Below are 144,179 nucleotides of genomic sequence, written 5' to 3'. Positions count from 1 at the left end.
TTCTGACAGTCAGTTCCCACTCTAGGAGTTGTAGATTTCAAGGAAGCACCTCTAAAGTGCCATCTGACGTACGTGTTAATAAATCCATTACTGGATTACTGGATCCAGTGAGGGTTTATTAATACAAGATGTTTGAAATCAAAATTCCCTATTGTCAGTGAAGCCTTTAAGTAGCTGGGGCACTCGTAATGGCCAGTGTCCAGCACGTATACCTTTAAATGGGTGCACTGTTCACTTACTGCTTCTGAGAATCAGCAAAGACATAGCAGGGACATATCTGCTTGTGCAGGCATGCCCTCACATGTAATATAATGCACCCAGCCTTTAGGGCTAGAAGGCCTACCAGAGGGGTGACTTTCATATATTTCATGCAGTGTGGGGGGGACAGGCCACACAGGCTGTGTGCCATGTCGTGTTTTCATTTTAGGTATCCACCAAGACACACAGCCTGCGAAGGACACACTATGTACACTTAGGTGAGAGGTTCTCTGAAAGTGGCACAATCTGTGCTGCAGCCCTCAGGGGCCGTCCTTTAGTACCTCATACCCTAAGTACCAGGGGTACCATTTACTAGGGACATACAGTGGCAACTAAAGATTTGTCAATTGTGAAAATGACTATGCAGTATTAGGAAAGAGATCTGGCACTGAGGACATGTTTAGCAGGGACCAAGTGCCCTTTCAGTCAAAATTGCACCAGAAGTGAGGCAAAATGTGGGGGAGGGGAGACCATGTCAAAAAAGGCACTTATCTACAACCACTCACCACCCACACACAGACCCAGGTTACAGGGACATTGTAGTTAGGAAATAACATTAACAAACAACAGAAAATCACTGAAAAAACAAAGGTTATAAGGGCATTATGGTTAGGAAATAAAATGAAAAAAAAAACCTTAAAAATTCACAAAAAAAACAAAGGTTACGGGAACATTTTAGTTAGGTTCAGATTTACACCCAGAAAACCGTACAAATTCAACAGTGATAGTTACCTCAAATAACTATAAATTGTGCCCTAAGGTATCAATAACTATCACCCTCACCATAAACACTGCTAATTACCCCATATATTACATCATTCATGACATCTTCAATGAAATCATTGATAATATCACTCCAACATTTGCAGTGAAATTCTTGATGAGAAAACTCTGCATGCCGGGTGCCGAGATATAGTTACCATAGGGCACGAGTTGTATTTACTTGAGATAAATATAACTGCTGGATTTCTATGGTTTTGTGTGTGTGTAAAATCTGAACATAACTACAAAGTCCCTGTAAACTTTGTTTTTTTTCACTGACTATATATATCTATATATCTATAGATATATAGATAGATATGTATAAATATGTATATCGATATAGATATAGTTATAGATATATTGCTGCAACACCTGCTCCATAATGAAAGGACAGGTCCAACACATCAGAATCACATTTCACAACTTTATTCAAGAGTGGTTTACCAAATAATAATGAATACATTTTGGCAGAGAAACCAGCCATTTTCATACATAAAACGAGCTCCATACTTCGTTTACCATTTATGCTATGGCACAATGCACTTGATTTAAAGACATAGAAAAACACTGGCCAAATAACTTCCCTGTATACAAATACAGGCAAAATCTAAACAATCCAACATTGTTATTTATTAACCAAACATCATACAAGTGGAATTGATCCAGTGACTCATGCATGCTGTAGTTATAAATAATGAAGACCTCCAGTTAAATACCTTAGACAAGTGTTGGATCCTCATAGTTAAAACTCAACAAATACAAAGTGACTAGGCAATACGCATGCATAAGGCAAGATCGCAAAAAACATAAGTCACATGGCACATTTGTGAAATTCTTATTGTCTGTAATGCACTGTGACAAAGGATGCACACCTATTAAACCACATTGTTCTAAAGAAAATCCTAATCAGAGTACAAATACCATCATATAATAGAACATGTGTTATTCAAACCCAAAATTGAGTATTCACCCACAAGCACCCCTCACTTAAACCTTTTCTGCTCCAGTCTATAATACAAATCGACAGTTGAAACATTAGGGCAAATAAATGAAACTTCTGGGAGTCATTCTTAATTAGTACCCAGGATACCACTGCGCATAAACATTCTTCACACAATCACTTGATTTATTTGTTCTGAATGCAAAACAATCTCAGTGTCAAAATCACTTTCCTGTGCACATCCCATTACATTGATGTAATTCTCCTCACGGGTTCTTTATTCAATGCTTTCAAGCAAAGCTCCATTATATTGATGCCCAGCAGAGTCCCCACTCACTCTGCTCACAGACCCACATAGCCACTCACACACCAACTTACACACTCACACACACACAATCCCTTGCATAGGCACTCACACACCCTTTTGCAGACCAACAAAACTACTAACACACTCACACAGCCACTCCCACACCCACTCACAGATCCACAATGCCAGTCACACACACACCACGAACTCACACACGCACTTACACAACCACTCAAACACCCACTCACAAGCCCAGGTCACAGGGACATTGTAATTAGTAAACATTAAAAAACATAGAAATTCACTGAAAAAACTAAGACTGTAAGGGCATTATAGTAAGGAAATAAAATTAAAAAACCTTAGAAATTCACTGAAAAAAACAAAGGTTACAGGGACATTATAGTTGGGTTCAGATTTTACAAAGATATAACCTTAGAAATTCAGCAATTATAGTTATAGTTATCTCAAGTAACTATATATTGTGCCCTAAGGTATCAACAACCCTCGCTCTTGCCATACACTTCTAATTTCCCCATTTTTTACATTACTCCTGACATCTTCAATGACATCATTGATAATATCACTCCAACATTTGCTGCGAAATTCTTGATAGAAAACTGCATTGTGGGACCGCAAGATATAGTTAAGTTAGGGCACAAGTTATATTTAGATCTGATAAATATAAGTGCTGAATTTCTATGATATTGTGTATCAAAATCTAAAGCCCCTGTATGTATATATATATATATATATATACACACACATATATATATATATGTAATATATATACGTGTGTGTATGTGTATGTATATATATATATATATATATATATATATATATATATATATATATGCTTCAAGATTAAAAACTACAAGAAAACAATAGCCAATCAGGGTTAAAACCTGGATCTGAAAGGATTTTTTGCTAAGGTAATAACTTTGGTGCTGTTTGAAAAAAAATCTGAAAGGATTTTTTGTTATGATAACAACTGTGGCACTGTTTGATAAAAAAATTGGGGATGTCGCGATCCTGCAGGACTCTTGTGGAAGCCAATGTGACCCTCCTCTTCTCTTTGATAATCCCACAGGATTGCAAAATAATTTTAAAAAACAAGTGGATTGGGTGTTCCTTGAAGAAGGTGAGGCCCTGTGGCCGACCCTATGTCATGCATAGGGTTAGAAGCCTACGGGGGTTGCGCGCAGGACTTGGCCACACATGTGGTAGAAGGATGGTCATCTGTGGTGAATGAGATGCTGGTCCAGGGCCTGCGGCCAGCTTCACGCCATGCACAACAGTCACGTATGGCAGGTGTTTGGCCACTGATGGGGGTAAGAATCACACCAAATTTGGTCAAAAACTGGATTTTTACTCAGAAAATTTGCTGTTTGTGATATGGTGTAGATCCATTCAGTAGTTTTGGAAAAATTATATTTCAGAAAATTGAGATATATTGACAGTTTGTCCCATGGGAGTGTGTTGCGAGTCTCTCTGGACCAGGAATTCAAAAAAAATAAAACAAATAGACAGAAATTGGCTCCAACTAATAATAATCTGACATCATACACGGGAAGATACCCCACCAATAACTTTAAACGCTGTAGCGTGCAGACAATGTTCTACGAACAAACAGGTTATTCAGTATTCGAAAGGTGAGGAGGTAGCAGAGATCGTTTGGTTGACATCTTAATGTCACCTGGAAGCTACAGCAATTGTAAGCAATCTGCTATCACATACATTATTGGAGGACCTCGACTAGGCGTGTATCATGTTTAAAAATCAGAGTGATGAGGCTAGTGGATATTAGTTGAAGTCAGTTTCTGTCTGCCGTCCACACCATTCTTATTATTTTTCTTCTTTGACTTACCCTGATGACAAGACGGTTCTGTTACTACTTATCGCCCTGAAGAAGCATCTGAAATACGAAACAGGTGTTGGCTGCTGCTGTTCTGTGTTATTTTCTGCTTTGCTCTGAAAAGGAAAATCACCTCTGTTTGGAAAGAGAATAAAAGTCTTTGGAAATGTTCCACATGTGTAAAAGTGTTGCTCTCAGATTACATCAAACTGTCAAATACATATATTTAATTCACCAAAAATATGTAACATAAAAAAAAAAAATTGAGTCATTTTTTTGTTAAATAACCTTTTTTTACTTTTCCCTGTAGTTTGCCAAAACTAGGGAAAGTGTTGGACTTTGGAAGGGTTAGAAGAGTTAGCAATACTATTCCCATTCAAATCTAAGGAACAATAGTGCAAGGTCTTTGGACTTTGGAGGGGGCCATATTTCTTAGTTCATATTCATATTCATATTCTACCCCAACATTAGCAAAAGTAAGGAAAGTATTGGCTTTGCAATGGTTAGATTTATTATTGCCACTGAAATCTAAGCAACATTAGGGAAAGTGTTGGACTGTGGATGGGGTCAGATATTACCACTCCAATCTGATCAACACCAGGTGATGTGTTGGACAATTCAGGGGTCAAATTTACTATTTCCATTCCAACATAGGCAAAAATGGACAAAGTGTTGAACTTTGTAGGGGTCTGATTGACTTTTCTCACTCCAACAGCAGCAAAATTAGGGAAAGGATTGGACTTTAGTGGGGTTAGACCTACAATTTACACTTCAATCCAAGCATCAGGGTGGTTAAATTTATTATTCCCGCTGCAGGCAAAACAACAGTAGGGAAAGTGCTGGGCTTTGGAGGGTTTGCATTTACTTTTCCCGAGCACTGGAGGAGTCAGATATGCTCTTTCCACTCCAACACGAGCAAATGTAAGAAACGTGTTGGACTTTGGAGGGGTTACATTAACTATTTACACTCCAATATAAGCAACAGAAGAGTGAGTGCTGGACTTTGGAGTGGTAATGTAGGAAAGTCCTCCTTTTTGCCCTGGTCACCCCCAAACATTTTGGATGGATACTGGTGGTTACTGACTCTTGGCTGTGCCCTGGGCATTGCTTACAAGCCCCAGGGCCAGTGCTCTGTGTAAAGTGAATATGCAAATTAGGCTAATTAAAATTGGCAGAATCAACCAACCTATAAGTCCCTATTATATGGTAGGACATGTAGGTTTGGGGACCCCAGCATAGGTAGTGCACCTATTAATGCACTTCTGAGCTGCCCAGTGCCGTTTTTAAGGCAGGCCTGCCTTGCTGGCTGCTTTTAAACTAAAGTTACATGCAAATTTGACTGTGGAATTAAAAGTACTTCCAAAGCCTTAAACTACCTTATTTTTACATATAAGTCACCCCTAAGGTGTGCCCTATGTGCCCTTAGGGTTGGTTGCCATAAGCAAAGATCTTATAAAAAAATGTTATAGCCCTGGTTAGGTAAAATAGCCAAATTTGTTTTTCCCTCACTGTAGTGAATGGCTTCCATAGGCTAATATGTGCAGACTATTTTAATTAACAAAGTCCTCTTGAGTGTCAGATACTTTGAGTTTGGTATGGGAAATGTCCGGAACCACAACGCCAGAACCACAACAACGTTGTTAACGCAAGCTGTTAACAACAACTCCCTTTTTCTCTGCCTTAACCACGCATGTGCTGAACAACGCACATGTGTGGTTAAAGCAGAGGAAAAGGGAGTCAGCATCGGGGGAGGATACAGTCAGGTAAGTGGGGCTGGTGGGTAGCTTTGATTTTAGGCCAAGGGTAATTATGTATTTGGGGCGGGGTGAGAGATGGAGTAATTTTGTATTTAGGGCGGTTGGGGGGTTGGGTTTTAAGGGGTGGGGTACATTTGTATTAAGGGTGGGTGGGGGTGTCGGGTTTTTAGGGGTGGCGTGGGGGTCAGGGTAGTTTTTGTTTTTAGGGGCAGGGCTCATGGTAGGACGCGGTCAGGTAAGTGGAGCTGGGAGAGGGTTGGGGCAGTTTTTAGGGGTTGGGTGGTTGGGCTATTTTTCTTAAGTGGCGGTGTGGGGACTCTGGGTAGTTTTGTTTTTATGGTAGGGCATGGGGGTCGGGGTACTATGGTTTTTAGGGTGGGCTTGGGGGATCGGGTAATTTTGTTTTTGGGGTGGGGTAATTTTGTATTTAGAGCAGGTGGGTGGTGGGTTTTTAGGGACGGGGTGGGGAGGTCGAGGTACTTATGTATTTAGGGTGGGTGGGAGGTTGGGTTTTTAGGGGCAGGGTGGGGGTCAGGTAATTTTGTTTTTAGGGGTGGATAGTTTTATTTTTAGAGGTGGGGTCAGTTGTTTTTGGGTTAAGTAGGGGTTGGGGTAGGTTTTACTGTTCAGGGTGGATGGGGGTATCCAGTAGTTTTATTTTTGAGGTGGGTGGGGGGGTCGGGTAGTTTTATTTTGTGGGTGGGGGTGGGGGTAGCTTTATTTTTAGGGTGGGGTGGGGCGTAATTTTGTTTTTAGGGTCATGATAGTTTTATTTTTGGGGTGGGGTCAGTGGTTTTTAGGGCAGGTGGGGTGGTTCTAGGTTTTAGGGCTCAGGTGGGGGGTGGTATCGGGTAGTTTTTAGGGGCTGGTGGGGGGGTCACTGTAGTTTTATTTTTAGGGTGGTGGGGGGTCGGGAAGTTGTATTTTTAGGGTGGGTGGGGGGTGTAATGATAGAACCATGCATGCTGTCCTACACATGCCTTTACTAGGCATGCCTTTACAACAAAAAATCGTTGTAAAGGCATGCATGGTAAAGACGTTTGCGAAAACAACACGGTCATTGTTCCAATCGCGTTGTCCAGGCATGCATGGTTGGCGCATGTGTTGTTCCATCATACATCTGTTTGGTATCAAAATAATTGTTAAAATAAATCCAGCAACTTAAAATTGTTGGATTTAATATAACTAGTTCAGGTAAAGAGTTTTAAACTCTGCCTGAAAAGTGGCCAACTTCAGCTCTGTAGTGCCCTTCTCTGATTGGGCAGCCTGGCTAGGCTGCCTCGATGAAGTGTAAAGTGGCCTGGGCTGAACACAAAGGATGTGCCTGGGGAAGAAGTCTTGCCTCAGCAGATGGGAAGCAGGAAAGTGGGAGGGCTGCCAAACTGGTCTTCCAAGGCAGGGAAGGACATTTGGAACAACTCAGGACCTCCCTCACATCCTACAACCCCAGACAATTAGGTGCCCTCTTGATTAGATTAGGAGAGGGCAGTAGAGGGGTGTATTTAGGATTTTTAGCCAGGCCAGTAGGTGGGCTCAGCCAGATCTAACCTCCAAAAATAATTTTCAGCCATGATGGATTTTTGAAGAATGTTGCTCCCTGGGATTGATTTTTGCCACACTTCCCAGGAAGTGGTCATCACAGGGAAAAGGAGCATGCATCTGATTGGAGAACCAGGACCCCCCTGTTTTTGACCCAGGAGCAAGGATAAATATGGCAGAGCTACACCCACACCCAGGATCCCTACAATGGAGAACATCAGGAGAAGAAGGACTGTCCTGCTGGACCCCTGACCCGCACCTGGACACTGCACTCTGAAGGACTGCACTAGCTGCACACTTGGGCTCCACCACAAGAAGGACTTTGCCTGGCTTCAACTGGTTCAAGGTGGGTCTCCCTGTTTGCTACAGGTGAAAAATTGCTAACCAGAGTCCTCTGTCTAAGATCCTTTAGAAACTGACCAGCTGACCACTCTCTAGTGGACAAATTGGAGTTTGAGCCAGGTGCATTCTGGGAGTTGTAGTCTGCACCCTCAAGGAGCAACTCAGAGCTTCTGGAACTTTGGGGTGAGCTGTGGACTCCTAAAAGACCTTAAAAGAACTTCTGGAAGAAGATCCAGAAGTTTAGAGAAGATTAGAGAACTTTTTGGAAAATATCCATAGTGGGAACTAACCACCGCAGCAACTCTAACCGGCTTGCCTCAACCGTTACCTGGCCTCACTTGTAGGTTCGTCCTGCTGAAGAAAATCTCCAAAAAAGTGACTAAAGCTGAATGCCGAAAGTTGGCCAGGGCCTCCCAAGCAGTGTATCCAAAGAGGGCTCCAGGGACAATAGATCAGGATTCAGGCTCGGCCCGGTTGAGCCCAAATGTAGACATCTACACCGAGGGCTCCCACGATGCGTATCCGAGGAAGGGCTCCAAGAGGTCGGATCGGACTGGCAACTTCGTCATCACTGAAGAAAGTCTTCAAGAAAACGACTAAGTTCAAAGGTAAACCTTTGACTAAGGCCTCCCACTTGCTGTAGGGGAGCAGAGCTCCATTGCGGTCGGCCTTAAACTTTGGGTTTGCCCCGGTTGAGGTACGACCAGATGACCAGATTGACGCTATTCATTTCTATGCGCTAAAAACCACTAATTCTTTAAAAATTCATATCTCCGGCTCCCTTTATCCGATTTTATTAGTTTTGGTGTAATTTTGAAGCTAAAAATATTTCCTGTTCTCATAAATTGATTTTGGACTTTTAAACTGTTTCCTGTGTTTTATTTAATTACTGTTTTGTGATACTTGAATGCTTTACACTTTGGGGGTGATTCTGACCTCGGCGGTAAAATGCCCTTACCGCCGGTCAGAAGACCGCCATAACACCGCCGCGGCCGCGGTCAACCGCCACGGTCATTCTGACCCATAACGGCCAAACCTCCAAAAATCCGTCCTCCACTGCAGCCCGCCACATCGGCGGGCAGCGATAAACTGGAGATGACCAAACCTCCACCGTCACGCCAACAGAAATACGCCCATGCCATTACGACCCACAAATCCACACGGCGGTCATTCAAACGCGGTATTCCATTGGCGCTACACACCGCCGCGGTCAGAATGCACACACATCACCAAAACACAGCCACATTGGACAATTTGAAAAACACACACCTGATACACATACACACACCACTCCCACACAATCAACCAACTATAAAACACACACACACATCACCCACAAACCCCTGCGACCCCAAATACTGAGAGAAGGAGAGAGAGACACAGCAGACAATCCAAAGCAAGACACACTGAGGCACACTACACCATCACACACACCACATAGTAGCACAAAGCACCACTCACCAACACACTCCTCATCACATACACCACCCCACACCTCACCCACACCACCCCATGGCACCCCAAAGGCATCCACGATTTTCGGACCAAGAACTCCGGGTCATGGTGGAGGAAATCCTAAGAGTGGAACCCCAGCTCTTCGGCTCGCAGGTGCAGCACACCAGTATAGCCAGGAAGGCGGAGCTATGGCAGCGGATCGTGGACAGGGTCAACGCGGTGGGACAGCATCCCAGGAATAGGGAGGACATCCGCAAAAGATGGAACGACCTACGGGGGAAGGTCCGGTCGATGGTCTCGAGGCACAACATCGCGGTTCAGAAGACTGGCGGCGGACCCCCACCCACCCCTCCCGAATTTACATCGTGGGAACAAGACGTCTTGACCATCCTGCATCCTCAGGGCCTCGCAGGAGTAGCCGGAGGAATGGACTCTGGTTAGTCCCATCTCAACTACTATATCCCCCACACCCCACCAGCATGCCAACCCACACCCCCACCCTCACCCCCAACCCCCCAGCACACATCCTTCCTGACAATGTCTCACCAGCACAACCCACCCATCCCAACACCAACTCCTGCATGCCAACACAAACCATGGGCACCCATCACCTAAGCATGACCACTGCACTAACCCCTCCCCCCCACTAAATACCCTCACAACACCTCCCTCCAGGGAATGCCTGCACTGGGGGACAAGGGCACCCACAACACGCATGCTATTGCACACACAGAAACAATAACCAAACTCTCTTACCCCATGCAGGACCCGAACGACAACACACCAGCCAGGAGGGTCCAGAAGTGTCCATCCCACCACCGGAACAGGCCCACACTGAGGATAGCAGCTCTGTCGACAGTGAACCTGATGACCAGCCCGGACCATCGGGGACCTCTGGGCAGTCGGTTCCCCTCACCCAGACACAGGCCACACCAGACCCGACCCCCTCTGCCGACACCAGCACAGCTCCCACCCAGCGGGCCCATGCCTCTGTCTCTAGGACAGCTCAATCAGCGGTGTGTCTGCCACTACAGGGCACCCAGGCTAACCCGACACCCCAACAACAACAGGGACCTGGGGGCAGTGGGAGCGGGCACACCGGCCAGGGGACAGAGGCCGGGGGAAACCGGGCAGCTCGGAGGGCTGCTGTGCGACAGGGGGGGGAGGAGAGGCCCAGGGAACCCACTCTCCAAGAGGCCCTCACCACCCTCATGGGGGCCTACCACCACTCCCAAGAAACGATGGCGACGGTACTGGCCAGGTTCACTGAGATCCAGGCACAGCAGGAGGAACGCTACATGGGCTTCAGGGAGGAGCTGAGAATCATCGGGACCGCAATGGGGACCATCGTCCTGGCCCTCCACAGGATAGAGGACGCGTTGCGGGACCATGGTGCACCACACAGGGCCCCTGTCACTAGGCCGGACCAGGAACAGCCTACCACCTCCGCCGGCGCTAGTGGACAGGAGGTCCCAACACCTCGACAGCCCCCCAGAACCCCACCTCCTGCTGAAGAACAACCACCCCGTAAGAGGAGCCTGAGACCAAAGAAAAAGACAGAGTAGGATGTCAAGACCCCCGCCAGCAGGACATACCCCCTCAAGTCTTCCCACTGTCCCACATTGCCACCCTGTCCAACCATGAACTGCCTATGCTCCATCCTTCCACAGGCAAAAGAACAATGCACCTGTGAGACTGAGAACTGGACTCTGCCATGGATATTCCTCCACCCCCACCCATCACCCTTAGAATCACATGTACCGGTATCTAGCACTGTAAATAAATCACTTTTTTCACACAAACCTGTTTTGAGTCATGCTGTATTATTAACAAAGGGATAACATATTACTGTTCAATTTCTGTCCTGTCAATTAGTCATGACAACATACCAATGTCAATACGCTGTATTTCATGGGCGAACCAAGCAGAAGTCAGGTACTGAGTCAGACAGCACTGAGAAGGGAAGGGAAAGGCATAAATTAATAAAAAACATCTGTGGGGAACTACAGAAAGTATAGATGCAGGAGGCTAGAAGCAATTGTGAAATGGCGTGGGTGATTCTTACCTGGGTGTTACTGGAAATACTGTTGTATCACTCTGTCCCTATTGTCTGTGTCGTCCTCAGAGTCTTCCTCCTCTTCACTCTCCACAGGCTCCACGGCTTCTACAACACCACCATCTGGACCATCCTCCTGCAGGAAAGGCACCTGGCGTCGCAAAGCCAGGTTGTGAAGCATACAGCACGCCACGATGATATGGCACACCTTCTTTGGTGAGTACATTAGGGATCCACCAGTCATATGCAGGCACCTAAACCTGGCCTTCAGGAGGCCAAAGGTTCGCTCAATCACCCTCCTTGTACGCCCATGGGCCTCATTGTAGCGTTCCTCTGCCCTTGTCCGGGGATTCCTTACTGGGGTCAGTAGCCACGGCAGGTTGGGGTAACCAGAGTCACCTATTAGCCACACACGTTGTCTCTGTAGCTGCTCCATCACATAGGGGATGCTGCTATTTCGCATCACATACGCGTCATGCACTGACCCTGGGAACTTGGCATTTACATGGGAGATGTACTGGTCAGCCAAACAGACCACCTGGACATTCATCGAATGATAATTCTTTCTGTTTCGGTACACCTGCTCATCGTCTTTTGGGGGTACCAAAGCCACATGGGTCCCATCAATGGCACCAATGATGTTGGGGATATGTCCAAGGGCATAGAAATCACCCTTCACTGTGGGCAAGTCACCCTTCTCGGGGAAAATGATGTAGCTCCGCATGAGTTTCATCAGGGCAGACAACACTCTGCTCAAAATCTTGGAAAACATAGGCTGAGACATTCCAGATGACATGGCCACTGTGGTCTGGAATGACCCACTGGCCAAAAAATGGAGGACTGACAAAACCTGCACCAGAGGGGGAATCCCTATGGGTTGGCGGATGGGGGACATCAGGGCTGGCTCCAGCTGGGCACACAGTTCATGGATAGTGGCACGGTCAAGTCGGTATCGAAGGATTATATGGCGTTCTTCCATTGTCGACAGGTCCACCAGCGGTCGGTACACGCGAGGATTCCTCCTTCTCATCCCAAGTCCCAGCGGACGGTGCCTAGGAAGGACAACATGGAGCACAGAGTCAGCCAAACCACAGGTACGTACAGACAGCTTGCACAGTTAAAGAATGGCAATGGGTTGAAAGGCGTGTATGTGTGGCAATGCAAGGCCTAGGCCTGTGTGTCGCAGTCAAAATTAAGCCATGTGGGCCCTTGAAATGGCGGCTGCCTGACCTGTGAAGTGGGACAATGGGATGTGAGGTCACTGCGCTGGCAGGGCACACCGTGGCGGTAGGCGGTCGAAGACCGCGGCGCAAAGCCGCATTGGTTAACATTGAAGCCTATGGGTTTCAGGAGCCAATAACGAAGTGCGCCGGCGGTCGCGGTACGCACCGCCGCGGTACGCACCGCCGCGGACGTGACCGCCATTTTCTATCTGCTTAATCACTCGAGACCTGATCATCCACAGGAGAGGACCTATACTGCAAGTGCTGCTGTGACCTCGGTCTGGAAGATACAATGGCTGCTGTGACTGGGGAAAGGGCCCCTGCCTTCACGTCTGAAGAATTGGACAAGCTCGTGGATGGGGTCCTCCCCCAGTATGCGCTACTCTACGGTCCTCCAGACCAACAAGTGAGTACCCCGGGTGCTAATGGAATGGGCTATGCCTGTGTGGATTGGGGTGGATGTAAGTTGGTGGGGTGGGGTGGGGGGCGAATGAGGAGTGCAACGCCCGACAGATGAGAGCATGTGCCATATGGCAAAGTGGGGGGGGGGGGGGGCCAATTACATCTAACATGCAGGCCATTGATGATTTCCTCCTTTCCACTCTGTACATGTCTAATAGGTCAGCGCCCATCAGAAGATCGAGATTTGGCGTGCCATCGCCAAGGAAGTCCGGACCTTGGGGGTCCACAACAGACGGGGCACCCACTGCCGCAAGAGGTGGGAGGACATCCGCCGCGGAACAAGGAAGACCGCAGAAACACTGCTGGGGATGGCCTCCCAACCTAGGAGGGGTGCCAGTCGCACCATGACCCCCCTGATGTCCCGGATCCTGGCGGTGGCCTACCCTGAATTGGATGGGCGCTTTAAGACATCACAGCAGACACAAGGGGGTGAGTATCAGCACATTCTCCTATCTTTCTGCGCAGTGGAGGCGTCTGGGTGGGGGAGGAGGGCTGTGGGTGACATTAGGCCAGGGCGCTTTCTGTAGTGTAGTCCTCTCCCTTAGGCATGGCCCTGTGCCCCCGGCCCCCACCTCTGTAGGGTGACAAGTACAGCCATTGAAGGTCCAGCATCTCCCATGTGCGCGTTTGACGTCTCTTGGCCTGTTGTCTTAGTCAGTAGTACTGAGTAGTGTACCCCGAATGCGCGGCTTAGTGCATTAGGCACCTGTGTCTGTCCTCTCCGCCAACGGTGTTGACATTGCATGAACTCAACCTGGTCTTCTTTTTTCTCCCCCCACCCTTTCTCTTCATCTTCTTGTGCATGTGTGCATTAGCATCATCAGGCGGAGGAGATATGGCATCGGAGCACGAGGGAGCTGCAGGACACAAGGCCCCGGTGGGCCCAGGAACAGACACCGAGGGCACCAGTGATCCGGAGGGCGAGGGGAGCACCACGACGGGGACCGCTAGTGAGAGCAGCGAAAGCGACACGTCCTCGGATGGGAGCTCCCTAGGGGTGGCGGCAACATCCGTGCCCCCCGCCTCTACAGGTACAGCCGCCACCCAGCGCACCAGCCCCGCCCTCCCAGCAGCCCCTCAGTCTTCGCTCCGTGCCGCTTCGCCCAGGAAGGCGCGCGTCTCCTTCGCCCCAGGCACCTCAGCCCCTGCCCCTGTTGCCCCTGCTGCCCTCAGTGCGGAGCTCATTGACCTGGTAAGGACGCTCATTGTTGGGCAGACGACCCTTCTGAATGCCATCCAGGGTGTGCAAAGGGAGGTGCAACAGAGCAATGCGTACCTGGAGGGCATTCATTCAGGTCAGGCTGCCCATCAACGAGCGTTCACTGCTCTGGCCTCAGCACTGACGGCAGCCATTGTCCCTGTTTCCAGCCTCCCTCTTCTGACTGCCTCCAGCCTGTCTCTGTCTCCTGTTCCTCAGCCTATCCCATCCACACCATCAGACCAGCCTGCACACACCTCAACACCCAAGAGCAGCTCATCCAAACACAAGCACCACAGATCCCGCAAACACTCACCCGAGCAACACCCAGATGCAGACATGCCAACAGCCACTGCCACCCCTGTGTCCCCCTCCTCCTCGTCTCCCTCCTCCCTCCCTGTGACGTCTACACTCACACCTGCATGCACCCCAACATCAGCCAGTGCTTCCATCACCACCTCACCCTCCAGTACAGTCCACACTCGTGCAGTCACCACCCCCACTGCCATGTACACGTCCCCTGTGTCCTCTCCCACTGTGTCTGTCACCCCCTCTTCCAAGACACACAAACGCAGGCAGCCACCCACCCAACAGCCATCCACCTCACGACAGCCTACAGCACCAGCACCTTCACCCAATGACAGCACACCTGACTCTCCTACAACCACCTCCTCTACCTCCACTTCCATCTCCACTACTCCTACCCTTTACCTTGGCCCTAAAAAACTTTTCCTGGCTAACCTTAACCTCTTTCCCCCCGATGACCCCCCCCATCCATCTTCAAAGAGTCCCAAGAGCACCGCAGCCACCACCAGCCCAGCTTCGGGTGTCACTGTTGTGCCTGGGTTCTGGAGCCCACCCTTTGCCAGCAGTGACACATCGAGCTGCAGCAAGGACACGTCCAGCCCCTCCCCCCGGCAAGAGGACCCGCAAAACCAAGGACCGCTGTGCGAGGACTGACAGGGCTGCCCCCAAGGAGCAATGTGCGGCCACTTCACCACCCACACCATCTGGGGGAGGCAAGGGCCCGAGAGCCCGATCAAAGGAGCGGAAGGGCAGCAGGAGCGCGGAGAAGGTGGACCCCACATGCCACATCCCAGCTGGGAAGGAGGACACTAAGGAGGCCAGGAGTCCGTCCCCGAAGGGTCCAGATACGTCACGGTCCGAGGGCGACTGAACAGGGATTCCAGGCCAGGTCTGGCTCCCTTGACCTGCTGGATGGGCACCGCTGAACAGGGCCCGCGGTGCAGACGAGCACCGCTGAACAGGGCCCCGCCGTGGAGATAGGCACCGCTGAACAGGGCCCGCGGTGCAGAAGAGCACCGCTGAACAGGGCCCCGCCGTGGAGATAGGCACCGCTGAACAGGGCCCGCGGTGCAGAAGAGCACCGCTGAACAGGGCCCCGCCGTGGAGATAGGCACCGCTGAACAGGGCCCGCGGTGCAGAAGAGCACCGCTGAACAGGGCCCGCGGTGCAGAAGAGCACCGCTGAACAGGGCCCCACCGTGGAGATAGGCACCGCTGAACAGGGCCCGCGGTGCAGAAGAGCACCGCTCAACAGGGCCCCGCCGTCTCAAGCACCGCTCCGCTGGTCCCTTCCTCTCAAGCAGCGCTCCGCTGGGCCCCGCCGTCTCAAGCACCGCTCCGCTGGGCCCCGCCGTCTCAAGCACCGCTCCGCTGGGCCCTTCCTCTCAAGCACCGCTCCCTGGGCCCTTCCTCTCAAGCACCGCTCCACTGGGCCCCGCCGTCTCAAGCACCGCTCCGCTGGGCCCTTCCTCTCAAGCACCGCTCCGCTGGGCCCCGCCGTCTCAAGCACCGCTCCGCTGGGCCCCGCCGTCTCAAGCACCGCTCCGCTGGGCCCTTCCTCTCAAGCACCGCTCCGCTGGGCCCTTCCTCTCAAGCACCGCTCCGCTGGGCCCCTTCCTCTCAAGCACCGCTCCGCTGGGCCCCGCCGTCTCAAGCACCGCTCCGCTGGGCCCTTCCTCTCAAGCACCGCTCCGCTGGGCCCCGCCGTCTCAAGCACCGCTCCGCTGGGCCCCGCCGTCTCAAGCACTGCTCCGCTGGGCCCCGCCGTCTCAAGCACCGTTGATGGTTCATTGTGCCCACCATGCCTCCTCCTTGACCAGTGGAGACTGTCATCCACATGATGGACTGTGGCTTTGCACTCCCCAGGATGGTCCAGTGGGCAATCCACCCACTTGTGAGACTTGAGAGACTGTGGCTTTGCACTCCCCAGGATGGCACAGTGGGCAGCCCACCAACTGTAGAGACATTGAGAGACTGTGGCTTTGCACTCCCCAGGATGGCACAGTGGGCAGCCCACCCACTGTAGAGACATTGAGAGACTGTGGCTTTGCACTCCCCAGGTTGGTCCAGTGGGCAGGCCACACACTGTAGAGACATTGAGAGACTGTGGCTTTGCACTCCCCAGGATGGTCCAGTGGGCAATCCACCCACTGCAGAGACTTGAGAGACTGTGGCTTTGCACTCCCCAGGATGGCACAGTGGGCAGCCCACCAACTGTAGAGACATTGAGAGACTGTGGCTTTGCACTCCCCAGGATTGAAAGGTGGGCATGGTGGCTCCTCGTGGATCTGGCGTCGTGGACTCATGTGGCTGTGGTGCCCCCCCCTTCCCTTCCCCCTGAGGTGCCTGTAGTTTTTACATCTGATGCCCCTGCAGTGTTCTCTCCAAAGGACTCAGGTCTCCTGTGTGGGCTTTGCCCTTGTTTCTCAAGACTTTGGCCCACGGACATGCTGAATTGGTAGGATGTGCAGGACTTGGTACTTCAGTCATACACTGATGTGTATGTCATTAGTTTTGTTGTGGATATCTTTCATGGTTGTACGCTAATTTTCTGGAGCTTTTTGGTACATAAATATTTATTCCAAATATGATTATGTCCTAGCATTTTTCAGGGGTGTTTGGGTGGTGTCACTGTGACTTGGTGCTCTGCATTGGTGAGTACATGATTGGGGGGGGTCGCATATGTGTGTGCCCGTAACCTTTCGTCCTCCCCCTCCCGTGTGTCGTAGGTGCAGTACTCACCGTTGTCGTCTGCGCCGGACTTCGTACTCGTGGTAGATGAGAAGGTAGACGAGAGCAGGTATGATGTTCAATTCGGGTTCCATGCTGTCCTCCGTCCTCGTGGAGTGCGTAGAGGTGAGCGTTTTCACGTTCGTAGTCTGTTTCCGCCGTGTTTTTATCGGCGGTGCTCCCGCCCCGGAAAAGGTGGCGGATTGGTGAGTTATGATAGTGTGGGCGGTACATTGTCTGCCGCCTGCCTGTTGGCGGTGACCGCCGCGCTGTTTGTCTGTACCGCCGCGGCGGTCGGAGTGTTAAGTTGGCGGGCTGTTTTGGCGGTTCCCGCCAGGGTCAGAATTCCATTTTTTGGACCGCCAGCCTGTTGGCGGGTTGGCCGCCGCTTTAACACCGACCGCCAGGGTTAGAATCACCCCCTTTGTCTCATAAGTTAAGCCTTGTCGCTCGTTGTCAAGCTACCAAGGGTTGAGCTGGTGTTAATTTATTGAGACCTAACTGAACCTAATGGGGGTTAGTGGCCTATTGCTAATTGTAGATATTTACCTGCCCATACCAAAAATCCACTTTCCAACAGGTAACATATGTATTTCTAATCCAAGCTAAGCGACAGAGAAAGTGTTGGGCTTTATAGTTCAAAATTACTATTCATACTGAAATCTGATCAACAGTATAGAAATTGCTGGACTTTGGAAGGCTCACCTTTATATTCCCAACTCAATCTGAGCAACAGTAGAGAAAGTGTTGGGCTGTGTAGTGGTCAGATTTACAATTCCTGCTCCAAAATAAGCAAAAGTAGGGAATGTGTTTCGTTTTGGAGTTTCGGAGGGGTAGCACTCTTGTGCGCAGCCCATAAATGATTTCCCACATTCTAGACTTACTCTAAAAAAAAACATGTGAAAGCTGCTATAGGTTTCCATTGAAAACTAATATAATCACAATCTGAAGCCAGAACATTTTTAGTGGAATTTAGAATCACATTGAAACATAGGTGCTTATTTGGCTCTCTTCTTAAACATCTTGTCCTGAGAATGGTCTGGGGGATGGAAACATTTTGAGACTGAAACGCTGACGCATCACCCACCTTTCTATCAAACATCTTGCAAGTTCCTTCTGGGTTGCTCTGTATTATGTATGAGAACAGACATTGATAGACAGACCTAAAAGTGGGTATTTAGTGTATTGACAAATGTCAAGTTGAACGGACTATACCGGCAGAGGCATTGTTAATGTACTTCTAAGCATTTGTAACGTAACCCCAAATTAATTTGACTGTTGACTTTTTGTACTACATTTATTGCCTTTTTATGTGACTTTTTGTTCCACATACAGATGCTTTAGTCAAGAAACCCACAGTCATGATTTGTTTTTCTGCAACGATTTATAACAATATGGTTTGTATTAAATTCAGATGCCAATGATATTCATCACCAAATAACCACATCAAGTACATAATATTATTATGAAAAAAATATCTTGTTGGCACTCTTACCTGTCTGAATTTGAGTACCCAAGCCCACAAGTGTATACTGGATTGTCTCTTTTGTACGATTCACAAAAGAATATGAAGGTAAAAATGTTGGGATCACAGCTTGATAAGTAATCAAAGCACAGTTGAGTCCACTCTTGGAACATGAGAATTATGCAGGCCATATGAGGGTCGCTATATTAAACCATTGATGTTAGTGTTTGATCGATGAAACTGAGTCACATATAACCACTAATATTACTGAGTGCCTGATAGTACTGAGTTTATGATGATATTCAGCTCCTGATGGCACTTAGCCACTGATGGCTACTGAGGACCATTGTACTGAACCATTGTTAATGATGGGGCAATGATGATACTGATACATGTTGATCAAGTACTGTAATGATATGCTTCTTTTGCTAATATTAATACAACAATGCTACCAAATGACTGCACATGTACCTGTGGACACCGCTTGTGAGGGTCACGAAGCACCATCCTGTCCTGCACCGCTGACTTGGGCCTAACAACAACAGCGCTTCAGCAGTGACGATGCCGCTACCTGCACCGTGACCTGTGGACACCGCGCGTCACACTGCCCTGCTTCACACCGCAGCCCTGGTCTCACCGATGCCGCTGGAGTCTGTCACCGAGCCGATGCCTGCACAGTGACCTCTATGCACTGCGCGTCGCATCATCCTGCTTCGCACCACACCTCAATGCCATCCATGCCAGCGCACCTGACTTCATCAGCCTGGAGTTCGATCCACAACGCGTTTGACCTCAAGGGCCCGACGACTCCGGAACCGACTTTGGAACCGACACCGCGACATCAGCGATGCCGCTCTCCAGAGCTCACCGCGTGGATCACGACGCCCTGCAATTTACCACTGCTAGCCAGTGATAAAGTGCTTGTGCTTGCCTCTCTGACATGTTAAAATTGGTTAACACCTGAATGACACATTTATTTACTTCTATGTCCCTGGTATATTGTAAATTAGTTAATGTAATTACTGCTAGTGGGCTGCAGCACTCATTGTGCCACCCATTGAAGTAGCACTATAAGATGTGTCCCCACAAGTGCCCCGCCAATGCAGGTGTGCAGTTTAATTGCCATTTCAACCTGACCAAATAAACCTTTTGTCAGGCCTACACTTTCCTTCTAATACTTATAAGCACATCTAAAGTTGGCCCTAAATGCCCATAGGGCAGGATGCCATATGTTCAAAATATTGGATATGTATATTTAGGGGCATATTTATCAAGGGTTGCTGGGCAATGAAAAACCTATAAAGAGGTTTACCAAGCCATGCTAGGCCACCTTGCATGGCTCTGCGTCACTTGGTAAATATGGAGTAGCGCAAGGCAGCACAAGTCACTGTCTTGTGTTACTCTGCCCCAAGAAGGCATTCCATGGGTGGGGCATGGGTGTTCCCTTGCATCTACCCATGGATTTGGAAGCATTCCCAGAATTTCTGCAGCGTATGTAGAAAGAGGAAAAAGCCTCAGAGAATTGATTTTGTGCAGAAATGAGCCCCTTCCTGTACAAAAACAATCCTGTCTGTAACACAGGCACCCTTGCACTGTTGTGCAAAGGTGCCTGCATTGACACTAGGCTGCGGTTTGTGTATCAGCACAGGAAAAGAGCAGGAATGCTCAGTGGTGTCGCTTCAGATGGGGTGTTTGTGGTGTCACCCCCACCTAATAAATCTATCTTCTGATATTGGATACAGGTGTATTCAAACTGGCATTTTAGCATGAATTTTTATGAACACACAGACACAAACACAATCGCTCTCTGCTTTGAAAGACCTCAAAAATGTTGGTTATATTACAAAATATTGTGCTTTCTCTCTTAGTGCTCCTACTAATCCGCATGCGTATCACTTTTTATTGCCCCTCTCATGCACCCTGCTTGTTCTATAACATATTTAAACATAATATGCCAGTCTGATTGTCAGAAATTCTGAAGCCCCCCCCCTAATCTTACTGACCAAGATAAGCCCCTGGTAATGTGCCATATATTGATAGATATGGCATATTCCTACCATCTCCATTTCATGCAGCATGGTGCTGCACAGTGTCTCGCTGAGTTGTGTTGCATGAAATAATGATAAAATGGTCTTTAATGTTTTACATGTCCTGGCAGTGCAGCCACCCTTCTTGCACAATGGGCTCAGGCTCGCTTGGTGCCTGTTTGATCCTGTAAAATTCTTAGGGGACCTTCTCAAGGATAACTTGGACGTTATTCTGAATTGCTTGTTAGTGATTCCCCACAGGGGAATGTATGTACTGATTCCAGGGACTTGTGCAGTTTAATAAAAGACCAGTTGCTCATGCCATTTTTTAAGCCACTGTGTTCCCCTGCATACTGGTTTGACAAAACATGCTCTCAAACAAATATAGAGTTGTAACTTTCCTTGAAAACTAAACCCAGAAACTCTGTATTTATTGCCCAGGCCATGTTCAGATATAAATAGGTACTAAAAGTGAGAAAGTGGGAAATACAACAGGCTAATTGGGACCATTTAACCTGTTCTGCATCCCTCAAAAAAACCTGTTGACAGTGTCTACTCTGACCTATTTATGCAAGAAAAAGTGTGTAATGGTGCAAGATTTGTTTTTTTCAATTGAGGAGATGATGGATGCTCTCAATTGCAGCTCCTCCTCTAAAGCCTCTGGGCCAGATGGAGTACCAACAGATATTTGTAAGTGCAGAGTTGATCTGTGGGCCGCATTGTTGGTTAATGTTTTTAACAATTTATATCTGAACGCCCTCCCATCTTCATGGTCTTGTTCCATCAAAGTGCCTGTTTTTAAAAAAGGAAACTGGGCTGATCCAAAGTGCTACAGACCAATATTTTTGATTGACTCTATAGTCAAAGTAACGGGCAGATAGGTTGCAAAAGTGGTGTGTTGATAATGGTATTCTGTCACCTTGCCAATATGGATTCAGGCTAAATTTTGGCACCATGAAACAATGTCTAAACCTTAATTTGCTATTGGGAAAGTACACTTTAGCCAAGAAAACACCATTATATCTTGCCTTTATGGACTTATCTTCCACCTTCTACAAAGTAAACCATAGGAAATTATGAATGGGCTTGTTTGAGGCAGGTGTAGATGCTGCAATCATGCATTGTTTGGCTTGTTTACATCACAATATGAATGCCAAGGTTAGATTTGTTCCCAACGGTGACTCATCTGATCCTATTGGTTTGAAATGCTGCGTCAGGCAAGGGTGTGTAGTAGCTCCGCTCCCAAATATATCATATATTAATAAGCTTAACACTGATTTATGGACTGTTTCTCCTGATTTTTCATGTCTTAACTCTGTGTCCATACCATTGCTGCTATATGCTGATAATGCACTTATAACACAGATGCCTAAAGCCTTGAGGAGTTCGGTACATGTCTTCACTGATTTTATGTCTGAGCTTGATCTTCTTTCTAACTACACTAAATTACAGATCATGGCCTGCTGCCCTAAATATTATATGATGCATACACTACAGGTAAATGAGAATTGCATGGAGAGTGTTTTTATATTCCCCTACCTTGGTCTTGTCTTTGACTCTAATGGTTCATGGTTGGAGAATGTCCAATTTAGAAACTCTAAATTTAAGCAAGCTATTTGCTCAGTCCTTAATATTTGTAAATCTGTAGGATGCAAGACAATTCTGTCTCTCCTCAATGTTTACTCTAAGCAATGTGTGCCTGTTGCTAGCTATGGGTGTGATATATGAGGCTATAGTGACTGTAGCTTGATTCAAGAGGAGGAGAATCACTTTTGTATGTGACTTCTCTCTCGACCTCATTTAATGTCTCACTTTATCTCTCATGAAGGGTTGGCCCTTCGTATCTTGAGGATCTTATTAAACTGGGTCTCTTTTTATCATAGCTCTTAATTTGGAACAATCACAATGCCTCTTTCATTCATAACATTATTCTGGATAGTATTTGCTGCGTACGGGGCCTGGAAATTCTGTGTCTCACTTACTTGAGATGCACTTTTGCTAGCTTGGACAAAGTATGTCTGTTCGACAATCCTGCATCTACAAGTAGGGCACATAAAATAATTGTAAGGCAGCTATTTCCTGATAAACAGAGTTTGGAAAGAGATCATTCAGTTCTGAGTAAACCACTTGTGCGGAATTATTCTTTTCTGAAGACTACTGACGGTTTGGAATCGTATTTAACTAATGTGACCAATAACTGGGAAAGAGTTCCTTTGTTAAACTGTAGGGTGGGGTGGGCACTATATGTCACATGTTGTGTTTCCCACGTGGTTATTATGGCAATCCTAAAGACAAAAAATGTGTTTGTGCGAAGATCTCTACCCAGTGCTTCCCGCACCCTATGCTTTTTCTGCAACAACTTATAGTGCTTAGTTTCAGTTTCAGCTAGAAAGATGATTCAGAAACTCATTTTTTATTATGCAGAAATGGAGAAACAGTGGCATTGTAAGCCAACTTAAACCAAAAACCCACTGTGCTTGGATCATGTGACCAAAAACAAATTAATCCCAGAGGAGGCTGGTGTCTGTTGAAAATGGTGAGGCATACATAGGATAATTGTTTCCACAGTATTTACATAGCATGATATGCATCTCTCACATTATGGGAGTGCTTACCTGAGCACGTGTTACATTTACACGTGATCATGTTAAGCTCTCCCGTACTGTAAGGGATGGAGTTCTCGCTATGTAAAAATGGGGGGTAAAAAAACAATAGGCGTGTATCGGTCACATGATGCTTTTAATGGCCTTGTGACATCAAACATATCACTTTTTGATGTCACAAAGTCATCAGAAGCATGCAGGTGCTACACATTTCTATTGTTTTTCCCCGGTTTTTATGTAGTGCCTCTCACAGTATGAGAGCGCTTAACAGGAGTACTACTTAAATTCACATCTGTAAATGTAAATAGCGCTCCTGTTATGCACTCCCATTCTGCAAGAGATCGAGTTCGTGCTATGTAATAATGTTTTTCCCTCTGTATTACATAGCACAAACTCGATCTCTCACAGTATGGGAGCAATTAACATGAGCAGCAGTTACATTAACAATACGCAGACCTCAATTAATAAAAAAATAAACTTAACTTCTTTCCAGGCCGTCTTTTTAATGCACCGTTCTGTCTGTCTGCTGCTGTCCTGATGTTGTGCATGGGGAAATTGGCACCACACGCACCTCGGCCAATGGAAGCAGTGCTCACATGCTGTTCATATTAGTTAACAGCATAGGAGTATTGCAAGGATTGGCTAGGACGGAGGAACACAGCACTCCATCAGAGACCAATGGGGCTGTGTGTCTGGTTTCCCATCTCCTAAATGCCAATGACTGGGAAAACCTGAACTACGGATGTCGGGCTGGCCGCAAGCAAAATACTGGCCAATCTGACATGTGCAGTTCAGATCAACAGCCCCAGCTGGCCATGACATGTTAGCCATGCCTCCTGCATTACACCTCCGTCTGTCGGCATAATGTGTGCAGTATTATTGCTGGCAGGCAGGGGGTCAACGCACCCTTGCCCTTATAGAGAAACCGCCCAATTAATCCCACAGAAACAAATATATTGCAAACTGCATTGTGGGTCACATTGCCAAGAGTATGAATGACCAAAAATAGGTGAAATTAATATTGCACACTAACCCTGAAAGTTCTCCCGAGCCCCAGCATCATGTCACTCAAAGCATAAGTGATTTCTCAAAGATCAGGAAGTAACATTACCCTGCACCCTTTATTATATCAGCTAACCCTCCATCATATCATCAGATCCATAAGTGACTCAATAAAAAGTTGAATATTAATATTGGAAAGCCCGTGTCCTTCCACTGCTCCCTCCTCCCCCCTCAGGTCAATAACTAAAGAAAAAGACTAAAGCTAAAAATGTTTGTACTAACTAGACCCCTACCACCAAAAAAAACAAAAAGATTCATGTGAAGTCATGACAATGACAATCGATTCAAACAGAGACATATAAGGTTCAGCTGAAACAGACACATTTTCAGTTGCTTGTAGAATACAGTTATATTGGTCCGGATCTGAATTGAGATAGGACGGTCAGTCCATGTCTTGAAAGATCATCCACCAAAGTGAGTGAAATTGATTTTCTGAATAAACAATAATGCCTGGGAAGCAAACGGAAGGGAAGCAAGGAGAAAAGTGTCAAAAAATGTAGGTTGCCCTGTAAAAAGAGCTTTGTGGCAAATACAAAAAGCCTTGTAGCTTACACATTAATGGACTGATAGTTGTTACAGCATCTTATGATGAGCAGAGGCACTCCTCATAGACTTTTCTATCCAGCTCGATTATTAGTGGCATATTTATACCTGTTTTGCGCCAAATTTGCGTCATTTTTTTTTAATGCAAATTCAGTGCAAAACTAACTCCATATTTATACTTTGGCACTAGATCCATTTAGCACCAAAGTTTGAGAGTTAAAGTCATTTTTTGGAAGTGGAAACCTACCTTGCGTCAATGAGTAGGCGTTCCCGTGCAAAAAATGACTCTATGGCCTTAGTACCATATTTATCCTCCTGTGCTAAAATGGTGCACGGTGGGAGGAGGGGTCAAATAATGGTGCAAAGCCTACTTTGCACCATTATTTAACGCCTGGGTCAGGGCAGGTGTTAGGGGACCTGTGGGCATGTTTCGATGGTCAGGGACCATGGAACGAGCCCACAGGAGCCCTTCCCTGGCAACCAGAGACACCTCACCCACACCAGAGGACACCACAGGATGGGGGACCCATCCCAGGTAAGTCCCGGTAAGTATTTACATTTTTTGCATTCCCTCTTGGGGGCCTTAACTTGGGCCCCCGCATGACACTGTGCACAATGGCCATGCCCAGGGGACTTCCCTGGTCATGGTCATTAGGCTGGGGCGCATGACTCCTTTCTTTACTTAAACAGGAGTCATGTCCATGGGGGTTGTGTGTCTAAGAATGGTGCCAGTCACGTTAGAGTCATTATTTTGACTCAAACTTGAATAGCGCCATTCTTTCACACACAACCTCCAATTTTCCTATGCCTCCCCCACCCGGTTAGCATCATGTATTTTGACGCTAACTGGGCCTTAGCGCCGGCGAGTGGCATTCCTTAAATATGGCGCTGGGCTGGCGTTCTGGAATTGCACTAGCCGGCGCTGTACTTTTGACGCACACCTGCGCTAATGCAGGTTTGCGTCAAAAAGTATAAATCTGTGCCTACGTGCTTTGCTGCACTGAACCATACCAAAATGAGAAATACTTGGAATTATAGATAGGTAGCTGCCAACAACCGAGTTGTTTCCTTAGGAGGGGGTATAAAGCAATCTAATTGCCAATGGGAGAGAAGTCATTGCGGCACTTGTCATGGAGAACTCCATGTTACAAAGTAAATATCTATGTTGTATATTTCCCTTAATCATCTTACCCTGTTTAGTGGTGCAGATGTAAAGAAGTAATAGTTGAAACATTACCCTGAGCAACTGTCAGGAAGAACTTGTATGCTGGTTGATATCCTTGCTGCTAAATGCATGAATAGTAATTCGTTTGAAACTAGGAAGGCTAGTAAAAGTTATTATAACCACTAAATACATGGTTAGGACACCAAAATCCTCAAATGGACATGAGTATCAATTTATTTTATGTTTCATCTTTTTGTCTACTAAGATGTGTGGCGTTTGATAAAATACAGGAAAGTAAAAAGCGGTAAATATTTACGGGTATCTTTATACTTTTTGGTGCAAAACTGCACTAACACAGTTGTGCACCAAAAAGTTTAGCACCGGCTTGCACCATTCTTGAGCGCCAGCCGGACACCATATTTATGGAGTGGTTCAAGCCGGCAAAAAGTGTAGAGTGGTGTAAAAAAAAATTACGTTAGGCGGGTGGGGATGGGGGTGGCGGTATGGGAGAAAGGGGTTCTGCACCTAAACATGACGTTAGGCAGGTTAGAGTAGAAAAAAAATGATTCTAACCAGTCTAGCATCGTTTTCAGATGCAAAAACATCCATACCACATGACTCCTGTCTTAGAAAAGACAGGAGTCATGCCCCCCACCCAAATGGCCAGCACAGGGGACCAGGGACCCCTGGGCATGGCCATTGCACCCAGTGCCATGTAGAGGGGCCCATTTCAGGGCCCCCAATGGCACTTAAAAAGAAATGCTTACCTGTAATTACCTATACCTACCTGGGGTGGGGGTCCCCCATCCTCCGCTGTCCCTTTAGTGTGGTTGGGGGTGTCCCAGGGGCCTGGAGAGGGCACCGGTGGGATTATTTCATGGTGTTCCACCATGGAAATAGGCCCACAGGTCCCCTAACGCATGTCTGACCCAGGCGTTAAGTAATGGTGCAAAGCAAGCTTTGCACCATTATTTGACCCCTCCCCCCCCGTCCGTGATTTTAGCACAAGGGGGATAAATATGGCGCTAAGGCCATAGAGTCATATTTTGCACGGGAACGCCTACCTTTCATCTCATTGACGCAAGGTAGGTTTCCACGTCCTAAAAATGACTTTAACTCCAAGAATTTGGCCCTAGATGGGTCCAGCGCCAAAGTATAAATATGGAGTTAGTTTTGCACCGAATTTGTGTAAACAAATTACGCAAATTCAGCGCAAAACAAGTATAAATATCTCCCTTAGCCTGCTAGCTCAATCTCACTGTAAATTGTGCGCCATGTTTTTTGTCTTGGGCATTCAACTAAAAAATCAGTGATTCTGGAATCTGAAGTTCACTTTTGCCATAATTAGTCAGGAAACATCACTAACAACGTGGTCAATGCAACACTATATATTGACCACGCTGCCATTACCACACATATTTGTTTACAACGCATGCGTTTAGCATGCATGCCTTTACCACGTATATGCATGGTAATGGCAGAGAGAGCAGTCCGCGTGGAACAGTAAGGAGCAGGGATTAGAGTAGAGAAAGGTAAGGGGGGTCGGGTTGTGGGAGGAATAGTTTTATGGACAGGGCAGGGGTTCAGGGTAGTTTTTAGGATAGGGTGGGGTGGGGTGGGTTTTAGGGTTCAGGGTGGGGGGTCAGGTTGTTTTTAGGAAAGGGTAGGTTTTAGACTTTAAGGCAGGGGTCGGGTCGTTTTTAGGACAGGCCATGGTAGTTTTTAGGACAATGCAGGGTCGGTTTTAGGACAGGGCAGGGTAGGTTTTAGGATTTAGGTCGGGGTAGTTTTTAGGATATGGCTGGGTAGGTTTTAGGGTTTAGGGCAGGGGGGGGTGGAATAGTTTTTAGGACAGAGTAGGTTTTAAGGTTGAGGGTTTAGGGTGGGGGTTAGAGTAGTTTTTAGGAATTAGCGCAGGGTCGTTTTTAGTATAGGGCAGGGTAGTTTTTAGGGTTCAGGGCGTGGGGTCGGGTAGTTTTTATGAAAGGGCAGGGTTTTAGGACAGGGTAGGTTTATTTGTGGGTGTTGGGGTAGTTTTTAAGACAGGGCGGGGTACGTTTTAGGACATTGCAGCGTAGCTTTTAGGGTTTATGGCAAATGCAAGGGATTGGGGTAGTTTTTAGGACAGAGTGGGGTAGGTTTTAGTGTTCAGGGTGGGGGCAAGGGGGTGAGGTAGTTTTTAGGATAAGGTGGGGTCGTTTTTAGGACAGGGTAGATTTTAGGGCTTAGGACAGGGGGTCGGGGTAGCTTTTAGGACAAGGCGGGTTAGGTTTTAGGACAGGACAGGGTAGCTTTTAGGGTAGGGTAGGGTAGGGTAGATTTTAGGGCAGGGTAGGTTTTAGGGTAGGGGGTTTGAGTAGTTTTTATGACAGGGTGGGGTAGTTTTTAGGACAGGATAGTTTTTTTTTAGTTTAGGGTAGGGGTAGTTATTTTTTAGGACAGGGCGGTATAGGTTATAGGATAGGGCAGCTTTTAGGGTTGAGGGTGAAGGCAGGGAGTCAGGGTTGTTTTTAGGGTAGGGGGTAGGTTTTAGTGTTCAGGTTGGGGGATTTTTTAGGACAGGGTGGGGGATTTTTTAGGACACAGTAGGTTTTAGGGTTTAGGGCGGGTCATCAGGTGGTTTTTTTGGACAGGGCGGGGTAGATTTTAGGACAGGGCAAGGTATCTTTTAAGGTTTAGGGTGGGGCCGGGGTTAGGTAATTTTTAGGACAGGGCAGGGTATGTTTTAGGGTTTAGGGTGGGGGGGTGGCGTAGTTTTTAGGACAGGGTGGGGTAGTTTTTAGGACAGGGTAGGTCTTAGGAATTAAGGCGGGTGGGGGGTGGGGTCATTTTTAGAACAGGGTGGGGTAGGGTTTAGGACAGGATGGGGTAGGTTTTAGGACATGGCAGGGTAGCTTTTAGGGTTAGGGTGGGGGAGGGGCAGTTTTTAGGGCAGCGTAGGTTTTAGGGCAGGGGGTCGGGGTAGGTCTTAAGACAGGGTAGATTTTCATGTTTAGGTTGGGGGTCAGGGTCGTTTTTAGGACAGAGTGGGATTGGTTTTAGTGTTCAAGGTGGGGGTGGGGGTCGGGGTAGTTTTTAGGACAAGGTTGGGTAGTTTTTAGAACAGGGTAGATTTTAGGGTTTAAGGCGGAGGTCAGGGAAGTTTTTAGGACAGGGTGGGGTAGGTTTTAGGACAGGGCAGGTAGGTTTTAGGGTTTAAGGTGGGGGCGGGGTCAGGGTAGTTTTTAGGATAGGGCAGGGTAGGTTTGAGAGTTAAGGGTGAGGTGGGTGGTGGGGTAGTTTTTAGGACAGGGTCAGTGGAACAGGGTAGTTTTTTAGGACAGGGAGGGGTGGGTTTTAGTGTTCAGGGTAGTTTTTAGGACAGGCTAGATTTTACGATTTAGGGCGGGGTAGTTTTTAGGACAGGGCAAAGCAGCTTTTAGGATTTAGGGTGGGGTCGTTTTTAGGATAGGGCAGGGTAAATTTTAGGATTTGGGGTGGGAGAATTGGGTAGTTTTTAGAACAGGGTAGCGTTTTAGGGCAGGGTAGGGTTTAGGGTTTAGGGTGGGGGGTCACAGTACTGTTTAGGACAGGGTGGGGTAAGTTTTAGTACAGGGCAGGGTAGCTTTTAGGGTTTAGGGTGAATGCGGGCGGTCGGGGTAGTTTTTAGGACAAGGTGGGATAGGTTTTAGTGTTTAGGGTGGGGGCGGGGTTAGGTAATTTTTAAGACAGGGCAGGGTATGATTTAGGGTTTAGGGTGGGGGGTCGAGTAGTTTTTAGGACAGGTTGGGGTAGTTTTTAGGACAGGGTAGGTTTTATGAATTGGGGTGGGTGGGGGGGCGGGGTCATTTTTAGAGCTGGGCGGGGTAGGTTTTAGGACATGGTGGGGTAGGTTTTAGAACATGGCAGGGTAGCTTTTAGGGTTAGAGTGGGGAGGGGCAGTTTTTAGGGCAGGGTAGGTTTTAGGGCAGGGGGTCCGGGTAGGTCTTAAGACAGGGTAGATTTTCATGTTTAGGTTGGAGGTCGGGGTCGTTTTTAGGACAGAGTGGGGTAGGTTTTAGTGTTCAAGGTGGGAGAGGGGGTCGGGGTAGTTTTTAGGACACGGTTGGGTAGTTTTTAGAACAGGGTAGGTTTTGGGGTTTACGGCGGAGGTCGGGGTAGTTTTTAAATCAGGGTGGGGTAGGTTTTAGGACAGGGCAGGTAGGTTTTGGGGTTTAAAGTGGGGGCGGGGTCAGGGTAGTTTTTAGGATAGGGCAGGGTAGGTTGGAGGGTTAAGGGTGAATGCGGGCGGTCGGGGTAGTTTTTAGGACAAGGTGGGATAGGTTTTAGTGTTTAGGGTGGGGGCGGGGTTAGGTAATTTTTAAGACAGGGCAGGGTATGGTTTAGGGTGGGGGGTCAGGTAGTTTTTAGGACAGGGTGGGGTAGTTTTTAGGACAGGGTAGGTTTTAGGAATTGGGGCGGGTGGGGTCATTTTTAGAGCAGGGCGGGGTAGGTTGTAGGACGTGGTGGGGTAGGTTTTAGGACATGACAGGGTAGCTTTTAGGGTTAGAGTGGGGAGGGGCAGTTTTTAGGGCAGGGTAGGTTTTAGGGCAGGGGGTCGGAGTAGGTCTTAAGACAGGGTAGATTTTCATGATTAGGTTGGAGGTCGGGGTCGTTTTTAGGACAGAGTGGGGTAGGTTTTAGGACAGGACAGGTAGGTTTTAGGGTTTAAGGTGGGGGCGGGTCAGGGTAGTTTTTAGGATAGGGCAGGGTAGGTTTGAGGGTTAAGGGTGAGGTGGGTGGCTGGGTTAGTTTTTAGGACAGGGTCAGGGGGACAGGGTAGTTTTTTAGGACAGGGAGGGGTGGGTTTTAGTGTTCAGGGTAGTTTTTAGGACAGGCTAGATTTTAGGATTTAGGTCGGGGTAGTTTTTAGGACAGGGCAAAGTAGCTTTTAGGATTTAGGGTGGGGTAGTTTTTAGGTTAGTGCAGGGTAAGTTTTAGGATTTGGGGTGGGAGATTTGGGTAGTTTTAGGACAGGGTAGAGTTTAGGGTTTAGGGTGGGGGGTCAGAGTAGTGTTTAGGACAGGGTGGGCTACGTTTTAGTACAGGGCAGGGTAGCTGTTAGGGTTTAGGGTGAATGCGGGCGGTTGGGGTAGTTTTTAGGACAAGGTGTGATAGGTTTTAGTGTTTAGGGTGGGGGCGGGGATTCGGGGTAGTTTTTAGGACAGGGTGGGGTCGTTTTTAGGACAGTTTAAGGTTTAGGGCAGGGGTTAGCTTAGTTTTTAGGACAGGGTGGGATAGGTTTTAGGACAGGGTAGGGTTTAGGGCGGGTGGGGGGCACGGGTAGTTTTTCGACAGGGTGTGGTAGGTTTTAGGACAGGGTAGCTTTTAGGGTTTAAGGTGGGGGTGGGGTAGTTTTTAGGACACAGAAGGGTATTTTAGGGATTAGGATGGGGGTTCGGGGTAGTTTTTAGGACAGGGTAGGTTTATGGGTTTAGGGCGGTGTCGGGTCAGGACCTTTTTAGAACAGGGTGGGGTAGATTTTAGAACAGGGCAACTTTTAGGATTTAGGGCTATGGGGGTCAGGGTAGTTTTTAGGACAGGGCGGGTACTTTTTAGTGTTCAGGATGGGGTTGGGTTAGTTTTTAGGACAGAGCTGGGTAGTTTTAAGGACAAGGTAGGTTTTTGGCTTTAGGGCAGGGGTCGGGGTTGGGTCAATTTTAGGACAGGGCGGGCTTTTAGAGTTTAAGGTGGGGGAGGGGTAGTTTTTAGAAAAGGGTAGGCTTTAGGGTGGGGTCGGGTAGATTTTAGGACAGGGTGGGGTAGGTTTTAGGACAAGGTATGTTTTAGTGTTGGGGTCAGGGTTGTGTTTAGGACAGGGCATGGTAGGTTTTAGGAAAGGGCAAGTAGTGTTTAGGGCGGGGTGGATTATTTTTTAGGACAGGGCAGAGCAGCTTTTAGGGTTTAGGGCAGGGGCAGCAGATTGGGGTCGTTTTTAGGACAGAGTGGGGTAGTTTTTTAGGGCAGGGTAGGTTTTAGGGTTTGGGGCAGGGTGGGAGTTGGGGTAATTTTTAGGACAATGTAGGGTAGGTTTTAGGACAGGGTAGGTTTTAGGGTCTAAGGTGGGGGTTGGGTTAGTTTTCAGGACAGAGTGGGGTAGGTTTTAGGACAGGGCAGGTAGGTTTTAGAGTTTAAGGTGGGGCGGGGTCAGGGTCGTTTTTAGGATAGGGCAGGGTAGGTTTGAGGGTTAAGGGTGAGGTGGGTGGCTGGGTTCGTTTTTAGGACAGGGTCAGGGGGACAGGGTAGTTTTTTAGGACAGGGAGGGGTGGGTTTTAGTGTTCAGGGTAGTTTTTAAGACAGGCTAGCTTTTAGGATTTAGAGCGGGGTAGTTTTTAGGACAGGGCAGAGTAGCTTTTAGGATTTAGGGTGGGGTAGTTTTTAGGTTAGTGCAGGGTAAGTTTTAGGATTTGGGGTGGGAGATTTGGGTAGTTTTTAGGACAGGGTAGAGTTTAGGGTTTAAGGTGGGGGGTCAGAGTAGTGTTTAGGACAGGGTGGGGTACGTTTTAGTACAGGGCAGGGTAGCTGTTAGGGTTTAGGGTGAATGCGGGCGGTTGGGGTAGTTTTTAGGACAAGGTGGGATAGGTTTTAGTGTTTAGGGTTGGGGCGGGGATTCGGGGTAGTTTTTAGGACAGGGTTGGGTCGTTTTTAGGACAGTTTAAGGTTTAGGGCAGGGGTTGGCTTAGTTTTTAGGACAGGGCGGGATAGGTTTTAGGACAGGGTAGGGTTTAGGGCGGGTGGGGGGCATGGGTAGTTTTTCGACAGGGTGTGGTAGGTTTTAGGACAGGGTAGCTTTTAGGGTTTAAGGTGGGGGTGGGGTAGTTTTTAGGACACAGCAGGGTATTTTAGGGATTAGGATGGGGGTTCGGGGTAGTTTTTAGGACAGGGTGGGGTAGTTTTTAGGACAGGGTAGGTTTATGGGTTTAGGGTGGGGTCGGGTCAGGTACTTTTTAGGACAGGGTGGGGTAGATATTAGAACAGGGCAACTTTTAGGATTTAGGGCTATGGGGGTGAGGGTAGTTTTTAGGACAGGGTGGGTACTTTTTAGTGTTCAGGATGGGGTTGGGTTCATTTTTAGGACAGAGCTGGGTAGTTTTTAGGACAAGGTAGGTTTTTGGCTTTAGGGCAGGGGTCAGGGTAGGTTTTAGGACAGGATGGGGGGATTTTAGGACAGGGCAGGGTAGCTTTTACGGTTTAGGGTGGAGGTGGGGCACCAGGGTAATTTTTAGGACAGGGCAGGGTATGTTTTTCAGAGTTTAGAGCAGGGGGTCTTGGTAGTTTTTAGGACAGGGTAGATTATAGGGATTAAGGCAGGGTGGGGGTTGGGTCAATTTTAGGACAGGGCGGGCTTGGTTTTAGGACTGGGCAGGGTAGCTTTTAGAGTTTAAGGTGGGGGAGGGGTAGTTTTTAGGACAGGGTAGGCTTTAGGGTGGGGTAGGGTAGATTTTAGGACAGGGTGGGGTAGGTTTTAGGACAAGGTATGTTTTAGGGTTGGGGGTCAGGGTTATGTTTAGGACAGGGCATGGTAGGTTTTAGGAAAGGGCAAGTAGTGTTTAGGGCGGGTGGATTATTTTTTAGGACAGGGCAGAACAGCTTTTAGGGTTTAGGGAAGGGGCAGCAGATTGGGGTTTTTAGGACAGAGTGGGGTAGTTTTTTAGGGCAGGGTAGGTTTTAGGGTTTGGGGCAGGGTGGGAGTTGGGGTAATTTTTAGGACAATGTAGGGTAGGTTTTAGGACAGGGTAGGTTTTAGGGTCTAAGGTGGGGGTTGGGTTAGTTTTCAGGAAAGGGTGGGGTAGGTTTTAGGACAGGGCAGCTTTTAGGGTTTAGGGTGGGGGTCAGGGTAGGTTTTAGGACAGGGTGGGTTAGGTTTTAGTTTTCAGGGTAGGGTCGGGGTAGTTTGTAGGACAGGGAGGGGTAGTTTTTAGGACAGGGTAGGTTTTACAGTTTAGGGCAGGGGGTAGGGGTAGTTTTTAGGACAGGGCAGGTGGCTTTTAGGGTTTAGGGTAGGGGCAGGGTAGTTTCTAGGATAGGGCAGGGTAGGTTTTAGGGTTTAGGACAGGGGGTTGGGGTAGTTTTTTGGACAGGGTGGGGTAGGTTTTAGGACAGGGTAGGGTTTAGGGTGCGGTGGGAGGTCAGGATGTTTCTAGGACAGGGCAGAGAATGGGGTGGAAGTGACAGTTTTAAGGGTTTGAGCGGGTGGAGTATGGTGTCAGGTGTAGTGGGCAGGGGAGAATTTACCATGAATGTTATTTTACCAAGAATGGTTTTACAATGAAATTTGTTGTAAAGGCATGTGAGGTAAAGGCATGCATGGTAAAGATGCGGTCATTGTAGAGACCGTGTTGTAAAGGCATGTGTGATATATGCATGCGATGTTCCATCATACATCCAATTAGTCATTTGTTGACAATCATATGCAAAGGGAAAGTCTCCGAGTGGATAAACAGTTTTTAGGGAGAAACAATCGCTCTAGGAGTCTGATATGCCGATCTTAAAGAAAGGAGCATGCTAATTTGTAAGGTTGTATGAAGAATTCACACATGCCTGAATCACACATGCCTTAAGAACACGGTCACAACAACTACAGCGTCATTACTGTGCCTTTGCCACACATGCCTTTACCATGCATACCCTTACAACAAATTTTGTTGAAAAAGCATGATTGGTAGAGGAAAATGCAGGGTAAATTGTCCCCCAACCTGCCTCCTGCCCCCTTAAACCTGATACCATATTATGTAATCCACCCCACCCAGCCTTTAACTGCCACTTCCACCCCCTGCCCTGAGCCATACACCCCCCTACTCTGAGCCCTAAAAGTAACCCCACCCTACTCTAAGGCTACCATGACCCCCTGCACTGAACCCTAAAACCTACCCTGCCCTGTCCTAAAAACAACCCGACCCCTCACCCTGAACCCTAAAACTTACCCCACCCTGTCCAAAAAACTACCCCGACCTCTCCGCCCTGAATCCTAAAACCTACCCCGCCCTGTCCTAAAAACTACCTGATCCCACCCTGAACCCTAAAAACTACCCCACCATGTCCTAAAAACTACCCTGACCCCAGCCCTTAAACCCTAAAACCTACCCGCCCTGTCCTAAAAACTACCCAGTCCCCGCCCTGAACTCTAAAACCTACCCCGCCCTGTCCTAAAAATTACCACATTCCCTCCCGCCCCAACCCTAAAACTTACACCACCCTGTCCTAAAAACTACCCAGAACCCCCGTCCTCAACCCTAACACCTACACAGCCATGTCCTAAAAACTACCCTGCCCCACTGCCCTCAACACCAAAACCTACACGCCCAGTCCTAACCCCCCACCACCCACTCAAGCCCTCCAACTGCCCACTTACTTGGCCGCCACATCCTCTCCACGCTTTTTCCCGCTGTGTGCCTGAACCACTCATATGCATGGTGCCTTAACCATTCATTTGCGTGGTTCCGGCAAGCGTGGTTACAGCCGTGTAGTAAAAGCCATTTCTCAATTCGTAATGATGATTAAATGAAACGGATGGGGGTTAATGGGCATGCAGAAATAACCACATTGTTAACCACAGTTGATCGTTTGAGAGAGGGCAGTGATTGGCTAGGCTTGGAAGCTAACATATTTTTTTCACTTGGTAGCAATGACTTCTGTGCAGCAATGCAATTGATAGTTTCAGCACAGAGGAAAAATATTTCTTGAACCTCAAATTCAGTTATGCCATTCCTTCCTTCACGCCCCTTAATTTGGGCCTGTGAGTGTGCTGTCTAACTGTTTCCGAGTTCTTGGTAACTGTATGTGTGCCTGTATGTTGTCAGTATCAGCCGCTGTATGTTCGTATGTGGTCCTAAGTACCTGGGTCTCCGTGGTCTAGTCTGGCATCTCTCTAGCACTCTACTATCCCCAGGTCTCCACCAAGCTATAATTCTTTACACTGTTTGCACCCTCTGACTACTAGCTCTCTGCTCTGTGGACGTTTATTTCATAAAACAAGCTTCTTTTTATTCCCTCGCCAATGCTTTCTCCTTTCCACTAGCCTGTGGTTTCCAGCGCTTTGCAGCTCTAAGGTGATATAGAAGCAACAAACACAATAAACACATCACTGTCAGTGTTTATTATTAACTAGATATAAGATGTTCTATGTTTATCTGTGCTGAATATTCCCATTTCCTGGGTGTCTGTGTTTCTGCGGCTCTCGATGCCTGGGAGGCTGAAGATGCACTGTGCTATCTATGTGCGCATTAATATGTGGAGGTGTGTTTGAGCTTACAATATTCAAAAGTCAAATCGTTTGGCGTTGTCAATGCTCTTTCAAGGAGATGAATTTCCTCCAGAAGTTCATGTGCTGAGTTCCCAGAGGGAATAGTTCGCCATGCGCACACATTTCTGCAGAGAGTCACACCCTGGCTGGAAGAGTTCCACTGATACACTTTAGGCTCCAGCTGGCCAGGGTCACAGGATATTTGAGTCTGAAGTGAACCCAGATGCCTTGATTTACTAGGAAGCGGGTCCACAGTCTCAACACAGGCCTATACAGGCATCTGCTGTTGAACCTGAGGAAAACATGACGCTAGTGGGGAGATGGGAGGACTTACTGCAAATAAGCAGTTTGGCATCTTGTTTCTCGTTTTATTGTTTCCTTGCACGAAACTTCGAATTGTCTTGATTCAATGTAGAGTTTAAAAAAAAAACTACTTGCTCAAGGAAGGAACACGTTGAGTGTCTTTTACCTCTGTGTTGTCTCAATCACTCAAATTGTCAAAATTAACCCTAAGGTATTGTTGAAAAGTACCCCTCACCCACCAACATAGTTGGTGGCATGCTTTATCACTGGGGTCCCACCAGGGACACCTAGCATGTCAGGGGTGAGCTTTGATGCCTGATTACAGCAGAGTGGGATTTTTTTCGTGAGTTGAATTCCTAACTGAAAGAAGTGCAATAACATTGTTTTGTGGTCACCAACCAATATTGTATGTTTTTAATCATGGTAACATTGGACAAAGGTTACAAACAATGATTTTCATAATTTGAGTCTTTGGGAAATCACAGAAGTAAGAGATATGGGGGGTGATTCTGACCCCGGCGGTCTTAGACCGCCGGGGCCAGGGTCGGCGGGAGCACCGCCGACAGGCCGGCGGTGCCCCGCAGGGCATTCTGACCGCGGCGGTAAAGCTGCGGTCAGACCGGCAACACTGGCGGTCTCCCGCCAGTGTACCGCTGCCCTATTGAATCCTCCAAGGCGGTGCAGCTAGCTGCGCCGCCGAGGGGATTCCGACCCCCCCTACCGCCATCCAGTTCCCGGCGGTCCGCCCGCCGGGAACCGGATGGCGGTAGGGGGGGTCGCGGGGCCCCTGGGTGCCCCTGCAGTGCCCATGCCACTGGCATGGGCACTGCAGGGGCCCCCGTAAGAGGGCCCCTACAAGTATTTCACTGTCTGCTTGGCAGACAGTGAAATACGCGACGGGTGCAAATGCACCCGTCGCACCTTCCCACTCCGCCGGCTCGATTACGAGCCGGCATCCTCGTGGGAAGGTCGTTTTCCCCTGGGCTGGTGGGCGGCCTTTTGGCGGCCGCCCGCCAGCCCAGGGGAAAACTTGAAATACCCGCCGCGGTCTTTTGACCGCGGCGCGGTATTTTGGAGGGCGGAATTCTGGCGGGCGGCCTCCGCCGCCCGCCAGAATCAGAATCAGGCCCATGGTAGCGTACTTGCTTCTTGTAATTGTTCAAAGTAATTTGGGAAGGTGAGCGAGCTTTCTCTTCTCATTCTCTTTATTGGTACATACACATACTGGTTGTATTTGGCAAGAGGGTCAGTAATGGTTCAATATATGACATTTTATTTACAAGAGATTTCACAAAAATGAAATGCACTGTTAATATTTGAAAGGTTAAAAAACTGAACCAATGACTCACAGCTTGTGAGCTGTAAAGCCGCGTCAAGGCACCAACTGCTTTACAGTCCATTCACACACCTTTCATACTTGATACACACAAGACCATTCATGCCGCCAGCTGCAAGCCCAGAACATTACAACACTCACATCAACAGAGAGTGCCATTCAAGGGCCCATCACTTTCATATGCACACATGCCTGACACAGCAATCACAGTGCATGGTGGAGTGTGTGGACCGGCATTTGGCTAGCAGCATGTTTAGTGACCAGCAACAAATCATTACTCACACACCACCAGACAAATGCCAGCTCACACACATTGCCAGCCAAATGCCAAAGCAAAGTGCCAGTCCATGCACATCGCCAGCCAAGCAACAGTCCATGCACACCCCTAGCCAAGCACTAGTCTACGCACATGGCCAGCCATGTGCACAGACATCACATTTTGTTTTTACGCAAAGAAAACACAAATTGTAAGTAAATTCAAAACTACAAACACAAGAGCTCCAAATAACTACCTCACACCAATGCCAACCATGAAACTGAACAAAAATATAAAACAATTCAGACCATGCAATTCCATTTTATGCTCAATGTGGTACAATCTAAAACGTGCAGGAACACACAGCACAGGCTTGAAAGGACACTCATGGCAGCACATGCGACTTTCCTTCTGCATGTCTCTTCACATACAGACTCTACATCTCTTATAGGATTGTTGTTTTTGGGTGTGAGAGGAATGTAATCAGCAAAGTGGTGATCTTTCAACCTAGTCACATCCTAAACCTCTCCAACTCTAGGAACTCATGCCTGTTCCACTACAACAAGGCTGCCTATCACAGACTCCTGAAACTGAACAAATGTTATCTTTGACTCTAGAGAACAATTCCTTAAGACAATAAAAGAATTGGAGGTTGCTAAATGGAATAAATGGATAGCCAACTTCTTATATGAAATGTAAGCCTTACTGACAGCAGTGTAAGGTCCCGGTCTGTGATCTATTCTATCTATACCACCCATGTGCTTATTGTAGTCTATAATGAATACAGGTTTGCACACTTCAGCGGCATGACCCCAAACAGTCACAGGTGAAGTACATTCATCATGGATGGTAGTCAGCATGTAGACATCCCTCCTGACAACAAATTTCACAGCTAGCACTTCATCACTATGCAAGGCACTGCACTGTCCCCTGTCAAGCTTTTCACAAACAAGCTCCTTTGGATAACCTTTATGGTTAGAGCAGACTCTGCTACAAGCAAATGTGTCCACTTTGAATAATTGAACACCAGTGTGGAAGTTATCTACATATAACTGCCCTCTACCAAGTTCCCACACTATTTTTTCACTAACTCCGAAAGTGGACGGACATCCAAGGGGGTCAATAGTGTTATCTGTACCAGTGTACAGCTGGGAATTATAGCCATATCCTATACTACTCTGACAGCAAATACATCTTATTTCCCAAAAATACCCTCTTGCTGGGAATGTACTGCCTAACAAACAATCTGCCCATGAACAGGACCAGCAACTCATCCACAGCTGTTTCTTTCCCTGTAACCCAAATCTCTGAAAATTGATCTACAAAATGATCAAGGACAGGCTGAATCTTAAAAAGAAGGTCGCAATCAGGGTGATCATGTGGCAACACTGAAGCATTATCAAAAAAATGCAGGATCCGAAGCAGAAGCAAATACCGATTGGGACTCATAGTTTCAAGAAACATGGCCATTGCCATCAAGGGGCTAGTAGACCAATATAAAGACAGTGACAACTTCCTTAGCAGGCCTACCAAAAAAGGCCAAGAACTTGTTCAACTCATTCAGATTTGTGGGAGCCCCCCGGGTAGCTCTAGAGCGGGGCTTACGTCTATCACTGTTGTTCCTCAAATACTGTTCAGCATACAAATTAGCCTGCTCAACAATCTCACCCAAAAATACATTGTCGATAAACAACTAAAAGAAATTTATAGGCAAAAAGTTTACAGTATTCGCTTTATACCCTGTGACACCAGTAAAGGCAGGCAATGCTGGCTGCACCATGTTTGGGGCAACCCAGAGTTCAGCTCTTCCAGTAGGCAGCCATGCAGGCCCAGGCTGTGATCCAGATGCGTCTTGCTGCATTGACACACCAGGGTCTTCCTCTAAAAGAGGCTCTTTCTCTGCACTAAGAGTGGCTTCATCATCAGATAATTCCTCACAGACAGATAAATTCACTGCCAGAATCTTGCACTTCCTTCTCTGCCGCAGATGCAGAGTCAGTCTCATAATCATGGTCAGAAGAAGATTCAAAAAGCATACCAACAAACTGTTGAGTGATAATCCTGCGGCTAGCCATAATCCTTACTACTAAAAGTAACAAATAAATCAACAACAACCAACACTGTGTAAAATAAGTAATAAAAGAAGTGTGGCTTTATCACAAAGACCTATATACTCAAAAAGGATACCACTCACTTGCCAGAGACAGCTAAACTCACCAGCACCTATTCTGCACAGACACAGCAAGCTCCACTTAAATGGAAAAACAAAATAAAATTACATATTAGACAACACAATACACATCAAAGACAAATTCAAGGAGAATTTCACACACAATAAAACATAAGCTAAATATGCTGCTATTATCACACCATTTACAAGAAACTCATTCATGCATGTCAATGATACTCATTTGGAGTAAACAGTACAAAAACATATTTCCTACCAAACACATGCAACTACACAAACTGCACATCTACCACTGCTGAAACCTCAAGCAGGAGTCACAGCAAAGGAATCAAAAGCTTTGCCCTAGAATTAAAAGGAGAAATAAAACATAATGACCGCAAATGCAAATGATGCTCCAGAACAAATACAATCCGCCAGGCAAGCGCCACTCTACACATACCACCAGGCAAGCACCAGTCTACACACACCCCCATCAACACCAGTCAACACATACTGCTAGCTAAGCACAGCCCATACACACCACCAGCCAAACATTCGGACACTTTCCCTGGCGTCTAGTGGTTTTCTGCTCCCACTAGGGGCAGGTGGGCCTAATAAAATTGCTGATGTGCCCCCAAGAAGGACAGAAACAGCCAAAATAATTCCCCCCCTAAAAGGGAGTAACCCTTGCCCAAGGGCCCACTCTCCAACATGGTGAAAATGGGAGTACCTGGTGCCCTAGTGTTTTTCTGCCCCCCCTCCCCAGGGTGGGCAGATGAGCTTAAAAAATGGCTCATATCCCCAAAAAGGGGGGCAAAAATGGCAACATTAATTGCCCCCTGAAGGGGAGCAACATTTTTCTAAGGGGTCGTTCCTCACAATAGCCAAAATTAGAATCCTTGGTGGCATAGTGGTTTTTTGCCCACCATTGGCAGATGGACCTAACAAAATGGCCAATCTGCCCCCAAGTGTGGCAGAAGCAGCCAAAATAATTTCCCCCTAAAGAGGACTGGCCCTTGCCCAAGAGGACACACCTCAAAACCACCAAAGTGAAAATGCCTGGAGGCCTAGTGGTTTCTTGGCTTACAATAATGGCCGATCTGCTCCCGGGGTTGGGGGCCAGAAACAGCTAAAATATATGACCCTTAAAGGGTGTGACCATTCGCCAAGGAGCCACTCCCCAAATCTCTAAAAGACATGCACACACGCACACACAAACAAAAATCCCTGGTGGCCTAGTGAGTATTCCTGCTGCACAATCACATCACCCTATGTGCGATTGTGCAACAGGAATACATTTGAAAGAGACACTGGTGGAAAGGAAAAACTCTTTCTTTTTCTGCCGGTGCCTCATTGAAACCCCCCACCCTCCCAGGAAGAACACTCACCTCCTTCTCCATACTGCGCTGGAAGCAAATGGCTTCCAGTGCCTCCTGCCTGCTCTGATGATGCCGGAGCGCAGTGTGCAAGCTGAGGTCATTGGATCACCAAAGAAGGGGGAAGGGATGGCAGCGGAATTGCTTCCACTGGCATCCTTGGTGGGAGGGTGTGGAGTGGCAGCCCACAAGGGAGGCACCAGCGCTTCCCCATGGGTGGGTGCTAGGATGGCTTGGAGCCATTCGACACACGTCCATCACAGGGTCGGACGGCTCTTGGCCGTCCGAAACATGCAAGGGGTTACTCTCATTCAGTGCCTGCCAGCAACATGTCCTTCAGCTGCTGTCTCTACTCCTGCTCCGAATTGTGGGGCTTGCTCCTCAGACAGCACAATGATTCATCCACGAATCCTCCTGGTGGTGGGGGCCATCTTTCTCACAGTGCAACCAGGCCATCGAGGGGCATTAGTACGCTCTGCATCCATCCTGCAGAGTGGTTCTCATCTCCTACCTCGCTGAGGAGTGTGCAAGGAATGGTGCCTGTGTCCCTGCCCAGCTTGGCATACTGTGGGAGTGATGTGTGACTGTAGTGGCCCTGTTAGCACCTGTCACCCTGCCCAGGGGATCCACTGCAATGTCTGCAGGGGTGAGGAAACTCCGACCACCCCATTGTACCTGCCATCTCCTGATCCAGCCCCACACCTGCACTGCCATGTGGATCTCCTCAGACCAAAAGCCTGCCCTGAGCTGCTTGGAACCAAATACTTTTTTCCATGCTCCAGGAGTCACCCCATAGTGCATCTGGACTGCTCGACGGTGCTAATACACCAGGTACTACAGCCAATCTTTTTCCCAGTAGGTTCCAAATAGGGGAAGGCGGGGAACTCTGCTCCACTGGTGGAGCTAACAGAGTTTTTGGAACTCTGCGCTCCACTTGGAATGTGGAGTTCGTCTAAAAACTCCACTAGCCTCACCATCGGAGCAGAGCTAACCCAGTGAGCACTACAGCCCAGTTATGGGCTACACAGCGCAAGTGTAGACAGTCTGCACTTGCGCTGAGTAGACCATAACCTTGCTGCAGTATTCACAGGTGAGGGATCCAGGACCAGGCATCCCTCTGCCAGCAGCCCAGAAGCAGGGGGCAGAGGGAGGCAGAGAGCCAGGCCGCTGCAGAGAACAAGGAGGAGAGAGTACCCCCAGGAGGACCCAGGTAAGTCCATGTCTCTTTTTTTTCCCTTGTTTGTGCTCACTGGTGCACAAACAAGGACTGAAAAGGCAGATTCCACTGCCTACGGCCCTGGCCTGAATTTAGGACTCTGTGGATCATGGAACTCCACCTCTGTGGGATTCCACAGAGGCTTTAATCAACTCAGCGAAATTCCACAGAGTGGTACTCCATGAACTCCGCACAGGCCTAGTGCCAAACTGTCAATACTAACCTGCCTCAACAGCCACAAATTTCCATGGCAGGCTTTTCTGTGATATAACCTTTCTTCATCAGTGCCCCCCCCTTCCGTCCAGAGCTTTAGGTTGAAATTGTGGGTGGAACATCTGAAACTTTACTTCACACCCACTGGTGTGGCTACAGTAAAGAAAAGGTGACTTTTTGAACTTGCGGGGTCTATTTATACAAAATGTTGCACATGGTCAATGAAACAAGGCCTCCTCAGATGTGTGCCACAATGGTTCCAACCTTCAGTGCTTACTTCAAGCCCATGACTAATTCCGAATTTGAGTGCTTCATCTTCTGGCAGGCCAGGCCCAAACTTGAAGAGTTGCTGAACACTTTTCATGCACACCTGAAACACTTTGCAGCGACCAATCAACGAAGCTGCGGAGTTCCTTCCACATATCATCCAGGGGTATGCATTCTCCAAACTTTTTTGAGCACATTCTCCAAGTCCCCAGAATGCCTATTAATGATATTCTCAGAATGGGCCACTTGAAAGAACTCTTGAAAGTGAGGGCATCTCACATGGGAGGGGGTTGCAACAAACCAATAAAAGCAGAGCCAGTCAACCTGGTGATGTCTACAAAGCCAGCCACCCGGCCCCATCAAAAACCACTGCCTTTAGGGCCTTGTGGGCACTATGGAGGACCTGCACACTGCCCTGCTGAATGTCCAGCAAGGGGAAAGACTAGTGAGTCAGGTAAGAAAACGAACCACTTTGCAAAAATATGTTGTTCGAGCTGGAGGACTGATACCATTCAGAGGAAAACTGTCAACACCATCACAGACCAAGAGCCAGGAGCTGACATGGAATAGTTGGATGGTGACAAACTGGTGGCGGTGGTGCACTCTGTCTTAGCTAGTATCAAAGTCAGTTGCAAAATGAAAGCCCCGCCTATATGTACAATCCCGGTAGATAAATGGATCTCACTGCTGTGATGGCACAGGTTCCTCAGTCAATGTTATGGCCATAGACTCCTATAAGAATTTGTCACCTACACTGCCACAATATTTCAACAGGGCAAAGGTATACACCTATGGCTAGTCTGAGCCTCTATCACTAAAGGGGAAATTCACCACAGTTATCATGCATGACAAACAATCAGTCTTAACTCTGACATATGTTATCCAAGAAGGCTATGGGGCACTCCTGAGCTCCCTCAGTACAGAGGAACATCATTTTGCCAACTTTGCCCTCCAAGTTCACACCAACCAATTAAGTGGCATCCTCATGGACTTTCCAAAGCTATTTGATGACATTGGATGTCTCAAGAATAGAGCTGTGTCCATACATTGACAGCACAGTCCAACCAGTTGCATGGCACCTTTGCAGAGTAGAGTTGAAGGCCCCACACTGTGGGTGTCACTCATAGTAGTAGCAAGAGAACCGAAACAGCTGAGTGAGGACTGCATATGTGGGAAAAATGCAGATACCCAGTTTAGCCTAAAGAGTGAGCTGCACCTCATACCGACTGTTGATGACACCATAGGAGAAGTGAGTGGAGCAGCAGTTTTTCAAAAGTTGATCTCTGGTCTGGCTACCAGTAGCTACTAATTAATCCTGCCTTGATTTATTACCACATTTTTGACCCACATCAAGCTCAGGCAATATAAAAGACTTAACTGCAGAATTTCAAATGCTCCAACGTCTTCCAAAACACGATCAGAGAGGTGCTGGTAGGACTTCAAGGGGTCATTAATGTAAGTGACAATATGCTTGTGTATGCCACCGCTAAGTATAACCACATTGTAAGGCTACTAAAAGTAACAAATAAATCAACAACAACCAACACTGTGTAAAATAAGTAATAAAAGAAGTGTGGCTTTATCACAAAGACCTATATACTCAAAAAGGATACCACTCACTTGCCAGAGACAGCTAAACTCACCAGCACCTATTCTGCACAGACACAGCAAGCTCCACTTAAATGGAAAAACAAAATAAAATTACATATTAGACAACACAATACACATCAAAGACAAATTCAAGGAGAATTTCACACACAATAAAACATAAGCTAAATATGCTGCTATTATCACACCATTTACAAGAAACTCATTCATGCATGTCAATGATACTCATTTGGAGTAAACAGTACAAAAACATATTTCCTACCAAACACATGCAACTACACAAACTGCACATCTACCACTGCTGAAACCTCAAGCAGGAGTCACAGCAAAGGAATCAAAAGCTTTGCCCTAGAATTAAAAGGAGAAATAAAACATAATGACCGCAAATGCAAATGATGCTCCAGAACAAATACAATCCGCCAGGCAAGCGCCACTCTACACATACCACCAGGCAAGCACCAGTCTACACACACCCCCATCAACACCAGTCAACACATACTGCTAGCTAAGCACAGCCCATACACACCACCAGCCAAACATTCGGACACTTTCCCTGGCGTCTAGTGGTTTTCTGCTCCCACTAGGGGCAGGTGGGCCTAATAAAATTGCTGATGTGCCCCCAAGAAGGACAGAAACAGCCAAAATAATTCCCCCCCTAAAAGGGAGTAACCCTTGCCCAAGGGCCCACTCTCCAACATGGTGAAAATGGGAGTACCTGGTGCCCTAGTGTTTTTCTGCCCCCCCCTCCCCAGGGTGGGCAGATGAGCTTAAAAAATGGCTCATATCCCCAAAAAGGGGGGCAGAAATGGCAACATTAATTGCACCCTGAAGGGGAGCAACATTTTTCTAAGGGGTCGTTCCTCACAATAGCCAAAATTAGAATCCTTGGTGGCATAGTGGTTTTTTGCCCACCATTGGCAGATGGACCTAACAAAATGGCCAATCTGCCCCCAAGTGTGGCAGAAGCAGCCAAAATAATTTCCCCCTAAAGAGGAGTGGCCCTTGCCCAAGAGGACACACCTCAAAACCACCAAAGTGAAAATGCCTGGAGGCCTAGTGGTTTCTTGGCTTACAATAATGGCCGATCTGCTCCCGGGGTTGGGGGCCAGAAACAGCTAAAATATATGACCCTTAAAGGGTGTGACCATTCGCCAAGGAGCCACTCCCCAAATCTCTAAAAGACATGCACACACGCACACACAAACAAAAATCCCTGGTGGCCTAGTGAGTATTCCTGCTGCACAATCACATCACCCTATGTGCGATTGTGCAACAGGAATACATTTGAAAGAGACACTGGTGGAAAGGAAAAACTCTTTCTTTTTCTGCCGGTGCCTCATTGAAACCCCCCACCCTCCCAGGAAGAACACTCACCTCCTTCTCCATACTGCGCTGGAAGCAAATGGCTTCCAGTGCCTCCTGCCTGCTCTGATGATGCCGGAGCGCAGTGTGCAAGCTGAGGTCATTGGATCACCAAAGAAGGGGGAAGGGATGGCAGCGGAATTGCTTCCACTGGCATCCTTGGTGGGAGGGTGTGGAGTGGCAGCCCACAAGGGAGGCACCAGCGCTTCCCCATGGGTGGGTGCTAGGATGGCTTGGAGCCATTCGACACACGTCCATCACAGGGTCGGACGGCTCTTGGCCGTCCGAAACATGCAAGGGGTTACTCTCATTCAGTGCCTGCCAGCAACATGTCCTTCAGCTGCTGTCTCTACTCCTGCTCCGAATTGTGGTGCTTGCTCCTCAGACAGCACAATGATTCATCCACGAATCCTCCTGGTGGTGGGGGCCATCTTTCTCACAGTGCAACCAGGCCATCGAGGGGCATTAGTACGCTCTGCATCCATCCTGCAGAGTGGTTCTCATCTCCTACCTCGCTGAGGAGTGTGCAAGGAATGGTGCCTGTGTCCCTGCCCAACTTGGCATACTGTGGGAGTGATGTGTGACTGTAGTGGCCCTGTTAGCACCTGTCACCCTGCCCAGGGGATCCACTGCAATGTCTGCAGGGGTGAGGAAACTCCGACCACCCCATTGTACCTGCCATCTCCTGATCCAGCCCCACACCTGCACTGCCATGTGGATCTCCTCAGACCAAAAGCCTGCCCTGAGCTGCTTGGAACCAAATACTTTTTTCCATGCTCCAGGAGTCACCCCATAGTGCATCTGGACTGCTCGACGGTGCTAATACACCAGGTACTACAGCCAATCTTTTTCCCAGTAGGTTCCAAATAGGGGAAGGCGGGGAACTCTGCTCCACTGGTGGAGCTAACAGAGTTTTTGGAACTCTGCGCTCCACTTGGAATGTGGAGTTCGTCTAAAAACTCCCCTAGCCTCACCATCGGAGCAGAGCTAACCCGGTGAGCACTACAGCCCAGTTATGGGCTACACAGCGCAAGTGTAGACAGTCTGCACTTGCGCTGAGTAGACCATAACCTTGCTGCAGTATTCACAGGTGAGGGATCCAGGACCAGGCATCCCTCTGCCAGCAGCCCAGAAGCAGGGGGCAGAGGGAGGCAGAGAGCCAGGCCGCTGCAGAGAACAAGGAGGAGAGAGTACCCCCAGGAGGACCCAGGTAAGTCCATGTCTCTTTTTTTTCCCTTGTTTGTGCTCACTGGTGCACAAACAAGGACTGAAAAGGCAGATTCCACTGCCTACGGCCCTGGCCTGAATTTAGGACTCTGTGGATCATGGAACTCCACCTCCGTGGGATTCCACAGAGGCTTTAATCAACTCAGCGAAATTCCACAGAGTGGTACTCCATGAACTCCGCACAGGCCTAGTGCCAAACGGTCAATACTAACCTGCCTCAACAGCCACAAATTTCCATGGCAGGCTTTTCTGTGATATAACCTTTCTTAATCAGTGCCCCCCCCTTCCGTCCAGAGCTTTAGGTTGAAATTGTGGGTGGAACATCTGAAACTTTACTTCACACCCACTGGTGTGGCTACAGTAAAGAAAAGGTGACTTTTTGAACTTGCGGGGTCTATTTATACAAAATGTTGCACATGGTCAATGAAACAAGGCCTCCTCAGATGTGTGCCACAATGGTTCCAACCTTCAGTGCTTACTTCAAGCCCATGACTAATTCCGAATTTGAGTGCTTCATCTTCTGGCAGGCCAGGCCCAAACTTGAAGAGTTGCTGAACACTTTTCATGCACACCTGAAACACTTTGCAGCGACCAATCAACGAAGCTGCGGAGTTCCTTCCACATATCATCCAGGGGTATGCATTCTCCAAACTTTTTTGAGCACATTCTCCAAGTCCCCAGAATGCCTATTAATGATATCCTCAGAATGGGCCACTTGAAAGAACTCTTGAAAGTGAGGGCATCTCACATGGGAGGGGGTTGCAACAAACCAATAAAAGCAGAGCCAGTCAACCTGGTGATGTCTACAAAGCCAGCCACCCGGCCCCATCAAAAACCACTGCCTTTAGGGCCTTGTGGGCACTATGGAGGACCTGCACACTGCCCTGCTGAATGTCCAGCAAGGGGAAAGACTAGTGAGTCAGGTAAGAAAACGAACCACTTTGCAAAAATATGTTGTTCGAGCTGGAGGACTGATACCATTCAGAGGAAAACTGTCAACACCATCACAGACCAAGAGCCAGGAGCTGACATGGAATAGTTGGATGGTGACAAACTGGTGGCGGTGGTGCACTCTGTCCTAGCTAGTATCAAAGTCAGTTGCAAAATGAAAGCCCCGCCTATATGTACAATCCCGGTAGATAAATGGATCTCACTGCTGTGATGGCACAGGTTCCTCAGTCAATGTTATGGCCATAGACTCCTATAAGAATTTGTCACCTACACTGCCACAATATTTCAACAGGGCAAAAGTATACACCTATGGCTAGTCTGAGCCTCTATCACTAAAGGGGAAATTCACCACAGTTATCATGTATGACAAACAATCAGTCTTAACTCTGACATATGTTATCCAAGAAGGCTATGGGGCACTCCTGAGCTCCCTCAGTACAGAGGAACATCATTTTGCCAACTTTGCCCTCCAAGTTCACACCAACCAATTAAGTGGCATCCTCATGGACTTTCCAAAGCTATTTGATGACATTGGATGTCTCAAGAATAGAGCTGTGTCCATACATTGACAGCACAGTCCAACCAGTTGCATGGCACCTTTGCAGAGTAGAGTTGAAGGCCCCACACTGTGGGTGTCACTCATAGTAGTAGCAAGAGAACCGAAACAGCTGAGTGAGGACTGCATATGTGGGAAAAATGCAGATACCCAGTTTAGCCTAAAGAGTGAGCTGCACCTCATACCGACTGTTGATGACACCATAGGAGAAGTGAGTGGAGCAGCAGTTTTTCAAAAGTTGATCTCTGGTCTGGCTACCAGTAGCTACTAATTAATCCTGCCTTGATTTATTACCACATTTTTGACCCACATCAAGCTCAGGCAATATAAAAGACTTAACTGCAGAATTTCAAATGCTCCAACGTCTTCCAAAACACGATCAGAGAGGTGCTGGTAGGACTTCAAGGGGTCATTAATGTAAGTGACAATATGCTTGTGTATGCCACCGCTAAGTATAACCACATTGTAAGGCTCAGGAATGTTCTGCAGAGGCTATGAAAGAATGGGCTGCACATGGAAAAGTGTGAATTCTTAAAAAAGAACATCTGTGTTTTTGGGGATCGAATTTTCAGCATAGGGGATGTGGCTCCTGATCCAGACAAGTTGGGAAATGTCAAGTCAGCACCACTCAGACTTTGTGTCCAAAGTTTGAAATTTTCTTGGCATAGTGAACAACTGCGGGCGGTTCATCAAGGACTTCACAATGCTCACCCAACCTCTGAGAAAGCTCACAAAGGCAAACACTATCTGGACTTGGGGGCCACCTCACAAAGAGGCATCCCAAAAGACAAAAGGTGCTGTCCCAGCTGGCACAAAGTTGGCCTATTTTGACCCACAATGAGCTAACCAACTGTCAGTGGAAGCAAGCCGAGTGAGACTAGGGGCAGTCCTAGCCCAGAAAAAAACAGTGGCATATGCAAGCCAAGCGCTGACCCCAAAGTAGCAATGGTAGTCACATACTGAATGAGAGGCTATCATAATCTACATGGGCTGGCACCATTTCCATATTTTGCCTACACTAATCCCTTTGTTGTCCACATGGATCATAAATCTTTAGTACCACTATTTCAAGGGTCATTGTCAAAACTTCTGCCCGGAATCGAGAAATGGGTAATCTAACTCCAAGGGGCTTTCATAACCCTGCTGATCACTTGTTCCAGTACCCCAGAGCCATGAGGCGGCAGAAAGAATACACAGCACAAGAAACAGGGGAACATGTCAAGTATTTTGTGGCACGGTCCCACGAAGGCGGATGACACTGAAAGAGATCACAGCTGCCACCTTACAAGATGAGTGCCTTCTAGCATCTATTGGCACGCTAACAACAGGGAAATGACAACAACTCAAGTCTCACTAGCAACAAAGAACGCCAGAGGCACATAAGACCCTTGCAGTACTCTACATAGTCTGACATGAGCTGCCAGAGGATGAGAATGGGTGTCTGTTACGCGGCCACAGGATTGTGATTCCTCATAGTATGATTACCCAAGCCATGAACTTAGCACATGTGGGTCACCAGAGTATGGTGAAGACCAAATAGCACCTCTGACAGAAATTCTGGTTCCTACTTCTGCAGAAGCTATTCACAAAGGCAGCCTATATTTATGAGTAATTTACAAGCATAATTTACTCTTTTGAGTAACATGAATATCCAAAAGTAGCAGTGGACCTTATCTCAAAAGGTAGAAACTAGAGGTTAGCACTCTCAATCCATTTCAACAGAGCTTACAGTGTGTGAGACTCAGGTAGCAAGGGTTATCCCCGAACTTTTTGCCTTTACTTTCCACTTTTTAGCTGAACTCGTGTTTGTTGGTCTCAGGAGTCTGTGCAATTTACTACTGCTAAATAATGCTAAAATGCTTGTGCTCACTTTTTAAACATGTTTGACGGGTATATAAGAAAATTGAGAGCACATAGGAAGCAAGTCATAGGATATGGGCGCTCACAGTGAGTCAATATAATAGCATTAACATTCCAATTTTAACATGGTGCTCCTGGCAAGAGGATCTTCCCAACTCCTCCAATGTTTCCAGGGAAACTCACAATGACAAAATTACAGCTGTCAGGGCACCCATGAATATGTAATTCCAAGTGAGTAATGTATCAATATGTAATGTATAATGGCATTAATACCATGGAGAGTTTCAAGCTCAATTTATTCTTCAACAGAAAAGTTCATCATAGTAACCACAGAATTGTCCTTTGACATCCATGTTCATGTAGTAAACACAGTCTTGAAGTCAGTATCCATGTAGCACATACAGCCACAGCCAACACGTGTTTCGTCCTATGAGAACAGTACTCTCACGGACTTCATCAGGGCTTAACTCAAATTAAATCTACGTGTATAACCAGTATCATTGAGAACCGTCCAGAGTCTGAGTAACATGTATATAATATCCAACATTAGGATGTAAATGCAGTATTCAAGAACCGTTTCCTATCGTGTACGTAAGTATCCATCATCAAGAAAGGCAACGACCGCGGTCGAAATCCCCCCGCGGCGTCCTCTGTATCGGTAATAAATCTCGAACCGACGGGTATATACCTAACTGCCATTTTTTATTTACTTATTCGTCCCTTGTAGAGTGGCACACCGTACACCCAGGGCCTGTAAATTAAATGCTACCATTGGGTCTGCAGCACTCATTTTGCCACCAACTTAAATAGTACTTTAATGAATATCCCAGGACTTTGTGTCACACTGTCATGTCGACTTGGCATTTAAGTCCTCCTGCCAAACCTTAAACTCACCTTTTATTACATATGTCACTCCTACAGTAGGCCCTAGTTAGCCCATAGGACAGGGTGCTGTGTAATAAAAAAGGTTGGATACATACTTTTAAGGTTTACATGTCCTGGTGGTGAAAAACTCCCAAATTCATTTGGTCCTTGTTGAATTGTCTTCAGCTACAGCCTTCTGCCTCATCCCGCTGGAGTTTTTCAACTTTGATTTTGGTGACTAAGTCTGAATATAGATATAATAGAAATCTTCACCGGGCCTTGACCCAAGGCGATCCACAATGACGATCCCTCATTGGACACCTCCTGCAGTCTTGCCTGCTGATCTTTACTTTCTCAAACATTTTTCTTCTGAAATTTTCTCAAGTCTGAAGGCAAGCACTGACTGGGCCCAATTCACTTCTTGTATCCGAACCGTACTTCATCGCAGTCGGCCTTAACTTCTGACTTTGACCCAGTCACGCACAACTAGATGTCTACTGTAGGTGCTTAGATCTTTTAGGCTCTGATCCCTAAACTTTAAAAATGTATACTGATTGAATTTTTCTTGTTTGGTGTAAATTTATTAAATTACTGAATTGTTCTAATTTGGTTTGGGATTTTTCTTGTGTTGTGTTTTCACGTTATTACTGTTTGTGTGCTGCTTAAAAACTTTACACATTGCCACTAAGTTAAGCTTGACTGCCTTCTTTGGCAAACTGCCCAGGTTTAAGCACAGGTTAATTTAGTGACTTTTTGTGGTTCACCCAGCAAGAAATTGTGACTGTGGCTTTACCAGGGCTCACACCCCAGTTAACCAACTACACAATTCTCACACTCGCTCACAATATAACCTGGGTAGTCAAAAAGCAAAACATCCAGGGAAATTAAATGTGTGGAACCCATTTCTCTTCGTTAATTTATTGAACCGTAACTCAAAAATTGCAATTGTGTTTAGATTATGTTTTATACCCATAACTAGCCTTTGTGTTTTTTTCAGTGAATTTCAGAGGTTTCTTAAACATATATTATGGTGTTATGTGCAAACCTAACCAGAATTTCACTTTAACCTTTGTTTTAGCTAGTGAATTTCTGTGTTTTTAATTATATTCAATGTGGAAGTATTTTCTAAATCTTAAGCTAAAATAAATTCTAACCATTGCTGTTCACACATTGTGGCTGTGATTAGTAGTGAATCTATGTGACTAGTGATGAGTCTCTTTAGAAAACAATAATTAGTGAACAAGGATTAGAGATCATGGCTTGTAGACATATGACGTAGGGGTCCTGTGTAACTTAATTATAATTGGGACGGTGTATTCTGAAGATGTCCTCAAACCTAAGCCGACAACTAATGTATACTTCCTTTAACAACACACGTCAGGGATACACCTCAGGGCCTTACAGGCTGTGCACATGGGAGGGTGGGATGCAGGGTTTGACCACTGGCCAGCCTCTGCAACTCATTCTTTAGTAGTGTCTAACATCCTCAGTGGTCAGCCATTGATTGTCTGCGGTGGTGGCGGGACCAATGGTCTCAAAGTCATGCGTTGCAGGGGCTTAGTGGAAGGTGGACTTTAGCCAGACACTGCATCCTACCCTTGCGTGTCAGTTTGAGCCCCATTGCAGATAGCCTTCAGTCATGGATAGCAGGGGTGAGTTGCAAAGCCTTCCATCTTGCCAGACCTTGTGCCCCACCTGTGCAAGCATCTGACCACAGTTATTCATGGCCTTAGACTGTACACAGTGTGGCGAGCTGCACGTACTTGCACAGCCAGTCCCCGTTGAGTCTGTGAAGCTTGTAACTGTGTTGGTGCGCTGGGTTGGTGGTAGCTTTGCTGTATTCCCCCATACCACACTTTCGGGCTGTGACAGATCCAGTGGTGGTGTATTGACCAAGATGTAGTAGCTTCTCCACAGCCATGCCCCTTGAGTCTGTGAAACTAGCATCCTAAGGTGATATATCCTGCAGGCAATACTAGACCCTCTGCAATTGGTCCCTGTGAGTCAGTGAAGCTTGCTTCCAGTGGTGGTGCATTGACTGCACAGTACTAGGTACTCTGCATTTGGGTCCCCTGCAAGTCCCTGACTCAGTGGTATTGGACAACAGTTAGGCCCCTTGAGTTTCAGAAGCTTGCATTCAGTGATGGCATACTGGGTGGAAAATAATAGCCACTCTACAGCTGGGCCCATTAAGTCTGTGAAGCTAACAACTGGTGACTGCGTACCAGGCAGGCAGTACTGTCCGTCTGCAGTGGGGCCCCTTGATTCCATGAAGCTTGGAGCAGGTGGCGGTGTCTGGGGATGCTAGTACTGGCGCTCCTCAGCTGGGCCCCTCGAGTGCTTGAAACTTGCTACCGGTGGTTGAGCATCAGGTGGGCAGCACTAGCACCCCTATGAAGCAGGCCCCTTGAGTCTGTGAAGCTTGCACTAGGTGGTGGTGTACTGGTGGGCTTTACTAGTACCACTTCTTTGATCCCATTATGCTTACACCCAGTGGTGATGTACCAGGCAAGTGGTTCTAGCTCCTCCACACTTGAGTCCATGAAGCCTGCATCCAGTGGTGTACCGGTCTGGAATTACTGTATCCTCCACAACCAGGCCCCTTGAGTCTGGGGACATTTCTGCTGCCATTGTGAGGGACTGCAAGTCCCAGGAACCACCAAGGAGCCCAGGGGGTGGGGCCAGATATCCGTACCTGCGCTACAAAGGGCCGCCGGCCCCCGCACCGGAGGACATTTCTGCTGCCATTGTGAGGGACTGCAAGTCCCAGGAAACACTGAGGAGCCCAGGGGGCGAGGCAGACATCCGCACCAGTGCTACAAAGGGCTGCAGGCCCCCCGCACCGAGGGACTTTTCTGGTGCTATTGTGAGGGACTGCAAGTCCCAGGAACCACCAAGGAGCCCAGGGGGCAGGGCCAGACATCCGCACCAGCGCTACAAAACACCACCAGCCCCCGCACCATGGGACATTTCTGCTGCCATTCTGAGGGACTACAAGTCCCAGGAACCAGCAAGGAGCCCAGAGGGTGGGGCCAGACATCCGCACCAATGCTACAAAGCACCGTCGGCCCCCGCACTGCGGGCCATTTTTGCTGCCATTGTGAGGGACTGCAAGTCCCAGGAACCACCAAGGAGCCCTGGGGGTGGGGCTACAAAGCGCTGCTGGCCCTCGCACCATGGGACACGCGTGGGCCGCGCCCGGGCAGACCCGTCAGCGACAGGAAGAGGCAGAGTAGGGCCCCCCCTCTTGGCTTCTTGGCTTTTTCAACAGGAATCCTCCTGGTGAGTTGTTAATACTAACTTCCTGTGCTCTTTCCTTTAGCCTCTCAGAGCCTATTTGAAGTTTTGATTATCCCCACAAGCAGGATGGGGAAAAGGAAAGCCAGTGGCAACTATACAGGACAGGGAGGGACTAGGAAATTACCTAGACATTCGGCTCAGAATTGTACCATGGAACAAATAGACAAACTTATAGAGGAAGTGGAGTGTCTATTAGCCCCAAAATCCAAAATACCTTAGAAGAGGGGGGCTGATGTTCCAACGAAGGACATAAAGTCCTTCTTCGCTCCCACAAGTAGAGAATCTCAGCCAAACTCCCCAAGGAGGAACCACTCGGAGCCCATTATCCCCACAATCTCTGCATCTCCCACAGATCACTTGCAAGTGAGGGTGCCAATTTTGCACGGGCCCATAGTTTCCTCCATAGAGTGCTCTAATCGTTTTGCACCACCAGCTGATGCAGTGTAACCATGATGCCCCCAAGCTAGCAGGAGCATCAGTTCCGATCCTCATGTTTGCAGATGACACTCTACTGATGTCAAGAACTCCACTGGGTCTCCAAAACGAATTTCATGCTTTTGCTACATTTTGTGAGAAGAAGGGGCTTGAAATTAACACAAACAAGACTAAGTTCATGGTTTTAAATCCACATAAGACCTTCAGGGGGAAAATTACCATTGGTGGCCAACCTATCGAACAGGTTAGCCAATTCGACTACCTGGGGATTAGACTAACAGATGCCCTCCAATGGTTGGCACAAATCGAGAAGCGTGTCACAGCCCTCCAACAGTGGTCAGTGGCGATCACAAGGAAAATCAAAAACTCCATGGGAGGGAAAATTACACCAGCTATCACCATATATAAGGCTGCGGCAGCGACGGCTGTAATCTATGGTGCTGAGCTCTGGGGCCATTGTAATTCTAATAATTTGACCATAGTTGAAAACAGGTTCATACGTTTTTTGCTGCACATACCGACGAGAACACCCCTCATACCGCTTAGATTGACCTAGCATTTAATTAGATCCACAATGAAATTGCTTTGAGACCGCTCATATATTGGGTGCGCCTTTGGTCTTCTGATCATTTGGCTCCCAACCAAGCAGCCGTAGCAGAGCTATTAGCTCTTGATGGCGTGGTGTCAATTCCTTGGTTCAAACACATTAGAGATATGTGCCATCACATCAGAATGGAGGTGTGGAAAGCTCCTCCAGATCTAACAAAGGAGGTGACACCACGCATAAAGCGATGCTACTGGGAGATGGTCCTGACGCAGATATGGTCTAGCCAGAGACAAGGTAGCAGGACAGTCCAATTTTAAAATCATAAATGTTCACCAAAGTTTGAAACCTACATGGATAATGTACAACCAGCTTACATTAAAAGTCTTTTATTAAATTCAAACTGGGGATCCTGCCACTGAAGTTCTTCACCTCGGGGTGGAATAAGGCTGATTCCACTCTGGGTTTTTGCCACTTTTGTCCAATGCAACCTGAGACCTTGGCCCACTTTGTTTTCATTTGCCCTAGATATTTGATTTCTAGGAGGAAGTGAATTATTCCCTTATGTAAACTGCTTGGAATAAGGAATTAAAGAGAATCTCTTAGCATATTGATAAGCGATACAAGTGATTAGGTAGTGTTTGCAGTAGCAAGGTATCTTCAATGTGCTTGGGCGGTAAGATCCAGAGAGTCCACATCAGACTGACTTGTAATCCCATAAAAAGGTTTGGCTGATTTGTTAAGATGCCATAGACTGCCAGGACATCAACTGTGTGACAGTACAGACTGATCTTAATTAGTTTTATTCTTTTAAGATTTAATGTATATATGTATTTATTATCTTGTAAATGTTTTAGGGCTTGTTTACCAATTGCGTGATATTTTAGATTACTTTTTAAGCTAAGTCTTATTTTAAGACAACGTTCACATGTATTTATTTTCTTCGACTGCTTTTATGGCTTTTAGCCAAAATAAAGAAATATTAGATTTTTTTTTTGAGTCTGTAAACCTTACACCCAGTGGTGATGTTCCAGTTGGGAGATACTATCTCATCCACTGATGGGCCCTTTGAGTTGGTAAAGGCTGCCCAGGTAGTAGTGTACTGGTTGGCTCTACTGGTACAACTGCAGATGCCCCTCTTGAGCCCATTATTCATGCATTCAGTGGCAGTGGTACTAGCCCCTCCAAAGGTGGGCCATTTGAGTCCATGAATCCTGCACCCAGTGGTGTACCAGTCAGGCCTTAGTATTCCCTCTACAACTGGGCCCCTTGTGTTTGTGAAACTCGCACACACCAATGATGTACCAGGTGGGTGGTACTAGCACCTCCAAAGGTGGGCCCCTTGAGTCCATAAAGCTTGTACCAGGTGGTGGGTGTACTTGCATTTCCTCAGCCCAGTCTGTGGAGTCCATTGAGCTTGCACACAATAGTGGTGTGGTGGGCTGGTGGTACTAACTCCTCTGCTGGCAACACCACTACACATGGCCAGTACAATGGTGATGGTTTCATGGTTTGGTCTATGATCATACATTTGTATCTTTAAAAAACAATTGGGATATGCAGATTCCACCATTAGCATTGAAAACAAACAAAAGGGCCTTACTGAGATCTAGGAATCCCATGAGAAAAAGTAAATTATATTAAAATATTTTAAATGCAGGTCCTCCATATAGAGGCCCGGGGCTGAGTGTGTGCTCACCCTACCCCATTATGTGCTATTTGATTTTTTTTCTTGGGCAATGTAGCTAGTCCCTGTATCCTACTGTGGCTGCCAGAATTTTTTCTTTCAATGTTGTGGTAGCCAATCAGATCCTTTTCGATCCACAGACCCTCTTTGGATCCACAGATCCAAATGTCCATGGGAGAAAAAGCTCCCTTGGCCAATAACTTTGGATTATTTTCATAATGTTGGAATTCAAGGAGATCTGTGGATCCTCAAGTGCCAATATCTTTACCTTTTGTCTGAGAATTCTTAGCCTCTTTATGCCCAAACTGAGTTGCTTTTTCAATGATGCATCCTCTAAAACTACGGAACTGATTTACACCAAACCACCAAATGCTGTTTGTAAGGCTCTGAGTAAAGTTCTAAAATTGTGCCAAGTTTGGTGTAAATCAGTTCAGATGTTTATTCTGTATTAAAGAGCAAAACCTCCTGTTGGAAGCAAAAATGGAAAATTGAACTGTCGTCCTTTTTCTTTGCCCTGCTTGGCGGATAAACACGAAACTTACCATGAAAGAGCCAAAGGGAATTATCTTTTTTTTGTTGAAAATTTGTTGCCACATTCTTTAAACTGCTTCAAAGTGACTAAGAAACTCTCTCTAACTCTGCCCCAAGTCCTAACCATAGCTACACTGAACCATCACAATCAGTTTTAAAAAAAAGGATACATAATCTTCTCATAACTATAATGTCACCTAAAACGTCGTTTTTTAATTGAATATATATATGTGTGTGTTTATATATATATATATATATATATATATATATATATATATATATATATATATATATATACACACACATATATATACACACATATATATATATTAATATATATATATATATATATATATATATATACACATCTGTGTATGTATACTTGTCTATATGGGATGAAGTAGCCTCAGCTGTACATCATAAGGATATTCAAAGTCATTGGGTAGTTCCACAACCATACAAACCATACAGAGGAAAGAAGGATACATGAACATTATCGCCAGGAGGGTGAGTACTGCTTTATAAAAGCCACTCTGGAATATTAGAAAGATCCCCTACGGGAGAGGGCTACTTTCAAAGGGAGCTAGGTGTAGTGGGCTGATGGTACTAGCTCCTCTGCTGGCAACCCCACTGCACATGGCCGTTGCAATGGTGGATGGCTGCATGGTTTGGTCTATGATCAATCATTTGTATCTTTTTAAAAACATTTCTGGGGATATGCAGATTCCACCATGAGCCTTGAAAACAAACTCAAATTTGGTGTACTTTCATTCAGATTTTTACTCTGTATGGAATTAAAATGGAAAATCAAACTGATGTCCTTTTTCTTTGCCCCTGCTTTGTGGATAAACACAAAACGTACCATGAAAGAGCCAAAGCGAATTATGTTTTTTTTTTGCCACATTCATTAAACAGCTGCAAACTGATTATGAATCTTTCTCTACTTCTTCCCTAAGCCCTACCCATAGCTACAATGAACGATCACAATCAGTGTAAAATATATATATATAATTTTCTCATAACTATAACGTCACCTGAAAACTTTGTTTTTTTCAGTGAATATATATATATATATATATGTGTGTGTGTGTGTGTGTGTGTGTGTATGTATGTATATATTTATAAGTGTGTATGTGTGTGTGTGTATACATATATATTTGTCTATATGGGTAAAGTACTCCCAGCTGTACACCAAAAGGATATTCAAAGTCATCGAGTAGTTCCACAACCATACAGAGGAACGAAGGATACTTGAACATAATCTTCAGGAGGGTGAGTACAGTTTTACAGAAGCCACTCCCAAATATTAGAGAGATCCCCTAAGGGAGAGGGTTACTTTCAAAGAGACCTATGTGTAGTTGGCATATTTATCTTTACTGATGCAACACTACGTTGCACAGTGTTGTGTCATAAAATTCTGCTGTATGTTGCAGCATTTTCCCACAGAATGGATATGTCGTATTTATGGACCATTGCATCATGGTGCAAGGTTCTGAGATGTGTCACGAAATTTGTCACAACTGTTTTGAGAGTGGCCTAAAGTGCCACAATGCAAGTACTAGGTACGTGATGCAAAGCTGTAGATTTGCATGTCATAAATCACCTTCACGTGCTGCAAATCAGCGTTGCTTCACGCAGGAGTGCTTTGCATCACAGGAATGTTTGAAAAAGAAACGCAAGATACACAACCAATACTCCTCAAGACAGAGAAGCATGGGAGGAGCTTCAGGAAGCCAGGATGCAAACAACCCCGACCCTGAAGACCTGCCATCATCACAGAGGAAAGGAAAAAAGGAAGAATAAGTCCAACTGCAAAGAAGGGAAGAACCAGATATTAATCATTGAGGTGACAACAAATAAACACATCTTGTTTGTCACCTCAGAAATTCCCATTAGCAAGGAAGGATACCATTTTAGAATCCATAGGGGACAAGATAAACTGTGTCACACAAACAAAAGGACTGCCCTGGAGTGTAAGAAGAAGTGACACAATTACAAATGCAGGACCAAAGAAAAACTGACCAGGAACCTTAACGCAGCCATAAGGACTGGAGGAGGACCTGATGTCCAGGAAGAGTTGGAGCCATTGTAGGAGCAGGTGGCATCCCTAATTTCAACAGAGATGGTAGTTGGAGTGGAAGGTCAGGACAGTGCTGAAGTAGAGGGCCAGCAAGAACTACAGGGTGAGTGATGTAGTGCAACACAGCAAGACACTTTGCTGCGCTGAGCTGCATGAAAGGGAAAATACAGGAATGCTCCACATGTTAACTAATCCTTCGCATAACTGTACTTTCCTTGGGAAGCACCAAGTTGTCCACCTGAGTCCAGCCCTGCCAAGTTTACCAGAGCCATGAGTGATGTGCTGCCCAAGTCCAGGTTTTTCCTTCAAATACTGGAACTTATTGTAATTTATTCCATTATACAACAAGACTACAAGTCCCAGAATACAAAGTAAAAAACCTTGCTGGAGCAGCACATCATAAATTGGACCTTGGGATCTTGGCAGATATGCCAGTGTCAAAGCAGGCCCCCTTGCACCATGATACAAATGTTCTTGTGTTAGGGCTATGCAGCCAAAAGTGTATTGTAATGTAAATTCAGATAACGTGGCTTTGTAGAGGGTCAACTTAGTTCCCAAGAGGGTATCCAGGTGCTGAGTAGGTGTACGTTCTGCAAGTAGGATCACTTGACGATCCAGGTGTACAGTTTCTAACACAAATCCATGTTTGACACAGCTTTCCTGATGTACTGGGTTAGGGTGTTACAGGTGTAGCCTGCTATGTAAGAGAATACACTACTATGTGTGAAGTATAACAATATATGGTGCTACCCAGGGCCAGCTTTAGCGCTGATGACGCCCGGAGACACAATGGGCCGTATTTACAAGAAAGTGGTGCATCACAGATGATGCACCACTTTTCTTGCACCCCCTCCACTGGCACCTAACAACACCATGTTTGTGCTGTATATATAATAAGGCGTACCATAGCAGTTGTTAGCACAATAGCGTCAACATTTTTTACGCTATTGTGGTGCTTTGCTACACTAACGTCAAAAGTTTTGGCTCTAGTGCAGCAAAGCACAGAGAGGCCCACTGAATGTAATGGATGCATCAATTTAATGCCTGCTCTGAGTATGGAAAAGATGGTGCAGTGAAATGTAAATTTCAGTGCTCCATTTTTTCGGGCCTCTCTCTGCTGGAATGTTCCCCCTTGCATCTATTATGCCTGACACAGGCATGATGTGGTGCAAAGGGTTGCAAAGTGGCGCAATGCAAGCATTGCACCACTTTGTAAATATGGTGTAGCAGAAAAGCCACCTTAGCTCCACCTTAGTGTAAAAGAAATTACAATATGGTGGCGCTAGGGGCTTGTAAATATGTCCCAATATTTGTTGATGCCTTCCAATGACCTCCTATTTCAGATTCCCTCACTAACACACTTTAATGGTGGCCCTCAAGTTTCCATAACCACTCTCTCAGAATGTATTTCTATTATTTTATAGTGCCATTCATACCAGCGTAGGGTGTCAGAGCACTTTAAATCTTTAAATCACACCCAGATTACACAGACAATGAATCACATGTTTGTGTGCGTAGAAATTGTTTCATATGACAAAGCGCTTCAAGGTGTAGGAGTCACATGTCATCCATACTGGCAGGCAGTTTAGTTTAGTGCCTGGTCTGGAGAAGCAAACACTCAGAATCCAAAAAGTAATACCACGGTTGGGAGTTTTCTTTACTAATAAGAACTGATTTTGTCCCAAATGAACCCTTTTTGCAACACTAGTATAATGAAAGAATCAGGGAAAAAATCATAACACTCTAACCTATACCTTGCAGATTGCTTGCAGCTCTTTAATGACAGTTAATAGCTCTCTGTTGTATGTTAAGATTTTAATTTGTCATCTGCAAGTAACAAAATGATCTCCCCTTTGTGATATGCTTGGTACAAATACTTTGCTGCAGGTATATTAACCCTTCAGGCTGCTTCAGGAGGAGTCAAAACTACTCCTAGACAACATTTTGCTCTCTCTTCAGCAAGTCCATTAATCACCAGAGCTATCTTGACATTTTTATGGTTGCTTGAAATTTGCTGGAGGAAAGGAACCCAGATTCAGATTCTTTAAAAACTATTATATACTTTAAAACAACGCACCCACCCTCGAATTCAGGGTCAGACTACCCTAGAGCCGCCCTGGTGATTTACATCTCTTGGCTAGTGATTGGATGCAAACTGATGGCTGGAGCAAATGCAGGCACCCCTGCTACATGGTACAATGGTGCCTGCAGTGATGCTAGGCAGCAAATGTTGCATCAGTGCAGGCAGAGAGCAGGTATGCACCATAACATACTAAAATGTGGCCCATTCCTGCACTCACTCTTTCAAGAAGGGCAGGGCAGCAATCTGCCTACCTCCACTGTATTTTGTTAAATTTACAAAAATATGTTAAAAGCAATAATAGTACAACTGGGCATATTCACTTGTAGAAACATGTTACACATATCCCTGTGTACTTGAAAGTGAAGAAAAATACTGTCAGAATGTAACAGAATTCACTTATGTCATATTCAATTGTGGAAACTTTGTAACATATTTCTATTTCTTCCCAGAGGGACAAATAACATTTTCTGAAGATCAGCCTGTCTGTGATGTCTTGACTGTTGATGACACTATCCTGCCCACCATGGATGAAGACACCTACCAATACTTCCTGGGAACTTTTGAGGCTTCCCCTCCAGTATTGGCAAGGGAAGACAATGTTTTAGGATCTCCAGGTGAACCAGCAATGACTAGACATGGACCATCAACAATGCACATAACAGCTGAGGACTCTGGGGACACCCAAGTTACATTTCAGTGGCGAGTGGTAAGGGTCCAGCAGCGAATGGCTGATGAAGTCTGGTTGGGGATGGAGACCTTAGCTGGCACTCTTGAAGGAGTCCACAGGTGTCTTAGCCCTAATAAGGGGTTGGCAAAGGAAATCACAGACACCTACTTCTGGCTTCATGGGGTTCATGACTTCCCAGCTGACATTGCAGGTGTTGTGATGCAGAAGGAAAAACAACACCTGCCTTCTACATCTGACACCAGTGATGTTGTCAGGCAGCTGGGAGCCATGAAGACATCCATCCAGTCACTGGAGGCCAAGATTGATTCCTTCATAGCAACAATGAGTGGCCTTGATAGCAACGTTGTTGTTTTGTTGGCCAGCCAGCAAACCCTTGCCAGAGACAACCATGATGCCTTACTTGCATTCACAAAAGTTATTAGGAACACGGAATTTACATCTTCTGCCTCTGATGTTTGTGTCTGAGCGTAGCAACATCACTCAGCTGCTTCCCATTCCAACACCACAACTTCCAGGGAAGGCAGAACACTCATCAAAAGAGGAAGATGTACAGTTCCCCAGTGTCCAAAGAACAACTTCCAGATAAACATTTGTGAATGCCCACTGCCCAGTTTTTCTATGTCCTTTAGAGAACATCATGTCATCTTCTTTGTAAACCAGCAATGGCAATTAGTTCATCCACACTTATCTCAAAAACATATGTAAATGTGAAGTCACATTTCTGTCCAAATGTATTTGGAAGCACAAAATATTTCCATTTGGCACTATGGCCTCATTATGACTTTGGCAATCTACAACGTAGACCGCCAAAGTCCCACCAGCCACAAGACCACCAGGTCTTCAGACTGCCATATTATGACTGCTGGCGGCTCTCTTCCAGAATTTGGGCAGAGAGCTGCCAGCAGCCATACTGGCGGCCGGCGGTGCAGTGGAGGCTGCTTCGCCTGCACCACCAAGTCATCACAACACCACCATGCCCATTACGAGTTGGTAATAGGCGTGACGGTGTTCTGCTGACAGAGTGCTGGCTACAGAGCAGGCCCAAAGGATCCCGTCCCCTCCAAGACGAACATTGAGAAAAGGTAAGTGCCCGTCCGATAGGGGAGGGGGTTGATGAGTGGTGTTTGCTTGCATGGGGGTGGGCGTTTGTGTCATTAGAGGATGGTGGTGTTAATGTGTGTGTATGTGTGTGATTGTGAGTGTCTGTTTTAGTGCATGAATGGATGCGGGGTGAGGGTGTGTGCGAGTGTATGTGTGTGTCTGTATGACTGCCTGAATGCGTGATTGCATGTGTGTGTGTTTGTGTGTGTGTGGTGTGTGCATGCTTGGATGGGGTGGGGGTGGGTGTGGGGATCTCTACGGGGGACCCTATGGGCCTAGGGGGAATCGTGTCTGTGTGGGGGGGCTGGTGGAGTTGCATACTGGTGACAGGAATGTCAATTCCTGTCACCAGTATCCTTTCCGCCTGGGTTTGCCGGGTTTGCCGCCAGGAAATCCCTGGTGAAAGGAAACTCCAAATACCGTCGGCGGTCTATGGTGCACCGCTGGGGCGAAGGTGGCCCATCTTCCCCCTGCTGCTCTGACCGCCCTAGAGGTACAGGCGGTGAACTGGCTGCTTTTCAGCCAGTTCACCGCCGTGGTCATAATCTGGCGGTCCAGCACTGCCACGCCGTCGTCGGTGTTACCGCCAGCATGGCTGAGCTGGACCACCAATGTCATAATGAGGGCCTATGTGTTGACTGTAAACACATATACTACTCCCTTTTCATAAGGTGAGGATCTGAACCTGTGTCCTAATAAAACATTTTTAAAATATCATTAGGAGATGTGTATGGTTGATTCTCAAAAGTCTTCATACATAATGTAAATCAAAAACATAAAAACACTTTGTTGAAGCTGAAGTAGAGTGACCTAAAGTTAATTGCACATGTTGTATTTGTTTGTGCACCTACCCTACACCAATTACATCCATCGCAATGGTATAATTAGCAATGTGTAGTTTTCCTATGCAACGTTAAAGGGAATCAACAAGCCACATTTTCTTGATGGACACAGTGTGATTTTTGCAAAGTATGTAAATTCTTGCGATTAGATATGGGGTCTCTAGTTGGCAGTGGTTTGCATTCTGTCCAAGTAGGGAGCCACACTCTAGTCAGGGTAAAGGAGTCACATATGTAAGATAACCCCTGCTCACCCCTCCTGGCAGAAGCAGTCAGGCTTATCTCAGAGGTAAGGTGTAAAGTATTTGTACACACACAGTAACACAGAGAAAACACTTCAAAAGGACTCAACACTAGATTAGAGGAATAGGCAATATTTATCTGAATAACACAAGACCAAAATTTATGAAAATCCAACATACACAAGTGAAGATATCACTTTTTTTTAAAGTTGAAAAGAGTCTTAATCCATATGAGTCAATGATTGTGTCTTTGTAGCACAAAGTAGTTGAGATGTGTCAAAAACAAAAACGATGTGGGCCACAGGGGAGGTGAGGTACCAAAAAGCAAAGTGATGTGTCGATTCCTTACTGTGCAGGGGATGTGATGTGTCAATTCTTTCCTCACAGGAAAGGTGAATTCATTGATTTCCGGACACGCAACCTCAGTTCCTTACTGTGGTGTGGGGTTGATCAAACATTGACACCCGTGGAAAATCCAGATGCACTGTGTGGATGGAGCCATGATGAAACAAGCTCTGGGTTGATTCTGCAGCTGACAGAAAGGGCTTCATTGATTCTCCACTCGTGGGACAGGTGCTGCATTGATTTTTCCACTGTGGCGCATTAGTGCGTGGATTTTGTCCTTCAGGCCCAGAGAATGGAGTTAGCACCACTTGGCATGTCAGGAACTCAGCAAAAGAGCCCAGGCACTGGCAGATAAAGTAATTGATGTCCCTGAGACTTCTTAACAGGAGACAAGCTTAATTCAAGCCCTTGGAGAACCTTAGAAAGAAGGATGTAGAAAGCAAAGTCCAGTCCTTTCACTTTTCAAATACATTTTTTAACATATAACAGAGAGCTATTAACTGTCATTAAAGAGCTGCATGCAAACTGCAAGGTATAGGTTAGAGCGTTATCCCTGATTCTTTCATTATACTAGTGTTGCAAAAGGGTTCATTTGGGAGGAAATCAATTCTTATTATTAAAGAAAACTCCCAACCATGGTATTTCTTTTTGGATTCTGTGAGTTTTTGCTTCTCCAGGACAGAAGCATCAAGCAGCAAGCCAGCACAACAACAAGCAGAGTCGCTGTCCCTTCTACAGCCTCAATCCAGAAATGTGGGGTCAGAGGTGCAGTACTCATACCCATTTCTGTCTTTGAAGTAGGTAAACTTGAAATAGAAGTCTTTGTAGGACACAAAGCCCTACCTATCCCTTCCCTAGCCCCAAACACACACCAAGGGGTTGGAGACTGCTTTGTGTGAGGACAGGCACAGCCCTATTCAGGTGCAAGTGTCAGCTCCTCCCACCACTCTAGCTCAGGACGATCCATTAGCCTGGTGATGGGCCAGCAAGATATGCAGGGTACACCCCAGCTACCTTTGTGTGATTGTCTTGAGTGAATTCACAAACAGCCCAATTGTCATCCTGACAGCAAGCAAGAAAATACCCATTTTCTAATAGTGGCATTTTCAAACCTACAATTTAAAAACCAACTTCACCAAAAGATGTATTTTTAAATTATGAGCTCAGAGATCGCAAATTCCATATCTCTATCTACTCCCAATGCGAAATTACACTTAAAAGGTATTACAAGGCAGTCCCCATGTTACTGTATGGGACAGAAGGCAAAATGTTTGGGGATAACCCTGCAGAAAGGGTCAGGTCCAACAGTTACCACCTATAAATGTAATGTGTGAGGTATGTGAACCAAAAACACTTGTCTAGTGATCCACATACATATTGCGAAGTAAATATGACAACATCATTATCTAATGTGAATAACTCCCTGCTCACATAAACGTTTACTGGATGATCGTACCAATACTAGCCAGATACTCATGCCCATATTCCTCATTAATTGGGATTCTGCTTGTGCCTCATAAGGAAGCACAAGGGCAACCCACTACCTTGAATAATAGTAACCAGGATATGCAAGGGCACCTTGCCTGGCCCCGTGTATTCTGATAAATGTGGAATAATGCAACACCAGCCAAAATAGCTGACAAGTTCCCATGCCACAGAGAGGAATCAAGTGTTGAATGTGAGTACATCCACACATCAACAAATTAAACCATTTGCACATACACTTTTGCACAAGTAGTAGAGCAAGGAACCTATAACAGTATGACACCTACCAGGCGTGGACAAAATAGGATATTTATGGATAAAACATCTTGTACTGCACTCTTTCTAAGTGAGCTGCATGATGTCGCACTCTTAGCAAGAAGTAAATGCTAATGATGATTGATCTTGTCCAGGCATGAGTGACTTCCTCCACAAAAATAAAACAGCCAACAATGCAGACCCCTTGTACTATGGTGCACCCATGCTTGCGTTAGTGCTAGCGAGCAGTTTGTGCCCCAGCACAGGTAGGGAACAGCAATCTATAGTAGCATGCCAAATCCAACATTTACCTGCTGCCTCCTTTTCACACAGGGTGCTATAGTAAGGAGACTAAGGCCCTCATTACAACCCTGGCGGTCGGTGTTAAAGCGGCGGTAATACCGCCAACAGGCCCGCAGGGAAAAAATGGAATCGTGACCATGGTGGAAACCGCCAACATAGAGAGACACTTTAACACTCCGACCACCATGGCGGTAGAAACAAACACGGCGGCGGTAACCGCCAACAGGCAGGCGGAAGACAAAGTACCACCCACCGTATCACAACAGGCCTATCCGCCACCTTTTCCAGGGCGGAACCAACGCTCTCAAAAGCATGGCGGAAACAGTACACGGAAGGGAAAACATTCACCTCTCGACACCCCATGAGGAACCAGGACGCCATGGAGCCCGAACTACAGGTGTTAACAATGCTGGTCTTCCTCCTGCTCTATCAGGAGCAGGACAGACGCCGTCAATGACCACGGTGAGTACTGCACCTACAACACAGAGGAGGGGGGGGAATCAGAGCGACACACACACGCAACATGCAGTACCCCCACCGCCTCCCCCACCCTCAACAACATACACACAAATACATGCAGCAACATTACATATACACACCCCCACCCCATGGAAGAACGCAAGGACAAAAGGAAATGATTGTAACGATTGTAATCATGAAAAATCTGATAGTGAAAGTTCAAAATTCAGCATTTAAAAATGTGAACACCAACTACACAAGTCCAGATAGTGTACCAATCATTGTCCGTGGACCAGTGGTCCCAAAATGCATGGGCAAAGCCCACATAAGATACCTAACTCGAAACGGAGAGAACACTGCTGGGGCATCTTATCGAAAATAAACAGGCAACTCAGGGGGAAGGGAAGGGGGGCACCTCAACCGGATGAACGCACAACGCCACTGCTACACGAGGGGGCTCCATGCCCACTGCTGTATCCTGGGTAATGCAAACCCACAGTCTCTCAAGTCTCTCAAGTGGGTGGTTTGCCCACTGCTTTATCCTGGGGAGTGCAAAGCCACAGTCTTTCAAGTCTTTTCAGTGGGCGGTTTACCCACTGCTTTATCCTGAGGAGTGCAAAGCCACAGTCTCTCAAGTCTCTCAAGTGGGTGGTTTGCCCAATGCTTTATCATGGGGAGTGCAAAGCCACAGTCTCTCAAGTCTTTCTAGTGGGTGGTTTGTCCACTGCTTTATCCCGGGGAGTGCAAGCCACCGTCTCTCAAGTGGATAACAGTCTCCACTGGTTCTGGAGGGGGCCTGGTGCCCAGAGTGCTTCATCCTGCCAAGGACTGAGGTAGTGGATGTCAACCTCCACTGGTTCTGGAGGGGGCATGGTACCCAGAGTGCTTCATCCTGCCAAGGACTGAGGTAGTGGATGTCAATCTCCACTGGTTCTGGAGGGGGCATGGTGCCTAGAGGGCTTCATCCTGCCAAGGACTGAGGTAGTGGATGTCAATCTCCACTGGCTCTGGAGGGGGCCTGGTTCCTAGATTGCTTCATCCTGCCAAGGACTGAGGTAGTGGATGTGATTCTCCACTGGTTCTGGAGGGGGCCTGGTGCCCAGAGTGCTCCACATGCATTGTGGCTGGTCCCATTCCCTCACCTGGGTGTGTGGGGCACGAGATTGCCTAGGAACAGGTAGCATGATACATCCTGGAGGCAGAGACATACCCCACACTGCTGCGGCTTCGCCTTCCCCCTTCAAACAGTGATGGAAGTCATGCCTCATGGACCTGGGCACGGTCCACGAACTCTCCTCCAGCCTCGGACGACTGACCACTGGGGATGGTAGCCATGTCAGCGGTGGTGCACTGTCCGAGCATGTCGCGGGGCTGGCGGCGGAGTCTGTGGCATTGGTGCTGGCGGTGGTGCATAGGTAAGCACCTGTTGAGGGACACAGCAGGACGTCTCCTGCAGCCTCGGATGGCTGCCCACTGGGAAAGATGCTGGCGACTGTTGCTGAGACTGCAGACATGCTGGTGGCTGTGCAGGTGCGTTGCAGGTGGCGGGGCAGGTGGCGTTGCAGGTGGCGGTGCCATTGGCGGTGCTGGTGGCGGGGCAGGTTGCAGTGTACACCGCCGTACAGGTTGGTGGAGTCGTGGACAGAAGGGGTGACAAAAGTCACTCAGTCGGTGCCACCGTGACCTGTCCTGGCCTGCTCTTCTGCTTTTGTCCCTTCCCCACCTTTGATGGTGCCGCAGGTGTCTTGCCACTGTCCCCTTTTGTTTTGGCAGAGCCCTTGGTGGCTGGTAGGTGCGGCTTCTCCCTACGGGATGTGGGCACCTTCTTCACCTTGGCAGGTGGCGAAATGTCCTTGCCCTCGCTACGTGGCACACTGGCAGCCCTGATGGGCACACTCGATGACCCTGTAGTTGCTGGCACCACTGTGCCTGGGGATTTGGTGGCTGAGGTACTGGGCCGGGGCCTGGAAAGCCTGGGCCTAGGGGAAGGACGTGGGGGAGGTGAAGGGAAGAGGTCAAGATTGACCAGGAAAAGTTTTTTAGACACACTGGGACGGGAAGATGAGAGGGTTTGGGAGTGGAGGAAGAGGTAGTGGTTGTAGGAGGTGTACGTTTGCTGAATTTAGGTGAAGGTGCATTGGCCAGAGGCTGTTTTGTTGGGTGGGTGTGTGCCTGCGTTTGTGTACTTTGGGAGGAGGGCTCACAGAGACACTGGGAGAGGACACTGGGGATGTGCGCATGGTAGTGGGGATGGTGATTGCACGTGAGTGGTGTGTGGTGATGGGCGTGCTGGTGATGGAGGTAGTGGCTGAGGATGTAGTGCATGAAGGTGTGAGTGGAGATGAGACAGGGAGGGAGGAGGTGGACGTGGAGGAGGGGGACACAGTGGAGGCAGTGGATGTTGCTGTGTCTGCATGGGGATGGTGCTTGTGTGAGTGCTTGTGGGATGTGTGGTGCTTATGTTTGCCATGTCCACTCTTGTGTATTGATGAGTGTGCATGCTCATCTGATGGTGTGCATGGGATAGGCTGAGTTACAGGGGATTTAGTCAGGGTGGAGGAAGTTGGAGGGGGGAGGCTGGACACAGGGACAATGGCTGCCATCAGTGCTGATGCCAGAGCCTGAAATGCTCTCTTTTGGGCCGCCTGCCCAGAATGAATGTCGTCCAGGTATGCATTTGTTTGTTGCAAATGCCTCTCATCACCCTGGATGTCATTCAAAATGGTAGCTTGCCCCACAGTGAGGGATCTCAGGAGGTCAATAGCCTCCTCACTGAGGGCAGCAGGGCTGTCTGGGGCAGGGCCTTTGGTGCCTGGGGCGAAGGAGATGCCCACCCTCGTGGGTGAGCAGGCACGGGGCACATGCTGAGGGGATGCTGGGAGGGCGGTGCTGGTAGGTGGAGTGGGGGCTGTACCTGTTGATGCGGTGGGCAGAGGTGCCCGCCACCGCAAGGAAGCTCCGAGGAGGAGTCGCTGTCACTGGTGTATGCTCCAGTCCCCGTCGTGGAGCTCCCCTCCCCCTCCGTCCCACTGGTGGCTTCAGACTTCATTGCTTCACCCTCCAGGGCCAAGTGGATTGCAGCTCCCTCCTGCTCCAGTGAAAAACATGTTCAGTGCATGCAACACCACTACTGTTTGCGGACACAACACTCAGGGAGCAGCCCTCTCTACTACGCGATGCACTAACAGTTCCTGGCAAATTCACATGCCCATGGGTTACGAGGCCTAAGCCCAATTGCTGCACACCTGGAAGTCACAGGAGCCTAACTAGATGTAGATGGCTATTACCACTAGTGGGGTTGGGGTGCCACAGAGCCTGCATAACAAGGGACCTTGCCTACCAAGTGCGCACTGGCCTAGGGGAACCCACAGCCCACCTCCCCCACCCAGACACCTCGTAATGTGAGCAGAGTCAGCTGAATGACAGTGTACTCACCCCCTTGTGGCTGCTGTGATGCCCTCAAGCGCCCACCCAACTCCGGATAGGCCACCGCTAGGATCCGGGACATCAGGGGGGTCATGGTGCGACGTGCACCCCTTCCACATTGGGAGGCCATCCCCAGCTGGGCCTCTGCCATCTTCTGCTCCAGCAGCGCAGGTCCTCCCATCTTTTACAGCAGTGGGTGCTCCGTCTGTGGTAGACTCCCAGGGTAAGGACGTCGTTGCCGATGGCACGCCAAATGCCCTTCTTCTGGTGGGCGCTGACCTAGAGGAAAGGTGCAGGAGGAAAGGATATTACTTACCCGTCCGCAGTGTCATACTCATTGCCCACCAGTTCCCACCCATGCCCTGACGCACATCCACTCACCATCCGCACATGGAGGCCTCAGCCCCACACATGTATTTCCCATCCACACCACTCTAAACAGGCATTGCCCATACAGCATGCTCACAGTGTACTCACCTGTTTCTCTGGAGGACTATACAGCTGTGTGTACTGGGGGAGGACCCCATCCACCAGTTTCTTCAACTCCTCTGAAGTGAAGGCAGGGGTCCTTTCCCCAGAGACTGTAGCCATTGTTGCTTCCAGACACAGGTCACAGCAGCACTCACAGTGTAGGTCCTCTCCTTTGATGGTTAGGTATCAAGTGAGGGAACAGATAGAAAATGGCGGTGACGTCCACAGCGGTGCGTACCGTCACCGCTGGCGTACATCGTCATTGGCTCCTGGGGCCTATAGGGCCCAATGTTAACCAATGCTGAATAGCGCTGCGGTCTTCGACCGCCCACCGCAACGGTGTACAATGCCAGCACAGTTACCTCATTTCCCCTTGTCCCACCTTACAGGTCAGGCAGCGCCCATTTCAGGGGGGCACGTGGGATGGAAGAAAACTGCGTCACACCTATCTAGGCCGGGAATACAGACATATATCAGCACATTGTGAATTACCAACGTTTCAGCAAATTACACATTGTGATACCTCAGTGTTGGATGACCTTCTGCTCGCTGTTCTCCTCCATAGGGCACGTCTGCTGGGGCAGGTGATGAGATGGTGTCATCCTCCGGTGTACAGACCCCTGGTGGATCTGTTGACAATGGAAGAGAGACACATCATAATCACATACAGACTTGATCTTGCAACAATCCTGGAACTGTGTGCCCAGTTGGAGCCAGACCTGATTTCAGCTATCCGTCATCCCACAGGAATCCCCCCTCTAGTGCAGGTCCTGTCAGTACTCCATTTCCTGGCCAGTGGGCCTTTTCAAACAACAGTGGCCATGGCATCAGGGATGTCCCAGCCAATGTTCTCTAACGTGTTGTCCAGAGTGTTATCTGCCCTGCTGAAACACATACGCAGCTACATCATTTTCCCTCCGGTGGAGGATTTGCCCACAGTGAAAGGTGACTTTTATGCCCTGGGACATATCAACAACATCATAGGTGCCATTGATGGGACACATGTGGCCTTGGTACCCCGCGCAGGAGTGAACAGGTGTACAGAAACCGGAAGAGCTACCATTCTATGAATGTGCAGATGGTGTGTTTGGCAGACCAGTACATCTCCCATGTGAATGCCAAGTATCCAGGCTCAGTGGATGACGCTTACATTTTGAGGAATAGCAGAATCCCTTATGTGATGGGCCAACTCCAGAGGCACCGTGCATTGTCCAACGGGGCATAGGAAGTGGAGCAATGGCAGAGTGTCAAAGTGGGAGAGAAGGATGACATTCAGGGGGTCTTATTTCCTGGCGGGGTCTTGGCAATGTTTTGTGTCTTGTTTCTGGATCTCAGGGACCGTTTGCGGGGTGGTTCTCCTTCTGCAGGGGGTGGGGTGCTGGTGTCCTGTTGTTCCTGTGGCGGTGCCTCCTGTCCACTAGCGCCGGCAGAGGTGGAGGGCTGTTCATCGTCCAGGCTAGTGTCAGGGGCCCGTTGATGTGCCACGGTGTCACTCCTAGTGTTGAGAAGGTCTGCCAGCACCCCTGCAATGGTAACCAGGGTGGTGTTGATGGACTTCAAGTCCTCCCTGATCCCCAGGTAGTGTTCCTCCTGCAGCCGCTAGGTCTCCTGAAACTTGGCCAGAACCGTGCCCATGGTCTCCTGGGAATGGTGGCAAGCTCCCATGATGTTGGAGAGTGTCTCGTGGGGTGTCGGTTCCCTGGGCCTGTCCACCCCTGTCGCACAGCAGTCCACTGAGCTTCCCTGTTATCCTGTACCTCTGTCCACTGAACCGTGTGCCCACTGCCACTGCCCCCAGGTCCCTGTTCGTCCTGTGTTAGTGGGGTTGCCTGGGTTCCCTGTAGTGGTGGACACACTGTTGATTGATGTGTCCTGGGGACAGAGGGGTGGGCCTGCTGGGTGGGTGCTGTGGTGGTGTTTCCTAAGGGGGGAGGTTCAATGGTGGTTTGTGACTGTGTCAAGGGAACCGACTGGCCCGAGGTCCCAGATGGGCCTGGCTGGTCATCTTGATCCAGGCGTGCAGAGCTGCTGTCGTCACTGTGGGCCTCTTCTGTGGGGGGACTGGATATGCCTGGCACCTTCTGTCCAGTGGCATTGGGTAGGGGTCCTGTTAGGGTGTAAATGCATAGTTATTGTATGTGTGTGTGCCATTTTGTGCAATGGGTGAGTTGCCCTCTACTCTTGTGCTTGCATTATTGGCTTGGTCCTTGTGTAATTGGTGATTTTGGGGTATGAGTGAGTCTCTCTACTGGACATGCTTTGGTGATAGGTGTCCATGCATTGGTGTTACATGCAGGGCTTGGTTTTGGGATGTGTGGGTTGTGTTGGTGGGGTATCTGTGGGTTGTTGGGGTGATGGGTGTGAGGGTGAGGGTGGGAATATGTGATGGCATGCAGGTGGGGTGGGTAAAGTAGTAAAGATTTGCCTTACCAGAGTCCAGTCCTCCTGATACTCCTGCGAGGCCCTCCGGATTCATAATTGCCAAGACCTGTTCCTCCAATGTTGTTAGTTGTGGGGGAGAAGGGGGCAACTGCCAGTTTTCTATACAGCAATCTGGTGTCTGGATACCACGGAACCTACCTTCCCCCGTAGGTCGTTCAACCTCTTCCTGATGTTATTCCGTGTTCTTGGAAGCTGTCCCACTGCGTTTACCCTGTCGACAACTCTGCACCATAGCTCCATCTTCCTGGCAATGGATGTCTGCTGCACCTGTGATCCGAATAGCTGTGGCTTTACCCGGACGATTTCCTCCACCATGACCCTGAGCTCCTCCTCTGAAAACCTGGGGTGTATTTGAGGTGCCATGATGTGGTGTGGGTGAAGTGTTAGGTGGTGTCTGTTGTGATGTGTTAGGGGATGTGTTGGTGTGTGTTGTTTGAGGTGCATGGATGTTGCATGAGTGATGGTGTTGTGTGTCTGTGGATGCTGGTGTTGTGTTAGGTAGTCTCTCTCTCTCTGGCCTTCTTTCAACTATCTGGTTGTAAGGGTTTGTGGGTGATGTGGGTGTGTGCTTTATATTGGATTGGGTGTATGGGTGTGGTGTGTGTATGTGTATCAGGTGTGTATTTTGAATTGTCCAACGTGGTTGTGTTTTGGTGTGGGTGATGTGTTAGGTGGTGTCTGTTGTGATGTGTTAGGGGATGTGTTGGTGTGTGTTGTTTGAGGTGCATGGATGTTGCATGAGTGATGGTGTTGTGTGTCTGTGGATGCTGGTGTTGTGTTAGGTAGTCTCTCTCTCTGGCCTTCTTTCAAATATCTGGTTGTAAGGGTTTGTGGGTGATGTGGGTGTGTGCTTTATATTGGATTGGGTGTGTGGGTGTGGTGTGTCTATGTGTATCAGGTGTGTGTATTTTGAATTGTCCAATGTGGTTGTGTTTTGTAAGTGTGTGTGTATTTTGAGCGCGGCGGTGTGTACCGCCAATGGTTTACCGCAGTTGAAAGACCGCCACGTTGATTCGTGGGTCGTGATACTGTGGGCGTATTCCTGTTGGTGTGACGGTGTGGGTTTTGGTATCGCCAGTTTATCACTGACCTTTGGTGTGGCGTACTTGTGTGGGTGTCTGTATTGTGGCGGATTCCGAGCTGTAGGTCGTGATACCTGTGGCGGAATTCCGCTGCCGCGACGGTATGTTGGCGGTTTCTGCACGGCAGAAGGCAGGATTTACCACCAATGTTGTAGTGAGGGCCTAAATGTGTTGTGCTTTGTGTAAAATCAAATATTGAGCCCTATATACAGTGTCTAAAGTACAGAAATGGGTCCATATATTACTCTGATTTGAAGAAGACTTACAGTTGTTCAGAGGAGTCAGAAAATACAACATTTTACTACAATGTACTCAGGACTAATTGAACATCACCTACTCACTTAACACAATAGTGCCAACTCATGACAAAAAAAACAATAATCAAATAGAGAACAATGATTCATTTATTGAAGTGTAACACCTAATATCCAAAAACACTACCTAACCCTAACTAATCTACACTGTCATTAACACTATCCTGTGCCACCTTATCTAACACTTAAACTCTCTTACCCACTATTAACACAACAAGATGATCAACCTTCCACCCCCCCTTAATACACAGTCAGTACAATACAAACATCAACTATATCCTAAACACATACTACCTACACATAGAAGCCTAAACAAATATATATTCTTGTAATTTGTTTTACAAAATGTTACATTTCTTTCTTTTTTTTACAACACAAAACATCAACACCCACCCACTTAAAAGCCTACTATTTTATAAACTTTCTAAAAATATCATATATTAAAATATCTACCTATAACTAACCTAAACTATTCCTAAACCTACACCAAACACTAACTGTAACTATGAATGCTTTTAATTTCAAAATAAAATGTTTAAAAAATAGGAAAGGGAATGTCCAGAGGGAGAATCCAGGAATCAAATTTTGGGGGCAACGACCTGGTTGTGCATCCTGACACATTAACAAACTCTCTCCCTGGTGCTTCTACTCCTTTTGAATTTGAGCAATCTTCCAGTCCATACGATGTAACCTCCTTAAGAGCAAAACATAGAAATTGTCCTGTGCTGTATGCACATTGTTTTTCTGTCCTATGGCTTGCAGCTGCTTTCCACTTGGTGGTGTGTGATATGCGTGGCTGCTGAGTGGCAGCCTGAGGTGCTGTGGTAGCATGTGAGCCTTTAGGTTCTTTCCAAATGCCAGCCGACTTTGCCTTATAATATGTGCTGTTCATTCTCCAGGACACATGTGCTATCTTTCAGATGTGGCCATAACATGCCTGTTTCAAAGCAAATGTTTTTGCCATGTCTGGTGTCATGTGACCTCATATTAGGGCAGGTATTATATGTGCATTACATATTACAAAATATACCTGACATTTTTATGCAATCATAAGTACCAGGCTATACCCACACCTATTCTTGGCATAGAGAAATGTAAAATATACCTTAATTGCAATGACTTCTCCAATTACAATATGTCAAATGAGCACAAGTATAGTCAGTGCAGGTGTACAAAAATCTATTTAGGCACAATATAGAATCATGCATTTCGCTCATACCAGTGCTCCACACTCATTCTGATGTGCCAATGGCAAATAAACCCCATGGGACAATGGGTACACTTTTGCTGTTGGCCTTGCATCCTTGTTGGCCTTTTATCATGCAACAGGGGTGGGGACAAGGTCAAGGTAAAAAAAAGTGAGATGTGAAGAGGTAAGCAATGGCAGCGTATGTGACCATTCTATAAAAGGAGGGTGGGCGTTTCACTACATCAACATCTTTATTCTGATGGCTTCACAGATTAAGCAGCAGTGCTACACCTGGAAAGTGTCATAGTTCATCAAGTACACAGGTGAACTTAAACCAAGAGAAAGAATCTAGTTTCACATTTCTGTTATCTCATTCTCCCTCTGCTGCCTTCTGCAGCACACAAAGAAAGAGCAAAAAGTCTCTCAGTAGGGTGTTTATGCAGGCAGGCGTCCATACCTGCCCAAGAACTATTTTGCCTACAATGCAGGCTTTCTTGCACCACAAAGGAACGGTGCCTGCGTAGGTGTTATGCAGGCAAAACTACACTGCCAATAAGAAAGGACAGGAATGTGCTGTTTCATGGAATCACTGCATTCCCACCCTTTCCCTTTCACACAGTGCAGCAAGGTGGCTTGTTATATTGCACTACATGAAAGCTTGACATAAATGCCATATAGGTTAGATACTGCCCATGTGGCTGGCATTGTTATGCCATTATATGGGTAATTTAGTTAATTTGTCCTGCAAGCCAAACATAGGCCAATACATTTGTTTCCTTGCAGTGAGGCTTACTAAGGCTGTATAGGTTTCACAACAACGATATTGCCGCTCTGTGCTCTGCACATACATATGTAACTGAGGTATACAGGCTGCCATTCACGGTACAACTGCTAGGCCCCAGAACAAGTTGCCTACCATGTGGACATCTACACTCATAATGTACATTAGTTACATATGTAACTGAGGTATGCAGGCTTCCATTCACTGTACAACTGCTAGGCCCCAGCACAAGTTGCCTACCATGTGGACATCTACACTCATAATGTGCAATAGACAGGCTGAAAGCTGTTGTTTTTAAGGACAATTGGAATCAATACATTAGCTATCCACACATTAGTGCAATGGGGCCACTATCACTCCATTCTACATAGGTCTGGCATAGGAATCTCTGATGGAGGGTCAATCACCTCTGAGACAGGATTACAACATCTATAATTCAGGTGATTGATAATACTGAGGGAATGTTTTGATGTCATACAAATGACTCACACCCCTGTGGCAAAACATGTTGAGATGACAGTTGTATATTTTAATAGGTTGTTTTCAAGATACACCTAAAGTTGTGGTGTAAATGGCACATTTCCAGAATCTATCTGTTGTGCAATGATTGCAATGTGAATGCTAACCTGGTGACACTAAAATGAATTTATTTGCAAAGTGCTGTTTGGTATGACACACAGGTACTGTAACAAGTATAACATTCGCATATTTCAGGTGGGGTACTGCAGAGATACTTACCCACACCTATATTGATAGTGCATTCACATTAACACACCTCCTTGTTTATTTTACAAATCTATTGAAACATGATGCTGTGTTTGCTCAGGAAATCTGAGTGATTTGTTGGCATGTTGGCATGTAATTAAACATAAACATCACACTGTTACAACTATCATTGATTACACATACAGTTATCACAGAGCTTTAACCATGTAGTTATGGCACTTACTTTCTGCATCATGGTCCCTGAAGCTGTCAATTTTCTGTTGTGTAAATGGGCAACATCCACCTGAAAAACAAAAATGGGTAAATGTCATAAAAAATTAGACCAACTACACAGACTTCTACATTTTAACTAAGCACTGTGATTAACCAGTGTAATGGCACCTTTAGACACATATGTATACATTTCAGACCATGGAACACAGCTAGTCACCTTGCAGAGCTGATCTGCCTGGAAGTGAAAGATTAGAAATGTCTTACATAATTTGGCAAACTCAGGCCTCGTGCATGTGATATAGTAAGAACTGCTGTGCAGCTTCATCGCAGGCTCCCTTGCATCATGATGCAAATGTCCAAGCATTGGCACTAGGTAACCCAAAGTGCGCCAGCGCTAGGAAAGGAGAGGAATGCATCATAGTATGTTATATTCAACACATTCCTGCCCTTTCCATTCACGCAGCGCAGGAAGATGCATGCTGTGTGAAATGCTTTGGCATTACTTACCATCAAAAGTTCTATCTCCCTGGAACACAACACAACATGTATGCCAGGTGTGCTGCTTTGTGTGACAGTTTGATACATCTGCCAGCTGGTGTCATACTGTCTTGCCTTGTGTGTCATAAGGCATCCACACATTGCAACTAAGGGCCAGATTTACAAGGCCCTAGCACCTCTTAGTGACACACCACCATCATGTTTTCTGATGCTAAAGTGGTGTTAAGGAGGCCATTCTCCTCCATATTTACAAAGTGGCACAATGCATGTATTGTGCGATTTTGTAACCCCTTGTACCACATTCTCTCTGTGCCAGACATAATGTATGCAAGGGGAGGTTCCCACGCAGGAAGGCCGGTAAAAATGGTGCAGTGAAGTTTACAACATTTCACTGCACCATTTTTAGCATCATTTTTAATGCTTGCCTTAGGCAGGCATTAAAATTACACACCTATTACTTTCAATGGACCTCCCTTTACTTTGCATGGTTAGCACCACAATTTATGGAGCTAATCTTGCAAAGTGCCACAATAGTGTATGGCGCTATTGTCCTAATGTTCGCCATGGTACACCGTTTTGCAAAAACAGCACACACATGGTGTATGTATGGGGGCACTGGGGGTGTGCAAGAAAAGTGGCGCATCAAAGCTGATGCACTACTTTCTTGTAAATCGGGTCCTAAATTTAGACACTGATATGTACCTTAACTAAGTTATCTACATTACTACATAGTGATGGTACATCAATACATACCTACCATGCCTCCAACCTTCAAGCTTAGGTCCAGCATAAGCCGCCTGAGAAATTACATCTGACCAACTATGCTTTAGCTGCGACAGAGAGCGCTCCTCATGGGCAACCTTGGCCATGTGCCACAGCACCCACGACCAACAATCCTTATGACCCTTGGGTCTGCAACCGTTGCTGACCCTTCTTCCTGCAGCCAGCATCTGTGGAAAAAAGTGGAGGACCAGCCAGATGAAATCATCAACATCTCCCTCTGTGAAATGTTTACTTCTCCCCTTCCTAGACATGGCCTCAAATGGCACAACTCTTATCTATCCTTAACCCCAAAAAATAAGAATAAGCCCTTAAGCCCCTAATGAATCCCGAGTGACTACTACCCCAAATTAATCAAACACCCAAAAGAACAGACACAAGTGCAAATACAAAACCAACATTTAGACACAAAACCTAGATAAAATATACTTAACAGGGACAGAACAGACAAAGACTCCTCCAGAAATAGCCAAAAAATCTAACAGATCCTCACACCACCTGCACCAGCCAACAGGTACTAACAGAAAATGAAAGTAACATTTACACTTCCTGGTATGCAGCCACACCCATTGCATCATTTCCTGGGTGTCACAGGAAGCTTGTCGTAATTTGTGTCGATTTTTCTGATGCATTGCTACACCGATTTATATTACTCGATGGAGTGGCCTATAAATTGCCCCAAAAATAGCCATGCAATGCATATATTACCTACATAGTGGATGAAATAGCGCAAGGAATATAGCCACACAGTAGCACTTATACAGCAATGACAAGGGACAATCAATGGCCTATATACTCTGCCACAAATAGCCATGCAGCGCATATGTTACCTGTGCAGTGGACTATATGACGTAAGGCACATAGTCACGAAGCAGCACTTATTATGCAGCAACGCCAAGGGAGACTCAATGACCTATAGATTTCAACACAAATAGCCACACAACACATATGTTATCTATGCAGTGGCCCATATTGTTACTAAGCACACATCCATGCAGTAACACTTGTGCATTATTGCAAATGCCAATGCAGTAACCTAACCACAGCAATGGTAAGGGCCATGCAGTGGCCCAAGCACAGAAATGCTATTGGCCATGCAGTGGCCCAACTACAACAATGCCAAGGCTCACACAACTCATATATTGATGATGTCTGATTAACTTTCGCATGGAAGGATCAACTAATATGTGTACATTTTTCGGCAATAAAGCTTAGCAGTAATTTACAAATATGCAACATATATGGGTATGGATACATACTGTAGATGGGCATGTGTGTCTGCCCAGTAATGCACACAAAGGCCAATATGTTTGGTACCTACAGGCAACACAACACAGCAAAGCACCTTGCTAGCCTGCAACGTTTAAAAGGGAAAGGGACAGAATATTTCATATTCCTCCTCACATGTAGCATTCCAGTCATTCTCTAGGGCTGGAACCATTTTGGCTACCTTGCACAAACACAACCACCCTTCCATAATGCTGCAGGCAGGTTATTTTTGGTGCAGGAAAATATATCTTCCAGCAAATACAGAAATCTCTGAGGTATGCAACACACTTAGACAGTGCAAACAAGGTTGAGAAAATGCAGTATATTACACGCATGTTACCCACATACACCTTTGGTGTCGAGTTGTACAACTAGAATACATTCCACAGTCTAGCAATATTTGCTCATCTGGTGTTGGTTCTAAATCCATACCTGTACCTGTATGGTAGTATACGTAAGTTCAACAAATGTGACTTGTTGCCAGACCAAAGACTGTGATGTTTTTAGTTTGATTCTCCGTGCTCATCTTTTTTAGTTCAGTACCATTATACAATAGACACTGATTGTGAGTCAGTTGGTATACACAACATGTTGTATATATACCTTTATACACATACATGTTTGTCTTCTTTTGACTTCAATGATTGTAACTGTCTTTGCATGATACAGCTGTTGTGGAACTTTGTGCTTTTTAAGTTAATGCACTAAGATTTTGCAATATACATTGTCCTTATAACTTGGTGTGGTATCCATTAAATGATCGCCTTCATCGTGGATATGTACAGATAAATGCACACACTTCTACATTACTCATTGGGTGATAGTCCTTCTCATCTAGCCTCTTTGTGACAATCACTACAGTAAACTGCTGATTGTTGCATATCTTAATCTGAGTGGGGCATGATTTCCTATGGGTCATGCCTGATGAGTGTTGGAAAGTGGATTACTGGTAAGGGCAGGTAGGTAGCCCATAAACCCCCACTGGGTCCAGTCAAGGTCTCAGTAAGTTAGTCCCTCATCAACCCTTGGTCGCTTGTCCCGCCAACAGTAAAGCTTAACTTAGGAGACAGGTGTGTAAATCATTTAACTTTTGTATGTTGGATTTTTGTTGTTTTGGGCTTGTTTTGCTCAGATAAATATTGCCTATTGTTCTAAGCTGGTGATGAGTCATTTGGTAGTGTTTTTACTGTATTACTGTGTGTGTTGGTACAACTACTTTAAACATTGTCTCTGGGTTAAGCCTTTCTGCTTGTGCCAATCTACCAACAGGGTCAGCGGGGGTTAACCGGGTGCGTTTCTCCTTTGCCCTGACTAGAGTGAGGGTCCTTGCTTGGACAGAGGGTAATCTGACTGCCAACCAAAGACCCCATTTCTAACACAAACCATAACCTTGGTCACCTGTAAAGTGGAACAATCCCAACATCTAATGATTTGGTACATTGCTACTTAGACATACTTAACGATGTGCGCTTTGTATGTAGGCAAAATCATACACATTTCTTTAACTTTTAACAGATATGTCTTAGGAACTGTTTCCAATTGCTTTACACATGTATGTACAACATATATGTGTCATTGCACATATTGTACATGGTATAAGACATATAACACATCAAAATGCTAACTTTCACATTTAGCTAGAAGATTTTTATGATAAGCAATTTAGAATGTTTTTATGAACTATATGAGTCCTACCTGACCTAGAGAGCCAATAAGGGAAATTGTGACAACATGGAACCTCAAACAAACCAAATTGACATAGATAGAATGAAAAATAAAGAAAGTGACATACAAAATTGCAGCAAAATTAACATAAGAAAAAACTAATACTCCAGAGAAACAGAGAGAAAACTTATTGTTTTTATATTTTTATTTTTGTATCAACAAAAAAGGTGAAACCATTTATTTTATTTTATATGTCTAAAATGTACCAATTAAAAAAGTGAGAATATATGAAAAAGTACTTAAAATATACTTTTTAATTTGAACATGAAAAATAAAATCATATAAAATATTTGTTTGTTAAAAAAAAAAAATCTTTGGAAAGTATTGTACAAAATAAGTTACAGTATGTGAAAAATAATAACATAACAAAATTGATGAAATTCAAAAATAAAAACGAGTTTGAAATATGTAAAATAATTTGTGAAAAATGATTGTTTGTAATAATGAATGATTTTGAAAAAATTTGCTAAAATTTGTTTAAAACACATACAAAATATGTGATACAGTATTTGAATAAGTGCTACTAACGTAAAAAATAAAACATATGATAACAAACAAACTCTCAGAATTTGAAAAACAATTCAATTGCACAATTACTATTCCTACTCCGATCTAAACTGCATTGGGGAAATTGTTCGATTTTGAAGTGGATAGACTTACTACCCTCATTCCAATCTAAGCCACATGGGGGACGTTTTGGATTTAGGAGTAGTGGGAATCTACTGCTGCGACTCCAATCTAAACAATATTGGGAAAGAGTTCAACTTTGAGGGGGTGTATTTACTATCCCCACTCCAATCTAAGCCACACTGAGGAAAGTATTGGAATTGTTGTAGATTTACTCTTCCCACTCCTATCTAAGTAATATTGGGGAAAGTGTGGGACTTTGAGTGGTAGATTTACAATTCCCACTCCAATCTAAGCCATACTGAGGAATGTGTGGAACTTTAAGGGGGTAGATTTAATATATCCACTCAATCCAAGCAACTTTGGGGAAAGTATTGGACAATGAGGGGATAGATTTAGTATTCCCACTTCCATGTTAAAAAATAATGTTGTTATCATTCTAGAAGTTCAAAAATTAAAAATGTAAATATAACATATTTACTTTGAAAAAACATGAAAATACCAAAGTACACAAATAAAAATAAAAATATTAATATTTTTCATAATGTAATTTTCAAAATTATTTAAAACAATTTTACAATATGAATTATAAACCAATGTGAACTGTAATTCTGTAGAAAACCTACATACCGCATTAAAAACATAAACATAACTCTACGTAAAACAATAGTGCATTTGCATCTAAAAAATGAAAAAAATAACATAATATAAATTAATACAAGTCAAAAAAATCTATTAACAATTTAAAAAATACAAATTACAAAAATAATACTTTCAGAAAAATTACCCACTCCTTGCGTCTTTTAAAGCAACATCCAGCTCCTAAAATATTTAACTATATTAAAGAAAAAAATATATAATAAAAATGAAATCAAAATATAAAAAATATTAAAAATAATATTTCATACATTAGTATATACAATGATATACAATAAAACACTAAAATATAGTATTCTTAGCTATTATCTCAAACACTAGGATATTTTCAAATCACATTACAAATACAACACTATTATTAGAGATTTTTTATATGTACTTAAAACATCAAATAATCATACAGTGTGAAATACCAATGAGGCTGTAGCACTTGCGTAGGTAAAAATGACTTGTCATCACTCATTCACCATTGAGCGCTTTTTCATTTATAAGTTTCACTGAGACATTGACTGCTTGTATTTTTAAAAACCAAAGATTCATAGGTACACTTGTTTGCACTTCATTGTGTATTGATTTAAAGAGATATTCAAACTCTCTTGAAGAATTTCTCTGAGTTCAATTGTTATGCACGCAAATGGTGAGTAGTAGAGTCTCATAGGTAGAGAATCCAGTAAAAAGGACCCCATATTATGTTCATTGTTAACATAGCACTTGCATTGCACATTGACTGATCTAAGTGTTCATGAGATCATGAGAGGGCAGTCTAGGACAGGAAAAAGTGAAAGAGGGATAGAAAAGAAGAGACCGTGATGGTATAATATGGCTGCCCTGGCATTTCTCCAAGCCTGCATCTAAGTGTTAAAGGGTACGGAAAGGAAGGGAAGAAAAATTGAAGCCCAATGGTTGATTTAAGTGAAATATCAAAGAAATTAACAATATGCTCTGTTATGTTGGACATGTGTAAGACGTCAGGAAGTCGTTTATGAAAAACTCATGCATTTGCTTTTACACTAATGCAGTCTAAAGCTTCATCAGTCAACTCATATCAGACAACTCATCCGTGTCCCTTAGAAAATTGCTGTACATGGAATACTCATTCTTGGCACATTGTGGGTATCCATGCCATAATGGTGCTCATTAATTTTAAAGTGCTGGCTCTGAATCAATGGTGGTCATTCATGCCATACTGTGGGCATAATGGCACCATGATGATGCAAGCCTTAGCTAAAATACCAGCAGTGGTTAAATTGTTGGCATATTGTGAAATTCCTTTCAATAATGATGCCCACTGTTGTTATAATGGTGACCCTGGCATAATGGAGACCATTTTGATGGATTGTAGGCATCAAAACATGATGATGCCAACTACTTGTATTTTGCTGTAGCTGGCATTATGCTGGCAATTCTTGGTTAAATGTAGACTAGGCTCCAATGCACAATGTTGCCAACTCCTCATATAATGGTGACCTTTCTGAAATGGTGTGAATTCTGCTATTATCCTGGACATACATGGTATGGTGGTGTACCCTGTGGTATAATGATGCCCCTACCAGAATAGTGGAAATTGATGGAATATTGTGGGCATTTGTAGAATGCAAGGTAGAATCTACCCATATCTGGCAGTAGTTTGTTTGAGATCCTAATGACACTAGCAAATTGTTTGCATACTAAACATGTATTAACAAACAATAAAAAGCTGATATTTATGATACTTTATGGTATTGTTTCTTGCAAATGATACTCACTTGATTTAAAAAATAAGGATATTTTTGAAAAAGAAAAGAGTTTATTTGATAGAATAATGTGTGTAATTTCCTGACTGCCAAGATGATCTTTGGGACAAAAGTATTAGATTTCCAAATATATATTGCAAAGTGATATCTGACTGATAATTACTTCTGACATTTGAGTCCCTAGTTAGTACAGTGAGGTTAATCCGTCTGCTGTTCCAATCTATAGGTTCTCCGTATCCCTAACAATATTTGTCCAACTCTGCGATATACTTTGTGAGACCTCATTCCAAAGAGATTGTCAGTCACATATAATTATCAAACTATTGAAAGGTGGAGGATGGAAAATGAAAGGAACAGAAATGTGAATTTGTAATTAGAATGTGTGATAAGGCCCAAACTGCCTCAAACTGATTCCCATGGCAGCACCATGGCCTGGGCTACTAGTGAAAGTGTTAAGAGGATTATTAAGAAAAATAGAATGAATTATGCCATTTTGTCCTTGGTTCGAAAGACCTACCATCAGCTTTTAAACATGCCTAAGCTCATTGCATATATAGGTGCTAAAGAACAACAGAAATTGAGGAGTCTTTGCAGGGTTTGAAGTCAAACCCTTATTCAAGAAGAGTAGCCTTACAAACCCCGGAAAGCTGTATATATTGGAAGCTGGCTCTTCATATGATATATCAAAATGAGATATTGTGCAAGGAGTCCAGGGGTTCCCTTACTAGCGGACAGGGGCACGCTCTTGCAGTCCCAAGGTGCTCTTTTAAGGGGTAGTGTGGTCATACAATTACACACATGGTAAGGAAAAGAGACACATGACTGAAGGAGATCCACAACAATTCAAAAAAATACCAAGTATCTTTATATATGTTTTGGAACCAGAATCAATACAATCAGGTACGTACATTTTGCACTAAAACTTTACAGTTTTGAAAAGCTGCAATATTATCCTATGAGATTTAGATATAGTACAGCGACATACTGGACCAATCTCCTGTACTTAAGGTAAGTATTGGGCAAGAGTCAGGACCACACCCACAGGTCACACCAGGCGGCACTGGGGCAGCCGGGTGCAGAGATGTAGTACGGAGTCGGGTGCCCAATGTTACTCTATGGGGATCGGTTTGTTCAAAAAGATGCTGCAGGTGAGGACTAGGAATCCAGTCAGGAGGAACCAACATATGGGCTCCAATCTTTAGATGTCTCTTCTCCACAGACCAGGGATGATGGGTGCAGAAGAATCCTGAGGTGTTGGGGTGTTCTCCACAGGAGCACTTGTGATTGATGGGGCCTGCATTCAGAGGCTACAGGTGAGGGTTGGAGGATCCAAGGTGGGCAAGCCCATGGTGAACTTCATCTCTGGAGGCCTGGTGAACCACACTGGCACCATTGGACTACTTCAACTCGGGAGTGCGGCAGTGGTGCAGTGGTGCTTTCACTGTCCATTCTACTTTCGTTGGCATCTTTTTGAAAGTCAGTTCCATGAGGAATGCCACATACCCTTTCACAAACCTCCTGTAGCACCCAGTCAAGCCAAGGAATGCCATGAATTAGGTCTAGGTAGTTGGAGCTTCCCAGTCCAGACTTGTTTGGATCTTGGGCTGTAGTGGTTGAACTTGGCCTCACCAGATGGCCCAAGTACACAACCTCGCCCTGCCCTATCTGGCACTTGCTTGCCTTGATAGTGAGGCCTGCACTTTGCAGAGTTTCAAGAACCTTGTCAGGGTGGACCAGGTGATCCTGCCAAGTGGAGCTAAAGACTGATGTTAAATTAAAAGTACTGAGAAACCTTGCTGCCACTAACCTGTCAATTACTTTGTCTGCCCTTGCAATAGGATGTGCATCTGTCTTAGTGAAAGCATTGAGACCTCTATAGTCCACACAAAACCTGAGCTCTGGTTTACCGCTATTGGAATGAGGCTTGGGGACTAAGAACACTGGGCTGGCCCAGGGACTGTCAGAGAGCTCAATCACCCTAACTACAACATCTTGCTTACTTCAGCTGTAGTGCTATCCTTCCATGGTCAGACTGTCTGTATATTTTGCTTTTGACAAGCATGTGGTCACCAGTGTCCACATCATGGACACACCAGTGAGTCAAACCAGGGGTGAGGGAAAAGAGCCCAGCATACTGCTGTGGGACTTGCTTGCAGTCAGCTGCTGTTGGGCAGTGAGGGTGTCTGAAAAGACCACACCATCCACTGATCCAGCTTTGGGGCTGCGGGAGAGATGGTCAGGGAGAGGTTCTCTCTCTTCTTCCTGAACCTCATCAGTGAATATCAGCATGACCACATCAGCCCTGTCAGGGCAGAGCTTTAGGCGGTTCACATGGATGATCCTATGAGGGTTCCTGGGAGTGCCTAGGTCAACCACATAGGAAACGTCACTCTTCTTTTCAAGGATAGGATAATGGCCACTCCATTTGTCCTGGAGTGCCCTGGGAGCCACAGACTCAAGTACCCATACTGTCCTTCTGCTCTGGTTGGAACTCCACCTTGACAGCCTTTTGGTCATATCAGAGCTTCTGGAGCTCTTGGCTGGCCTCAAGGTTTTGGATGTTTTTTCCCGGTGCTGAACCACCCTTGAACATAGGCCAGTACATAGTCTACAATGTCTTGTTTGGGCCTTTTGTGAGGACTCTCCCAGCCTTCCCTCGTTAGAAACAGTGGTCCCCTTACAAGATGACCAAACAGAAGTTCAAAAGGGGAAAACCTACTCCCTTCTGTGGTACTTCTCTGTAGCCAAAAAAGCATGGTAACAGGATATCTCATCTCCTTTTGAATTTTTTTCAGGGAGACCAGCAATCATGCCTTTCATGGTTTTGTTGAATCTGTCAACGAAGCCATTTTCTTGTGGGTGATATGTGAAGTGAACTTATAAGTCACTCCACATTCAATACACATTGCCTTGAGGCATGCAGACATGAAGTTGCTACCTCTGTCTAATACCACGTCCGTGTAGAAGCCAATTCTAGTAAAGATTCTGAGTAGGGTCATAGCAACTTCAGGAGCAGTGGTAGTCCTACGGGGTATAGCTTCAGGATACTTGGTGGCATGATCCACTATCACCAGAATAAACCTGTTCTCTGATGCTGTTGGAGGGTCTAAGGGGCTACAATGTCAACCCCTATCTTTTCAAAGGTAACCCCAACCACTGGAAGTGGAATTAAGGGGGCCTTTGGGTGGCCACCTATCTTGCCACTGGCTTGACAGGTGACACAGGAGTCACAAAACTCCTTCACTTACTGATACATTCCTGGCCAGTAGAAGGAATGTACCAACCTACTTCAAGTTTTGGTCTGGTGAAGATGCCCAGCTAAGAGGATGTCATAAGCCAAAGTGAGTAGAAACTCTCTATACATCCGTGGCTCTACCACTCTCCCAGTGGCACCAGGTTGGGGGGGGACTCTGGTCTCAGTATATAGGAGTCCCCCCTCCCAATAGGTTGTGTGGGAACCATTGACATCTCCCTTTTCCTGGTCAGAAACTTGCTGTCCTAGGCTCTCAAGAGTGGGATAGGTCCTCGGTCCCTGTCACACCTCTTACCTAGAGGGTCCTCTGGGCCCAGGAGCTCTGCAGTGTAAGGCGGAGGTTCCTGTGGCTCTGTTCCCTCAAGGCCTGACAGGTCGTCTATCTGGGCAGAGGGGACAGGAGCCTGCGGCTGCTCAGAAGCTGGCTTACTAGACTTCCTGCCTTTTCTCTTGGAGGGCTGGGCCATTATTCCAGGCTCCAGCTTTTTCACCCTGGGATTTGCATTGCGCTCAGGTTTGCATACACACCCATTTGGGTATACCCATGGGTTTTTCTTTTGACTCTAGATCATTTTCTAGCAGACAGGCTACAGAAATTGCAGAGGATGCCACCACCTTCTTTTAGTCAGTAACCCCTCCCCTCTCTAAGGACACCATTGCCATGCGATGGACCTTAGTTTGGTTGTCAGCATTGATGACTGTGAAAATTTCACCAGTCAGATACTGTTCTGTGGATATCAGTTTTTCAGTCACCATTGTGACACTTGCACATGTATCCCACAGTGCTTCAACTCTTATCCCATTTATATGAGGCTGTTGTCTGTACTTCTCCAGATTACTGGGTTAGACAGCCAGGGCAGCTAAATCCACCCCTCCCTCTGAAACCAAAGTTGTTTTGGTGAGCTCTCTGACATGATTAGGGCCCTCCTGAGATCCCATGTGGAAACTTACCACTGCAGCAGGAGCTGCAGGTGCACTAGGGGTATTCTTTTTGGGACAGGTAGGGTCTCCAGTTCAGTGCCCATTGGCCTTGCAATTGAAGCACCAAGACTTCTTAGGGTCAAGGTTCTTACCCACGTACTCACCCTTGGTTTGTAGTTTCTATTGGGGCCTACCCTCCTGATCAGGTTTTTTGGGGGCCGTTAGAAGACTCTTTCTTTTTATTTTTAAACTTGTCACCATCTTTCCCATGGGGGTGGTTAGCAACCCCTTTCTTTTGGTCACCCCCACCATGAGTTGTCTTGGATACTCTAATTGTGATCCAATGGTCTGCCTTTTTTTCAATTCTTGGGGAAAAATTGGACCCATGGTCTACCAGGTACACATGGAATTTTTCAGAAACACAGTTACTCAACAGATGCCCTTTCATAATAAGACTATAAAGCCCGTCTTGCACCTGGTTTCTTTTTAACCAGCCACCCAGGTTTTTGACTGAGAAGGCATCAAAGTCTACCCAGGACTGACACAAGGTTTTTCTAGTTTCCCTGAACATGATCCTGCACTCCTCAGTTGTGAGTCCAAAGCTCTCTATCATGGTACCCTTAATGCTTTCACAGGACTCAGCATCTGCTTCACTCAGCATCAGGAGTCTATCCCTACACTTTCCTGATGACAGTTCCCAGAGTAGAAAGCCCCAATAATTCTGGCTGAGTTTTCTCACAATACATCCCTCTCAAAGGCAGTGAACCATTTGGTGAAATCATCACCCTCTGACAAGTTGGGTACAGTCCCTTTGTGGATCTTGGGGTCAAAGGCTTGTTCTTTCTCCCTAATTAAAATGTTGGTGTCACCAGAGATGGGTCTTAGGCCCATCTCAGCTCTCTCCTTCTCTATAGTTAAGAGTGTAGACACTAACTCCAAGCTCCTAGCTAGCTTCTGGCGTGCAGCATCTTCACTGTCTCCATCTCCTGGAGTACTTTCGGAAGCGCCTCCAGTGGTGTAACTGTCAGTAAGGTTGTGGTCAGATAACTCATCCTCATCTACCTTCCCGTCCTCCTCACTCTCATGAGGGGCTTCCTTAGATGAGCTTTTGTGGGCTTAGGGCCATTGGTAAGTTTCTATGCCTGGCAGACGGCCTTAATTTGAATACCCTCAAGGTTTTTGTAGGGGCCTACGTTACACTCCTGGGATGGATCTGCTGCCTCAGCCATGGTTTTAAAGTAGTTGGGACCTACTATTACTAGTAGTTGGACTACTAAAAAAGCCTAACTTAACTAAAGTATTTTAAATTCTAAAATGTTTGGACTGGGGGATTTAACACAAGGCCCTACAGCCATTTTTAAACAATTTGGAAAAATATAAAAAATTGGAAAGAATGTTACCTACCTAAAGACAATTTTGGATTCCTTAGTGGTATCACTTAATAATCGAGTGGTACAGCAAATGTCAAATCTTGTATTGCACTGCTGTCACCAGTGTAGGAAGATGGCTCTTCATACGATATATCAAAATGAGATGAATCAGGCAAAGAGTCCAGGGGTTCCCTTACTAGTGGACAGAGGCTTGCTCTAGCAATCACAATGCATTCTGTCAGTGGGGAGTATGGTCAAGCGGAATTAGGCTTATCATTGCTCAAGAAGGAGAACCACATCAATGCACAAGAATACCAAGTATCTTTATATATGTTTTGGCATCACAATCAATATGATCAGGTAAGTACATTTTGCAAGAAAAATCTTTACAGTTTTGAAAAGTCGACAGTGCAATTTTTGAAAAGCTGCTGTTATCCTATGGAGAGAAAAACAAGTACTGCATTCATGTATAGTACAGCAGCGTCCAATCTCCTGGACTTAAGGTAAGCATTCAGCAAGAGTCAGGACCACACTAACAGGTCACACCAGGTGGCACTGGGGCAGACGGGTGCAAAGGTGTAGTATGGCATCAGGTGGCCAATATTACTTTATGATCTCAATCTGGTCAAAAGATGCTGCAGGTGAGGTTTGGGGATCCAGTCGGAAGTAACCAACAAGCGGGTTCCAATCTTGAGATGTCTGGAGATGAGGGGTCACCTTCAGTCCTCTTATCCATGGGCCAGGTGCGACGGGTGCAGAGATGTCCAAAGGCACCGTGTTTTTCTCCACTGGAGTACTCGTGCTTGATAGGACCTGCGTGCAGAGGCTACAGGCAATGTTGGAGTGTCCAGAGGGGGCAAGTCCAAAGTGGATTTCATCTCTGGAGGGCTGAGGAACCACATATGCACCATTGGTCCACTTCAGCTCAAGGGATGTGGCAAGGGTGCAGTGGTACTTTCCGGTGTTAGGTTTTCTGTGGTTCAGAGTCCTCGTAGTTGTCTTAGGGTGCCTGCAAGATGCAGAGAAGTATGTCTGCTGTTCCACAGAAGTTCTTGAGCCCTTGTTGAAAGCAGGGAGGCCTCCCAGGCTTTCGGAGGCACCACAGCTTGCAGGATGAGTCAACGTTGGCGCAAAGTGATGGGAAAAGCAGACAGGCCAGCAGGGCTGGGACCAAGTCAGATGCTTCTTCCTCAGGCTTTGTTTTTGCAGCTCTTGAGTGTCCTTCTTGTTCATGGGTCAGCAAGAATCTGCTTTCCTGGTGCCAAGGACTCCCCTAAATACTGAATCAGGAGGTGGTTTGGAGAGTGTAAGGTAGTAGTCAATGAGCTACTTACCCCTGTTGCCACTACACCCCCTATATGCTGACTTCCTGTGGGCATAACCCTGACCCAGAGTTCCTAAATTTGCCAACACCTAGAAGGCAGATTTCAAAATGTGGTGTCCCCATCAGGCAGCTCACCTTAGGGGTGGGACTGACTCGAGGGGTGGGCACACCTCTCTGCATGATAGATTTCCAGCGTGTCCTGTTGCCAAATGGGCTATGGGGCAGGGAGGTCCGGATCTCTACTGGGAGTGAAGTCAGATCTCATACCAAGGCAGTTTTGCAGGTCATCCTGTTGGGTGGGGTGTGTAAACACCTCTCCCCGGGCAAGATTGGTTTATGATGGCCCAAGAGCAAAGGCTCTCACCCTTGGGGGGTCTGACTTGTGTCTGGTGGTGACAGGCTGGCTGAAACTGGTCACTCCACACACAGGTTTGGTGGTAGGTTTAAAGGGGGCATCTCTAAGGTGCCCTCTGGGTGCATGTGTTAATAAATCCATCACTGGCATCAGTGAGGGTTTATTAACATGAGACGTTTGATACCAAACATTCCTATGTTCAGTGTAGCCATCATGCAGCTGGGAAAATTGTATTGACCAGTGTGCAGCACATGTACTTAAAAAATGGCTTCCCTGTTCACTCACTGCGTCTAGGATTCATCAAAGACATAGCAGGGCCATATCTGCTTATGCAGATATATCCTCACATATAATATAAGGCACTCTGCCTTAGGGTTGCAAGGCCTGCTGTAGGGGTGGCCTACGTATATTGCATACAGTGTTAGGGGACATGCCACACAGGCTGTGTGCTATGTTGTGTTTCCAGTTTTAGCTGCACCAAGATACACAGCTCGCAATGGCAGTCTGCATGCACTAGGTGTGGGGTCCCTGAGGGTGGAACAATACATGCTGCAGTGCTTGGGGTCCCTCTTTGGTACCGAGTCTGTAAGTACCAGGGGTACCATTTACTAGGGACTTACAGGGGGGCCAAAGGTATTGCAAATTGGGGAGCAATTGGACAGATTTAGGGAAAGAGATCTGGAACTGGGGAACTGGTTAGCAGGGTCCCAGTGCACTTTCAGTCAAAATTGCATCGAATACCATGCAAAAAGTGAGGGTAACCATGTCAAAAAGGAGCACTTTCCTGCAATATAATGATAGAATTTGTTGATGCTTATGTAAAGTTTTGTGCCACCTTTTTGATTCAAGAAGTTAGGTTAATGAACATAAGTTATTACCCTGGTTTCCAACAGGCTTTCACAAAGAAGAAGGGAAGTTTGATAATATATTAGCAATGTTAATTCTGATTTGAACTCATATTAGTTCCCAGCATCATCCTATTAGGTCCCTGTTTTATGGACTTCCAAACTTTGTTTGTTGGCACAAATTAAAAAGTGCTGTGGAGTAAGTTACACCTTTGCAGAATCGCCTCTCTGCTTCTCCGAATAATCCATCACGATGCCAAAATACATTTGTCTGTGTTAAAGTATGGAAAAACACTTTTACATCAAATAAAATACTTACTAATAGAGAATTGAAGCGGGGGCTTGGATGTGCAGGCCCCTGTTTCTTTTATTTTTTGTATGTAGCCAGGTGCAGCAACATCCATTGGGCAGAGAGGGCTTTACCACCCCTGTCAGCCTCTGTGACCTGGGCTAAGCCGGAGCCAGAATGCCAAGCAGTATCATGCTTTTGCACGGCCCTAACCTGTGCTCTAAGGGGTGTTTGTTTACAGTTCATCAAGTCTTCTTTAAGCGTCTCCCCAGTCCCTCTGCAGCCCTTGATCTGTCTACCTAATTGTGATATCTGCATTATAAAAACACCAAAGGAAGCTAAATGTTAGATGTTAGATGTGAAATCAGCACTTTTAGCCCTATTCAGCAACAAAATGCAAAAATGACACACAATAAAACTCAAAGCATGCAAGTTTCCTGCAGTACAGAAGAATTGTGCCTTCTCATTAAAAGTAACAAAAAAGATGTATAACATTAGACTATAATTATGTAACTCTTAGCAGTTTTCTTGACTTTTTCAGTGCTGTGAAGCCATTGAGATGGTACTGCGCTATATGCATGATAATAAAATAAAAGAAACATTGAATTATGGTTTAGGGATACTTAAGACTATCAGCGTTTCTATCAATGATCATGCGTGTTATGTGCAAGCATACATATTTGTGCGTATGGGTATAATGGCCAGTATTGTGTTTTCTGACTTCTTTGAAGAGTATCCTAGCCTTCCGAGATTAATGAAACGGGTTACACTGGTTTGCTGGGAGGCCACTTGATGACTACAGTGCTGTAATATGGCAACACCTACTGGAGCAGGCACTTGTATCTCTGCTAACGAACTACAACCCATTCCACAGATCACAACCCTCCTCCCCCCGAAACCTGATAATACCTAGTCCCTTCTAGCCACTCTAATCATCTATTCAATCACTTACGTGATACCATCCCGACATTACAATCATTATCTTTTAGTTTATAACAAATACACAGAAGTAAATGCATGAAATTGGGCCTCTGAATTCAGAAGCATAAAGCTAAAAGAACAATTTTCCACTACATCAATCTCTGTATCCCATAGTAGGGAGCTACTTCGGCGGGGATGGTAAGCCCTAAGCAATTACAAATCTATATATTGGGCTTACACTGGGTACAGGCTACATCACAAAAAAAGAAAAGTTTAAAAAGCACTGAAACACAGGAGTTGAGGTATGATTTTGTAATACAAATATGGTTTTACCCAAATAATGCATGAATTTGTGTCATGTCCTGTCAGTACTGGTGACCCTATAGAATTTCTTAAGGGTTTTCTGTGGAATGCTAAATAGTTTACTGAAAAGCATCTTAAGTGATGTGCTATGGTCTTATTGCACCCAAAGTACCTTAGACCATCCACTCTAAATAGGGCGGATGTTCTGATGTACTTACACTAAAGGCCCAATGTCAGTCAGACTGTCAGTGTAACGTTTCCACCAGCGGAAACATGGTGGTATGCCTGACTAAATAGAGCAGGAGGACCATCATTTTAGCAAGTAGGCGTGCATGCTATTTTATGTTTCCTTGAATGAATACAAATACTTTTATGGTCAGTTTCGTTTGCAAGCGTTTAGTTGACTCCTGTTAATGTGGTGTTGTGCAGTTTGTTTCTTTGAATATACAGACATCGATCTGAATTCTTTAGAGCAGATGTACATTAATAAATTCAAATGTACTCTCTTGGTTGGAATGTACATTGGTTTGAATAGTTTTACATTTTATTTACACTGATTTTAAGAAATGTACATTTGATTAGGCTCCGTTCCTTTGTGCTAGATAGCTAATGAAGTGAATTTCCTACCAGTTCCTTTATGTAATGCCCATGTCATGTTCATTGGATAATAAATCAAACCTACTGAACTGGTTTTGGTAATGGCTTTGTGCCGTATTTTATTGTAGCATTTGTATAGCAATTGTCTATCCCTAATAATGCCTTAAAGTATTTTCTGGGTGGTCGCTTAAGCATCTGCTCAGCTTTTTATGCATAGTTGGTAGGCAATATGTTCCATATTAAGGTCTATATTGAAAGTATTTTGGTGTTGTGTGTGAAATTCAGTGGTTTGTTAGATTAATGTGGCAATATTTCGCTATACTTAACCAAGGTACGTAGTAGAAAAGATGTCTGAAAGTAGAGCTGCTTTTTCATATATTTACCCTGCAGTGGCGTAGCGTGGGGGGTGCAGGGGGGGCCGGCCGCACCGGGCGCAACATCTGGGGGGGGGACTCGAGTGCTAAAATCCACGGGTTAGGGGGCGCAAATTACTTGCCTTGCCCCGGGTGCTGACAACCCACGCTACGCCACTGTTACCCTGCCGTACTTACCATCATTATTTAAAATGATATTGTTTGAATGAACTATCTCTGCTGTGCTTAGTGAGTAGGTGTGGTGTTGGAGCTGTTGGCGCATCAGACCTTAATAAGTAAACTTACAAGGAGATGCGAATAGGTCGATGAACCTTTAGACTCGCTGCAAGGTTTTCCCACCATTTGTCCTGTACATGCAGATCAATAATCAATAATTAAACAATAACTTTAGTAATCAATAGAAGTCAGTAATTGTCAGATACCATGCCCTTGCAGTCATGAATAATAACACCTTTATGTAAAAGTTAGAATATTTATTTCCCTATATAAACAATGCCAATATCACGTAAAATAATCTCAAAATCAAATGATAAACATACAGAAACCATACTGGCTGTCCAAAGGGATGCACAAATCGCAATTAATCAAGGCTTGAGATACTACACATTCCAAAATTACAATGCAAATTAATAGCTACAACTGCGCAAACGATATCACATACATTTAGATTCAGCCAACAAAAGACATCAAATGTTATTACATGTAGCGAACTTCATCAGTGAATTCCCTAACTATCATCGGATTAGAATTAGCATGTTGGACTTCATGCAAAACAATTTAGTGAACACAAATTTGGAAAAATATCTAACTATGGCTCTATCAAAATAGCACGGTTGGTACCTAGAAAGAAATTCAAATAGACATAGCAAACAATCTCATAGTCAATATACCTATCCTCCGTTTGGATCAGCAAGCTGTGACAGTCTTCGTCATCAGGACATCAGTCTTGTCAGCAAGGCATCATGATTAAGCATCAAAGTTCAGAAAAGCCACAGTCTTTTAAGCAGTAAAGTTAAGCATGTCTCTTCTCAAGACGCTCAAGAAAATAATAGCAGTATTTGTCAGTGCAGTCTGGCTAAGTTAGATTCCCAGAAATGATTTCCCATGTCCCTATTGGTCAAGGAATCGTATGTTCACACTTTGTCCAATACAACTAAAACTTCAAATCTAAATTTCTAATAGTACATGGTTCACATGTCGATGATTGGCTCCTTTCGTACTGTTCTCATCATCTGGCTCGTTAGGTAACAATATTGTTGCAGCTTATACTCCAGTCAGAGTCTCCATTGTTTTCTCCTGAGAAAGTTAGTTTTACACACATTACATTTAACAATGTTGCAGTTGCAAGAACAGCGTCTTCTAGCAAGCAGTTTCTCATGAGAAAGACTTTTAGCTACAAGCTCATTAGGTCAGCATAGTGGAAAATTACAATTTAATTCTCTAAGAAGACATTTTATTAAACGCCTAAGAAGTACAGCTTGACATGAGGCCCTGCAACTAGGCCAAGAACTCCGCTAAGTAAAGGCCTACGATTAATAAAGCTAATACATAACTCATACCACTTAATATGACATATTACTACATATGCTCATCATTTCACATTAATAAGCAATTAATAAGTATATTTTGTGAACACTTGTGGCCACTAGCGTGGTCACATTCTCAAATGTGTGCATTATTTTTCTCTAGGTTAATACATTCTGTATGCAAATTAAACTCTCAAATACATGAATATTCATTAGTAATTTTAACTAAAAACTCCTGCGTTAGCAGAGCCCAGGCAAAGTGTGACTCAAGGAAAATCAACAAACATCATTATTACATGGTGCACCGAAGAGAAGAGATGCTCTGAACCAGGAAGATCACAAGTCCCCATTCAAACATGGCTTTATGGTTTCCACCCAGAGACCCAATCAAGAGACACTTCTTATAAACCTGTGCGGCCCAAAATGAAGTGGAGATACTTCAACCCTTAGAATCAGGTGTCTGTTGGGCTGAACTAGGAGTTAAAGATGCCATGTTCCAGTAAAATCGATCCACTACTTGAACCAGGATATATGGGGATCACCCAGAAGTGAGATGTGGTTAGCACATGAACCTGAAAAGGATACATATCAGTCTTTTGTGGAGCACATCATTTATTAATATACCAAGGTGGGAAAGTCCGTTTTGGGAGAGAAAGTCTTTTACATAGCTCCGAAGAATACGCTGCTCTGCCCTTGTTATTTTTTCTGTAATAGTCTGTCTTTTTTATTTTCCCCCAGGGAGCCCAGGAATCCACAGAGATCAATATTACATGACCTTAAACCACAGAGCATTGCTTTAAGGTTGAGGAGGCAAACAAAGTGCACCTTCTATATGACCATGACTGTTGTCCTCTCTTTTGGGGCATTGTGAGACTGGCTGTTGTAGAATCATGATTTCTACTGAAGGCACATGTATTTTTACCTGCCTGCTTCAGTGTGGAGGACTAATTGTCTTCCACATACAACAATTTTGTCACACACTAACACTATGTATATGTCCTGAATTCTATTGCATATTGTAATATACCATTCTAGAACTCTAGACTTCTTATTGGCTAACATTCATACACTAAAGCCATGAATCACAAAGAGTAAATAAATGATTTTATGACATAATTTCTGTGTAATTCTGAAATGTAAGCTTTACGATCAAAGCTCTTAACCCTGAGGATGACATAATATTGTGGTTCAAGTGGTATGAGTCTGCTCTCTATATGAATCTGGTCCCTGAAGCACATTGGGGGCGGGTCTGTGGAAGCATTTTGAGGTAGAAGGGTGGATACTCTGACATCCTTAGGGGATCCTCAGGGGCTCACCTACTCTATCATGAAGGACGCCCTTCTCACAAGGTATGGTCTCACCCCAGAGCAGTACAAGGACAAGTTTAGGTCCTATAAGAGGAAGGAATCCCAAACACGGTTGGAAAGTGTTGATTCTTTTTGCAGGTCACTGGATGGTTGGGTGAAGGGCAGTAAGGTAACAACTTTTGAGGGGCTGTACAATTTGATTGCTTGGGAGTATTTGTATAGTCTTTATTTTCCACTGCTGTGCCAGGACCTGATTGACAGCAAGCTGACTGACCTCAAGAAGCTTGCGCAGGAAGCGGACCATTGGGAGAGCACCAGGGTCCAGAAGAGGTATGGGGGAGACCACACCAAGGGTGAGCAGGGTCCCTCTTAGAAGAAAGGGGGGTAAGGGTAAACAGGGGGAGTTCTCTAACGGCCCCCAACCTAGTTCCCAGTGTCAGGATTCCCAGCCCCCCAGTGAAAAGAAGCCATGGTTCTCCAAAGGGAGACCCGTGAAAGGAGGTTCACCCCATAAGTGTTATGCATGTAACCAGCTGGGTCATGTGAGGGGGACCCCAAATGCCCCAAGAATACACTGGCACACACTGGGGCACAGTCCCAGGGTTTGGCTAGTGTTGGTTCTAGGTGGGTGGGAGCCAGCTGAGGTGACCCTTGTCTCGCTAGGGGGTCAGTGAGATGGTCCAGAGAACCCTCATGCCTGAGAACACTAAAAAGTACAGGCAGTGGATGACCATTAATGGACAGAGGATTGAGGCTCTAAGAGACACAGGAGCCAGTGCGACTACCGTGAGGAGTCACCTGGTGACTGAAGAGCAGATAGATCCCTGTGAACTTCACCAAGTAGTTGCAGTGGACAACTCAGCATCTGTGCAGAGTGGCGAAGGTTCCCTTTGAATGAGGGGGGTCTCAGGTTCCTTGAAAGTAGCTGTGAGTCCAACCATGCCTGTGGATTGTTTGCTTGGCAATGACCTGGAGGATTCCCCTTGGCAGAAGTCAGGTCAGACTTGGAGATGTTGGGTCTGCCTGGGTGGGTGTGCGTATCCATCAAGTCAATTGCAGCCCATCAGGGTGGTCAGGCACCCCGGGAGCATGAAACAGTGGCCCAGTGGGCTGCCAAGAAAGAGGAAGGGAAAGGAGTGCAGGAAACCAGCCCCAGACGTTCCTACGGTCTGGGAGGAGGAGAAGCCTGAGGGTGACTCCCCAGAGCCTACAGGGGAACAGGTGGCTGAACTGGGGGAGATCCCTGGGCTGTCACAGTAGCAGTATGAAGGGGGACCCACCAAGGAGGCATTCTGTGAGGCACAGAGGACATGCCCTACTCTAGTGGGCTTGCAGCAGCAGGTTGCAGACCAGGCAGCTGGCAAGGAGCCAGGATCTCACCTGATTTTTTGGGGGGGACGCCCTCTTGTATAGTGAGCCTAAGGTTGCTGAGTCTGGGTCATTCCATGTGCTGGCGGTACCCCAGTGCCTCAGAGCCTTCCTACTGGGTCTGGCTCATGATGTGTCTTTAGCTGGACATTTGGGGCAAGACAAGACCTTTGAACGGCTTGTCACCCACTTTTAGTGGCCCTTAATGCAGAGGCACTTGGATGCTCATTGCAGGTCTTGCCAGACTTGTCAGGCAAGTTGCAAGAGTGGAGGGAAGTGCAAGGCTCCCCTCCAACATTTTCCAGTAGTTAGTACCCCCTTTGAAAGGGTCAGTATTGACATTGTGAGGCCTCTGTATCCCAAGACAGCCATGGGCAACAGGTTCATCCTGGTCTCAGTGGACCAGGCCTCCCGGTACCCGGAAGCCATTCCGCAGACATCAATCACTTCCCCTGTTGTGGGTCATGCATTGATGAGGGGTTTTACCCGCATGGTGTTCCCCAAGGAAGTGGTATCCATGTATATGAAGTCTCTGTGGCAGGAGTGCGGTGCAAATTATAAGTTAACCACTCCTTACCACCTACAAAGCAATGGTCTGTTGGAAGATTCAACTGCACCCTAAAAGGCATGATCATGGGCCTGTCAGAGCCCTTGAGATGAAAGTGGGATGTCCTCTTGCCATGCCTACTGTTCGCCTACAGGGAGGTGCCTCCAAAAAGGGCTTGGCTTTAGTCCTTTTGAGTTACTCTATGGCCACCCTGGTGGGGACCCCTGAGTCTGGTGAAGGAGGGCTTAGAGAAGCCCCCAGTAAACCTCCAGCCACATGCTGGCTTTCTGAAACCAGACTGCCCGCTTCAGGGCCCTCGTCCAAGAGAACCTGGAAGCAGGCCAGGCAGATATGAAATGGTGGTATGACCAGAATACCACTCTGGTCGAGTTCCAGCCTGGGCAAAAAGTGTGGGTGATAGTGCCAGTGCAGCCTAGGGAGCTCCAGGACAAGTGGACTGGGGCATTTGAGGTGGTGGAGTGTAAGAGTGAAGTCACCTACTTGGTGGACTTGCGGGCTCCCAGGAACCCCTTAAGGATCCTGCATGTGAACCGCCTCAAACCTCACTTTGAGTGGACTGAATGGTCCATGCTCCTAGCAACAGATGATGGGGTGGAGGAAGAGAGCGAGCCTTTTCTTGACCGCCTGTCTGCTGGAGAGAAAGATGGGTCTTTGGAGGGAGTGAACCTCCCCCCCCCGACGTCAGAACAGAAGAGGGACTGTCGCCAGGTATTGGGTCAGTTTGCCTTGCTGTTCTCCCTGACCCCAGGGGTCACACACTTGTGTACACATGATGTGGACAATGGGGACAGTCCACCCATTAAAAAGAAGGTTTACAGGGTGACTGATAAGGTCAGGGCCAACATCAAAGATGAGGTGTCTAAGATGTTAGCCCCAGGGGTGAGAGAGTTTTATAGCAGTCCTTAGGCCCACCCTGTGGTCTTGGTCCCAAAGGCTGCTACTCCTGGTGCCACCCTAGAACTCCGGTTCTGTGTGGGCTTTCGGGGTCTCAATACAGTCACTAAAACTGACGCACACCCCATCCCCCGAGCTGATGAGCTCATAGATCGGTTGGGAGCTACCAAATACCTCATCATGTTTAATTTACATCTGGGTATTGGCAGATTGCCTTAACTAAGGGGGGCAAGGAGAGGTCAGCATTGTCTACCTCAGATGGCCACTTTCAGTTTAAAGTGATGCCATTTGGGATGAAAAATGCCCCTGCCACATTCCAGAGGTTGGTCAACCAGGTGTTGACTTGGCTGGATGACTTCAGCGCAGCTTACCTGGATGACATTATGACATTGCAGTGTTCAGTTCCACTTGGGAGGAACACTTGCAGCACCTCTGCAGAGTGTTGGAGGCCATGCAGAGGACAGGCCTCACTATTAAGGCAAGCAAGTGCCAAATACAGCAGGGTTCAGTGGTGTATTTGGGACACCTGCTAGGGAGTGGCCAGGTGGCACCCCTACAGCCACAAATTTACACCATTCTGGCTTGGGAGCCTCCCAAGACCCAGACTGAGGTGAGGGCCTTTTTAGGCCTCACTGGCCAACACAGGAGGTTTGTCAAGGGCTACAGCTACCATAGGTGCCCCCTTGAGTGAGTTGACTTCCAAGAAGCAACCAAAGAATTTGATCTGGACAGAGGCTTGCCAGACTGCTTTTGGTGCCCTAAAAGCTGCCATGTGCACAGCACCTGTGCTGAAGACACCTGATTACTCCAAGGAGTTTGGTGTGCAAACAGATGACTCATAGCATGGTGTAGGAGCAGTACTCTCACAGCTTAATGAAGAGGGCCTAGATCAAGCTGTAGTCTTCATTAGCAGGAGGATACTTCACAGGGAACATAGGTGGAGTGCAATTGAGGCTTTTGCTGTGGTCTGGGCTCTGAAGAAGCTAGGACCCTACTTGTTTGGGACTCACTTCCGGGTTCAGACCGACCACAGGCCCCTCAAATGGTTAATGCAGATGAGGGGTGAGAATCCAAAACTGCTGAGGTGGTCCATTTCCCTACAGGTGATGGAATTTACGGTGGAACACGGCCCTGGCACAGAACATGCCAATGCTGATGGTCTGTCCAGATTCTTCCACCTTGAGGTTGGCTAATTGCCCCCCACTTTCAGCTGGGGGGACACTTGTTAGACTTGGCATCCTTGGTGTGGTATTTCCTAACATTTTGCCTCTGTTTCCCAGGTTGTTGATGTATTCTGGACTCTGTTTTTGCTGTCTTTGTTACTCTGGGCACGTTACCACTGCTATCCAGTGCTAAAGTACAAGTGCTCCGAAGTAAAATGTATGTGTAATTGACTTTCCATGATTGGCATATTTTCAATTACTAGTAAGTCCCTAGTACAGTGCACTAGAGGTGCCTATGGCCTGTAAATCAAATGCTACTAGTGGGTCTGCAGCACTGGTTGTGCCACCCACATTAGTAGCCCTGTAAACATGGCTCAGACCTGCAACTGCAGAGTCTGTTTGTGCAGTTGTAAGCTTCCAATTCGACTTGGCAAGTGTACCCACTTGCCAGGCCTAAACCTTCCCTTTTTATACATGTCAGGCATCCCTAAGGTAGGCCCTAGGTAGCCCCATGGGCAAGGTGCAGTGTATGTAAAAGGTGGGACATGTACTTATGCGTATTACATGTCCAAACAGTTAAATACTGCCAAATTTGTTTTTCACTGTTGAAAGGCCTGTCTCTCTCATAGGTTAACATGGGGGCTGCCTTTAAATATTATTAAAGTTCAGATTCACTTTGGGAGCAGATAGAAATATGGGGTTCAGGGTCTCTGAGCTCACAATTTAAAAATACTTATTTTAATGAAGTTGTTCTTTAGATTGGTTGTTTGAAAATGCCACTTTTAGAAAGTTGGCATTTTCTTGCTTAAACCATTCTGTGACTCTGCCTGTTTGTGGATTTCCTGTCTGGGTCAGTTTGACAGTTGGGCTGTTTGCTCCTGTCTCTAGACAGTGACACAAAGGGAGCTGGGGTGTAGCCTGTATATCCTGATGAGCCATCTCTGCTGGGAGGGAGTGGAGGAGTGGTCACTCACACATAAAAGGGCTGTGCCTGCCCTCACACAATGAAGTCTCCAGCCCCCTGGTGTGTGTCTGGGGCCTGGCCTAGGCAAGGCAGGATTTTGAAAACAACAGAGACTTCTCTTTGAAGTAGGCATTCCTCAAAGGCGGAAAGGGATATAAGAAGAGCCCCCAAAACCTCTGAAAATTAGATCACTTCTGGAAACAAGAGGAACCTCTGCCAAGAAGAAGAGCTGAAGAGCTGAGGAGAAGTGCTGCCCCTGCCTGTAACTGTTCTTTTTTGGGCTATACTGCAGTTGCTGCTTCTGCCTGTGAAAGGGAACAAAGACTGGACTTTGTGGTATATTCCTTCTTGAGAAGAATCTCCAAGGGCTTGGACTGAGCTTGCCCCCTGTTCTCAAGTCTCAGGGCCATCAAAGACTTCCCCTACCCACACCTGGACTCTCTGCTGAGACTCCTGCCCTGACAAGTAATGCCCTATCCAGTCCCTGGGCCCTTGAAAGGAGAAGCTGGTGTAAATCCAAGAAAACCAACTTTGGACGACTCCAGACCGACGTCGCTGCCGAATCCCGTGACACCGCTGCACCCGACTCCGTGGTTCTTGCTGGAGTGCGGGGACTATCGCAGCACCGCCGAAGTCTGCGACTCTGTGGAAGTCGCGGCTCCACGTTGTGACCGCCACATATCGACTCTGCCCAAAGTGCGCAGATTCAACACTTTGCACCGATGCCGCCTCACCTCCACTGCTCTGCAGTAAGGACCCAAAACCTCTTTTTGAAGCCTCCGCTCCTTCGCCCATGCAGAACTGGAACCAATGCCGCCTCGGATCCAGTGACGGCGCGATCCCCGTCTTGCCGCACCGGCTTGTTTTCACATTTTACTAAGGTACTGTACTTGGGGTCAGGCGTGACTCCGTACCTGTCGCCATTGGCGTCGGATTGTTGGGAACGACTTCATCATGACTCTGTGTCATCATCTCATTGAAGCATTTTGTGTTTTTAAGCGCTATTTTTTACTTTAATCTTTAAAAATTCATAACTTGACTTGTGTATGTTGGATTTTTGTCATTTTGGTCTTGTTTTGTTTAGATATATATTGGCTATTTTTCTAAACCTGTGTTGAGTCAGTTTTACTTTACACCTGGTCTCTGAAGTTAAGCCTGCCTGCTCGTGCCAAGCTTCCAAGGGGGTGAGCAGGGGTTAACTGAGGGTGATTCTCCTTTACCCTGACTAGAGTGAGGGTCCTTCTTGGACAGGGGGTAACCTGATGGCCAACCAACGAACTCATTTCTAACAGCCATAAAAGGAGGGAGACAGACACAAACAGAAGAGGGAACCAGAAAGGGGGGCGGGGGGTGAACATGAAACAAGGAGGTGAAAATGAAAAGTATAAGAGAGCCAGTGAGAGGAAAAGGTGAACCAGAAAAATAATTACCAGAGTTGGAGATGATTGTGAGTTGAGTCAACGAATAGGGCAGTTCTTGAAGTGGTAGATGCCAAGAGCAAGTATTTATTATTTTGAATTACTTTTTTCCTGCTCAGAAGTGCCAGTGCTCTACCTCTGAAATTCAAATGAAGTTTGGATCAGGTTTGCTGACCCTATATTATTTTCCCACTTGTCTGATGCAACACTGTAGAACGTAGTATATCTGCATGTCTGCAACTTACTCTTTTCTTAATGCTAATTAATCTTGATAATCCAGAACATTTTTCAATTCCATTTCTGATTTGGCGCCATCACATTTGCTACACACATGTATTATATAATCTGCAAAAAATCTGCAAAAATGACTTCAAGCAATGTTGCCCAATAATTTCTTCAATTCTATTACCCTTTGAAATTCATGTTGCAAGTTTTGGAAATGATTCTGTGGCACTTTGGATAATGATACTCCATAATCAGTTTCTGTCTCTGAGTTTGTACAGTCAACATCTTTCTAAATGCGAATTCAATTTCAGGCCATCGGAGTGCCTAAGCATACCATAGCAAAGCAAAGTTAATGACATTTAAATAGCAAACGTGATGGCAGCTAAAACTATGGAGTAACATTTGAAACCATGGAAATACAGATTCTACATTCCATGTGTTATCAAGCATGGACTCTTCCATCTGACTGCAAGACAGTTGATTCATGTACTAATATCTGCCCTGCAAAGGTGTTGGTAGTGTGTGCTGGTAAATATAGCATCAACATAACAATAAGTAAAAAATTGTGTTTAACTAAGGACTGCTTCACAAAACTTAATTTGGTGGCGGCCACCCAAATATCTTGTAAGCATTGTTTTTAAGATGATTATGTTCAGACTAGCGGAACTGGAAAATGTATTACATAATGCATCATTAGCTGCTGTTTGACCCAGAATCTATCATCTGAAACTCTGCACTTTACAAAGTCTAATGGCTTCTTATGTAATACAATAAAGCAGCCTATGTTATTCATTCCTCGAAAATTACCTGACGGAAATCCCTCCCATTCTAAGAATTGTTAAATCTTGTTATGCCAAGACCAACCTTACTGCCCAGTACACTCAAAATTGATTATTAGCCACATATGAACGAGAACATTAACATACCATATCAGGTATTGTACGGAAGATTGAAGGAAACCCCACAATGACATTGAATCAGCTCTGAAGATGGCTCCGCCCCTATTATTCTCAGTGTTAGCCCTCCTCCCCCGAATTCTGGGCCTGGTTGCGCCCCTGTACGTAGCAGATATGGGGACTGCCCTTATGAAGGAAAGTTACTCTCTGCCAAGGCCTTAGGGGGTCCAGACAGCACCAATACTTCAGTATGCCAACAACACTGCGTATGGCTGCAGCATTAACTTTCTGATAGGGAGGGGGTGGGGTGAAACTTCAACCCCTCTGAGATGGGCCGGGCTTACTTGAAAAACTAGGACAGCACTCCCATTTTTCATGAAAGTCTTTTCAAATCTACGACTTTTCAGTACATTTATTTGAAAATTGCTAGCCCCACCTGCACATCTCAGTCTGAATTCACTGCTATTAAGAGCAGGCGTTTTTGCAACACATCTTTCTAAGATCAGATGGCGCTGCAGGCAGTATTGCTTTATTACCTGCCTGCAAACGCTGTTTTCCCCACCGAGGTTCTGTGAAACAGGAGACATCTAGCAGAGCAGAATTAATCTCGGGCATGTGTCACAAAGTGTTAGTTGTATTAATTTTATCCGAACCAAGAAGTCCCCACCAAAGGCGAACCGCCCTCTGTGTCAAACTTTATTCTTAAACCCTCTGCTTCTTTTTTGCCGATAAGTTTGCCGTGCCTCTGCTCCTAATGCCATCTATTCCACTGCTTGGCATTACTTACTCTAATGTGTATTGAGCGATTGAAACAAGCCATCACAGTCATTATTATAACATATTTAATTACAAAAACAGCAATGGTCTGTTGATTCGATTTATCAAGTCTGTTCATTAGACCCTCTGTAGGGACTGAACTTAGCAAACACTTCTAGGGAAATATTTAAAATCATATCTACGATGTTGGCATAAAGCCATCACGTTGCTATCATAGCAACTTTATAGCACCAAACACGCCACAAAGAGGCACCTTCCTGGCCTTTGACCCAAAGGGTGAAGGGGTCCAAAAGAGTTGGAAAGTGAAGTGGCAGCCATATATTTCTGTGTTCAACTTTGAAAGGAACTATTCCTCTGCATTGGCAATACCAGCCTAACTCTTAAAAACATTGACTGTATACAAAGAGAATAACAGAGGAGGCAGCATAACTGCAAATGAATTATAGCGATTTTGTTAAGATTGACACCTGCTTTGCAGCGCTACGAAATGGCAGAACCTGTATAACCAACCGCTATATTAAAAAAAAAAAGTAATTCCCAGACTGCCCCAACATGCACCAGACAAAAAACCTTTGGGGCGAGGCTGTGGTTAAGGGCTAGAGCTGCTGTCGTTGAAGCTGTTGAGCACAGTTCGAGTATCGTCGATGGCTCAACATCCTGTGATTGTGGGCAAATCACTCAGGCTCTGCTTTCTACAAAAAATGAATGTGTAATGTAATCAGTGCTCATATAAAGTGCTGTATTACCTTGGTATTGAGTTCACACTATGTAAAACTGCAAAAAAACATCCCAAACCTTTGTGTCAAGTTTGCGCTACATAAAACTGCAAAAATATAAATTATCCTGACATAGCTTCTTCATCTCTGCAAGGTCGATGTAAATTATTCTAGTGAATTTGTTAAGAGTGACACCTGCTTTGCAGTGCTGTGAAATGGCAGAACCTGTATTACCAAGCACTATATAAAAAAAAAACTTTATTCCTAGACTGCCCCAACAAGCACCAGATAAACAACCCTAGGGGAAAGGATGTGGCATAAGAGCCCGGGCTACCAACTTTGGAGCTGGGGAACACGGTTTGAGTCTCAGCACTGGCTCAGCATCCTGTGATTCTGGGCAAATCGCCTAATCTCACCTTGCTACCACAGCTTTCATAACTGGATTAAGAGTGGTGGACAGGGAAGTAGTAGGAACGGTTAATGATTTCTTGGTGGGTGCAAAGAGGAACTATAAACCCAGCGAGAAGCAATGAAGGGGAGAGGGGCTTGTCGTCCCCCTCCTTTTCACACTACTATCTTGTCCCCCCTGAGACATGCTCATATGTGATGGTTCTAGCAGGTGTTCCTCCCCTGGTGGAAAATAACTTTGAACCTATGAGCAACTACGTAACAAAGTTACTCACTGGCTTCACGGCTACGTGGACCCATCTGCATATGTCTCTGATGAAATAATAATTGCTCAGAAAGTGAGCTGGGTTCGTCCCTACAAAAAAAAAAACATAGAGGGTGACTGTCTCATTGTCAATTTTAGGTCTCCTGTTAGGTCTTCTTTTCTTGTTGCCAGAGCCTTTAAAGGATTGGAATATACTTGCACAATCAAGGGTAGGATGGTATTTCTCCAAATGGCCTACCTTTATTGGCTGCCCAGAAGACCTAAAATTTCACCTATGGGCCCAACAATGCAGCGAATATGCTTATTTGCTATTCCAACTCATAATTGTTATGCCCCTCTCTCTGACGTCCAGGAAATCGACTGATTCAATGAGATAGAAAGAGATTCATCTGAAACTGCAGTAATGCCCATGGCTAGGGTGGAGATGATGTCTAGGCTACAGCCTTACTCTGCAGGCAAGCAGGCTCTCCCCTGGACTTAATGTAGACCCCAGTTACTTACTGTAGACCCCGCTATTGTGATTACCGATGGGCCCACTAGTAAAGAGTGCAATAGAAGGCTATCCCTAGTCCCCTGGAACACAGCAGGTCTCTCCCCCAAACTGGCTGACCCATTAAGGCTGCTTTTATAGATGGATTTGACCTGTGAGTGCTCGAGGAGATATGGGCCACAGAAAATGATCATAGGGATGGCTTTTGAAGCTACAGTAAATTCACCACATGTTCAGTGGCTGGCCACACTTCAGGTAGCCTGTTAATTTGGGTCAAAACTACATTGAGGGGCCAAACAAGGGAAATTTAGTACAGTCCTCGTACATACTGGGGCTAGAGGTTGCTGAGCTTGGTGACAAGTTCTGGGTACTTATTAGGTTTGTAATAGGTCTACTTCTTTTAAAGCACCTTCTCCAACTTTAGAGATTGTGGATAGTCTTATTAATAGTGATGCAAAGTCGCACATCGTCTTCATAGCAGGTGATTTTAACATTACATTTGTTCCTAGTGCACGTTTTCATAAGTAATAGCTGAAGAGGGTTCATCTTGAGGCATCCCAGCTATAGAGGTGCCACCTATTACATGATTATCTGCCATAGCATGTCTGCTTGTCGCATGGACTGAGAGCTTGTAATGATTGTACAAACTCAGATGTTTCACTATCTCCCACCTTTCACAGACTCAATTATAGATATGATCATATGCTTCTAGAAATTAGAGCATGGGAGTTTTTTGATTGCTATGGCAATACCCTAATAGACTTGAAAGTGATCATTACCCTCTTATTTTGGACCTGGGGCACGGGGGAGTATGGAAGAGGCACAGAGAAATGCCCCAGGTTGTGCTGTGCTTGAGGTAGCTAACTCTATGAGGGCCCTAAAGAGGAATGCTATTGCTACTCCAGAAGATGCCTTTGTAAAACAATTTTGATATCCTATTTTCTTCATTAAATCCAGTAGTTGACAAGCTAGATAATAGTGAACTTGTTAGCAAGTAAAAATTAATTGTTTTACAAAGCTTAAGTAGGTCTTTGAGGAGGATTTTAAGCCTGCAGGTAAATAATTTAAAACCAATTATTGGTTCAGTTCTGCATGCAGGAAAGCAAAGCGTGCCCTGCTGAAAGCTATTAAAGAAGGGAAAGAAGTGTGATCCCATGAGTTGGAGCACATTAAAAAACTGCACTGAGGACAGCTCAAGTAAACTAGAATGATGAATTATGGGTCGACCTTTTAAATGTGGCTACCAATAAAGATGTTAATAAATTTGGCACATTGTCAACTTTGAGGTCTTCCCATGCAACAATGCATCCAGAAATTCACATTCAGATGAAGTGTGGGAGTATCATTTTAAATTCCTGTATGAAAATAGTGCCCCTTTTTGACCTGCGAGCCATTTGTAGATGCAGATAGTCTCCTTAGCCCCATGGCAGAGTGTGGAGATTGCCTCTCTGAACTGCTCTTACAATTTTCTTTAATGGATATTCAGAGGGTTGTGACCGTGTAAAAGATGGGAAAGGCTGCCGGCCTAGATAAGATCCCTGTGGATCTCTTCCAGTCACATCTGGATATCTGGGTCCCATATATCAATACAATCTCAAACACCATTCTTGCAAGTTCTCCTATACCTCAAACCTGTAAGGGCACAGACATTGTTCCGATATATAAAAATTGATCCAGGGATATGCCGAGAACTATTGCCCCATTCACCTAATGGACAACAGTCAAAAATGTTTTGCAGACAAATCCTCAATAAACTCAATGAGTGGTTAGTTGACGCGCAAATGATAACACACTTTCAGCTGGCTTGCAAGATAATATGGGACCAAACCTTTAGATTTTTGGTAACCAAGGCGAAGACAGTGGACATTAGTGATGGCAACAGGCTTGTCATCTTTGGTGACCTCTATTCTGCCTTCAACCCGGTTCATAGGGAGAAATTGTGATGTGCACTGAGGGAGCAGTGGATGCCCCTGGAACGTTTAGATATTCTAATTAGACTGCATGAGAGCACTCACCCCCATGTTAGATGGGGCCTTAATGGGGAACTAACAAGGCATATTCCTGTGGAAAGATAGGGCCACTAGGGCTGTTCCCTGGCCGGCAGCCTGTTTTTATTATTTATTAATGGGTGTACGGGTTTCCTAATTGATTGCCAGTACGACTCCCCAACTTTAGCAGGAATCAAGGTTCCTGCCTTGTTGTTTGCTGATGACGCCCTCTTCCTGTCAAAGACCACTAAGGGGGTTGTCAATTTTGTTGCAGCAGTTTTCTGTCTTAGGTGACCAACATGGCCTTGAGCTGAATACCGTCATGATTAAGAATGTGGTCTTTAACTCATGAAAACATTACAGGCGGAAATTATCAATGCAAGGCGTCTTCCTTGATAGAGTGAGTGTCTTTGATTATCTTGGTATCAGGTTAACAGACTCCAATTCATGGGAGGCCCAGCTGCAAAAGAGTGTTGCTACATTGAAACACAGGGCCGGGACTTATTTAGATTTGTGAAAACAGCCAAGTACTATCCTATTAAACCCCCCTATCCAAATATATGGGGCACAGGTTCTAACTTCAGTGTTGTATGGAAGCAATTGTGTGCCCAATCAGCCTTGACCAATCTGGTGTGTGGGGAAAACAATTTTGTGCAAACATTATTAGCACTCCCTCAGATCTGCCACTTGCTACCTTTAAGATTTATTGTTGGACCTAGACCTTTGGGACTGGTGGCCAAACTGTGCCCTTTAGTTTACTGGGTGCACACCTGTAAGTCAGATTCACTGAAACCAAATAGGGAGGGATTTGCTGACATTCTCGGAAGGTCAGTAGCTTTGAGGAAGATTCCTTGGCCTAGATCGATCAAGGTAAACTCCACCTTTAATATTTTTGGAATTCTCTTATAAACTTATTGGCCAGGGCTCTTTGGAACTTTTTCTGTTAAATGTGAGGTTCTGGGAAAGGCACTATGTAAATTTGCAGCCCCTGGAGCTTCAGGCGTGTTCTCTCAATCTTTTTATCTTTTTTAACTTTTAAAGTGCCTCCTTTTTATGAAATATTTTTAGATACCATTTGCCATGCGACATCTCTTTATTTAACATTTTGGCGTGCCATTTTCCCCTCGCAGCATTTTCAAGCTCTTGTGGGTATATTTATACTTGTTTTGCGCCAAATTTGCATCTTTTTTTTACGCAAAATAGGTGCAAAACTAATTCCATATTTATACTTTGGTGCTAGACCCATCTAGCGACAAATTTATGGAGTTAAAGTCATTTTTTGGATGTGGAAACCTACTTTGCGTCAATGAGATCCAAAGTATGCGTTCCCATGCAAAAATGACTCTATGGCCTTAGCGCCATATTCATCCCCCTGTGCTAAAATCACACACAGGAGGGAGGAGGGGTCAAAAAATGGTGCAAAGCTTGCTTTGCAGAATCTTTTAATGCCTGGGTCAGGGCAGAGGTTAGGGGACCTCTGGACCTATTTCCATGGTGGAACACCATGGAATAAGCCCACAGGTGCCCTCCCTGGCCCCAGGGACACCCCAACCCACACCAGAGAGACAGCTGAGGATGGGGACACCATCCCAGGTAAGTATAGGTCAGTACAGGTAAGTTTTTTTTTTTAAAGTGCCATTGGGGGCCCTGAAATGGGGCCCCCTATATGACACTGGGTGCAGTGGACATGCCCAGGGGACCTTGGTCCCCTGTGCTGGCAATTGGAGTGGTGGGCATGATTCCTGTCTTTTCTAAGACAGGAGTCATTTGGTATGGATGGTTTTGCGTCCGAAAATGACTCTAGGCAGTTTAGAGTCTTTTTTTTTTTTACTCTAACCTGCTTACTTAATTTTTTGGTGCAAAACCCACTTCTTCCATACCGCCAGTCATTTTTTTTTTTTTTTTACGCTAGCCTACCCTTTGCACCGACTTGCACCTTTCCATAAATATGGTGCCCGGCATGTGCACAGAAATGGTGCAAGCCAGTGCTAATCTTTTTGGTGCAAAACTGCGTTAGTGCAGTTTTGCACCAAAAAGTATAAATCGGGTCCTTGGTTAGCTAGTAGCAGGAGTTCCACCATATGCTGTGCCTTTTCTTATTACATGACCGAGGAACATTTCCTTTACTTTTGTCCAGCATATTCAGCAAGTCACCCTGAATGGATAACCCTGACATGTCCACCGTTGGGTCTACTCGATTAGACATCTGCGCTGTTAGCTTTTAAGAATGAACAAGACCCCCTTGCTGTGTGTGCTGTAGTGAAGTTCTTGCAGGGAGCATGGTATAAACAGACACATTTCCTAATGTAACTTTTAAATTCATTATGGTTGCAATCCCATAATTATTTGTATTTGTATTTGCGCTTTAGCTTCCATTTATTGTTGCACAGTACCTTTAACATGTTTAACCCCTTCTGTGCCGCGGATATAGTGGTTACGTCCTGCGGCACAGTGCTCCTGTGCCGAGGACGTAACCATTACGTCCTCGGCCCGGAGCCCGGAGGAAGTGCTAGCGCTCCCTCCGTGGGGTTACCCTCACCCCCTCAGGTCTTCCCCTTCTACCCCCACCCCCCGTAATGACGTCAGCGTGCAATCGTGCGCTGACATCATTACACACTGCCGGTTGCAATGGAAGCCATTTGCTTCCAGTGCAAGTACGGAGAAACAGGTGAGTTTCTCCTCCGGCGGGTGGGGGGTTTGGGACAAAGAGGCACCGGGGGAAAGGAAAGGCTTTTCCTTTCCCCCGGTGTCTCTTTGAGCATTCCTGCTGCCCGATCGCATTGCGATCGGGCAGCAGGAATTCCCACTAGACACCAGAGATTTTCTCTTTGTTTCCTTTGTTTTTTACCTGTCGGAGTGCGGCCCCTTGGGCAAGGGTCGCTCCCATTTGGGGGCATGTTTCTTGGGGGCAGATCAACCTAATATTTTTAGGCCGAATCCACTAGACGGCAGTTTTTTTTTTTTTTTTTTTGCATGTTTGTAATGTTTTGCGTTGGGGAGTGGCCCCTTGGGCAAGGGTCGCTCCCATTTGGGGGCATGTTTCTTGTGGCCATTTCTGCCCCCCTTAGGGGCAGATCGGCCTATTATTTTCTTGGGGGCAGCATCCACTAGACGCCAGGGATTTTTTTTTGTTGATTTTTCCAATGTTTTGTGTTGGGGAGCGGCCCCTTGGGCAAGGGTCGCTCCCATTTGGGGGAATGTTTGTTGTGGCCATTTCTGTCCCCCTTGGGGGCAGATCAGCCTATTATTTTTAGGCTGATCTGCCCCCAAGGGGGGCAGAAACCACTAGAACGCCAGGGATTTTTTAACATGTTTATTTTTGTTGGGGGGGCCCCCTGGGGCAAGGGGTGCCCCCCCAAGGGGGGAATTGAACTGTTGGCCATTTCTGCCCCAGTGGATGGGCCTATTTTTTTATTGCCCATATGCCCCCAAGGGGGGCAGAAGCCACTTAGACACCAAGGATAGTGTGTGTGTGTGTGTGTGTGTTAGTGGAGGGGGGGCAACCCCTTGGGCAAGGGTCCCCCCCCTTTGTGGGCACATGTACCAAGGCCATTTCTGCCCCCCTTGGGGACAGATCGGCCTATTATTTTTAGACTCATCTGCCCCCAAATGGGGCAGAAACCACTAGAACGCCAGGGATTTCTTTTTATATGTTTATTTATGTGGGAGGGCGTCCCCTTGGGCAAGGGGCACCCCCCAAGGGGGGCATTGAACTATTGGCCATTTCTGCCCCCCTTGGGGGCAGATGGGCCTATTTTTCTTAGGCTCATCTGCCCCCAAGGGGGGCAAAAGCCACTTAGACACCAGGGATAGTGTGTGTGTGTGCTAGTGGTGGGGGGGCGTCCCCTTGGGCAAGGGTCGCCCCCCCCTTTGGGGGCACGTGCACCAAGGCCATTTCTGCCCCCCTTGAGGACAGATCAGCCTATTATTTTTAGGCTGGGGGCAGAAACCACTAGAACGGCAGGGATTTTTTAAAATATGTTTATTTATGTGGGGGGTGTCCCCTTGGGAAAGGGGCACCCCCCCCCCAAGGGGGGCATTGAACTGTTGGCCATTTCTGCCCCCCTTGGTGGCAGATGGGCCTATTTATTTTAGGCCCATCTGCCCCCAAGGGGGGCAGAAGCCACGTAGGCACCAAGGATAGTGTGTGTGTGTGTGTGTGTTTTTTTTTGTTTGGGGTGGGCCTTTGGGCAAGGGTCGCTCCCCCTGGGGACATACTACTAAAGGTATTTTCTGCCCTCCTTGGGGCAGATAGGCCTATTTTTTAGTAAGCCCATCTGCCCCTATGGCAGAATCCACTTGGGCACCAATTTCTAAATGCTTGATGGTGGGATGTTTGTCAACTGACGAAGTATTAGCATTTGTGCTAATTCTTTTCCTCCTTTTTCTTCTAGTTCAAAGCTTTTGCTTTCTTTGCTGTGGCTCCTTGCGGTTTAGGCGGTGGTTGACCTGCGGTTTGCATAGTTGCATGTTTTAGGTAAGTAAAAACAATTTACTCCAAAGGAGTATTGTTGCCATGCATGAATGACATGTTTGTAGGTGGGGTACTAATTGCAGGTTTGTGTGAAATTGTCCTTAGATTTGTGCACAATGATATTTGTGTTGTCTTATTTCTAATTTGCTTTTCTTTCTTTCTTTTTAGTGGGATATCATTGGTGATTGCTGTGTCTGTGCAGAGTAGTTGCTGGTGATTCAAGCTTTTTCAGGCAAGTGAGCGGTATAGTTTTTGAGTTTACAACTCTTACTAATAAAGCTACACTTTATTACTTATCTTACACAGTGCTGGTTGTTGGTGGTGCATTTGTCCAGTTAATTTTCGTAGGAAATATCATGGCTAGCCGCAAGATGACTGCTCAGCAGGTGGTTGGTATGCTTTTTGAGTCATTGTCTGATCATGATTATGAGACGGACTCTGCATCTGAGGCAGAGGAGGAAGTGAGAGATTCTGGCAGTGAAGTTTCTGTTGGAGAGGAATCTTCTGATGAGGAAGGGCCTGTTTCAGAGGAGGACACTGATGTGCCATTAGTGCAGCAACCTGGGGCTGAAAGGTTTACCGTTAGAAGACCTGAACTCTGGGTTGCCCCAAACATGGAGCAGCCAGAGTTGCCTGCCTTTACTGGTCTCCCGGGGTGTAGAGTCAATACTGAGAACTTTTTGCCTGTCAATTTCTTTCAGTTATTTGTGGATGATGTGTTTTTGGAAGAGATTGTTGAGCAGACTAATTTGTATGCGGAGCAGTATTTGAGGGACAACGCTGCTAGACTTAGGCCGCACTCTAGAGCTGCCCAGTGGATTCCCACAAATTTGGAGGAGATGAAAAGGTTTTTAGGTTTGACTCTTTTGATGGGGTTGATAAGGAAGCTGTCACTGGCTTCTTATTGGTCTACTAGTCCCTTGATGGCAACAGCTATATTTCCTGCAACAATGAGTCGTAATCAGTATTTGCTTCTTCTTAGGATGCTGCATTTTATTGACAATGCATTAGCCTTGCCACAAGATCACCCTGATTCTGACCGTCTTTTTAAGATTAGGCCTGTCCTTGATCATTTTGTAGATCGGTTTTCAGAGGTCTATGTTCCAGGCAAAGAAATAGCTGTGGACGAGTCTTTGGTCCTCTTCAAGGGTTGTTTGGTTTTTAGGCAGTACATTCCTAGCAAGAGGGCATGATGTGGAATTAAATTTTATATGCTGTCTGAAAGTAGTACAGGATTTGTGTATAATTTCCGTGTCTACACTGGTAGGGATTCCAGTATTGACCCCCCTGGTTGTCCTCCCACTTTTGGAGTTACTGAGAAAATTGTGTGGGAGCTTGGTAGACGACTGTTTAACAAAGGTCACCATTTGTATGTAGATACCTTTTACACTGGAGTGCAGTTGCTCAAGGAATTGGTTAGAGTGGACACTGTTGCTTGTGGCACAATTTGTTGTAACTGGAAAGGCTATCCAAGGGAGCTTGTCTGTAAAAAACTTCAGAGGGAACAATGCAGTGCCTTGCGGAATGATGAGCTGCTAGCTTTGAAGTTTTCAGACAGGAGGGATGTCTACATGCTAAGTACCATCCATGATGAGAGTACTTCCCCCGTGACTGTTTGGGGCCAGGTTGCTGAAGTGCCCAAACCTGTGTGCATTTTAGATTATAATAAGCACATGGGAGGTGTAGATAGAGTTGATCAAAGGTTGGAACCTTATACTGCTATTCGTAAGTCCTACGTTTGGTATAAGAAGTTAGCAATTCACCTCTTCCACTTAGCAACTTTTATTGCTTTTATTGTGTTTAAGGATAGGTCTCCAGAGTCAAAGATGACATTTGTGAAATTTCAGGAGTCAGTGATAGAGAGCCTTATTGTGGTGGAACAGGCCAGAGTTCCTAGAGAAGCAGTGGTGGAGGATGTGGCTAGATTGAAAGATCACCACTTTGCTGAGCACATTCCTTCCACACCCAAAAAAGACTTTTGAGCTAAGAAAGGTAGAGTGTGTTTTCAAAGAGGTATCTGGAGGGAGACAAGAATGTCCTGCCCAGATTGTCCTTCAAAGCATGGGCTGTGTGTGGGTGGTTGTTTTAAGAATTACCACACCCAGAAGAATTACTGGGAACAACCATTAGTGTAAACTCATGTCTGTTTTGTATTTTCATGTGTTCAGTTTCATGGTTAGCATTTATGTCATGTACTTAGAGCTTTTGTGTTTGTAGTTTTGTAATTTTTTCTAATTAGTTAGTGGTTTCTTTGTTTAAAAAAAAAGTGATGCCATTGTGTGTGGAGTGGGGCTTGGCTGAGGGTGTACATAGTCTACATATTGACTTGCTGTTGGCTACTGCAACACACTGAAAGCCAAACACCAGCCCACACACTCCCATCAGCTGGTGTGATTGCTGTATCAGACATGTGGGCGTATGTAAGTGATGGGCCCTTGAGTGGCGCTGTTTGTCGATGCAGGTGTTGTAATGTGCTGGGCCCGTGGCTGGTGGCGTGAATGGTCTTGTGCATGTCATGTATGAAAGGTGTGTGAATGGACTGTAAAGCCGTTGGTGCCTTGCCGTGGCTTTACAGCTCACGAGCTGTGAGTCATTGGTTCAGTTTTTTGGCCTTTCAGTTATTAACAGTGCATTTCATTTTTGTGAAATCTCTTGTTAATAAAATTTCATCCACTGAACCATCACTCACCGTCGTGCCAAATCCAACCAGTATGTGTGGTAAAAATGACAAAACCTGCTCCGCTGTAATCAGGCGTCGCAGCACACCTGAGACATGCTAGGTGCCTCGGGTGGGACCCCGATGATGAAGCATGCCACCAACTTGGTTGGTGGGTGAGGGATCTTTTTAACATAACCTAAGTGCATTTCTTTTCACAATTTTAGTGTTTGGAACATCACATAAGTATGTGGACACACCAAAATGATCTATTGTAAAACTACCTGTGTTTGTGGGGGGTGGCACCTATGGTTTTGGTCCCGGATGCGGCCTTCATCTAGGGAAACCTACCAAACCCAGACATGTTTTAAAAATAGACACCCCAAGGAGTCCAAGGAGTTGTGGCTTGCCTGGATCCCCCAACATTTTCTTACCCAGACTCCTCGGCAAACCTCAAAATTTACACTAAAAAATCATATTGTCCTCACTTTTCTTTGTAGGATCACCGCTGCTGCACAAATTGCCTACCACCCAGCGTTCCCCTCAGTCCCCCAAGTAAAATGATATCTCACTTGCATGGGACCCCAAAGCAGAGTCAGCCTAAAAGATGTATAAAAGAAAAATATGTGCTTAGCAACTCGCTGTGCTATCCCCTCAATCTCTGCAAGTTGTTGGCCTTTTTCTATTGCAGGCACCTGGCCCACCCGCACAAGTGAGGTACCATTTTTATCGGGAGACTTGAAAGAACGCTGGGTGGAAGGAAATTTGTGGCTCCTGTCAGATTCCAGAACTTTCTGTCGCCGAAATGTGAGGAAAAAGTGTTTTTGGGCCAAATTTTGAGGTTTGCAAAGGATTTTGGGTAACAGAACCTGGTCAGAGCCCACAAGTCACCCTATCTTGGATTCCCCTAGGTGTCTAGTTTTAAAAAATGTGCTGGTTTGCTAGGTTTCCCTAGGTGCCGGCTGAGCTAGAGGCCAAAATCCACAGGTAGGCACTTTGTAAAAAGCACCTCTGTTTTCTGTGAAAAAATTTGATGTGTCCACGTTGTGTTTTGGGCCATTTCCTTTTGTGGGCGGTAGGCCTACCCACACAAGTGAGGTACCATTTTTATCGGGAGACTTGGGGAGCGCTGGGTGGAAGGAAATTTGTGGCTCCTGTCAGATTCCAGAACTTTCTGTCGCCGAAATGTGAGGAAAAAGTGTTTTTTGGGCCAAATTTTGAGGTTTGCAAAGGATTCTGGGTAACAGAACCTGGTCAGAGCCCCACAAGTCACCCCATCTTGGATTCCCCCAGGTGTCTAGTTTTTAGAAATGCACTGGTTTGCTAGGTTTCCCCAGGTGCCGGCTTAGCTAGAGGCCAAAATCCACAGGTAGGCACTTTGTAAAAAACACCTCTGTTTTCTGTGAAAAAATGTGATGTGTCCATGTTGCGTTTTGGGCCATTTCCTTTCGTGGGCGCTAGGCCTACCCACACAACTGAGGTATCATTTTTATCAGGAGACTTGAGGGAACACTGGGTGGAAGGAAATTTGTGGCTCCTGTCAGATTCCAGAACTTTCTGTTGCCGAAATGTGAGGAAAAAGTGTTTTTGGGCCAAATTTTGAGGTTTGCAAAGGATTCTGGGTAACAGAGCCTGGCCAGAGCCCCACAAGTCACCCCCATCTTGGATTCCCCCAGGTGTCTGTTTTTCAAAAATGCGCTGGTTTGCTAGGTTTCCCCAAGTGCCGGCTGAGCTAGGGGCCAAAATCCACAGGTAGGCACTTTGTAAAAAAAAAAAACACCTCTGTTTTCTGCGAAAAAATTTGATGTGTCCACGTTGTGTTTTGGGCCATTTCCTTTTGTGGGCGCTAGGCCTACCCACGCAAGTGAGGTATCCTTTTTATCGGGAGACTTGGGGGAACGCTGGGTGGAAGGAAATTTGTGCCTCCTGTCAGATTCCAGAACTTTCTGTCACCGAAATGTGAGGAAAAAGTGTTTTTTTGCCCAATTTTTGAGGTTTGCAAAGGATTCTGGGTAACAGAACCTGGTCAGAGCCCTACAAGTCACCCCATCTTGCATTCCCTTAGGTGTCTGGTTTTAAAAAATGCGCTGGTTTGCTAGGTTTCCCCAAGTGCCGGCTGAGCTAGGGGCCAAAATCCACAGGTAGGCACTTTGTAAAAAAAAACACCTCTGTTTTCTGCGAAAAAATTTGATGTGTCCACGTTGTGTTTTGGGCCATTTCCTTTCGTGGGCGCTAGGCCTACCCATGCAAGTGAGGTCCCATTTTTATCGGGAGATGCGTGGGGAACACAGAATAGCAAAACAAGTGTTATTGCCCCTTGCCTTTCTCTACATTTTTTCATTTCAAATATAAGACAGTGCGTAAAAAAGACATCTATTTGAGAAATGCCCTGTAATTCACATGCTAGAATGGGCACCCCGGAATTCAGAGATGTGCAAATAACCACTGCTTCTCAACACCTTATCTTGTGCCATTTCGGAAATACAAAGGTTTTCTTGGTACCTATTTTCATTTTTTATATTTCAGCAAATGAATTGCTGTATACCCGGTATAGAATAAAAACCCATTGCAAGGTGCAGCTCATTTATTGGCTCTGGGTACCTAGAGTTCTTGATGAACCTACAAGCCCTATGTATCCCCACAACCAGAAGAGTCCAGCTGACGTAACGGTATATTGCTTTAAAAAATATGACATTGCAGGAAAAGTTACAGAGTAAAACGTGGAGAAAAATTTCTGTTTTTTTCACCTCAATTTCAATATTTTTTATTTCAGCTGTTATTTTCTGTAGGAAACACTTGTAGGATCTACACAAATAACCCCTTGCTGAATTCAGAATTTTGTCTACTTTTCAGAAATGTTTAGCTTTCTGGCATTGGTTTCTCACCCATTTTGGTCACTAACTGGAAGGAGGCTGAAAGAACAAAAAATAGTAAAAATGGGGTATGTCCCAGTAAAATGTCAAAATTGTATTGAAAAATGGGGTTTTCCAGTTCAGGTCGGCCTGTTCCTGAAAGCTGGGAAGATGGTGATCTTGCCACCGCAAACCCTTTGTTGATCCCATTTTCAGGGGAAAAACTACGAGCTGCTTTCTGCAGCCCTTTTTTCCCATTTTTTTGAAAAAAACAAAATGTTCACTGTATTTTGGCTAATTTCTTGGTCTCCTTCAGGGGAACCCACAAAGTCTGGGTACCTCTAGAATCCCTAGGATGTTGGAAAAGAAGGACGCAAATTTGGCGTGGGTAGTTTATGTGAACAAAAAGTTATGAGGGCCTAAGCGCGAACTGCCCCAAATAGCCAAAAAAAGGCTCGGCACAGGAGGGGGAAAAGGCCTGGCAGCGAAGGGGTTAAAAATGGAATCTTCAAGTCGAGAAGGCCTTCTTCCCATTGAAAACCATCCTGGTGGACTGGAATTGGCTTTATGATGACCTCCGTGCTTGATTGGACTATAGTTTGTCCTTCTTCCTTTGCTGAGTGGCCTATGTATGACTTACCATTTGATTTCCGATTTCTGTTTTTGATTAATTGTATTTGTTATATTATACTGTTTTATAATGTTTTGTGCACTTCAATGTTTTGTATTAACCGAATAAAGTTATGATGATGATGATTTTGAAAATTACTTATCCAGTTCCTCACTGTAGAGATTAGAATCCAATATTACATGGACTAATTTTGTTGTTGAGATTACCCACTTGCCCAATTCTGCTAGTAGAAACCAGTAGCAACTGCTGCCAGGAAGGTGTCGGGGCAGCGCGTGGAGTGGGGGGGGGCAGCACACGGAGCAGCGGGTGCAGGGGTGCATTTAAAAAAAAAAACTTCCCTCGTGCCTCTGTGTTCCGCTACTCCAGCCTCCCCTCAACTTCTTCCTCTCTCCCCACCCAATTCTGACACTTTTCTCATGCTGTTACCAGCATGAAAGAAGCACCAGGATTGGCCTGAGAGGGCAGAAATGCAGCTCAGGGAGGGAGTGGGACACTGCATTTGGTCTCCTCCTGGCTGTGCAACACAGCCGGGTGGAGAGGTCTTAGTGCACATGTTCGTTTGGCAGACCTCAGATGGTGGGTCAAATTGACATGCGTACGTAGAAGCGCACCACCTCTCTTCTGCCACTTGTTGGTATGGAGGATGCTGGCCCCGCCATACGAAAAAATAAAGGGATAATAAAATAGTTTTATTATCCCTTTATTTAATTTAATTTTATTTTACAACTTTTAGCAGCGGGCCAATGCTCCTCCACCATAGCAGAGAGCCACCCCTGGTAGAAACAAAAATTGACAAGCAAAGAATAATGCAAAATTGTAAGCTAAGCTGAGGCTTGAGAGTAAGTGATGTGCAACTGAGGGGGAAAGTGAACAAAGCTATAAAGAAATTCATCAGGCATGAAAGGCCTCATTCCAACTTGGTCCGAATTACTGGGTGGTAAAATGTAGTCAAGCTATTACCATGGGCAGTTTTAGCACCAGATTCTGAAATTCAGCCGCTGGAACGGGGAATTACTTGTATTTTTGGTTGTTTCACACAGTTGAAGAACATGTGATTCCTCTTTCAGACCTGATTTACTCATGCCATTTCCTCTAAGTAACGCATGAAATGATTTGCATAGTGAAAAATTACAGGCGCTATGTGTGCCTGACTTGGAATTCAAAATTGCCCCAAACACAATCTCTGCCTAATTTTGGATTCAATGATCAATTCGGAATGAGCACCTAAGTAGAGGATTTGGTTTCGCATTATGTATTTGATGTGTTGTCTTTGTTTTTTTTTATTTTTTATTACTGAGAATAACAATAGTTGCTAAGCTAAACTATAACAATATTGTACTACTCTACATACATTTTAGAATTGAGAACAATGTCTGTAGTACTTTCCTTTCACAGATAGTTATTGTGTGTAAAGAGATAATGGCCCTCATTATGACATTGGTGATAAATCCCACTTACTGCCATGCTAACTGCCGTCTACATACCGCTGCCGCGGTGGATATCCGCTAATCATATTATGACACACCCACACCAATCCGCCACTACTCAGCGACACACACAAGACCGCCAGCCCAAAAGTCAGTGATAAACTGGTGGTATCAAAACCCACACCGTTATGCCAACAGAACTATGCCCACAACATTGTGACCCACGAATCACCACAGCGGACATTCAATGGCGGTACATACCACCACGCTCAAAATACACTCACACAAACAAAACAACACCACCTTGGACAATTCAAACTACACACACCTGACACCCATACACACACCACACCCACACACCCACACCACTATAAAGCACACACCCACATTACCCACAACCCCTTATGACAAGAAATAATTGTCAGCAGAGAGAGACAGCAAGAGCACCCACACAGAGACACATACCACCATCACCTTATACACCACCCACGCACCTTACATCACACACCTCAACACAGCACCCTACACATCCTCACCCACACCACTCACACTGCACCCAAGGCACCACAACACCCCAGATTCTCTGAGGAGGACCTAAGGGTTATGGTGGAGGAAATCATCCGGGTAGAGCCACATCTATTTGGATCACAGATGCAGCAGATGTCCATTGCTAGTAAGATGGAGCTGTGGTGGTGAATTGTGAACAGGGTCAACGCCGTGGGACAGCACCCAAGAACAAGGGATGACATCAGGAAGAGGTGGAACAACCTACGGGGGAAGGTATGTTCCATTGCAGCAAGACACCAACTAGCTGCACAGAGGAATGGTGGTGGACCCCCACCTCCTTCCCCACAACTAACAACATGGGAGGAGCAAGTCTTGGCAATCATGCATCCTGAGGGCCTGGCAGGAGTAGCAGGAGGACTGGACTCTGGTAAATCATCTCTATACTACTATCATCCCCCTACCTGCATGCCATCACATACCCCACCCTCAATCCTATCACTCCACCACTACCCACATACCCCACCATCACAACCCACTCATCCCAATGCCAAGCCCTGCATGCCATACCAATGCATGGACACCACTCACAGACCTGCATGGACACCTGTCACTACATCATTCACACTAGAGACAATCAGCTAGCTCACCAAATAACAACTCACACAAGGCAAAGCTGCCAGGGCAATAACAACCATAGAGGGCAACACACCCATGCACAATATGTCACACACACAGAAACAATAACACTGCATTTACATCCCCACAGGTACCCCCCCAGTGTCACTGGAGAAGAGGTGCCAGCAACATCCCCTCCACCCCCCCAGAAGAGGCCCACAGTGATGACAGCAGGTCTGGTCGCCTGGATCTGGATGACCAACCTGGCCCATCAGGGACCTCCGGACAGTCGGTTACCCAGGCACAGTCTCACACCACCACAGAGCCTCCCCCCTCAGGAAACACCACGACAGCACCCACCAAGCAGGCCCATACCTCTGTCCCCTGGAAACGTCAATCAGCAGTGTGTCCACCACAACAGGGACCCCAGGGCACACCACAAACCCAAGACAATCAGGGTCCTGGGTAAGTGGCAGTGGGCAAATGGTTCAAAGGACAGAGGCACAGGACAACAGGGAAGCTAGGAGGACTGCTGTGCACCAGGGGGAGGACAGGCCCAGGGAACCAACTTTCCAGGAGGCACGCACTGCGATCCTGGGAGCATACCAGCATTCCCAGAATACGCTGATCCTGGACAAGATGCAGGAGAACATGGGCCTGCAGGAGGGACAGTACCTTGGGATCAGGGAGGACTTGAAATCCATTAACACCACCCTGGTCTTCATTGCAGGGGTGCTGGCAGACATGGCCAAAAGTGTGAGGGAGGCAGTGGCACAACAGCGAGCCCCTGACACTAGCCAGACTACTGAACAGCCATCAACCTCTGCTGCCACTTGTGGACAGGAAGCCCCGCCACAGGACCAACAGGCCACCAGCACCCTTCGCCCTGCAGAAGGAGAACCACCATGCAAACATTCCCTATGATCCAGGCAGAAGCCAGAGACTATTGCCAAGACTCCCGCCAGGAAATAAGACTCTCCTGATTGTCACCCTTGTGTCCACCTCTGTCACCCTGTCCACCCTGAACTGCCATTGCTCCCTTTCCTATGCCCTCTTGGACATTGCAACTGTGCTACAAATAGACTGGACTCTAACCTGGATTTTCCCCCATCATCCCCCCAGCCCATTGCACTTCCCCCTTTTCCTCAGAACACTACAATAAACACACTTAGAAAAAATACAAGTATGGAGTATGTCAAATTATTTCAAAATGTATTAATCTAACATGGTTGAAACATTGTAATTCAACTGTACAGTACTGTTTACATAGGAAAGACCTGTAGTTGGCTGCACTGAACACACCAGGAGCAATAGTGGGGCACCAACATCTGCAAAAAGTGATGCCAAGGGGACAGTGAGTGGCCATAGCAGTAGGAATTCACAGCCTACCAGTGACAATGTCACACACCAAACTGTAAATGAAAAGTGAAATAACACTGTCTTACCTGTGTGTCATTGGATGGATTGATGAATGACTGCACTTCTGTTGTCCTCATCCTCTGCCTTCTCTTCTTCACTGTCAACAGGGTCCACTGCTGCCACACGGCCATCTCCAGCCTCCTCCTCCTGCTGAAAATGCACATGGTGTCACAAGGCAAGGTTGTGGAACATACAGCATGCCACAATGATCTGGCAGACCTTCTTGGGTGAGTAGCACAGGGATCCACCTTTTAGATGGGGGCAACGAAACCTGGCCTTCAGGTGGCCAAAGGTACTTTCTATTATCCTTCTGGTTCGCCCATGTGCCTCATTGTAACGTTCTTCTGCCCTTGTCCTGGCATTCCTCACAGGAGTCAGTAGCCATAATAGGTTGGGGTAACCAGAGTCACCTGCAAATATCGAGGGACAACTGTTAGCCACACACTAACCCTTATGGCTCACACCACACCTATACACCAACATCCACTGGGTGGGAATCAGGGATCACCTATTAGCCACACCCTGTGCCTCTGGAGTTGGGCCATCACATTTGCGATGCTGCTATTCCTCAGGATAAAAGCATCATGCACCGAGCCTGGATACTTAGCATTGACATGGGAGATGTACTGGTCTGCCAAACACACTATCTAGCACATTCATAGAGTGATAACTTTTGCGATTTCTGAAGTCCTGTTCATTTTGCTGAGGGGGGGGGGGACAAATGCAATATGTGTCCCATCAATCGTACCAATGATGTTGGTGTTATGTCCCATTGCATAGAAGTCAGCCTTCACAGTGGCCAAATCCTCCACCTGGGGGAAAACGTTGTAGCTGCACATGTGTTTGATCAAGGCAGACAACACTATGGTCAGCACTATTGAGAACATTGGCTGTGACATTCCTGCTGCCAAGCCCACTGTCACTTGGAAAGAACCAGTTGCCAGGAAATGGAGCACTGATAGCACTTGCACAAGAGGGGGGATCCCAGTGGGGTGACGGATAGCAGATATCTGGTCAGGCTCCAATTGGGCACATAGCTCTGTGATTGTGGCCCTGTCCAGCCTACAGGTGAGGATAATATGCCTGTCCTCCATTGTTGCCAAGTCCACCAGGGGTCTGTACATGGGGGAATATCTCCATCTCCTATTCATCCACAGCGGTTGCATTCTATGGGGCAAAGGAGTGAGCAGCTGGTCATTATCTGTACATTGTAACCACTACAGTACAATGCATATTGTGATTTGTACAATAGTATGGTGGCATATGTTCAGAATGTGAAAATGTGGACTGTGATGCAGTTAGGATCCATGGCCTCCCCCCCCGAGGGACAGGACAGGTGGAAGTGAGGTAATTCCACTGACGTTGTGCGCCATTGCGGGAGGCGGTCAAGAACCACCGTGCAACTCCTCATTGAATATCATTGGGCCCTATGGGTTACAGTGGCCAATGGTGATGTACGCCTGCGGTGACTGTATGCACCGCCGTGGACGTGACCTCCATTTTCTATCTGTTCACTCGCTTGCTACCTGACTTTCAACAGGAGAGGACCTACACTGCTTGTGCTGCTGTGACCTGTGTGACCCATGGCTTGTGTGACTGGGGAAAGGGCCCCTGCCTTCACCTCGGTGGAGTTGGAGAGACTAGTGGATGGGGTCCTACACCAGTACTGACTGCTGTATGGGCCTCCAGACCAACAGGTGGGTACACTGTGAGCACGATGCATGGGGCATGAATGCATGGAGTGTTGTTTGTGAAGGCCTTGTGTAGGGGGGGTTGGTGGATGGGCCCTGGGCAGCGTGCAGCATGTATGCTGGGCCATGTCTGTGCAAAAGGGGATGGGAAGGGCTATGGTGGGCCATGAGTGTAACAGGCAGGGCGGTCTGACTAATACCTTTCCTTGTGTGTATTTTTCTGCAGGTCAGTGCCCATCAAAAGAAGTGTATATGGCGTGCCATACCAAGGATGTGCGGACCCGGGGGTCTACGGCAGATGGTGCACCCACTGTCGGAAACGGTGGGAGGACCTGAGATGCTTGGCACAGAAGACGGTGGAGGCCCAGCTGGGGATGGCCTCCCAATGAGGAAGGGGTGCTCCTCGAACCCTGACCCCCCTGATGGCCTGCATACTGGCGGTGGCCTATCAGGAGCTGGATGGGCGCTTGGGAGCATCACAGCAGCTACAAGGGGGTGAGTACAGTGCCCTTATTACAACTTACACCTGGTTGGGTGGTATCCGGGTGGGGGATGTGGGCCTGTGGGTGCCCCTAGGCCAGGCCTGACATTGCAGGGTAGGTCCCATGCTGGGCAGGGTTCTGGTGTGATATTTCTCCAACCTAGCTAGGAGGCATCCACGACTGGGCAGGAGTGTGTGGGTCTCAGGTATGCTGCAGTTGGCGGTATGTGTCCCTACCCATGGTCTGGTGACTAGTATTGTAACTGGTAGTGCATTGCTGAGAGCACCAGTGGGACGGAGGGCGAGGGGAACACCACGGAGGAGACTGGAGGGGACAGTTCAGACACGGATACCTTATCCAATGGAAGCTCCGTGGTGGTGGCGGACACCTCTGTGCCTACTCCAGCTACAGGTACAGCCACCACCCCGTACCAGCATCGCCCTCCCAGCAGCCCCTCAGCGAGTAGCCTGTGCCCACTCACCCAAGAGGGTGGGCATCTCCTTCGCCCCAGGCACCTCAGGCCCTGCCCCAGTGAGCCCTGCTGACCTGAGTGAGGAGGCTATTGACCTCCTGCGATCCATTTCTGTTGGGCAGTCAACCATTGTGAATGCCATCCAGGGGCTGGCAGCCCAAATGCAATAGCCCATTTAATTTCTGGAGGGCATTCCCACTGGCTTGGTGGCCCAACAGAGCTCAATCCAGGCTCTGACCTCCTCTCTGATGGCAGCCATTGTCCTTGTTTCCCCCCTCCCCCCTCCAAATTCCCCTTCCCAATCCCATTCCTCTCAACCCCAACCTATCCAAAGCACACAGGCAGACGAGCATGCACACAGGACAACACAGAAGAGTGGACAAGCACTCACTCAAACACCATCCAGATGCAGACATACAACATCCACTGCCTCCCCTGTGTCCCCATCTTCCTCGTCCTCCCCTTCCATCCCAGTTGCGTCAACACTCACATTTGCATGCACTACATCCTCATCCACTACCCCATCACCAGCACACCTATCAGATCACACACCTCACTGGCAGTCACCACCCCCACATCCATGTACACGTCCCCTGTGTCCTCTCCCACTGTGTCTGTGACCCCCTCCTCCCAAATTACACAAACGCAAGCACTCAAACACCCAACAGCAATCCATCTCACAACAGCATCCAGCCCATGCACCTGCACCCAAACACAGCAGACTGACACCTCCTACAACTACTCCCTCTTCCTCTACTCCCAAACCTTCTCCCTCTTCCCACGCCAATGTCCCTAAGGAGCTTTTCCTCTCCACCACTGACTTCCTCCCTACCCTTCCCCCCATCCTTCACGTCAGGCCCGGGTGGTCAAAACCCAGGCAAGCACCTCAGCCTCCCAGACCACAGGCACAGTAGTGTCCCCAGCAACTCCAGGTGTGAAAGAATCCCAGCCACCAGTCAGTCAGACGGAAAGGGAGCCTGCCCCAAGTGCTGCAGGAAGGAAGGGCAAGGAGCCTGCCCCATGTGCTGCAGGAAGGAAGGGCAAGGAGCCTGCCTCACGTGCTGCATGAAGGAAGGGCAAGGAGCCTGCCCAAGTGCTGCAAGAAGGAAGGGCAAGGAGTCTGCCCCAAGTGCTGCAGGAAGGAAGGGCAAGGAGCCTGCCCCAAGTGCTGCAGGAAGGAAGGATAAGGGGTCTGGTGCTGGGACTCGGTCGGAGCCACCACCATCAACCATGCAGCCGTCCAAGGCTGCAGGGGATGGGCAGGAGCTTCCCCCCACCACCACCAGCACTGCCGCCAGCGCCAATGGGCAGCCATCCGAGGCTACAGGGGATGGGCTGGAGCCTCCCCCCATTACCACCCGCAGCACCACCACCAGCACTACCAGCAGCACCGCCACCATCACCACCACCAGAACAACCACCAGCACCATTGGGCAGCCGTCGGAGGCTGCAGGGAATGGGCAGGAGCTTCCCCCCACCAGCATCTCCACCAGCACCATTGGGCAGCCATCCGAGGCTGCAGGGGATGGGCCGAAGCATCACCCCACCACCACGAGCACTGCCACCAGAACCGCCACCAGCACCATTGGGCAGCCATCCGAGGCTGCAGGGGATGGGCAGGTGCTTCCCCCCCCCTACCACCACTAGCAGCAGCACCGTTGGGCAGCTGTCCGAGACCGCAGGGGATGGGATGGAGCTTCCCCCCACTACCACCACCAGCAGCAGCACCACTGTCACCACCGACTGACATTCATTAGACCTGCATCCATGGGCTGTTGTGCGGCCTGACCCCTACAAATCCAGTGGGTATGACACCCACCTGAGAGTCTGTGACCTTGCACTCCTCAATATCTGCATCACAGGGCACGATGCCCCTTTCAGAACAGTGGAGATGCCATCCACTCACCCTATCCTCCCCAGGATGAAGCTCACAGGGCATGGTACCCCCTCCAGAGCATGTGGGCAAGTCACCCACTTGAGAGACTGTGGCCTTGCACTCCCCAGGACCAAGCACAGGGCATGTTGCCCCCTCCATTGCCAGTGGGCAAGTCACCCACTTAAGAGACTGTGGCCTTGCACTCCCCGGGACCAAGCACAGGGCATGTTGCCCCTCCAGAGCATGTGGGCAAGTTACCCACTTGAGAGACTGTGGCCTTGCACTCCCCAGGACAGAGTAATGGGCATGTTGCCCCATCCAGGACCAGTAGTGTTGTTCCATCTGCCGGCTGAGGTGCCCCTGTTCCCTGTCTCCCTGAGATGCCTGCCTATTTTCGACCTGATACCTCTGCAGTGTTCTCTCCATGTTGTTGCAGGAGTAAACTGGGGCCTTGGACTTTGTAATGTGGCCCTGCGGCCCATGAACATTGAGGACTGGGCAGTGTCCCTACATTTGTAAATATGTATATACTTTGTGATTTGGATGCATGTATTTCTACTTTTGCATCTTATTACACTCACTTTCATCAATTCCTTTTGTCCTTGCATTATTCCTGAGTGGTATGGGATAAATATGTTATATTGCTGCATCTGCTTGTGTGTATGGTGTTGGGGTTGGGGTGTTGCGTGTGTGTGTCACTCTCTTTTTCCTACCTCCCTCCCCTGTGTGCTAGGCAGCTGTACTCACTGTGGTCGTCTTCGCCTTGTGGTGGAGCAGCATGTAGAAGAGCATTGGGAAGACATGCAGCTCAGGCTCCATGGTGGCGTGGTTCTTCTCAGAGTCTCCACAGATGAGTCCTTTCCCTTCTGTGCAGTGTTTCTGCCAGGGTTTTGATGTTGGTGGTACCGCCCTGGAAAAGGTGGCGGATTGGTGTGTCATAATACAGTGGGCAGAACATTGTCTTCCACCTGGCTTTTGGCAGTTACCGCTGTGGTGCCTGTTGATTCTGTCCTGGGGGTCGATGTGTTAAAGTGGCTGTCTGTCTCAGCAGTTTCTGCCATGGTAATAATGTGGTGGTGTTTACTGCTGGCCTGTTGGCGGTATTACCTCCTCTTTATCACCAACCACCAGGGTTGTAATGAGGGCCAATGTACAATGTTATAATAAAAACTGTTTGTGTCATTAGAAGCAAATGTCCTTATGAAATATAAGCATTTATCATTTATTAAAATCTGTTTAAAACATGACTTAACCCTTCTAGCAAAACTGACGCACTCAAGAAATGAGGAGTGTATTGCACAGAAAACATTTATCTCATTCCAGTGCTCTGCTTGTGACATAATGTATAACATATCTAATTACATCACAAATACCATCATCAGTAACATCAATGATTTGATTGCATATAACGTCTCAAATGATGTCTTCATTGGTATGCCTGATTATCTGTTGACATAATCGATGCAATGAGTGATGAAGGAACTCACATAATTAGTTATCAAATTAGACACACTATTGATATTGCTGATGCTATTGTCACTTTTACTAGTTAGTGGAATTGATGTGTATGTTATTACACACAAGCAGCCTTGTGCCTTACGTGAACTGCTACACATCTAGGTGCTTTCCATATATGTTTCTGGTACCCTTATGTTCTCTACAAAGATAAATGACTCCTTAAAACACTACTTTGGCCTTTGTGTCCTGCAGACACTTCAGACACACATAATCCGATGGAATGCTTGCAAAAAGTCAAAACCTCTAACAATCACTACAGACAAAGCGAATAGAAATATTGCAAATAGTCTAAACCACTAACAATCACTCTGGATAGCATTCCAACCCATCACTTTTCACCCACTGTGCCTCTCTAATTTGAGACTTTCTTCTCCAAATCAGTACTGACCCACCTTCTCATCAGAATACTTTACCCCAAACAGCCAGGCAAGGCCCCCTCCGAAAGGGAACACAAACAAACCTAGACTGGTTTCATGAGCTTGTCAGTGAAGTATAGCTCGGATCCTGTGTCATCAGTGTGTTAACATCAGCACAAGAGCCATCTCCTTAAACAGGGGAATATCATAATTATATATCACAATATGAAAAAAATATTCACACAGCTAACAGTCCTATGCAAATGTGATGATGAAAACACAGTGTCCCTTCCACCTTCCACGAAGTAAGTTCCAACAGCCGCAAATAAATCTTCTCAATTATCAAGGATTTCACAACTCCTTCAGCCTTCATCAATCATCCTTCTCAAGGACTGTGAGAATCCCCCCTCTAAATTCTTCAATGCCAAAATCGCAAACATCTACCGCAAAATTGCACCCTAAGCAGATTGCAGAAAACTCATTAACAACCTGCCCATTATCAACCAAGACAGCCACCTGACTACAAGGAAAGCCCTCACCAGTAAAGAAATACCCACCATCATGAAACCCGTCACTCTGGGCACCCAACGGGCCCCTCCCCCACCACAGCTATAACCTCAGAACATCATAAGTCAGAAGAAAACTCACCCACATCCTGAACTCCTCCATTACTACCCGTACCTTCCTGGAAGCATGGAAGCATGCAGAAGTCAACTCTCTTCTCAAGAAACCATTACTGACCCAAGCCAGCTGATAAACTTCCTTATCTCCCTGCTTTCCTAACCAGTAAAAGTTATCAAAAAGGCCATCAGTAAACACTCACAAGCCACCTTGAGCTTCACCAACTACTATTCAGAACACAATCAGGCTTTAGAAAGAACAACAACACAGACACTGCATTCATTGCAGCTCCAAGGTCATCTGGAGCATCCTAGACTGAGAGAAACAGGAGTCCTTATTCTCCTAAAGTTCTCTCGACATGGTCTACCACCACCCACTCATCAGAAGTCTCCTTGAAAGCACTTACCTAGATCTGATACTTACTCATGGGACAAACTCAAAGAGTCAGTCTGCATCCTTTCACATCAAATGCCAAGAACCTAATATGCGGAGCACCTCTAAGCTGACCTTGTTCAACATCTACATGGCACAGCTCAGTAACATCATCAGATCTCAATGCATCACTATCATTTCCTATGCAGGTGACACTCAACTCATCCTGTCCCTTACAAACAGTACACCCATCACCAGGACCATCTTCACCAACTGCATGACCTTGGTAGCAGACTGGATGAGAACCAACTGTTTAAAACTCAATGTAAACATACAGAAGTAGTGGTCTTTGGAAACAGTGCCTCCCCATGGGACACCAACTTGTGGTCAGCAGAAGCCCAGCAACCATGAACGAAATCTGGGGATCATCCTGAACGACAAGCTCAAAATGTTGACACAAGTCAACACAGTGAGCTCCTGTGGATGTTGTGGAAAAACTTTATGTGGCTAACACAAAACACCAACTGAACCTTCACATAAGCACTTATCACAAACAGACTCAATTGCATAACTTCCCGCACACCGGAATCGCCAACCAGCTCCTGAAGAGACTACAGACCATTCAGAATGCCACTGCTAGACTCAAAATCAACCTACCTCACCACACCCAAATGTTACCTCACTTCAAGGATCTCCACTGGCTCCTTATGTACAAACACAGCCAGTTCAATTTATTCACACACACCTACAAAGTCCTACACAACAATGGCCTTGCATACCTAAACAACTGCATACATTTTCACAAATCACTCAGACACTATGCTCAGCCTCATCCTCACTAGCACAAAAGCATTACAGGTCGGTCCTTCTCCTACATCCTACCCAAAACAAGCTCCTATGACACATTAAGGCCCTCATTCCGACCTAGGCGGGCGGCGGGCGCCGCCCGCCGGTCGGTAACCGCCGAAAGACCGCACCGAGGTCATAAGACCGCAGGCGTCATTTTGACTTTCCCGCTGGGTCGGCGGGCGACCGCCAGAAGATCGCCCGCCGGCCCAGCGGGAAAGCCCCTGCAACAATGAAGCCGGCTCCGAATGGAGCCGGCGGAGTTGCAGGGGTGCGACGGGTGCAGTAGCACCCATCGCGATTTTCACTGTCTGCAAAGCAGACAGTGAAAATCTTTGTGGGGCCCTGTTAGGGGGCCCCTGCACTGCCCATGCCAGTGGCATGGGCAGTGCAGGGGCCCCCAGGGGCCCCACGACACCCGTTCCCGCCATCCTGTTCCTGGCGGTAAAAAACGCCAGGAACAGGATGGCGGGAAGGGGGTCGGAATCCCCATGGTGGCGCTGCTTGAGGATTCTCTGGCCCAGGGGAAATCCGGCGGGAAACCGCCGGATCCCCTTTTCTGACTGCGGCTTTACCGCTGCGGTCAGAATGGGCACTGAAGCACCGCCAGCCTGTTTAGGACCGCCTGGGTCAGAATGAGGGCCTTAGTGTCATATTTATACTTTTTGACGCTGAAGTGGGTTGATGCCATTTTGCGTCAAAAAGTTTAACGCCGGATAATGCCATTTTTTTGCGCCATAAGGGCGTCAAATTTATACTTTGATGCTCTGTGGCGCAAACCATGGGTTAGAGTCATTTTTTTTTACTTTAACCATTGTGCCACATCGTAAAGCAAAACAACGTTAACGTGGAGGAAATTACCTTAATGCGGTTTACGATGTCGCAAACGGGATACGTGCCATTTTTCCCCACAATAGCGTCAAAAAGCGGCACAAACACAGCAAAATGTGCTAAGGAGCCCCAAAATGGATCCCAGAAGCCATGAGAGACCACAGGAAGACTCCAACCGGCCAGGAACCAGCGAGGAGGACCCAGACAACACCCAGGAGAGGGAGAAGAAGAAAAGGAAGTGTTGGTTCAGTGCAGAGGAGCAGGAAATACTGGTGAAAGAGGTGACGAAACACCAGCATCAATTTTTTGTCACCTCAAAATTGCCAATTGGGAGGAGAGAGGCAATTTGGCAACAAATTGTGGACAAGATAAACAGTGTGGCAGAAGTATGGAGAACAGTCACTGAGTGCAAGAAACGCTGGCATGACTGCAAGCACAGGACGAAGGAAAAGAAGGCAAGGAACAGGAAGGCAGCACTGCAGACTGGAGGTGGGAGTCCAGCAACGCAGGACTCCCTGGACCAGATGGAGGAGATGGTGGCAGCCGTCATCCCAGAGGAGATCGTCACAGGGATTCAAGGACAGGACAGCGCAGACTACCAGGAAACAACACAGAGGCAGGGTAAGTTGCATGGGGGACAAAACTGCCTAAATGTTAACTGTAAATGGGGGCACATAGCTATTACACAATGCATCTCAGCCATGAAAATCAGGTAGTGGAAAGGGCAAAGGGGCACGGCACGGGTGCATGGGGAAACCAGGGGCACAGCACAACACTACACCAACAACCTTTGCATGGGGGTACTCTGCCATGCCAAGGATGTTGGAAAGGCAAAGCCAGTCTAGGAGAGTAGGGTACAATGTAAAACTGGCCTGCTGTCACACGACAGCTGATATTGTTGCTACATGAACTAGGGCTCAATTTCCAGTCTCAGGCCATATCCACAAGTGGTGTTTACCATTGACAACAGTTGCCACTACCACCTGTGCTGTGTGTGCAGGTCAAGTAGCTAATGGCAGTTACGTGCCCATGGATCAAACACATCCAAAATAGAGGGTTCAAGATGACGACGTTATCAATCCCCTGTAATTCCTAACAAAGTGCAATTCCTGTCAAATGCTCATGTCTATAGGCGCTATAAACATCAGGTATTGTTACTTACATTATGAAGTACACAGCAGTAATGTCATACCCATGCTGCACATTTCAAGGTCTACCCCGTGCCTGTGTTAAAATAGCTGCAATGCCACCTTGCAACATCCCAACTGTCATACTACTAAGACAACAGCATTGAGGGGGAGGACATATGTGTCTAGCTAGTTAAACACACCCGCACTGTCATAAGAGGAAATGGAACACTGCCATGCCAATGCTATACATAATATGTGCTAGGTCTCAGCAACATATAGGTGTATGTGAAATATCCAAGACTGTGTCAGTTCCATATTGTTAAGTGTGGTGCAAGTGGCATCAGAACACCCACAGCCATCACAAAGCCTCACCATGCTAATGAAGTAGACAGAGGGTTGAGTAGGACAAGAAGGTGGCAACATACAATTTGGACAGAACCTACACCTAGAGGATGTGAAGCAGACAATTCCCCAAACTGCCCACACTACATGTGACATGCAGGTGGGGCATAGGCCTGGGAGAATGCTAATATTAATGACAGGAACAATGAACAGGAACCAAGGTAACAAGGTTCAACTAAGAGGAAGTCAGTAACGTCACATTACAACTGCCACAGCACAGACACACTAATTGTACAATATCTCATTGCAGAGGACGATGGCTGTCCTGGAGATATGCCGGTCCTGGACTTCCCTGATGACATGGATGATGAGCTGACAAACATTAGCCAGCAGACCCTCCAAGATGTCCTTGGAACCCTCCAGACCTCGCCTTCAGTCGCAAGGAGGAGTACAGATACAGCAGCCATCACAGAGGACCCACCCACCACCCCAATAGTACGACCTGCCAGTTCCAACCCAGCTGAAGACTCCGAGGACACTGGCACCACCTTTGAGAGGACAGTAGTGGGAGTACAGCGGGAGCTGGCCAGGAGGTCTGGGAGGGGATGCAAAATATGGCAGCCAGCCTTGAGGGGATGCACATGTGCATGATGTCATCTGCAGAACAGCCAGCAGTCATGCAAGCGCTACCATCTCTCCTGCAAGGACTACAACAATGTGTAAGGGAATTCACCACAGCAGTTAGGGGGTTGCCACAACACCTGGCATCCCAAACCATTCACTGCGTTCACTAATGTTATCATGACCCCCTCATGGCCGACCTGGCTGCCTACCACAGTGATGTAGCTGCTATACTCAAGAACCAGCAGCTCCTTCTTGCTGCAGTAATGCCCTTAATAGCCCCATAGTTGGCAGCTACCGGGAATTCTGACTCTACGTCTTCAAACACTGAAGTGTGTGTTGGCCCTTCAAACCCACCACCACCAAAGGCAGAGGAGACGACACACACATCAGAAGATGAGGACGTGAAACAGATCACCTTCACCCCTATAAGTACCCGGTAGCACCAGTCCATGCCACATGGGCACTGATATCCTAGGTCCTGTGCTTGTTAACATGCCAGTTTTTCTGCAGTTGGTCACATGCATTGTTCTCCAGCACACTGTTTACCTTGACACTATGCTCTGTAGTTGTCTCTCACTACCTCATTGGCAATTCATGTTCCTCTGCACTGTATGACACTTCACCCCAGCATGTCCAATGACATGTCCCATTGCACTTGTGTTGCATAACAATAGAAGGCGTCACACTAATGGACTCACAATCCTGGACTATATAAATATTGCACTACAGCACTTTAAAATAAATAGCACTTACACAACCACTTTGTCTCTGAGTAATGTGACACATCAACTGTGTAGGAGATTAGTGATGTATGTCACATGTCAATGGCCCTAGAATGTCAATACAAGAGTGTTGAAAGGATGTGGGCTGATAACTATGCACTGGGGTCTGGATTTATCATGTGCTTCCTTAGGCTTATTTCTGAAGTGAAATGTAAACACACAGTATAATGCTATGTAGAACAGAAAAAGTCAGCTTCAAAGTATGTATAAGCTGAAACTCAATGTGGCCAACATTCCCTTCAAGACAATCTTTTTGTGTGTGACATCTGACTATAAACTTTCAACACACACACCATATAGCAGGAATGGGTGTGTACGAGTGTATGGACAAATATGTAACCTGGGAGTACAATGTAATTAATGATAGGTGTGATTTATATATACAGAACTATATAAGATTATAACATCACTCAGTTTATTAGGGTTCACATGAACATCAGGCTGGAGGCAGACGTCCCACAGTGCCCAAGATTCCAATTCAGGACTCAAACGATCACAGATTTAAAAACACATCCAACCTTCACAGCACATTGGGAACCTTAGTAACCTTGAGTGGTGAGTGCAATGGATGGCAGATGCATAGAGAAGTAGCTTTGGTGTAGCTGCCAATGTGACAGCTCATTTGGAATTGGGAATAACCTTGTCAATAATGGGATTCTGATGCAGGATGGAACAGAAATGCAAATACTAAATTGACACTGTACACCCATGCCAAGGCCCTGATCCCCAAGCATATGACACAATCTGTAAAGGAGTACCTAAAACATTATTTCACAGTAGTAAAGGAAACTTAAACTACGGGAAACACCTTAACTAACCTAACCTATCCTAAGTACACATTACCCACAATTGGCCCTCACTACTCTAAGCTAAACTTACTTATCACATTTAACTAAACACTCTAAACATCAACCCCCCACCTCCATTATGTGACAGGACACATGTAGGACAACATATACTAACCTAAACACATACTAACTTATCTTAAACAAATATATATATATATTTTGGTATTTTCTTTTATAATTTTTTAATTTGTTTTGTATTTTTTTTTTATATACACATAAACCCAACATCATCCCACAAAAAAAATGTCATAATATAACCCCCTCCACCATTCAACCCACTTATACTAATTAAACTAACAGCCTACTCTATCCTAACACTAGGGAATCATGGGTGAGGATCCATTATTTACAAATTGGCCCTCCGCAGGATTTTTTTGATACCCCACAGTCTCCTGCTGTTGCGGCGCACCTCCTGCTGCAGTCTTTCCATCCTGCACAACATTCTTTGCATGTCACATTTCAGTGCCTGTATGTCCAGATTGTCTATCACAGCAGCTGGGGTTGTTTGTGTTCCACTTGTTGATGCCATTGCTGGTGCTGTGGTTGGAGGGGGAGGTATAGGAGGTGCTGCTTGTGGGCCTGGAACAGATGAGGTTGAGGGACCTGCTACAGTGGTTGTCATCCTTTGGGCGACTGTGGTCGGAACTGTATTGGTGGTGGTGGCTGTTGTGGGCAAGGCTGGTCCCCCTTGGGAAAATACCCTCCAGACCCCTGTGGCTCTCTCATGGCGATAACTGCGTGCCATATTGTGGAATCCAGCCTCCACATCTAGTATGTGGCAGTAACGCATTGCATGCCTCTGTAATTCCCTGATCTCATGGGCATGCGTGTTGGCAGCTGTAAAAATAGAGAAAACCGAACATTAGTGGCATCATTGTGTGATACATCTACAGAAGATATTCTAACACTTCCTCAAAAATAGCACATACAGTCCAAATCACAATACCGATTATTGAATGCCCCTGAGGAATAACATGCCAATGCAGCCTACACATCTACTATCTAACAGCACAGCAGAGCAATGCACAACAAGTTGTATACCTAATTAAATGATCCATGCATCTGTGTACTGCTATTAGTCACATAACAAATGCTGCAAGTACTCCACCTGTGTCAGGCCAACTAATGACTATATTCTGGATGAAAATCAAGGCCCAAAAGACCTGTGATTTGTAAATGGTTCTGCCTGGCCGGTATGCAGTTGCTAATCATGAGGGGGCATCGTAGATTGGAACACATGAATGTTTGAATTACATGTCTGTCTTCTACACTGGGATCCCCACACGTAGGAACACATATTTCCTAACCCTAACCCGGTGCCTCGGGGGGTGGACATGCAACACATACTTTCAAACATCAAGGACAGCTGTCCATGGGTTTAGTCAGTTTACCACAGGTAAGGAGGGCTGGCAACTAGGATTGACTCAAACATCACATCCACATTTATTTTTCTAATTGCAGACAATTGTCAACATCATTAGATCTCACTAATACCTTTCCGAAAGCAAGCACATTGATGCAAGCACCCATCTGGTCTTGACCTTCATGCACGCCTATGACATTTCATTCAAGTGCCACATAAAAGGAGAACAACATGTGGAGCTAGATGCTGCTAGAAAGTCAAACATACAGTACTACATGTTCGTTACTTAACAGGGATGCTCAAGTCTGTGGGTAAGACTTCGGCATCACTGGTCTGTGTGAATCAGGGTATGACTTGCTGACGAAATCATGAAGCTGGCAACCTCCAAATTAATCATTGGCATACATGTATCAACAAATCACCATGTTCACCTGCCCATGCCTATACGGCAGCACTCGACTCCCAATATATGACTCTTCGCCACAGAATGTCCAACTCAAACATGGAACAAAATGTAAACCTCCAGTCAAGTCACATATCAGATCAGGTGCCAGCACATCATACCTTGCAAAGAGTCCAATACACAAGCGTCAATCACACAACAGCTGCAAACAAAATACAGGACAAACATATTAACACTTACTGGATATGTCTGGGTCCTCAAATCGAGCCACTTCACCAATTGTATGTGGGGTGGGTCCACCTGTAAAACATAGAAGGGTGAAATGTGCTCAATATCTGCTCCCTGTACAAAACTTGGATCAACAAATTACTAAGTGTGACATTTTATGTGATAGAGCAGCACATCAGGCATGTAGACACTCCAACAGACATACTACTGCAAACATGCATTGACACTGTCACTCTTGTGAGTGATGGACACACATATGCACACATGCACTGGCCCTAACAATCATGTGGTGCCAAACATGATTACTCAATTTTGTGCTTAATTATTTCTAGAGGGTACTCCATTTCATCATTTGTTATTATGAGAGACATGCAAAGCCACATTCCTGGTGCACTGCAATACCAGTGACTCAGATATTGTGGCTTGTGCATCAAGGGACAATGAGTTACTGTGTGATACTCATATGGGTTGAGTTTTGTTCAGGAATTTTGTGCTTTCAATGGTCCATTATATGTGTGCCTGTGTTGTATGTAGGTTACATATGCCACATTGGCAGTGTACCCAGAGCCGTATATGCCCCCTATGACACCATGATGGCAGGGATCCTCTGTGTTACTTGATGACAATGTTACGCTAAACATTGATTGGCCATTCATCTAAATCAAAATAACAAAAACATATGCTGACAGTGTCTAATTTGATCATCCGTGACACAATTCATGGGCACAGGTGTTGTCATTGCACCTGAAATGTGTTCCTCTGGCCCTGTGTTCCTATATCAGGTATTTTAGACCACAGTTTACAACATTCATTACCTTAGAATTGCCAAGTTGGGTGATCTGTGGTTATACAACCGAACTGACACTGTCCACTAATTAAAACATGGTTTAGCAAATGTCCTACTTCTGCAATCTTGATGAGGTAGGTCGCTATTTGTAAGCACCTTGGGAATGGTGGCACTCACAGGAATGCTGGCCTGCTAATCTTAGCATACCACCATGTCTGTGATAGCCTTCAACTGAGAAGTTAGCATTTGTACATATGCTGCACTAGATTAGCAGGAGTGTAACAAACGTAAAGTAGCAAACTATTTTGTCACTTTAAATGTATGATGCAAGCAGTCAGTGGTCCCTTGAACAACATCATGCAAATAAATAATTTGTGACCATGCTTTCACAAAGTTCATTGATCCCATGATGACCCATTATCTTAATACAATTGTTTTGTTATAAAGTGACACAGATCGCAAATGCACCAGCTCTGTACCAGCAATTGTGCCCAAAGCAAAAATGTTGTTGGGCCATGCCACTCAATGATACGATTTCTACGCCTACTCCGAAAAGCCACAAGATGAACCTGTTTAGTGCTGCTACAATCTGGTATAATCTGGGCACAATTATGTTTGGCCATGTGAAAGATTATTTGTCCAGACGTAATCACACAGAAACAATGAAGTTAGGGCCAGATGTTCTTTTTTATGTGTAGCATTTGCTTCATTTTTTTACGCTACAGCTATGGAAAGTAGCACAAAATATTTAGATATTATCAAGTGTGCATTACTTTGGCATCCATAATTAATTTCAATGCTGCACAAACCAAGTCGAAATATCAGCCTAAAATATAACCAGAGATTAGGAAGATCTGTGTACGTATGGCCATGAATACTGTTCAGACATGTATTAAAACATTTGGGGACTACATTGGTTCCTTGCATTAGCATGTGAAATACATCTCATTCCTGGTACACTCATAGGCCCTGAATAATACTTTTGTTTGTGCCGCATTACCATCATCTATTGCAGTCAAAACAGCACTAATTTACAAGATAAATAGTCTTTTGTAAGTTTGTGCAGCTTTTGTGTCAACAAATGGAGGTAATGCGCAGCAAAAATTTTATAAATCAGGGCCACTGTTAGTTCAACTTGTATTCCACATGTCCACAAACATTGCATGCAGCATGTCACAAAATCTGCTACTGTCACTACTGAGCATTTTACTGTACACATTAGTACATAATTTGTACTCACCAACAGGGCCACCAATCACCACACCCAGGTGATCCAGCAGGTCATGCTCTTGGCACACCAGGTCTGTTCAGCGATGTTTCAGTTGGTGGTCATTGCGCTGGCTGTTGAACAGTCTTCTTAGGTGGAAGAGCACCTTTGCCCACCTGAGCCTCAAAAAGCACAATATTCACAGACACAACTCTATACACAGGCATACAGTCTAGAAGAATCACAGACTGCAAAGTGAAAGTGAAAGTACACCCACTGTACCATTTCTGTAAACAGGATATCCTATTACATCACTTCCTGTCTCAAATGCGGTGCGTTTTTATTATAATGCATGAAATTTTATGACGCTTACGGGCTTTGTGTCAATAGTTTTTTGATGCATATGTAGTAGTAGTAGTAGTACAAACTTTATTGGACTTTCCACAAGTCATAAAAGTATCAAATATTATACATTTCAGTATAGAATAAATCAAATTAAATAAATAAGTTAATATAATAAAAGGATAAAAAACAAACAGAGTATCTAGTGTATCATTAAAATTATTCCCAATCATAAATATTTAAATTAACTGAATAAAATTACATCACTACCCCCGTAGATTTTCTAGTATTTAATACGGAGCATAATAATTAGCCAAAGTTCCACACATCTCAATAGAGGATAACACCTGGAGGCTGGCATACGCTGTACGACACTGGGGCAAGTTGATTAGCCTTAAAAGAGGCACTACTAAGCGCTTTCTCTGCTTAGCGTAAAATTTGCAGAATAAGACCACGTGGATTGTAGTTTGAAGTGCCTTTGTGTCACAAGGGCATGCCTTTAGCGTGGTACTCCAATCGCTCATAGTTGGAAAGGTTACTAAACGATGAAATGTGTCTAGCCTTAGTCTGGTAAGAACAAAACGGTGACGAAGGTTTATATGCTTAAAAATTCCCTTGCATTCAAGGATCAATACATTTTTAATGGATAACCGATTTCATGGGGTGCAGTGTTGGAATTAACGCTAGGGACCAATCGATGTATTATGGGTGTGAGCGTCATTTTTAACGCAAATGCATCATATTTTGCCACATATGCGTCTTTTTTGA

Source organism: Pleurodeles waltl, chromosome 8 (genome assembly GCF_031143425.1).
Source record: "Pleurodeles waltl isolate 20211129_DDA chromosome 8, aPleWal1.hap1.20221129, whole genome shotgun sequence".
NCBI lineage: Eukaryota > Metazoa > Chordata > Amphibia > Caudata > Salamandridae > Pleurodeles > Pleurodeles waltl.
The sequence above is the reverse complement of the archived record's forward strand: the minus strand, read 5'-3'. Positions refer to the sequence as shown.